General features: G+C 42.1%; 2 protein-coding genes and 1 non-coding gene across 4 annotated transcripts; 1 reads left to right on the forward strand and 2 right to left on the reverse strand.

The window, feature by feature from the left end:
* Positions 1–15,359: 15,359 nt before the first annotated feature.
* Positions 15,360–15,430, reverse strand: trnag-gcc (transfer RNA glycine (anticodon GCC)). The gene has a single exon. It is a non-coding gene; the product is annotated as a tRNA-Gly (tRNA).
* Positions 15,431–30,993: 15,563 nt separating this feature from the next.
* On the reverse strand, positions 30,994–57,797 carry sqlea (squalene epoxidase a). 2 transcript variants are annotated; one of them, XM_078397739.1, is made up of 12 exons: positions 57,550–57,797; positions 56,591–57,076; positions 52,399–52,639; positions 48,940–49,120; positions 47,529–47,625; positions 46,758–46,871; positions 45,841–46,012; positions 42,092–42,187; positions 40,807–40,949; positions 38,590–38,686; positions 36,160–36,247; positions 30,994–32,923 (listed from the first exon to the last, which is right to left on the reverse strand). In XM_078397739.1, exons 2-12 carry the CDS (start codon positions 56,873–56,875, stop codon positions 32,731–32,733), a joined length of 1,707 nt encoding a protein of 568 aa, XP_078253865.1. In that variant the 5' UTR covers positions 56,876–57,076; positions 57,550–57,797; the 3' UTR covers positions 30,994–32,730. The 2 variants fall into 2 exon arrangements, with proteins under 2 accessions (XP_078253865.1, XP_078253864.1); XM_078397738.1 differs by having other exon boundaries at positions 57,456–57,797.
* Positions 57,798–67,271: 9,474 nt separating this feature from the next.
* washc5 (WASH complex subunit 5) lies at positions 67,272–119,572 on the forward strand. Its single transcript, XM_078397740.1, has 28 exons — positions 67,272–67,817; positions 68,998–69,143; positions 70,048–70,132; positions 72,615–72,715; positions 74,643–74,835; positions 80,669–80,821; positions 81,916–82,029; positions 82,639–82,810; positions 85,481–85,608; positions 89,685–89,814; positions 91,644–91,756; positions 93,149–93,315; positions 94,863–94,938; positions 96,206–96,316; positions 97,554–97,694; positions 98,320–98,400; positions 99,746–99,847; positions 100,255–100,434; positions 102,101–102,222; positions 103,964–104,126; positions 105,815–105,917; positions 107,950–108,029; positions 111,238–111,341; positions 112,066–112,195; positions 113,370–113,466; positions 115,422–115,578; positions 115,827–115,914; positions 119,162–119,572. The coding sequence occupies exons 1-28, from the start codon at positions 67,632–67,634 to the stop codon at positions 119,216–119,218; spliced, it is 3,480 nt and encodes a 1,159-aa protein (XP_078253866.1). The 5' UTR covers positions 67,272–67,631; the 3' UTR covers positions 119,219–119,572.
* The last annotated feature ends 7,784 nt before the right edge of the window (positions 119,573–127,356 follow it).

The raw sequence follows: 127,356 nt of genomic DNA on the forward strand, positions 1-127,356 counted from the left end.
GCGTCATCCACTGATCTATTTGCCCAGTATGCAAGCTGCAGGGGGTCCAACAGGGGGTTTGTGATATTTTTCAGGTGGGCCAGCACAAGTCTTTCAAGGGTCTTCATGATTACAGAGGTCAGTGTGACAGGCCTGTAGTCATTAAGACCAGTAATCCTTGGCTTTTTGGGTACAGGGACAATAGTGGAGACTTTCCCAGACAGTGCAGGTTTGCAGGGACCGATTGAAAATATCTGTGTAGACTGGTGCCAGTTGTTCGGCCCAGAGCTTGAGGGTAGAGGAGGAAACATTGCCCGGTCCTGGAGATTTCCGGTTTTTCTGTCTCCTGAATAGCTTTTTCACCTCCTCAATTGCTATTGTTAGTGATGGAGAAGTGGCCAGACTGATGTTGGGCAGAAAGGAAGGGGTGGGTAGTGGACAAAGGCCCAGTCTTTGCAGACTGGAGTCAGGCTATAAGTGGGTGTGAAGTGGTGATTGGGGAGGAGTCGGTGGGGGAGGGAGGGGGTACCGAACCTGCAGTCAGGTCATTGGTCAGCTGACAATTGTCCAAGGAGCGGGGGGTTTTCGGCTTGTAGCTGGTGATTTCCTGCAAGCCCTTCCACACTGAAGAAGAGTGGCGGCGCCTAACGGCAGCGGCTGACTAGCAGTCTGTCCGTCTTTTTTTTCCCTTTTTTTGTTGTGTGTCGGTGTTGGGATGGTTTTTATATATATTTTTTGGTTGTGTATGTGTGGGAGGGGGTGGTGGTGTGGGGGGGTGGTGGTGTGGGTGGGTGGGTGTGGGGACTTTTCTCTTCCTCACGGCGCGGGGTGCGGCTCGGCTGCGGGGCCTAACATCGCCCGCTGCGGCTCGTCCGCTGGACTTTACATCACCCGGTGCGGCTTGGCCGCTGGACTTAACAGTGCCCGGTGCAGCTCGGCTGCGGGGCTTAACATCGCCCGGTGCAGCTCGGCTGCGTGGCTTAACATCGCCCGGTGCAGCTCGGCTGCGTGGCTTAACATCGCCCGGTGCAGCTCGGCTGCGGGGCTTAACATCGCCCGGTGCAGCTCGGCTGCGGGGCTTAACATCGCCCGGTGCAGCTCGGCTGCGGGGCTTAACATCGCCCGGTGCAGCTCGGCTGCGGGGCTTAACGGTGCCCGGTGCAGCTCGGCTGCGAGACTTTTCACCGCTGGTGCGTCTCGGTTGCGGGACTTAACATCGCCCGGTGCGGCTCAGCCGCGGGGCTTAACATCGCCCGGTGCAGCTCGGCTGCGGGGCTTAACATCGCCCGGTGCAGCTCGGCTGCGGGGCTTAACAGTGCCCGGTGCAGCTCGGCTGCGAGACTTTTCACCGCTGGTGCAGCTCGGCTGCGGGACTTAACATCGCCCGGTGCGGCTCGGCTGCGGGACTTAACAGTGCCCGGTGCAGCTCGGCTGCGGGGCTTTTCATCGCTGGTGCGGCTCGGCTGCGGACTTGACATCGCCCGGTGCGGCTCGACCACGGGACTTAGCTGCGCAAGGCTTGGTCGCGGGCCTTCCATCGCCCGGTTCGGCCGCGAGACGTTTCAGCGCCCGGTGCGGGGACTGTGCGGGTCGGTCGGGGACGAGCTGTCTGTCCGTGGGCGTGGGGAAGAGAGTGGAAGTTTTGTTGCCTCCATCACAGTGAGGGGGTGTTTGGAGTCACTGTGATGGACGTTTGTGTTGGGGTTATGTGTCTTGTGTTCTTTTTTTTTTCTATGACTGCTATGTAGTTTCGTTCGGTACTTCGGTACCGAACGACAAATAAAGCTCTGTTATACCTGTTATACCTGTTATTAGCTGAGAACTTGCTCCTCAACTTCTCAGAGTATCTTTCCTTGGCAGCTCTGATTCCTCTTCTCAGCTTGTACTTGGCCTGCCTGTAGAGGTCTGAATCCCCGCTCCTGTAGGCCTCATCTTTAGACAGGCAGAGCTGTCTGAGTCCTTCTGTAAACCAGAACTCAGACAGCTTCACTCATGACATTTCCTATGACAACATTGCACCATACCTTATTGTCGCATCAATAACTGCTGCCTCTGAACAGGTTCAACACTTTACAATCTCATAGCACAAGGCAAACCAAAGAATTCAAAATTAGTTGTGTTGCTTCGCATGAGTCTTTTGTATATAATCTTAAACTAAACCCCTTCCTCATTCTCATCGTTACTAATGAATGAATCTTTAAATTTAATTCCTATTCAAAGATGGTTATCTCATCCCCTGAGCAAGCAAGCATGATTCTTCAGATAAAATGTTTAACAACTTATGAAGAAACCTTTAAAACTTAATAGCTCGAATATTCACATCTTTCTACTGATTTTGTGAAATTTTGGTTTTAAACTTGATTCTAAATGCATAAAATGCAATTCAAAGATTCCCGTTCATAATGTGTGCAGTTTTGGTCTCATAATTTGAGGAAGCACATCCTTGCTATTGAGGCAGTGCAGCGTAGGTTCACAAGGTTAATCCCCGGGATGGAGGACTGTTATATGAGGAAAAATTGGAAAGACTGGGCTCGTATTCACTGAAATTTAGAAGGATGAGAGGGGATCTTATCGGACCGTAAAAAATTATAAAAGGACTGGACAAGCTAGATGCAGGAAAAATGTTCCCAATGTGGGGAGTCCAGAACCAGGGGCCACAGTCTAAGAATAAAGGGGAGGTCATTTAAAACTGAGGTGAGAAGGAACTTTTTCACCCAGAGAGTTGTGAATTTGTGGAATTCTCTGCCACAGAAGGTAGTGGAAGCCAATTCACGATTTATTTAAAAGAGAGTTAGATAGACCTCTAGGGGCTAGCGGAATAAAGGGATATGGGGAGAAGGCAGGCACGTGTTACTGATTGCGGATGATCAGCCATGGTCATAATGAATGGCAGTGCTGGCTCGAAGGGCCAAATGGCCTCCTCCTGCACCTATTTTCTATAATGCTAAATGCGTTTGATTTACTATAAAACCTACATTGCAGATCAACCATGTTACAGCAATTGCTCGACTTTAATTCCCCTCTGTTAGTTATTAATATCATCAGGCTTATTGACACAGGATGTAACTTCAAACCTTCAGATGGGTCTAAATCAGGGAATATTGGAAACAGTGAGAAGAACAGCAGCAGAGTTCAGGTGTGGAAAGCCTCATTAGTTTGCAAGCACCAGTATACTGAGGAGCGTATTCATGTGATTTGGTTGGAAGAATGGGAGATATATATACAAAGATTATATACCGCCATATAACATTACATTGTGCACCTTATTTTGGCAGGTGTAAAATATAACATAATGGTACAACAAAGGGGAACATTAAAATAACATTAAAAAACAAAGTTCTGCAGGATCCTGGTGGGTCAGGCAGCATCTGTGGAGGGAATGGATAGACGATGCTTCAGGTCAGGACCCTTCATTAGACTGATAGAAGTAATAAGGGAAATGCTAGAAAAGAGAAGTTGTGGCGAGACAAAGCCTGGGAAGAGATCAATGGATACAGGCGAGGGGGTTTGATCGGCAGATGGGTGGAGTAAGTGACAAAGGCTTGAGATGAAAAGGAGTCAAAAGGGTCTCAGACAGGGGGAGAATAAGAGGAGTGAAATAGAAAGCTGGTGGAGGGATATGGATGGAAAGGAACAGAGGGTAACAGGAATGAAGGAGAATAAAAAAGAAAAGGGAACAGGATGATAGATGAGCGTTCACAGGAGAGCAAAGGAGTGTGGTGATAGTGGAGAGGTGGAAGAAACGCCTGTACACAGAGTTGGGGGGGGGGGGGGTGGCACAGGAAAGAGGAGGGAAGCAGGGCTATAACTTAAAATTTGAACATTCAATGTTCATATCGCTGGGTTGTAACCCACCCAAATGAGGTTCTGTTCCTCCATCAAAAAAATCTATATTGTTATCTTGAACAGTTATAAATCACTGACCATGCTTTTTCAGGAGCGCCACACCTTGAATCATGAAAAGAGTGTAAGCAACATTTACAAGAACAACATCTGAGAAGCAGCTTCTGAGAAACTTGGGTTGTTCTTTTCACTGCAGGTAAAGTTCATGGTTTACATTAACAATTTTGATAGAACAGACAAGAAGAAGGATTGGACAGGATAGTTGGAGCAGATCCAAAAAGATATATTTTTTAATTGGCATTAGAGAAATATATGAAGATAAAAAATTGCAGGATTATGGGGCTAATAGGATAATTTAAAAAGAGCCTAAATAAGCACAACAATCCTAATGACGATCATCTATAATATAAATGAGCACCTGAGAGTTTCTACTCTATCTTAATGGGAGCAGGAGGTCACTTGCTTTTGGGATACTGTAACATTAATATTGCAATCACTGCTTGAAAGTGTGATGGAAGCAAATGGAAGCAACACTTCATAAACTAAATTGGCCACAGATTTCAAAAGAAAAGATGAAAATCGGAATGCTACTCTGATGAATGGGGTATTGGGATTAATTGGACAGCTTGGGATAGTCTACAAGCGCTGGTGTTTGTGTGGTTGTGAGTGTTTGTTATGTATATATGCGCAAAGTATTTTTGGTACATCGATAATATTTTGCTACAGTGCTTGTAACAACAGAAGAGACAGTTCGTGATCAGACTTGCCCAATTAATAAAGTACATGAGGCAGAAACATGAGAAATAAAAGTTACCAACGGTATGCATCTTCCTAACATGATTTCCCAAAGTGGTTATTTGCAAAGGAAGCTGTTGTCGTTACCCGTTTCCCAGCCACTTACCTTGAGAAACCACTTAAGGAGCGGGACGGCGACCTCAGTCAGTGCATTTAACAATACACTAAAGAATATTACAGCTAAATAAGAGAAGTTACCTGTAACTTGGAAACTGCGGGCACATTTCCAAGAATTAGTGGCTGGACTTGATTTGATCTCTTCAGTGACATTACACTTTCCCACTGAAATGTGAAAATGGAAAAGAGTGAAATAGTACAACAATGACTGATCAAAGTCTACTTATTAAACTCAAAATATAAAATTCCCGGGGAGATTTCCTTTGGCTTTCCAAGTACTGTTCACCGTCGAAACATTACAAGGGATAGATTCACAGCAAACTGCCAAGAAAACCAAAGAGCTAACTTTTGTAGACGGTAATCATTCAGAAAATAGCAATAAAGTACAAAATCTGAGAGAGGTAACTTTTGTTAAAATAAATTCCGAATAGTTGTTTCCATTATTTAAACATACCCCCTCCCCCGGCCCATCGCAATAAGTTATTAGCAGATAGTTTTACTAATGTCACACTCAACAAGTCTGCAGCGAAGATACCAACCTGTGATGTAGGAATCGACGATGCGGACTGAGCGCTTCTCCTGATGTTACTTTGATGGATACTCCCACATTTCCCGCCCCGGATGCGTGCATCGTTACAGCAAACGTCGTCTTAGATACAGTAAGTTTGTCTTATGTCCACCTCACTTTCATCACTGGATAGTTCTGTCCTTGTTTATTCATTATAGTTGTTCATTGCAAAGATAGCCAGCTTTGATTTAAGTTTGATGATGATAACATTTCGAAACAGAATTTATTTCTCAACTGCATGTTCAGAGAATTATTTCATTTTTTATAATATTTGGATATTATGTGCATCAAAGTTTTATTTATAACTAAAACAAGTACCACAATGTAAATGTTATATATCAGTTAAAGTTATAGGACTAAATAATTAATAGTTAAAAATGGAAGGTCGAACCTTAATTTCATCTGAACATGTTTTGTTTTATAAACGTGACTCATTTATTCTCTCTGTTTAGGTTCATGGACAGGTGTAAGAGTTTTTTCAGTGATGCTCTTGTGGCATTTTGAACTGATCTTTTATTTATACTTTTTTTAATTTATGAGGGGAAAATCAGGCGTGACAGTGGAATGGAACACACACGTTGGGGCCATCAGCTTCCCCGCTGGCTGTCGCTGCCTGTCCTTGATTTAAAGGCAGACACGAGAGAGTGCAGATGCTGCAATCTGCAGCAACTAAACTCCAGGTTGCTGGAGGAACTCAGCTGGAAGAGTAGCTTATGTGTGTGTGTGGGGGGGCGGGGGGGGGGGGTGGGAGTGGGGGGGGGAGTGGGGGGGCGGTGGGGGGTGGGGGCGGGGGGGGGTGGGGGGGAGGAGTGGGGGGGGGCGGTGGGAGTGGGGGGTGGTGGGTGGGTGGGGGGAGAAGGAGTTGTTCATGATTTGAGTCAAAACCCTACATCAGACTGGGAGTGGATTGGGAAGTTCCTCAGAATCCTTTCAGATGTTGCTCGATCCACTGAGTTCCTCCAACAGTTTGCTGGCAGTAACTTGTTTTTCTTAGCCAAGGAAGCATTTCTGTCTAATTTATCATCCTGACATAGCCTAATACAAAGCTGTTTCAGAAAGCCTTCGACAAGGTCCCACATAGGAGATTAGTGGGCAAAATTAGGGCACATGGTATTGGGGGTAGGGTACTGACATGGATAGAAAATTGGTTGACAGACAGAAAGCAAAGAGTGGGGATAAATGGGTCCCTTTCGGAATGGCAGGCAGTGACCAGTGGGGTACCGCAAGGTTCGGTGCTGGGACCTCAGCTATTTACGATATACATTAATGACTTAGACGAAGGGATTAAAAGTACCATTAGCAAATTTGCAGATGATACTAAGCTGGGGGGTAGTGTGAATTGTGAGGAAGATGCAATAAGGATGCAGGGTGACTTGGACAGGTTGTGTGAGTGGGCGGATACATGGCAGATGCAGTTTAATGTAGATAACTGTGAGGTTATTCACTTTGGAAGTAAGAATAGAAAGGCAGATTATTATCTGAATGGTGTCAAGTTAGGAGGAGGGGGAGTTCAACGAGATCTGGGTGTCCTAGTGCATCAGTCAATGAAAGGAAGTATGCAGGTAGAGCAGGCAGTGAAGAAAGCCAATGGAATGTTGGCCTTCGTAACAAGAGGAGTTGAGTATAGGAGCAAAGAGGTCCTTCTACAGTTGTACCAGGCCCTGGTGAGACCGCACCTGGAGTACTGTGTGCAGTTTTGGTCTCCAAATTTGAGGAAGGATATTATTGCTATGGAGGGCGTGCAGCGTAGGTTCACTAGGTTAATTCCCGGAATGGCGGGACTGTCGTATGTTGAAAGGCTGGAGCGATTGGGCTTGTATACACTGGAATTTAGAAGGATGAGGGGGGATCTTATTGAAACATATAAGATAATTAGGGGATTGGACACATTAGAGGCAGGAAACATGTTCCCAATGTTGGGGGAGTCCAGAACAAGGGGCCACAGTTTAAGAATAAGGGGTAGGCCATTTAGAACGGAGATGAGGAAGAACATTTTCAGTCAGAGAGTGGTGAAGGTGTGGAATTCTCTGCCTCAGAAGGCAGTGGAGGCCAGTTCGTTGGATGCTTTCAAGAGAGAGCTGGATAGAGCTCTTAAGGATAGCGGAGTGAGGGGTATGGGGAGAAGGCAGGAACGGGGTACTGATTGAGTGATCAGCCATGATCGCATTGAATGGCGGTGCTGGCTCGAAGGGCTGAATGGCCTACTCCTATACCTATTGTCTATTGTCTATTGTCTATTGTTTCCATAACTAATCGAACAAACGATGTCAACACCAGAAGGAGAGTCAGTTTGAAAGGCAGGTAGATGAGAGCATACAGACTATTATAAAACTTCAATATAAAACTAATGAGGTTCACTTTTACTTTTGACCTCAAAATTAGGTTGGGATCATCCCACTTGAAGAGCTGACCACACTGCTCGTCTCTGGCAGCAATCGTCATGTTAAAGGTGTTGAGACACACTGAATTTGAGCAAAAAGCACACGGTGTTGGTGTAACTGAGCAGATCAGGCAGCAACTCTGGAAAACATAAATAGGTGACGTTTCAGGTCAGAGTCTGAAAAAGGATTACAGCCTAAAGTGTCGCTTGTCTATGTTCTCCAGAGATGCTGCCTGACCTGCTGAGTTACTCCAGCACTTTGTGGGGTTTTTTGCATGTGGGCTTTGTGGGGAAGGAACCGCCTGCCACTGTTCAGTTTGGTTTATTAATGGCATTTATACCTAGGTACAGTGAAAAGATTTTTTTGTTGCGTGCTATCCAGTCAGCGAAATACATAATTAGAATCAAGCCACACAGATACAGGATAAAGGGAGTAACGTTTAGGACAAGATAAAGTCCAGTAAAGGCTGATTTAAGATAGCCTGAGGGTCTCCAATAAGGTAGATAATAGGTCAGGACCACTCTCTAGTTGGTGATAGATTGGTTTGGTTGCCTGATAACAGCTAGAAGAAACTGTCCCTGAATCTGGAGATATGTATTTTCACACTTCTGTATCTTTTGCCCGATGGGAGGGGTGAGACACGTCCTTGATTATGCTGGTGGCCTTGCCGAGGCAGCGTGATGTGTGGATGCAGTCGAAGGGAGAAACAAAGAACTGCAGATAGACACAAAATGCTGGAGTAACTCAGCGGGACAGGCAGCATCACTGGAGAGAAGGAATTGGTGACGTTTCGGCTCGAGACCCTTCTTCAACGATCAGTCTGAAGAAGGGTCTCGATCTGAAACATCACCCATTCCTTCCCTCCAGAAATACTTCCCACACAAAGAACTGCAGATGCTGGTTTATACCAAAGATAGACACAAAGGGATGGAGTAATTCAGCGGGTCAGGTAGATTCTCTCGAGAAAAAGGATGGGGGACATAGTGATACAGAGTGGAAACAGGCCCTTTGGCCCAACTTGCCACTGTTAAAAAATCTTTGTACTTAATATAATTGTATTTATTTGTTTTTGCATTTATTGCATATATGTTTGTACGCACCGTCAGGATTGGCTATTTTTTAATTTCGTTGTACTCGTTGCAATGACAATAAATGAATATTATTATTATATGTCCCAGCTACACTAGTCCCACCTGCCTGCATTTGGTCCATATCCGTTCAAACCTGTTCTATCCATGTACCTGTCTAACTGTTTCTCAAATGTTGGGATAGTCCCTACCTCAACTACCTCCTCTGGTAGCTTGATCCATACATCCACCATCCTTTGTATGAAAATGTCACCCCTTAGATTCCTATTAAATATTTTCCCCTTCACCTTAATCCTATGTCCTCATCCATCCCTTTTCTCCAGAGATGCTGCCTGACCCGCTAACACTTTGTATCTATCAGTGGAAGGAAGGTTAGTTTGTGCAAAGGTCCGGGCTACGTCCACAACTCTGCAATTTCTTGCTGTCTCGGATGGAGCTGTTCCCGAACCATGCTGTGATGCATCCTGATAAAATGCTTTCTAAGGCGCATTTTGGAAGTTGGTGAGGTTTGTTGGGGCATGCCGAACTTCCTAAGCCTTTTAGAGGCATTGGTGTGCTTTCCTTTGCCATTGCATCGACATGACACGTTGCTGGTGATATTTAATCCTAAAAACTTGCAGCTTTCAACCATCTCTATTTCGGCGCTGTAAATGTACACCAGGGTATGTGTACTCCTCCGAGGGGCTGGTTTCAGAGTCGAAGCTTCTCAAACAACTGAAGTTTGTATAATCCCAGGGAGCCCCATGAGTGCCAATGGTGACATGTACACACGAAAATGTGTGAACACTACTAATGCACAAAACCAACAAACTAAAAACCAACAGTCGACTGTGTAGACTGAATGACACTTTGAATGTAATGATCCATGCCATGTGACTTTTCTTTTTCATATATTTTCATTATGAATAAAGTTTATTTTTAAAATAAAAACTTGAGATAAATATAGTTCCTAGAACCTGAATTGTCACCAAAACTGATTGAGGTCAAGTGCGAATTATGCCAACTCCAGCCATTTCCACGGATAATGGTAATGAAGAGGTTTTTAAATGCATCAGTGGTTTGCTGAAGTGCACATGCTTCTCCAAGGTCTTGAAAAATATTCTTGTAGTTTAATGACAGAACTTACCACAACTGGGGAGCAGGGGTGTTCAAAGGTTTGAGCGAATAATCAATTCTGGAAGAACACAGCGGTTCAGGCAGCATCTGTGGAGAGAAAAGGACAGACGATGTTTCAGGTTGGGACTCTTTGTCAGACTGATGGAATACTGGGGAGAAAGCTGGTAAAGAGAGGAGAAAGGTTGAGGCAAAAACCTTTCTGAATCTAGATTATTTATGTCAATCTAAAGTAATATGACTATAGAAATTATCTCTGGGATGCTGCAAATCTCCCCAGACCAACATAATTCCCTGTTGGTTCTTGCCCCTCAGTTACCATAATGTGTAAATACAAATTCAGGCAGGTTTTGTTGCTTCAGATGGGGGTGCGTGGATCACTTCATTTCATCAATTGTTCAGAGAAGAGGCATGTAGAAAATTGAGAACAATAAATCAAACCTTCACACACATTTATTGGGATTGGATTTGCTTTATTTCTGTCACCTATACCAAGATACAGAGAAAAACTTTGTTTTGCGTGCCATCGGACAAATCATACCTGACACAAGTGCAATCATTTTATACACGAGTACAATGGGTAATGGAAAAGAGAAAATAAATAGAGTGCAGAATGTAGAGTTACAGCTACAGGGAAGTGCAGATAAACAAAAGTGCAAGGGCCACAAAAAGGTAGATTGGAAAATCGAGAGTACTTTAGCATACGAGGTCTATTCAAGGTCATAGCCAGGAAGTAACTTTTCTTGAATCTGATGGTATGTGCTTTCAAGCTTTTTATCCACTGCCTGTCGAGAGAGAAGAGAAAAGAGAATGACTGAGATGCGAGTGACCCTTCATAAGGTTAGCTGTTTATCCAAGGTGGCACCACATGTAAAATTAAGTATGTGTCACAGTTTGAGTTTGTAGCAGATTATAACAGTCCAGTACTTAGAATCAGAAAGGCTATATTCTGTTTTTCTTGAATGCAAGAGATCGCATGATATTAGGAAGATTGTTGAGTTGAATAAGAGCAAACCACCTTCATGAAAGAATATACCAACATAACAGGATGGGCCTCAGAATCCTCTACTTAGCTGAACAGGTTCATGGACTGAATTAAAAAATAGACTGCTGGAGGAACACAGCAGTTCACAGTATCTGGGGAGAGAAATGGGCGACGCGTTTCAGGTGTTTGGCAAAGCTTTTCTCCCACATCTCATTCTTACCATATGATGAGTACACAAAAAATATTAAGAACCAATTGAGATGTGTGCGTTAAAATTAATTGCATTGGAACTAACAGTTGGCAACCATTGTGCTTGTTCTCCCTGCGAATCTGTGGATTTCCCCTCGGTACTCTAATTTCCTCCTATATTCCAAAGATGTGTTGATGGATTAACTGGCTACTGTAAATTACTCTGAGTGCAGTTAGATGGCAGGAGAATCAGGAGGAGTTGATGGGCACTTGAAGTGACAAGAGAATAAGTGGAAGACTCTAAAACAAATACAGAAAATGCTGGAAAAGCTCAGCTGATCAGGCCACATTGGTCGGAAGAGTAACAGAATCAATGTTTTAGGTCAAAGATCAGAACTCGGAAGAAGACAACAGGAGCTTGTTAAACTACAGGGAGGATGAGGTTGTGGAGATGGATAAACTATTATCAAGGTTTGCCTGGACAATGTGTGACTGGGAGTAGTTAGAGAGTGAGATGGAGTCATTGAGTCATAGAACATGGAAACAGGCCCTTCAACCCAACTTGCTCACACCAGCCAACACGTCCCAACTACACTAGTCCCACCTGCTGCGTTTGGCCCATATCTCTCTAAACATGCCCTATCCATGTACCTGTCTAACTGTTTTTTAAATGTTGCAATAGTCCCTGCCTCAACTACCTCCTCTGGCGGCTCGTTCCATACACTCACCACCCTTTGTGTGAAAAAATTACCCCTCAGATTCCTATTCAATCTTTCCCCCTTCACCTTAAACCTGTCCTCTGGTTCTCGATTCCCCTACTCTGAGCAAGTGACTCTGAGTTCTACCCAATTTATTCCTCTCATGACCTTATACACCTCTAGATGATCACCCCTTATCCTCCTGCACTCCAAGGAATAGAGACCCAGCCTGCACAGCCTCTACCTATAGCTCAAACCCTCGAGTCCTGGCAACATCCTCGTAAAAGTTCATAGACCAAAGAATGAGGAGGTGTGAATTGCAGAATACATGCCTGATTAAGATTATGCCAAACTTGTTTTCACAACTAAAATAAATAACAGTGGTAAGTTTACAGCCAGTAAATCTGGTTGAGTGCCACCTAAACCATGCAATTAAGCTTACATTTGTGGTAAAATCCTGAATAGGTGGGCACAGAAAGAGATGGTAAGGTTTATGATAAATCCAGACCAGTGAAAGAAAACTCAATGCTATCATTTATTCCAAAAGGGCTTGTATCCTAAAACAGGGATGTGATGTTGAGGCTCTATTAGGCACTGGTAAGGCAGCATTTGGAATATTGTGAGCAATTTTGGACACCGTATCCGAGGAAGGATGTGCTGGCTCTGGAGCGGGTACAGAGGAGGTTTACAAGAATGATCCCAGGAATGTGTTGGTTAACCTATGATGAGCGTTTGTTGGCACTGGGCCTGTACTCGCTGGAGTTTAGAAGAATGAGGGGGGACCTCATTGAAAGTTGGAAAACTTTAGATAGTTCCTCTGTCCCTCTCTTCCCCTCCCCCTTCCCAGTTCTCCCTCTATCTTCCTGTCTCCACCTATATCCTTCTTTTGTCCCGCCCCCCTGACATCAGTCTGAAGAAGGGTCTCGACCCGAAACGTCACCCATTCCTTCTCTCCTGAGATGCTGCCTGACCTGCTGAGTTACTCCAGCATTTTGTGATACCTAGAATTTTGTAGTGTTCAAGACCCTGATTGTTGTTGAGAAAAAGCTGTTCTTGAACCTGGAGGCTGTGGCTTTCAAACTCCTATACTTTTTCCCGATAGTAGGAGTGAAACAAGAACATGACCAGAGTGGTGCAGGTCTTTGATGATGCTGGCGACATGGCCTCCTATAGAACCCTTTGATGGTGGGGAGGTTCAGTATTTTAGTTTTGTTTAGAGATATAGTGTGGAAACAGGCCTTTTGGCCCACCAAGTCCACCCCGACTAGTGATCACGTGTACACTAGTTCTATCCTACACACTAGGGACAATGTACAGAAGTAAACTAACCTACAAACTTGCACATCTTTGGAATATGGGAGGAAACTCAGACGGTCACAGGTACACACGTGGTGTACAAACTCCATACAGGCAACACCTGTAGTCAGGATTGAACCCTGGCCTCTGGTGCTGCAAGGCAGAATTCTACCAATGCGCCACTGCCAAAATTTTATATTGCATTGGCTGGGAATCAAACCCAGGCCTCCCACATGGCAGGCAAGAATTCTACCACTAAACCAACAATGCAAGTGCTGAATGCAGTAATGCAGTAGCCATGGTGAACGAGGCAGTGTCCACCACTTTTTGTAATCTCCTTTGTTCCTGGTCATTCACGTTGCCTGACCTGGGCATGATATAACCAGCCAGTATGCTCTCTACGGTACACCTGTACAAGTTCAGCATGGATTTACCAAGGGGAAATCATGCTTGACTAATCTTCTGGAATTTTTTGAGGACGTAACTAGGAAAATGGACAAGGGAGAGCCAGTGGATGTAGTGTACCTGGACTTTCAGAAAGCCTTCGATAAGGTCCCACATAGGAGATTAGTAGGCAAAATGAGACCACATGGTATTGGGGGTAGGGTACTGACATGGATAGAAAATTGGTTGGCGGACAGGAAACAAAGTACGGATAAATGGGTCCCTTTCAGAATGGCAGGCAGCGACTAGTGGGGTACCGCAAGGCTCGGTGCTGGGACCGCAGCTATTTACAATATACATTAATGACAGATGAAGGGATTAAAAGTAACATTAGCAAATTTGCAGATGACACAAAGCTGGGTGGCAGTGTGAAGTGTGAGGAGGATGCTATGAGGATGCAGGGTGACTTGGACAGGTTGTGTGAATGGGCAGATGCAGTTTAATGTGGATAAATGTGAGGTTATCCAGTTTGGTGGTAAGAACTGGAAGGCAGATTATTATCTGAATGGTGTCAAGTTCGCAAAAGGGGAAGTATAAAGAGATCTGGGTGTCCTGGTTCATCAGTCACTGAAAGTAAGCATGCAGGTACAGCAGGCAGTGAAGAAAGCTAACGAATGTTGGCCTTCATAACAAGAGGAGTTGAGTATAGGAGCAAAGAAGTTCTTCTGCAGTTGTACAGGGCCCTCGTGAGACCACACTTGGAGTATTGTGTGCATTTCTGGTCTCCAAATTTAAGGAAGGACATTCTTACTATTGAGGGAGTGCAGCGAAGGTTCACAAGGTTAATTCCCGGAATGGCGGGACTGTCGTATGTTGAAAGACTGAAGCGACTGGGCTTGTATACTCGGGAATTTAGAAGGATGAGAGGGGATCTTATTGAAATTTATAAGATTATTAAGGGATTGGACACGCTAGAGGCAGGAAACATGTTCTCGATGTTGGGGGAGTCCCAAACCAGGTGCCGCAGTTTAAGAATAAGGGGTAGGCCATTTAGAACGGAGATGAGAAAAATCTTTTTCACTCAGAGAGTTGTGAAGCTGTGGAACTCTCTGCCTCAGAAGGAAGTGGCGGCCAATTCCCTGGATGCTTTCAAGAGAGAGTTAGATAGAGCTCTTCGTGATAGTGGAGTCAAGGGATATGGGGAGAAGGCAGGAACGGGATAGTGATTATGGTTGATCAGCCATGATCACAGTGAATGGCGGTGCTGGCTCAAAGGGCAGAATGGCCTACTCCTGCACCTATTGTCTATTTGTTAACACACTGAATTTCCTCAAATGTATAAGGAAGTACAGTCTTGATGGGCTTTCAGATATAAATGAACGTGAATATTGTTTACCTTTTAAAAACACATTTAAAAATCACAAATGAAAAAAAACTATTAAGATTAAAATAATTGCAAAGCACTTGTATGCATCATTTTGAAATCCAAAACAATCATTTAAACTCATTTCCCAGCCGTTGCTCAAGAGGCTGATGCTTAGTCTTTTCACACAAGACCTGCTGCCTCATTGATGTTGTTCCTCGCTTTAAATGTGCCACAGATTCTTCAGCAGATTCAAACAAGTCAAATTGGGAAGTATGGCTTAGTGCGCAATAATAGGCAGCGATGGTAACTTCATTGCAAAGAGTTTCATCGCAATATTCACTTTGGTCTTTGCAGAAAGTGGACTTTATTTTTTTGCTTTGGATCTCAAACAACAGACTTTACCGTTTCCTCTATCAATATTAACGATAGGTTGGCAAGGAAGAACTTAGCATCCAATTAATGACATTGTGTGCAGCCAGAATTAAAGTGTAAAATTAATCCAGAAAGATCAATGGAATATTATTTGTACTAATGATTTGGTAAATAAAATGGTTTACTGCATTGGCCGGGAATCGAACCCGGGCCTCCCGCGTGGCAGGCGAGAATTCTACCACTGAACCACCAATGCAAGTCCTGTTTAAACCCCTTCTCTATTTTCTATATGAAGAACCATACAGGAAGTTTCGCTTCGTTTTTTCATTACAGGGTAAGTAATTATTTAAGATTCCGAATTGCCTAGATTTTACCCTACCCCAATATTTTTGTCATGGATTTTCACAAACTAGAGCGCACCCAGATGCTGACACTCACTTTAAGCTGTTGCCTGAGTTTGTATTTATCATGCATTTATGCTGAGATGCATTGCATTCTGCTCCCGAGAATAAGACCTCTTGCCGATCCAGACGTGGCAGGCAGCCTCCTAATCCTTAACTTGCAACGCTCGGTAAATGTGCAATGTGAATGCCACTGATCCACCGAACAGTCAAATTAGTCGTTTGAGTCTGCTGATAATACAAATGGAATCATATTTCCCTTAGTAGAAATGCAAGTTTTTTTGTATTTAAACGGCAGAGCGCCTGTACAATTTAGAAACGAATTTATAATCGCTTCTCTGAATATAATGGACTGAGCAATAGTCTGCAGTGAAATAGCTTCTGAGCATATTAGCAGTGATTTTAATGCTGACTGGATTAAATTATCCCAATTGCTTTGCACATGGGAATGGTCGGAATTTAACGCTTTTAGTATGGAGAGTGATTGGCAGGGAAACATCATTTTGAAGCAGATTTTTTAAAGTTTAAAGATGCACAAAGGTATTAATTTGCCGCTAAGAGAATGTTATAGTCAGCCTGAAGAAAAGCAATACTGAGAGTATCAGAGATTTTAAATAGCATGTCTTTGTGAATTTCAACTGCTGTAGTATTAGAACTAGGGAATATTTGTCATAATATTTTTTTAAATATCTCTGTGTTGCACTGCCTTTCGGTTTATCGTGTTGCATTTAGCCATAGCGTTGAGCAATCTCGATGTTTGTTGGTGTTTAATAAGATTCTGGAAGTTAGTCAGTTATTCAAATGAACAACAAGCCTATTTTATTAAGTAACAGAAATTGTCAGGCTCCATCAGATGGTCTGCAAACTTTCCACATTCGCATCACTGCAACAATACCAAGAGCAAATGCATAAAGCAGTCCTTAAAGTGGGACAACGTTAAAACAGCACCGGGTCAAACGGCAAAATACTGGAGTTGCGTTTATCACCTGATAAGGAAAAACAAACTCCCCCAACAACAGTCTTTATGGCACCTTTCAAACAAGGGAAGGCATATTACCCCAGGTGGCCACAAGAGTGGCAAGGGTGCTTGGTTTAAGGATCGGTGCGAACAGTATTGAATATTACACTAATGAATGTGTGGAAGCTGAAAATGTCTGAAGAGTTTTTTGCCCTGTTCTTATTTTGCATATATTATTTATTCTGAATAAAGTTTATTCCTGGGGGAAAAAAATCACAACAGTCTGGAGAAGGGACCCAACCCAAATGTTATTTGCCCATTTCCAGGCCACAGGTGATGTGTGTACGGAGTTTGTACTTTCCCCCCATGACCTGTGTGGGGTTTCTCCGGGTGCTGCAGTTTCCTCTCTCATTCCAAAGAAGTACAGGTTTGTAGGTTAATTGACTTCGGTAAAATTGTAAATTATCACTTGTGTAGGAAGGTGTGAGTATACGGGGATTGTTGGTCGGCGCGGACTTGGTGGGCTGAAGAGCCTGTTTCTGTGCTGTATCTCTAAACTAAACTAAACCAAAGTAAATCAAATTTCCCTCCACAGAGGCTGCTTGGCTTACTGTGTTCCTCCAACAGTTTGTTTTTTAACATCTAACATAGCTGTCCATTCTAAAAAATATATACACAAAATGCAGAAGTAACTCAGTGGATCAGGCAGCATCTCTGGAGAACATGGATAGGTGACGTTTTGGGCCAGGATCCATCTTCAGATTGTATATGCTATACTTTGACACAATTATTTCAGGTAGTTGGATCGATAGATTATGCAACTTGATTTAGTCCTGACTGACAGAGGCTCTCGCAGAGCCTGCTCTCAGACTGTGATGTTCTCACTAGACAGGGCTGGTGTGTACCCATCAGCAACTCCACATCTGCTGCCATTTCTTGCCTTCTAGGGTAGGGTTGCCAACTGTTCCGTATTAGCCGGGATATCCGTATATTGGGCTAAATTGGTTTGTCCCATACGCGACCTTGTCCAGGGGGGCGCTGTAGGCCCAGACACTGTAGGCCCAGACACTGTAGGCCCAGACACTGTAGGCCCAGACACTGTAGGCCCAGACACTGTAGGCCCAGACACTGTAGGCCCAGACACTGTAGGCCCAGACACTGTAGGCCCAGACACTGTAGGCCCAGACACTGTAGGCCCAGACACTGTAGGCCCAGACACTGTAGGCCCAGACACTGTAGGCCCGGAGGCTTGGGCGCCGCCTAACGGAGGTTGCATAGCAACCCGCCTCCTGGCCCGGACGGCCACCATTGGTGGAGCAGGAGCATGTGGCCGCTGGCTTGTGAGGTCAGGTGGGGCACAGGGCGGTGACAACACCTTTTGTCCCTTATTTGGGAGTGAGAAAGTTGGCAACCCAATCATAGAGGGAGCACCAGTTTGTCTGATATGGGACACTGCCATAACATGCTGTGCGCCAGGGTCTGGTGAGTCATCACTGCCATCTGCCCCTCGTCTAGTGTCGGCTTTTATTTTCCCTCTGCCTGCAACTCAGGAATGGCAGGTCTTTGTACCTGTCAGCTATCTGCCATGTCTTGTTGTCTTCTTACACATTTTAGCTCATGTTCTCTGTTCTGAGAATAATAGCTGCAAAGGAAGATGAATGTGTGGCTGAGGAGTTGGTGCAGGGGGCAGGGATTCAGATTTCTAGACCATTGGGATCTCTTCTGGAGCAGAGGTGACCTGTACAAGAATGGTGAGTTGCACCCTAACTGGAGTGGAACCAGTATCCTGGCAGGCAGGTTCGCTAGAACTACACGGGTGGGTTTAAACTAGATTGGCAGTGGGGGGGGCGGATCCTATACAGGACCGAGGCAGGCAAGGGCATAGAAGTTGCTATGGAGGATGATGAGGGAAATTTAGTGCACAGAATAGGCAGGAGAAAGGCAGGGAGCGAGGAAGAAATGCTGGTTTAAATTGCACTTATTTTAATGCGAGGCCTGTTGGGTAAGGCAGATGAACTTAGAAGAGAAGGCTGGAAAGGAAGTGGGGACAAAACCTGGCAAGTGATAGGTAGATAAAGGTGAGAGGTTTGGTTGGCAGATAGATGAATAAAGGCAAAAGATGGAAAGGAGAGAAAATGTTGTAAGATAAGGAGAGAAGGGAAGTGAAATGTTAAGCTAGAGGATGGGATATAGACGGAATGTAGGTGGGTTATATTGTACATGAAAAGCTATAATAGCCATTCCTTCTCTCTAGAGATGCTGCCTGTCTCGCTGAGTTTGCGTCTATCTTTAAAGCACATGACTTGTTGCTTTTAATTCATGGACACGTACTACATGGAACCAGGCCTTTCAGCCCAACTCAAGCCAAGATGTCTATCTGAGCTGGTTCCTTTTGGCCCATATCCCTTTAAAACATTTCTGTCTGTCCACATCTTTTAAATGTTCCAATTGCATGGGCCTCTCGAGCTTCTTCTGGCATTTTGTTTCATATCCCCACCACCCTTTGTTCGAAGAAAATCTGTCCCTCATATTCCTTTAAAATGTTGTCTCTCTCACCTTAAACCTTTGCCCTCCAGTTTTAGACTCCCCTACCCTGAGATAAAGACTGTGACCATTCACCCTCAGCCTCCAACACTACAGGGAAAAATAGTCCCAACATCTCCATGTAATTCAACTTCTCCAGTCCTGGTAATACCTTCATGAGCCTTTTCTACCCGAGACATTTTTGACTTCCTGCAGAAGACCATTGTATATTGCACCTGAGTCAAGCCAAATCGTTACTGGTTGTCCTTGCCTCTATAGTTTAATTTAGTTTAGTTTAGTTTAGAGGTACCGCATGGTAACAGGCCCTTCCACCCACTGAATCTATGCTGAACAACAATCAACTGTACCCTAGTTCTATCCTACACACTAGGGACAATTTACAGAAGCCACTAATCTACAAACTGAAGGTTCTTGACCAAAACGTCATCTATTCCTTTTCTCCAAAGATGCTGCCTGACCCGTTGAGTTATTCCAGCATTTTGTGTCTAACTTTGGTGTAAACCAGCATCTGTAGTTCCTTCCCAAACAACCTACAAACATGCATGTCTTTGGAAAGTGGGAAGAAACTGGAACACCCGGAGAAAAAATACGTGGTGAATACGCTGCTGTTCCACAGAATTGTCATTGGTTGACATCAGCAATGTTTTGTGCTTGGAAGGTGCCCCAGCACAACTCATCTAGTCCATTTCATGAACCTTCAATGTTCCTGTGTCCTGCATATCTGGACTACACTTCTTCCCACCCTGTCTCCTGCAAAACGTCTATACCTCTACTCCCAATTCCTCCGTCTACGCCGCATCTGCGCCCGGGATGAAGTGTTTCACACTAGGGCATCAGAGATGTCCTCATTCTTCAGGAAACAGGGCTTCCCTTCTTCCATTATAGATGAGGCTCTCACTAGGGCAGAATCCCCCTCGTTCTCACCTTCCACCCCATCAGCCAGCGTATCCAACAAATCATCCTCCAACATTTCCGTCACCTCCAACGGGACCCCACTACTGGCCACATCTTCCCATCTTCTCCAGAGACCATTCCCCCCATAACTCCCTGGTCCACTCGTCCCTTCCTAACCAAACCACCCCCTCCCCGGGCACTTTCCCCTGCAACCACAGGAGATGCAACACCTGTCCCTTTACCTCCCCCCTCAACTCCACCCAAGGACCCAAACAGTCTTTCCAGGTGAGACAGAGGTTCACCTGCACCTCCTCCAACCTCATCTATTGTATCCGCTGCTCTAGATGTCAACTTCTCTACATCGGCAAGACCAAACGCAGGCTCGGCGATCGCTTCGCTCAACACCTTCGCTCAGTCCGCCTTAACCAACCTGATCTCCCGGTGGCTGAGCACTTCAACTCCCCCTCCCACTCTAACCTTTCTGTCATGGGCCTCCTCCAGTGCCATAGTGAGGCCCACTGGAAATTGGAGGAACAGCACCTCATATTTCACTTGGGCAGCTTGCAGCACAGCGGTATGAACATTGACTTCTCCAACTTTAGATAGTTCCTCTGTCCCTCTCTTCCCCTCCCCCTTCCCAGTTCTTACTCTATCTTCCTGTCTCCACCTGTATCCTTTCTTTGTCCCGCCCCCTGACATCAGTCTGAAGAAGGGTCTCGACCCGAAACGTCACCCATTCCTTCTCTCCCAAGATGCTGCCTGACCTGTTGAGTTGCTCCAGCATTTTGTGATACCTTTGATTTGTACCAGCATCTGCAGTTATTTTCCTACACTACGTTCTTTTCATCTTTTCATCATGCTCTGTTTGCACAATGATATTTCAACGAACATTTTCCCATACACGAAGGGATTTTTTCACACCACTCCCATTGCTGCACACGATACTTACAACAATTACCTTGACTGCACTTTCCCTTTTCTTACTGTTGCTTCGTGGCTTTTTCATAAACAATTCCTGCTGTTAGCGTTGATAACTCCAGTTTTGTATGCCTGCACACACTTTTCTACAATTAACTGACTCCCTCAAGCATGACTTCCAGATTTCACAATAACATCTCTCTCTACTAACTTTCAAATACTTGCTAACAATTGTAGCTCCTCATTATGTGTAATGAAGTGGTGTTCCATTTTTAGTTATGTTGGTATCTGCTTGTAATCCATCTAATGCCTTTCTCAGTTTCAATTGAGGCTTTATTGGCATGGGTCAATTTTCTTTCCTTGTGACTACTGTGAAACAAGAACACTTTATTTTCATCCTTTGGTTTCTCTTCCATAGCCATCTCAATATACAATGTGAACTCTTCCATGCGCTGTCTCCACTCTTTGGACGAGTTATTTACCTGGACGACCAATGGCTTGGTTGTGTTTATTTGTTCCATCGTGTGCTATGTTAGTTGAATTATTCCCCATTCACATTCATATGCTGGGCTGGATCCTTTCAACTTTCGAACAACAGTTACCTTCATGACCATTTGGAAGATGGCTGGAATGGTGGAGTCTCTCAGTGATTGCCAAATCAAATTTCCATTCACTGACGAAATGGCCCCATGCTGGTGTGAGATTACCCTCCCACTCCATCTGTTAGGGGGCCAACTCCCTACCAGCAATCGAGGCCCTGTCAAGCATTGTGGTGCATCTGGATTGCCAAGTGGAGGGAACCCTCTGACTGAGTGAAATCCCAGTAAGGATTCCAGTCTGGGTTTTGGGGTTGAGAGAGAGGTGCAGGAGAGACCAGGCCTGGTGAGAAGTATGATGTTATGCTTATTTGGGGTGGGCTTGTATGAAGCCCCATCCCATTCCAAGTAAAGGACAATACTGGTGAGCAACGCTAAGGAATTTTCTCTCAATCATCCAAGGTCACTTGTCATCAGGAACATTGACAAGTTTTTGCAGGTCCATTCATCTGGCTTCCCTGTGAGCCGATGAGCCTGTAGGGGGGCTCAGCAGAAGCCTGGTCTGTTGCTAAATCGTGAGCACAGCACCTCCCTGGTGTAAACAGGCATCCGCAGTTCCTTCCTACACATTTTGTGTCTACCTCCCAGCTGGAATTTATCGGTGAGTCAAGGACGATGTCCAATTGTACAATCCTGCCCGCTATCTCAACAGGGAAACATCACACCTACAGTCCAACACAGGCAGGATGTCCAAACCAGCACATCTGACGCTCTCTCTGTCTTTCTTTAAGATAGTGGAAAATGATCAGATTTGCAAATTAAGAAGGCTTGGATATTATTAAATAAAAAAATGCTTATGATGTCAGGACAGCACCGTGACTTTCTGTACAAAGACAGATGACACTCTGGAATTAATAGTCATACAGCTCACCAAATCCATTTTCGACATTATTCTCCCATTTATGCCAATCCTACACTAACCTTACAATTGTTATTATCTCTTCAATAATAACAAATAACCCTACCCCCTACCCCCCCCCCGCCCCCGATTCTATCACTCACCTGCACACTAGGGACAATCTACAACTGTCGTTAACCTATCAAACTGTTTGTCTTTGGGATATGGAAGAAAGCCAGAGCTCCTGGAGAAAAGCCACATGGTCACCGGGGAAAACTCCACTCGGACAGCAACAGAGGTCAGGTTTTGGATCAGGTTGCTGAAGCTCTGTGGCAGCGGATCTACCATCCTCTGGTGAAAATCTCTGAGCAAACGGTGGAAGGTGCACACCACCTCACAACCTACCCGCTCACCCTGGTCATTTGTGATAGGGACAAACTGCAGGTCCCCTCATTGGTCTCACTCATCACCACATTATCAGAGTGGAAGCAGGGTTTACTCAATGCTGAGATTAGATTACATTAGTTTATTGTAAAATACACCAGGGTACAAATAAATCCCTTGTGCACATGAAGCTCACAGAGTAAACAGTATACATACAGTAAAGATAAATTCAACAATAAATGCAACAGTGAGTGCAAAACAGCAGAACGGTGCAAGATGGCAGTGCACAAATCTTGTAATGCAACAGACTATTAAAGTACAATAATGGAGTAACTGAATGAGGTAGAGTTAAAAGTAGCTCCTTTTAAAGGCAGCACCTTCAGGAATGGGGTTCAATAGAGGTCGTTGGTTTATGAGTCGAACAGTAGTGGGCAATGGGAGTCGCAGTAGGGAACTGCCTAAAACAAGAAAGAATAATGGAGTTCTCAAGAGTGGAAAACAGATCAAACGCTTGAGACTTCGTGTAAAGGCGAACAGGGTTCCTAGGGTTAAGGATACCAGTTTTCTTCACAAGTGTACAGCATCTTAAAGAATATAACTCACTGGTACAAAAAGCTGGAGTAACTCAGGTAAATTGTTATCAAGTGGGGCTTGAACTGGAAATAATCCATTCCCTGATCTGAACTCAATTAAAATTGGAGTTGCCTTCCAAATCCTTGTGGAGTGGAGGAGATGGAATCAGCTCAGATAATTGTTGCTGATCGCCCTCTAGAGACTCTTGTAGAAAGAGCAGGCAGGGCTCGGCTGTTCCCACATCCACACACAACACATAGCCTGCTCACACTCTTGAGTTAGTACTACACTCATTGTAACTCTATTAACCCTTCAGCGGTATATGCATGGGAAGGAACTGCGGATTCTGGTTTATATCAAAGATAGACACAAAGTGCTGGAGCAACTTAGCAGTATATAATAGGTTTAATTCATTATTGAGACAGAAAGCTTTTAGAGAGTTAGACGATGGCTTTGTTACCAAATTGATCGTGGAAATAAAATAATTAAATGGAATCCAAATTATAATGACCTACAAGCAATACAATAAAATTGAAATAAAATGTACAATAATTCTGGGTTTATTACTTATGAAAATGAAATGATGGTTTCAACTATCGAATACATTCTTTGCCAGCTGCCTATATCCTGATTGTCCTGAGGATTTTATTTCAACCGAGCTCAAACCATGTTTTGCCATTACAGACCAAAATTGGGGTCTCTAGTTAACATATTGTCCATGTGATTAAATCCCTCCACGTGCTTTTTTCTCCCTATCTCTTCAACGTTCTTTATTTGACATCCTTGATTTTCCTCTGAGCCTTACACATCATTCCTTTGGCAACCACGCCTCACATGGCCAGGATTTGTGCTTTGGAATTCCTTCCCTGAATCCCTCCATTTCTCCAACACCTTCCAGGCTCACCCGCCCAATCTGCATTATTTCGATTCTATCATATTTCTTGACTATGCCAGCTCTCAGAGCCATCTCGTTATTCCATTTGTTTTCTTGTAACCTATTCTCTCTCATATGCCCAACAATTCCATGCTAATTCTCTTGCCTGTCACTTACATTGAAACGCTGCAAGAGATTATGATTAGTAATTTACAGCAATTTACAGTCACTCATTGACCTACCAGCCAGCACATCTCTGGGATGTGGGAGGAAATCCCAGGACTGGAATGTTGTGGGGGTGGAGGAGAGAGGGGGGATAGGGATTGTGCTGGGACCCAAATGGCCACAGGGAGAATATGCAAATTCCACACAGGCAGAACTAGAGGTCGGGATCAAATTTGGTTGCTGTAGCTGTGAGCTACCAGCACTACTTACTGCACCTCTGGGAAATTTGTAGCTCAGCGTGATAGATTTACTGTGAATGGTTGTCTGTGTTAAATACGTTACTAAACTGCAAATTGCTGTGTATCCCCTTCGCAAAAAAAAGACAATTTACAGTCTCCATGGACACATCTTTCCCTCCATAAAAGCTGAGGAAAATATATTATTAATAGTAAAAAAAATGAACAGGTTCATTTCTGTTGTAAATATTGCAAATAAAAATAAAACTATTTTTGACTGCGTTCAAAATAGTTTAATCTTGTAATGATACAATCCACTCACTCTTCAGAAGTTTTTCTTTAAATTGACCTTTTCATCTCTGTGGACCTTTGACTGTATTAAATGCCTTATCAAAATGTTCCCTTTAATAGACAATAGACAATAGGTGCAGGAGTAGGCCATTCGGCCCTTCGAGCCAGCACCGCCATTCAATGTGATCATGGCTGATCATTATCAATCAGTACCCCGTTCCCGCTTTCTCCCCATACCCCCTGACTCTGCTATCCTTAAGAGCTCTATCTAGCTCTCTCTTGAATGTATTCAGAGAATTGGCCTCCACTGCCCTCTGAGGCAGAGAATTCCACAGATTCACAAATCTCTGACTAAAAAAGTTTTTCCTCATCTCTGTTCTAAATGGCCTACCCCTTATTCTTAAACTGTGGCCCCTGGTTCTGGACTCCCCCAACATTGGGAACATGTTTCCTGCCTCTAACATGTCCAACCCCTTAATAATCTTATACGTTTCGATAAGATCCCCTCTCATCCTTCTAAATTCCAGTGTATACAAACCTAGTCGCTCCAGTCTTTCAACATATGACAGTCCCGCCATTCCGGGAATTAACCTAGTAAACCTACGCTGCATGCCCTCAATAGCAAGAATTAATATCAATCCTTACTCTTTTCATTAAAAAGACAATTTTATATTTCAAATTTTCCACCTCTGGCAATCTGGTCCACATGTCATTTAAGTTCCTTGGAACCATCATCTCCAGGGACCTTAAATGGGAGGCCACTATCGACTCCACAGTCAAAAAGGCCTAACAGAGGTTGTACTTCCTGTGGCAACTGAAGAAACACAATCTGCCACAGGCAATGATGGTCCATTTCTTTACTGCTATCATTGAGTCCGTCCTCACCTTCTCCATCATGGTCTGTTTTGGCTCAGCCACCAAGCACGACATCCGGAGGCTGCAACGGATCATTTGCACAGCTGAGAAGGTTGTTGGCTGCAACCTTCCCCCCCATTGACGAACTGTACACTGCAAGGGCCAGGAAGCGAGTGGGCAAGATCATCTCTGACCCCTCTCACCTGGCCACAAACTCTTCGAAGCACTTCCCTCTGGAAGGCGACTCCGGACTGTCAAAGCAGCCACAGCCAGACATAAAAACAGTTATTTTCCACGAGTGATAATTCTACTCAATAACCAAAGTCTGTAGTCTCTTTTTTTGCTCTGGTTTATTTTCACCCACATGTTTAGACTGTAATGTTGTATCCTTATGGTCTTGATGTGTTTATGCTTTATTCTTAATTGTTAACTGTATGTTTGTGTTGTCATTTGTGAGCGGAGCACTAAGGCACATTCCTTGTATATGCATACTTGGCCAATAAACCCATTCATTCATTCGTTCGTTCATTCATTCATTCATTCATTCATTCATTCATTCATTCATTCATTCATTCATTCATTCATTCAAGAAATTGAATGAATTTTGCTTGGCATGCGGTTTAAATGAGTGTGTGAAATATTGTAGAAAATCTGTCCAGTGTATGGTATATTAGGATTTAAATTGGCTCAGAGGATGTGACCAACACACAGGGATTAGTAAAAGATAGTCTGTGGAATTGGATGGATTATGATGGAAGATTATCTGGCAATGAGCTCAGTCACAGTGAGATCTGCTGAGCTTTACACTCTGAAATTCTCAACATTGCTAGAGAATTAATGAAAGGTTTAGTTCGATCCGCGTGCATGATAAATTACGCACTGAAATTACATTTGCAATGGTTTTACTGGAGAAGAGGTGAAAAGAATTTGTTGAGAGTGCAAATCCTTCAGTGAATTTAAATGAGGTAGGACAAGAAAAAAAACGGATGCTTCCAGAGAAAGGTCACAGAGACAAGAGGTTCCGTACCGTAAAACTTTACTTCCAACTAAGCACTGGATCACAAACTAAAAGAATGCTTTAAATACAGTTCAATGCTGAGAATATCCAACTCTATTAATTTCCAAGTAGAAATGTAACATGCAACGTATTGCATTGCCCAAAAATATGCATTTGTATTTTCCTTATTTAAAAAAAATTAAAACAAGCTCGACCCCAAGCATCACCCATTCCTTCTCTCCAGATATGCTGCCTGTCCCGCTGAGTTACAACAGCTTTTTATTTCTATCTAACAAACTTCATTTTGTGTACAATGCAAAATATAAGTAGAAAGTAGTTGGGACCCTCGGAAGAGTTGGGACCCTTCCGCCTGACCTGGGTGGCCTGCTGAGTACCTCCAGCAAAATGGCAGATCATCCTTTTCAATTTGAGATCTTGAAAACTGTGGACCACTTTCTATATCTTAGGATCCTTCCTTCAGCTGATGACATCAACCATTGCCTTCAGTGCACATATTTTGATCAACTGAGGAAAAGGAAGCATGAAGATCAAGATCTTAAACCTGATACAAAACTCTTGGTTTACTAGGCAGCAGTGATCCCTGACATCCTTTACATCCTGGAACTATTTAAAGTTAGTAGCTCAACGGATTGGAAAGATACCAGCGACGCTGTTTCTTCAAAATCCTCCTCGTTCATTGACAAGAGAGACAAACCAATATCACTGTCCTCTTCCAGGTCAACATCCCCAGTACTGATTACAGTCCTAATTACAGTCAGAGGAAGATATTACCAGGCAGACAAAGGAAAAGATTCAAGGATACTCTGAAAGCTGACCTGAAAAAAATGCATCTGTTCCATGGCCCTTCAAAGTGGAGAAGGAGCATTCAGTATGGTGTTAGGTCTGGAGTCTTGCATTCGCAGCACGTAGAAGCTTAGTGTGAATGCTGAAGAAAGGAAAAACTAACATCTGCCTGTCTCGACAGCTGCCTCAACCACCGGTGCGGCAGGAGTCAGCAGTTCCCACTTTGGCCTCATTGACCACTTCAGAATCCACAAAAGGAAGCCTCGATCCTGAGTGACTGAGAACTTAAATCAAACAACGCGTGATGTGGAAGGCAAACACGAGAAAATCTGAGCCGGTTACTGCATCAATAAAATTAAAAGGGGATCTTGACACTAATCCCTAATCCCCTGGAAAGAGGTATCTAAATAGTGTCAACATGGGATTAACACAGACTTCAAGATTGGCGTGGTTGATTGAGTCAAAGGGCCCATTTCTAGGCTAGAGAGCTCTATGACTCTGTGGGTCTCTATGACTTAACAACCACCTTGTTTATTGCCCCTGTCAAACTCTTACGTACTGGCAAATACATTTACCGAGCAGTCATAAATAATGAGAGCGCAGCAAGTCAAGGTTGATTCAAAACTGAAGGATTGTTAATGTTTTAATTGAGTCTATTAAACCAGGCTTCCTGTTGATGTCTGTTATACCTTACAGTCTGTGCAGAAAGTACCCAAGATACCCACTTTCCCCAGTAGATTTTATACAAATAGTTCAACTCCATAAGCTCTAGCTTTGAACATAAAACATCGACCATAGAATAGTACAACATAGAATAGAACAGGCCCTTCAGCTCACAACATCTGTGCCGAACATGATGCCAAAACCAACTCTTATCTGCCCGCACATAATCCATATCCCTCCATTCCCTGCACATCCGTATGCCTATCCAAAAGTCTCTTAAATGCTACTATTGTATCTGCATCAACCAGCACCCCCTGGGCCACGTACCAGGCACTCACGGCCCTCTGTGTAAAAAAACTTTCCACACACATCTTTTAAATTTTGCCCCTCTCACCTTAAAGCTATGCCCTCTAGTATTTGATTTTTTGCATCCTTGGAGAATGATATATGCCTTTCATAATTTTACATACTTCTATCAGGTCTCCCCGCAACCTTTGCCATTCCAGGGAAACCAATTCACGTCTGTGTAACCTCTCACTGTAGCTGGTATCCCCTAGTCCAGGCATCATTCTGGTAAATCCCCTTTGCAACCTTTCCATAGCTTCCGCGTCCTTCCTGTAATGGGGCAACTAAAACTGCACACAATACTCCAAATGTACTGTAGTCAAAGTCCTATAAAGCTGCATCATGACTTCCTGACTCTTATACTCAATGCCCCAACTTGTGAAAGCAAGCATACCTTATGCCTTCTTTACCATGCTATCTACTTGTGTTGCCACTTTTAGTGAGTAATGGACTTGGACCCCAAGATCCCTCTGCACATCAATGCTATTAAGAGACATTCAATTAATTGTATATTTTCCCTTTACATTTGACTTCCCAGAGTGCAACAACTCACACTGGCTTGAGTTAAACTCCATCTGCCATTTCTCTGCTCATTTACGCAGCTGATTTATATCCTGCTCTATACTTTAACAGCTGTTCTCATAGTCCGCATCCCAACAATCGGTGTCAGCTGCAAACTTACTAACCAAACTTCCTTCCACCGGCTTCATAATTTGCAACTTTTCTATCCCCAAGCATCACAATTCGCAACTCTATGCCCTTTTGGGCTCACACCTGTGTTTTCAACCCTGGTCTTTGTCCAACAATCTGCCAATCAAAAAAAAAAAGCCTGTGTTCACCTATTGCCGGCCCTGCTTCTAATTTTCTTTCCCAATCCCCACCCCCCTCATCCCCCCCGCAATCAGTCTGAAGAATTATCCCAACCCAAAACATCACATATCCATGTTCTCTTAACCCGCTGAGTACTCCAGCAATTTGTGTCCTTTAAAGAATTCATGGCATTGTGATCACTCCAAACAATGACCTCTACTGAGATCATTCTAAACAAATATTCATAATTCCATCTTGCTAAAAAGATCTAAAGAGATCTCTGGATCACCTCTGGAGTAGTGCCATACCCATCAGCCATACCCATCAGGACCACATAGTTAAAAAATAAGGGCATTCCCCAGCATTCTCTGATCTTTTGCAATGAAAGCATACAGAAAAAATACAGGGAGGAAAGTTTTGAAAGGGATGGAAACAGGAAATGCCCTTTAACATTACACAAAGTGAAATCAAAACTTTTGCAAATACTTGGATATCCTTATCAAATAGAGAAATATGCTTTTATCATTTGTAGTTAGCACCTTGTGCATCGTGTCAGGTAAGGATTTTTATAAGATACAAGGCAGTACTGTGGCCACCGCACTAGAGACGCAGGTTCGATCCTGACGAATGCTGTCTGTGTGGAGGTTATATGTTCTCCCTGAGATCGTGTGGGTTTCCTCTCGGTGAAGCTCCGGTTTCCTCCCACATTCCCAAGACGTGCAGGTTTGTAGGTTTAATTGGGTTCAGTAAATTGTCCCTAGTGTGTTGGATAAAACTCAGGCATGTGAGTGAGGTCAAAAACAAAAGATGAGAAGAGCCAAGCGCTTGCGCGAGGCATGCAGCAGGAGTAAAAAAATTGGAAACACTTGAAAATGTACACACAAAATTACCAGCTTCAAGCCTCTTTTAGTGCATTTCAAAGTAAAAACGGACATTACAAAATAATGTGAATATGTCACTGTATACTAATAACATTTTTATTATTTTAATTAATTTAATTATATAATCTTGCACTTGAATTTAATATTTACTCATTACAGTTCCACCATTGATTTTCTGGCACTCTTGGTTCCAGAGCTTTGCTGGTTTATCCAGCCGGCCAAAGAAGTTGGCTATGGGGATAGATGTGCTGGCTCCAGCTGGGCTGCAGGTTGTAAATCAACCCACCGATCGGCCATGGAAGTCCCGATGAGGTTGAGATTGGCTGCGTTGCCAAGCCTAGGTGCAACATTTTCAGCGGGACTTCCAGGGCGGGGGATTTCAAGTGGGCTCTCGTAATTTTGTCTGGATTTCAATGATTAGCGGCTATTTCTCGCGAAACCCCTAGCGACCTCTAGCGGAATCCTAGTAGTCCGGGGAATCTTGGTTGAGAAATGCTGCTATACATCGTTTATTTTCTTTTTTTTTCCAATCTGATTTCTCCGTTTGGCAAAGTGAAAAACACAGAAATCAAGCAAAAAGCGCTGAAAATTGATTAAAAAAAGGCGGAAATCCACGGAAAATTCACATGCCTGAAAACTAGTGTACGGGTTGGCATGGACTTGGTGGGCCTGTTCTCACACTGTATTTCTAAACTAACTAAAATATGATGATTAAGACACCAGTGAGGTGATTAGAAGAAGCACAATTCCAACACAGCCTTCAACAAATTAAAGATTTTATTAAAATGTTGTACATACCAATATAGAACATCCATAGAATTAATGATAGAATAATTAAACATAACAAACAAATATAGCCTGCTGCTGCTTTTACAATTATATACACTTGTAATAGAATGCACAAATTTCAGTCATGGGGGTTAAGATAATTATGTTGCCCATTTGGCAAAAGTCAATTTATTTTTAAAGCACAACTGACAGAATTAAAAAATGAAAATCTGAGTATTGGATCCTGTGCACAAGGACCAGCAATATTTCTTTGGTCAACCAAAGACCCTGGACCTTTGTGCCCGAGACCCTGGTTCAATTCTGACCTTGTGTGCACTCTGTGTGTTTCCTCGGATTTCCTCCTGCATCTCAAAGACATGCCAGTTGGTATGTTAATTGGCCGTTGAAAATTCCCCTAGTGTAATCTGCGGAGAGTTGATGAGAATGATGGGAGAATAAAGAAAATAGGATTAATGTTGGATTAGTGGAAATGGGTGGTTGGTCCAGATGGTGGGTTGCAGGGCCTGGCACCATGCTGTATTTTTCTTTGACGAGGAACTGTCAGTATGGCTGGCGTGCTTTGTAAATTAGCACATTAGTGGCATCTGGTGATTCCAAAACAGTACTGCAAGTACTATTCAAAATATGTTTACAAAATTAAGACAAATGTTAGCCTGTGAGCAATTATTTTACAGAGGGTTTGGAAAACCATAACAACAAAATACTTTTCCATTCTTCCCCCTCTAATTCTTCGGAAACTGTCAGCTTCCACCAGGGGGAGGAATCACTGTTACACTTAACCTAACGATGCTCCTTACCATTAATAGATAATGGTCAAGTTTCAGTGGTCTCTCCAAAGAGACAGGATCACCATTAAATGGTTAAATAAGGAGACATAGTTAGTAAATTAGTTGCAAATTGGTTGAAACCCATCTATAATATTAAGATAAAATGGCATCTGCAAATCAAATTCTGCATCTAGCAGGTAGCATTATTATTGACACTCCCAAAAGTGAGAGATTACATTCCTTTCAATCCTTTTCTGAGATACAATTTGAAGAAGCCATTATCTGTCAAAATGTTTTCAGTAATAGAATCATTTAAAATCCAAATTTTAATACTTACAAATAACATTACCCAAATGCAGACACAAAGAAAATACTTGAATCCGACATTCCATCTTACAAAGAAAAACATTTTAAAAATTGGTTTGATTTCAATGGAAATCCCAGACTGTGTGCAGTTCTGATGCCCAGAGGAACTGAATGATTAGGAGCACACCAACACACCTACACACCTCCACCACGTGTTTTAGACAGCTCGACTACAGGAATCAACTGATTGGAAATCTTTGTCTTTTAAAAAAAATGTAGGATTTAGTTTGGGAATAAGTCCATTTTCAGATGTTTTAAGCAGAAGTTTGAACGATCATAATAGAAGAATGAAGCGCTTCATCGAAGCAGCGAGACTTCACAAAGCCAGTGACACCAGCTATAATCAGCGCCGTTTGTAGTGTGCTCGATTTGCATTGAAGGTCGAGTTATTTCATGGGTGCCATAAAGAACACGGGTCCAGTTTGTTGATTCACAAGTCCACAAAGTGCAAGATGGGCTGGCTCAGTCTTGTTTCACAAATCGCCATAAAGTAATCATACATCTTTCAACAGCATTATGCATCCAATATTTAGACTGTAACATGGCAAATATCCAATTGTTTCTGAGGCTCCATGCGTTTTGGACTTTTACAATCTCCAATTATTATTTAGTTAGCAAGATATTTCATTTCGGAATAAATGAGAGGAAAAATAATTGAGCAGGCACGGTAGATAACAAGCCCACTCCTCAACAGGGCCCGTGGTTTTAGGTACCAAGGCTCCACCTTGAATAAGAAATATATAGCATAGAATACGACGGCAAAGAAATGTCCAATCAGAAGCATTGGTTCAGGAGAAAGCCTAAAAGAAAGAGAAATCAATTAGATTGTTGCATGTATTTTAAGGGACAAAGTCTCCTCCAGCCTGCAGCCAGGCCAGATGACAAGTTTTTAGTTTAGTTTAATTTAGAGATACAGCGCGGAAACAGGCCCTTTGGCCCACCGAGTCTGCGCCAACCAGCGATCCCCGCACTTTAACACTATCCTACACACACACACACACACACACACACACACTAGGGACAACTTTACACTTCTACCAAATATACAAACCCAAGCCAATTAACCGACAGACCAGTACGTCTTTGCTTTGGAGTGTGGGAGGAAACTGAAGATCTCGGAGAAAACCCAAGTGGTCACGGGGTACAAACTCCATACAGACAGCACCCGTAGTTGGGATAGAACCCGCATCTCTGGCGCTGTAAGGCAGCAACTCTACCGCTGTGCCACCGTTGTAGAATTATATCCCCAGTATTACAGAACGGACTCATTTTTCTTCTAACAAAGTTTCATCTCAGAAGCCTTGTCATGGAGAAGAAAAATCACCCTTATTTGCCAAGTTATTGCATCTTTATTAATAATTAACTTTGTAATTTGAGTCATAATGTGTTTTGTGCCCACAGTTCTGTTTTTAAATATTACCAGTACTTAATACTAACAATCACCCAATTACTTTGGGTGTCTAGAATTCATTAAAATGAAGCACTGAATGGAGGCCAGGTACCTCTGCAGAATGGGAATCAGCGTCTAATTACCAGAGTATTGGGTTACTCAACCACTTCATATGGAGTGCAGAGGAGCTGTTAAATTAAAAATCCTACTGCTGCAGAAGAGCTCCCCCTTCTGGTTTTTTCTCTCAAGCTGCAGACCCATCGCATAAGCAGTTCAGTATGTTATCAAGTGAATTCTGCCTCTGAGTTTAATGCAGATACGTGTGAGGTGTTGCATTTTGGAAACTCAAACCAGGGCAGGACCTTCACAGTGAATTCCAGGGCCCTGAGGAGTGTCGTAGAGCAGGGGGATCTAGGAGCGCAGGTACAGAGTTCCTTGAAAGTGGTGTCACAGGGAGATAGGATGGTCAAGAAGGCTTTTGGTACATTGGCCTACATCAGTAAGGGTATCAAGTACAGATGTTGGACTGCTATGTTACAGTTGTACAAAATGTTGGCAAGGCCATCTTTGTAGCATTGTGTTCAGTTTTCGTCACACTGCTGCAGGAAGGATAGAGCCATAGAGTGATACAGTGTGGAAACAGGCCCTTCCGGCCAATTTGTCCAAACCGGCCAACATGTCCCAGCTACACTAGTCCCACCTGCCCACATTTGGTCCATATCCCTCCAATCCTGTCCTATCCATGTACCTGTATAACTCTTAAATGTTGGGATATAGTTCCTGCCACAACTACCTACTCTGGCAACGTTCCATACACCCACCACCCTTTGTGTGAAAACATTATCCCTCAGATTCCTATTGAATCTTTTCCCCTTCACCTTAAACCTATGTTCTCTGGTCCTCGATTCATCTACTCTGGGCAAGAGACTCTGTGCATCTACCCGATCTATTCCTCTCATGATTTTATACACTTCAATAAGATCACCCCTCATCCTCCTGCACTCCAAGGAATAGTGTCCCAGTCTATTCAACCTCTCCCTGTAGCTCAGACCCTCTAGCCCTGGCAACATCCTTGTAAATCTTCTCTGCACCCATTCCAGCTTGACAACATCTTTCCTATAACATGGTGCCTAGAACTGAACACAATACTCTAAATGCAGTCTTACCGACGTCTTATACAACTGCAACATGACCTACCAACTTCTATACTCAATACACTGACTGATAAGCTGGAAACAGTGCAAAGATGATTTATAGAAACATAGAAAATAGGTGCAGGAGGAGGCCATTTGGCCTTTCGAGCCAGCACCACCATTCATTGTGATCATGGCTGATCATCTACAATCAGTAACCTGTGCCTGCCTTCTCCCCATATCCCTTGATTCCACTAGCCCCTAGAGCTCTATCTAACTCTCTTTTAAATTCATCCAATGAATTTGCCTCCAGTGCCCTCTGTGGCAGAGAATTCCACAAATTCACAACTCTCTGGGTGAAAAAGTTTCTTCTCACCTCAGTTTTAAATGGCCTCCCCTTTATTCTCAGACTGTGTCCCCTGGTTCTGGACTCCCCCAACATTGGGAACATTTTTCCTGCATCTAGCTTGTCTAGTCCTTTTATGATTTTATACGTCTCTATAAGATCTTCTTTCATCCTTCTAAACTCCAGTGAACACAAGCCTAGTTTTTACAAGGATGTTGCCAGGACTTAAGGGCCTGAGCTATAGAGGTTGGGCAGGCTAGGACTGAATTCCTTGGAGCACAGGAGGATGAGGGGTGATCCTATAGAGGTGTATAGGATATAGATAGGGGAATAATTAGGGTAAAGGCAAAGTCTTTTACCTAGAGTAGGGGAATCAAAAACAGGGAGACATAGGTTTAAGGTGAGAGGAGAAAGATATAATAGGAACCCGAGGGGCACATTTTTTCACACATGGTTATATGGAATGAGCTGCTAGAGGAGGTAGTAGGGTCAGGTACTATAGCAACATTTAACAGACATTTGGACAAGTACTTAGATAGGAGGTTTGGAGGGATATGGGCCAAACATGGACTAGTGTTGATGGGGCATCCTGGTCAGCATGGGCCAGTTGGGCCGAAGGACCTGTTTCCATGCTGTATGACTCTATGAGATAGCATAATTTTCACCAAGATATTCATGGTGGCATCTTGGGGTTAGAGGATCCTATTACAAAGTGGGAATGACTGAATGGTAAAGATATTTGTGATCTCTGAACTATCTGAACTATTTAGGCATGCTGATGAAAATTATTGCATGCACATTGCTCCACCTTGCCTCAAGACAATGGAGTTGCCTTCCTTTTTATCCAGATGAAGCAAATCTCAAATGATCAACCATGATCACAATGAATAGCGGTGCTGGCTCGAAGGGACAAATGGCCTCCTCCTGCACCTATTTTCTATGTTTCATCACATTAATAAGAACAGTGACCTCCTTTATCCTTGAGTCCCTTTTGGCCCCACTAATTGTCTGCTTGAGTTCTTTCCTTCTTTCTTTATAATCCTTAAAGGCCCTGTTTGATTCCATCCTCTTAAACCCCATTCCCCCACCCACCACTGCCTTTCAGTTACAATTCATAAAATAGTCTCCAAAAGGTTTTTCCAGTCTATTAACAACATTAGAACTTACACAGACAGAAGACCTACTGGCCCCGACACACACTGCCCTCCTAATTGGAAGTAATGAAAACAAGCCCTCCGGAGCTGTTGCAACGTGTCTGAAATAAAATAATGATATTTAGGTAAATTTGTTTAATATATTGTTGAAGCATAGCATTCTATGTAGGCATCCACTGCAAGGATATGAATAAACTTTACATAAAGAAAACATTCAAAATTCTGGGGCAATAATAATTTAAAGAAAAAGCACATCCACTGAAATCATGACAGCAATTCCTTAATACAGTTAAATCATTTCAACATTTGTACAATGATACAGTTAACATGACTTAACAAAATTCTGGTTCCTAATGAAAAGCAGAATGCACCGGAAATGATTACCAGATTAAAATCAAATGCTGATCTGTAAAGGAAAATGTACAATACAAGGGTAGGTATGAAAATGTTTCCTTTGTGGGAAAATATGGAGCAAGGTGTCACAGTTTATTAAAAAGGGAACTGTTCAAGGAGATGAGGCACTTTTTAATTCTCAGAGGCTCATAATTCTTTTGATTTTTGTTTCCTCTTGGCGTCTGAGCTTACATGCTTATTTGGCATGGAAGATCCCATTCATGCCAGTGGGTCCAGATGGAGCAACTCCATCACCCCTGCAACTTCTCTGCCATTAGCTCTTCCTTATTAGGGGAGTTAATGATAGAGAGCATTCTATCATTAGATCAAATGATAAATTTATATCTAATCATAGAATGCTGTCATCAGCATTCTAATGTTAACTACAATGCTAATCAATGTCATTGTTAGCATTTTAACAAGGATCCTAAACTAGAGCTTATCATCTGTAGTTGGAAAGTTACCAGAGAGTATTCCGAGGGATAGGTTTTCAGGCATTTGGACGGACAAGAGCTAATTAGGGATAGTCTGCATAGTTTTGTACGTAGGAGGTCGTGTCTCACAAATCTGATTGATTTTTTTGAATATGTGACCAAAAAGGTCGATGAGGGCAGAGCTGTAGATGTTGTATACATGGATTTTAGTGAGGCATTTGACAAGGTTCTACAGGGCAGGCTGTTCTGGAAGGTTAGATTGCATGTGGTCCAAGGAGAGATAGCTGAATGGATAGCAAATTGGCTCCATGGAAAGAAGCAGAGGGTGAAGGTGGAAGGTTGCTTCTCAGACTGGAGGCCTGTGACTAGTGGTGTGCCTCAGGGTTCGGAGCTGGGCCTGTTACTGTTTGTCACCTACATCAATGATTTGGATGAGAACATACAGAGCAAGATTAGCAAGTTTGCTGACGATACAAAAGTGGGTGGTTTTGCAGATAGTGAAGATGCTTGTGAAAGATTGCAGCAGGATCTGGATCAATTGGCCAGGTGGGCTAAGGAATGGTTGATGGAATTTAATACAGAGATGTGTGAGATGTTGCATTTTGGGACGTCTAACAAGGGCAGGACCTACACAGTGAATGGTAGGCCTCTGGGGAGTGTTGTAGAGCAGAGGGATCTAGGAATGCAGGTGCATGTTTTTTTTGAAGGTTGAGTTGCAGGTAGATAAGGTGGTCAAAAAGGCTTTTGGCACAATGGCCTTCATCAGTCAGAGTACAGAGTATAGAAGTTGGGAGGTCATGTTGCAGTTGTACAAGACATAAGTGAGACCGCATTTAGAATATTGCGCTCAGTTCTGGGCACCATGTTATAGGAAAGATATTGTCAAGCTTGAAAGGATTCAGAGAAGATTTACGAGGATGTTGCCAGGACTAGAGGGTGTGAGCTAAAGGGAGATGTTGAGTACGGTGGGTCGCTATTCCTTGGAGCGCAGGAGGATGAGGGGTAATCTCATAGAGGTGTATAAAATTGTGAGAGGAATAGATCGGGTAGATGCACAGTTTCTTCCCAGAGTAGGGGAATCGAGGACCAGAGGACATAGGTTCAAGGTGAAGGGGAAAAGATTTAATAGGAATCTGAGGGGTGACTTTTTTACACAAAAAGTGATGGGTGTATGGAACAAGCTGCCAGATGAGGTAGTAGAGGCTGGGACTAACCCAATGTTTATGAAACAGTTAGACAGGTAGATGGATAGGACAGGTTTGGAGGGATTATGGATATGTTGGCTGATGTGGGCAAGTTGGGCCGAAGGGCCTGTTTCCATACTGTATCACTCTATGACTAATGCTATCGTGCTAATGCTAACATTATGATAGTATTAGCATTCATGCTGCCATTCATGCTAACTCCAACTTCCCTTTGGTTCTTTTGCCACTTGCCAACGCTGAGGGATACATTTACAGTTCCCAATTCACCTACAAACATCTCTTTGGGATCTAGGAGAAAAATCAGAGCACAAGGAGAACTTGCAAACTCCACACAGCCAACATCTGTGGTCAGAGTGAATGCAGGTCCTAAAGACTATGCGGGAACATCACTAGGTGCTGTGTCACTCTTACCATCTGTAGCAGCAAAAAGTTCATAAAGAGCTTGAGCCAGAATATTCACCACAAAGGAATGGGATTTCTTCCTTGCCCAGTGAAATTTCTTCTTGGCCTGTAAAAGAAAAATACAATTCTTGGGTAAAATGTCTTTTCGTTAATGTTCCCCCCCAAGGCAAACTCGCTATCCAAGCACTATGCTCAGTTTGTTTGTCAATTATTCACCTGCGAAGTTTTGTCCTGCCCCTTCTCTCTCCTAGCTTTTTTCTCTCTCTCCCCCCCCCCCCACAGTTTGAAGAAGGGTCCTGACCCAAAACGTACACTATCCATGTTCTCCAGGGATGCTGCCCGATCCGTGGGGTTACTTCAGCACTTTGTCTTTTTTAGTGCATGAATTCATTGTTTTTTAACAAAGAGAAATTGTCAAAAGCTTTCTAAAGGCCTGGCAGGATTTTTTAAAAAAAATCTTAGCCTGTGCATCTACCCGATCTACAAGAAAAACAACATTATTATCATATGGTCTCTTATAAAACCATATGATAATAATAAACATCAACTGGGCACAATTTATATTTTAATTCATCTGGTTTAAGAATGTAAGAGGGGTGTTTTTTATCTCTGGCTTTTGAGCAGCCATTAAAACCCGCCCCCTCACCTACGTTCACCAATTACCTGCCGAACTTTGTCCTGCCCCTCTTCTCTTCCAGCTTTCTTCCCCCCCACCCCTGAAATCAGTCTGAAGGGTCCTAATCTCAAACGTCTACGTTCGCCAGGGATGCCGCCTGATCCACTGAGTTACTCCAACATTTTGTGTCCTTCTTTGTAAACCAGCATCTTTTTTGCAAAGTGGCCTGAATTTTCACAGGATTGTGCAAATTTGTTACGATTTCAGTGGGCAATGCGGGGAATCCATATGAAGTGAGGCAATTGGACAAGTTTTCAGCCATTGCTGGTGAGTTCTGCCAATCTCCTACAACAGTCTTCCTTAACTGTAAAAATCATAAACTGGTTCCATCTTGCAGAATTACAAAAGGGAAGAATGTGCAGGAGCAGAGAACAGTTACCTCCAGGTTCAAGAGCAGCTTGTTCCCATCACCATCAGGCCCCTTTGCTGTTTGTGGTTTAGATCAACAACTTGGATGTGAATGTACAAGGCATGATTAGTAAGTTTGCAGATGACACTAAAGTGGGTGGTATCCTAGATAGCAAAGATGATTAGCAGAAATTATAGCAGGATCTTGATCAGTTGGGCAAGTGGGCTAAAGAATAGTTAATGCAGATAAGTGCAGGGTGTTGCATTTTGGAAAGTCAAACCAGGGTAGGACTATTCTCAATGAAGGGTAGGGTTCTGAGGAGTGTTGTAGAGCAGAGGGATCTAGGTGTTCCTTGAAAGTGGTGTCACAGATAGATAGGATGATCAAGAAGGCTTTCGGCACATTAGCCTTCATCAGTCAGGGTACTGAGTTTAGACGTTTGGATGCTATGCTACAGTTGTGCAAGATGTTGGTGAGTATTGTGTTCAGTTTTGGTCATCCTGCTAATATGGAAATATGTTAAGCTGGAAAGAGTGCAGAGATTTGTGAGGATGTTGCTGGGACTTGAGGGCCTCAGCTGTAGGCAGAGGTTGGACAGGCTAGGACATTATTTCTTGGAGCGCAGGAGTACGAGAGGGTGATCTTGTGGAGGTGTACAAGACCATGAGGGGAATAGATAGGGTGGATACACAGTCTTTTACCCAGTAGGGGAATAAAGGACCAGAGGTTCTAGGTTTAAGGTGAGAGAGGAAAGACTTAATAAGAATCTGATGGGCAAACTTTCCACACATTATGGTGGGTATATGGAATGAGCTGTCAGAGGAGGTAGCTGAGGCAGCTACTATAACAACATTTAAAAGACGTTTGGACAGATATATGCATTGGAGAGGGATATGAGCCAAACACAGGGTAGTGGGATGTGTAGATGGGGCATCTTGGGCCGAAGGGTCCGTTTCCATGCTATATGACTACGGCAAATCTAACCACAAACATATCTCAGTCACAAACTACTGTGGACTTTGTACAAGGTTGTTCCACACAGTTTGGCTGCACTGTTATAGTCTGGTTACCTAGAATAACATAATTAACTGTATTATTTATTTGTTGTGTTGTTGCATTAATGTACCTATAAAGCCGGAGTATGTTATAATGCCATTGCCCCAGTCCTGGTGCAAATGACATTGAAGCACTCCTGACCCACCTGCAGCAGTGCATCATTATCATGGAGGTCCGGAATGTTTAACAGTAGACCTTTCCATATCCTCAGGTCATTTAGCACAACGCTCATCCCACCTCCTGTCAGAGGGTGACGCATGTTATACGCATCACCTAAAAGCAGCACACCTGGGCAGAAAAGATATCACAACGTCTACATTAAATTCACCAATAATAATCTTAATTTTACTTCACCAGAAACTGTACTAGGACTTTAGGAAATGTCACAATTTTGGTCAAATCGAGGTTTCATTCATTGGATTTAGCAAATCATAGTTAGCCATATATCACAAATATCAAATTCAAGTTATTTTAAGAACCCAATAAATAATTAACCAGCGTAGCCCATGTGATCCATTCGTAGGTTTGCTCTGCCCAACTAGAACTGATAATGCATGGTCCATGAGGAGAGTATCGTGATGGAACAAGAGTCCTTTTCATTCTTCAGTAAATTCCGAATGGAAAAATAGATTGACTTTGAACCAAGGACTTGAGGATTTTTACAATAACTGTGAATGTTTTACGGAAGTAATATTGTGATAGATTCACATTAATGGGCAGCCCAGTGGAGCAGCAGTAGAGTTGCTGCCCTACAGCGCCAGAGACCCGGGTTCAAACCTGACTACAGTTGCTATCTGTATGGAGTTTGTACGTTCTCCCTGTGACCAAGACTAAGAGATGTTGCCTGTCCCGTTGAGTTACCCCAGCATTTTGTGTCTACCTCCTTGTGACCAAGTGAGTTTCCTCCATGTGTTCCGGTTTCCTCCCACATTCCAAAGACATGCAGGTGGGTAGGTTAATTGTCTTCTATAAATGTCCCTGGTGTGCAGAATAGAACTAGCGTAGGGGGGATGATGGTCGGCATGGATGGGTTGGGCCGAAGGGCTTGTGCCACGCTGTATCTCTAAACTAAAACTAAGTTTAAGGAAAAGGTATCTTTATCAGAGTTAATGCATTTGTAATCACATTTAGTCATATCTTGGACAAAATATATAATTTTACATTTAAAGCTCATCAGAAATTACAGGCGGTTTTGTTTATTGAACAACACCAAAGATAGCAAGAGCAAAAATACTTTACCATATGTTGAAACATACATTTTTCATATAGTCTCTGAAAAAATAATTCAAATCACAACTAATTTACCTGTAACATTACCTGCACTGATCTTAAAATAGGAAAAGCCAGAGTGCTATCAGACACCTGATTTTTCTGTTTAAATTAATGAAAGCAAACTCATGCAACTTCTTATCGGTTATTTGCAGCTGTACCTGATTTGTTCACTGGAGACGGAGGGAGAAAGCTCGCAGGCATTGTCCTTAGACGATCATTCTGAATTGCAAGCAAGAATGGTTGTTTTATGTGCTCTGTTAAAGAGAAATAAGGATCTAGTTTAAAGTTTACAGACCCAGCATTAAGAACAAATTCGAAAGCCTTGATTAAATTCCAGTTCAATAAAATTTTGCAGATCATTGGTTTAATTGAGACAGAACAGGGGTGGCACAGCAGTAGAGTTGCTGCCACACAGCGCCCAAATTTGATCCTGACTACGGGAGTTGCCTGTATAGAGTTTGTATGTTCACCCTGTGACCACGTGGGTTTTTCCAGGTGCTCCGGTTTCATCCCACAAGACCTACAGGTTTGCAGGTTAATTGGCTTCGGTAAGTTGTAAATTTGTCCCCAGTATGTAGGGTAGTGTTAGTGTACAGGGTGATTACTGGTTGGCGTGGACTTGGTCTAAAGTCCAAAGATTCGCATTGGATTGTAATATATCCTATGTGCAAGTGTAGGAGTTACTTGCTACTTGGGACATGCCTATTATAGACAATAGACAATAGACAATAGGTGCAGGAGTAGGCCATTCAGCCCTTCGAGCCAGCACCGCCATTCAATGCGATCATGGCTGATCACTCTCAATCAGCACCCCGTTCCTGCCTTCTCCCCATACCCCCTCACTCCGCTATCCTTAAGAGCTCTATCCAGCTCTCTCTTGAAAGCATCCAACGAACTGGCCTCCACTGCCTTCTGAGGCAGAGAATTCCACACCTTCACCACTCTCTGACTGAAAAAGTTCTTCCTCATCTCCGTTCTAAATGGCCTACCCCTTATTCTTAAACTGTGGCCCCTTGTTCTGGACTCCCCCAACATTGGGAACATGTTTCCTGCCTCTAATGTGTCCAATCCCCTAATTATCTTATATGTTTCAATAAGATCCCCCCTCATCCTTCTAAATTCCAGTGTATACAAGCCCAATCGCTCCAGCCTTTCAACATACGACAGTCCCGCCATTCCGGGAATTAACCTAGTGAACCTACGCTGCACGCCCTCCATAGCAAGAATATCCTTCCTCAAATTTGGAGACCAAAACTGCACACAGTACTCCAGGTGCGGTCTCACCAGGGCCCGGTACAACTGTAGAAGGACCTCTTTGCTCCTATACTCAACTCCTCTTGTTATGAAGGCCAACATTCCATTGGGTTTCTTCACTGCCTGCTGAACCAGCATGCTTCCTTTCATTGACTGATGCACTAGGACACCCAGATCTCGTTGAACTCCCCCTCCTCCTAACTTGACACCATTCAGATAATAATCTGCCTTTCTATTCTTACTTCCAAAGTGAATAACCTCACACTTATCTACATTAAACTGCATCTGCCATGTATCCGCCCACTCACACAACCTGTCCAAGTCACCCTGCAGCCTTATTGCATCTTCCTCACAATTCACACTACCCCCCAGCTTAGTATCATCTGCAAATTTGCTAATGGTACTTTTAATCCCTTCGTCCAAGTCATTAATGTATATCGTAAATAGCTGGGGTCCCAGCACCGAACCTTGCGGTACCCCACTGGTCACTGCCTGCCATTCCGAAAGGGACCCATTTATCCCCACTCTTTGCTTTCTGTCTGTCAACCAATTTTCTATCCATGTCAGTACCCTACCCCCAATACCATGTGCCCTAATTTTGCCCACTAATCTCCTATGTGGGACCTTGTCGAAGGCTTTCTGAAAGTCGAGGTACACCACATCCACTGACTCTCCCCTGTCAATTTTCCTAGTTACATCCTCAAAAAATTCCAGTAGATTTGTCAAGCATGATTTCCCCTTCGTAAATCCATGCTGACTCGGAATGATCCTGTTACTGCTATCCAAATGCTCAGCAATTTTGTCTTTTATAATTGACTCCAGCATCTTCCCCACCACTGATGTCAGACTAACTGGTCTATAATTACCCGTTTTCTCTCTCCTTTCTTAAAAAGTGGGATAACATTTGCTATCCTCCAATCCACAGGAACTGATCCTGAATCTATAGAACATTGAAAAATGATCTCCAATGCTTCCACTATTTCTAGAGCCACCTCCTTAAGTACCCTGGGATGCAGACCATCAGGCCCTGGGGATTTATCAGCCTTCAGTCCCATCAGTCTACCCAAAACCATTTCCTGCCAAATGTGGATTTCCTTCAGTTCCTCCATCACCCTAGGTTCTCCGGCCCCTAGAACATTTGGGAGATTGTGTGTATCTTCCTCAGTGAAGAGAGATCCAAAGTAACGGTTTAACTCGTCTGCCATTTCTTTGTTCCCCATAATAAATTCCCCTGCTTCTGTCTTCAAGGGACCCACATTTGCCTTGACTATTTTTTTCCTCTTCACGTACCTAAAAAAACTTTTGCTATCCTCCTTTATATTATTGGCTAGTTTACCCTCGTACCTCATCTTTTCTCCCCGTATTGCCTTTTTAGTTAACTTTTGTTGCTCTTTAAAAGAGTCCCAATCCTCTGTCTTCCCACTCTTCTTTGCTATGTTATACTTCCTCTCCTTAATTTTTATGCTGTCCCTGACTTCCCTTGTCAGCCACAGGTGTCTCTTACTCCCCTTAGAGTCTTTCCACCTCTTTGGAATAAATTGATCCTGCAACCTCTGCATTATTCCCAGGAATACCTGCCATTGCTGTTCTACCGTCTTCCCTGCTAGGGCCTCCTTCCAGTCAAATTTGGCCAGCTCCTGCCTCATGCCTCTGTAATCCCCTTTGCTATACTGTAATACTGACACTTCCGATTTTCCCTTCTGCCTTTCCATTTGCAGAGTAAAACTTATCATGTTGTGATCACTGCCTCCTAATGGCTCTTTTACCTCTAGTCCCCTTATCAGATCAGGATCATTACACAACACTAAATCCAGAATTGCCTTCTCCCTGGTAGGCTCCAGTACAAACTGTTCTAAGAATCCATCTCGAAGGCACTCTACAAACTCTCTTTCCTGGGGTCCATTTCCAACCTGATTTTCCCAGTCTACCTGCATGTTGAAATCTCCCATAACCACCGTAGCATTACATTTTTGACACGCCAATTTTATCTCCTGATTCAACTTGCACCCTATGTCGAGGCTACTGTTTGGGGGCCTATAGATAACTCCCATTAGGGTCTTTTTACCCTTACAATTTCTCATTTCTATCCATACTGATTCAACATCTCCTGATTCTATGTCACCCCTTGCAAGGGAATGAATATCATTCCTTACCATCAGAGCAACCCCACCCCCTCTGCCCACCTGTCTGTCTTTTCTATACGTTGTATACCCCTGAATATTCAGTTCCCAGCCCTGGTCCTCTTGTAGCCATGTCTCAGTGATCCCTACAACATCATACTTGCCCATGACTAACTGAGCCTCAAGCTCATCCACTTTATTTTTTATACTACGCGCATTTAAGTTGTACATACATTTATTTTGAATATACAGGTATAATTGTGATGAGTGCCTGCCCAGTCTCCCTGCTTTGTGTTCCCCATAGCTACCTTTGCTTTTGTGAGAGTTTGTAAAATGACCATATTCTGATTTCATAGGTGAAAATTAACCCCACGAAATACAGACAGCAAGGTCAAAGGTGTGTTGACAAAAATTGTGGGGGAGTCAGTGGTTCATTCAATGAATGGGAGACATGTGGGCTAACCAGGCCAAGGACAACAAAGAGAAAAATAGGCCTAAACTCACAATTTTAAAACAATCATCTACCATTTTACCTGGAAGCTGTGGATGGATCTTCTCAATCATGTAATCTTTAAGATGTCTTGGCATTTCCCCTCTGATGTCCACTAATACCCTTGTTTCATCGGATGAAATTTGGTAGATAAGAATAGGACTAGGATCGGCAAGGATAAGTTCTGTATAGTTAAGTTTGAATTGTGGCACGTCCTACAACCATAAACACAAACAGTAGGCATTAATTCCATACTTTGTTCCACTTTAGGGTGCAAAACTATTCCATCAAACTATTTGATTTTTAAAATTATGGTATTGATAGCAGTACACCAGGCAACTATTCAGCATAATGCATCGATTTAAGAGTGTAAATATTTGCTAACTATTTTTAAGATTCAAGATTCTAGGAAACTCTCAGAGAAAGCACAATGCTGTTTTGGAAAAAATTTAACATTGGGAGATCAGAAAATAACGTTCAAGGTCATGAATCTGCAGACAATGAAATGCCAAATTTTCAGGGCTTTATGACTGGGTACATTTGATTTGGTCTTGGTGGGAGGATGGCAAAATATTTCTGACGCTTTCTCCAGCATTTGGTCTCATCTTCCACTGAGGTTATAATGGTCATTGGCGAACAGCTTCAGGCCTATTTTCTGTATCAATCCATTTTCAATCAGGGGAATTTGTACCACCACTTGGATTCACTTATCGAGCAAATGGTACAATCGCAAATTCCACATGTATGGTTCTGATGCTGTAGATGGACAGTAGGGGATGCAGGGTGAAGGGAGAGTTTATTTTTCTCCATTCACCAATGTCACTGATTTTAAAGCCCTAGATTCACATCCATTTCTGCTTATATTCATAACTACTACGTATACACGTATCCAAATAGCATTCTGGTACTTTAATTAGATGAAGTGCAAAAACAACGCGAAGCACGTTTGAACAATCTTACCTTCATTATGAAACCAACAAAATGAGATGAGACACTGACTTTGGTCTTCACCAGGTTTTTCCTGAATTTAGAAAAGTGTCCATCAGCAACCACAGTCAATGGACAGGACAGTTCCTGGAATTAGAAAGACTTTTGATTAATTATGTTTTAATATATGAATCCCTCAGTGTATTGTGCCATGTTTCAAGGTTATAGATCAATGATGACAATGTAGCCTGAATATTCAAGTTTTAATATCTGAAGAATCTCTAGAAATAAGTGCCAGGAAACACGCTTTGTATCATTATCACATACCACTGATGCGATGTTGAGTTCAGGACATATCAGGGGATCAATTCTGGAACCTCATTGACCTGACGAACCATCACATTATTATGTCTATTTATTCAGTGAAAGTTCATCAAAGCATTTAGCTCAGGATTAGGATTTTTTGAAATGTTATGCTTTCGTAAGAAAATAAATACGTAGTCCCTACCAAATCTAACTTTATACTGAATTGCAAATAATATATAGCATATAGAATATTAATGAAGGGATATTTTTGCTATCCTTTGAGATACTTAAAAATGATATTTTCAAAGGCCAGAGCACAGTCCACATCACTACATTTTTAGCCAATAAAACAAGAACAAATATCACTTTGAATTCAACACAGGAACTGTTAAGCTTTAGAAATGGGAAAGGATTTTTATGTGTGCATTATTTTTGCCATCACATGCTACTCCACACCCAGACTGCAGGGTTAACCATTCAGATGAAAAATGTACAAACCTTTATAGCTCCACTTTCTTTTTCTCTGTATTGGACTCCTGTAACTCTACCATCTTCTTCCAGTAAATGTGTCACTGTTCCTTCAATGAACTTGACACTGGAACACAACCATTGAGAAGTTAGACAATTTCAATTTTGGACAAGCGTAAGAAATATAAAAAATATCACATTGGTAACTACCCAGATTCCAACAGTGTCTTGTGTCAACAACCTTTTTGGAGTGTATCAATTCTTCATCAGGATTTTTCAGCTGCTGCCAAATATTGTATTGACTATAGAATTTGCAATGACACGTTCAAAGATCAGCAAATATCTTGAAACTTGCACGTTTGTTTTCGCACATTTTTGTGACTGTCAATGATTGGCAGAATAATTATACCCAATACATGTAGGTACACCTGAATCGGAGGGGAACCAATATCCTTGCTGGCAGCTTCGCGAGTGCTGTGCAGGTGGGTTTAAGCTAAAGTTGCAGGGGGTATCGGAGCCAGAGCAGCAAGTGGAGGGACTGATGGGAAGATAAAGATTATGACGAGCAAGTTTCAAAGGAAGGAAAAACAGAAACAGGTTAACAAACACGATGAGACTGGTGGGTTGAACGCGTTTATTTCAATGCAAGAAATATTATGGGTAACATGGATAAGCTCAGAGTCTTGGTCAGTGCATGGAACTATGATGCTGTGGCCATTACAGAGACTGGCAGCTCAACATTCCAGGGTTTTGATGTTTCAAACATGATAGAGAGGGGATAAAATAGATGGAGCCGTTGTAATGCTAATCAGGGAGACTATCACAGCTGGATTCTAAGAGATCATACTGGAGGGATCATCCACCAAAGCAAAATGGGTACCACTGGGTAATAGGAAAGGTACAGTCACTCTGATGGATTATACAATAGGTCTCCTGATCGGCAAACGTGAGAGAAGCAAAGGATTGTCATTATGGGGAACTAACTTCCCCAATATTGACTGGGACATCCTTAGAACAAGCATCTTAGACCATACCGATTTTTTTAGGTGTATCCAAGAAGGTTCCTGAAACAGTTTGGATAGTCCAACTGGATGAGAGACCATATTGGACCTTGTATTGGCCAGGTGATTGGAGAACATTATGGTAACAGTGTTCACAACTCCATATGCCTCAAAATAGTTATAAAGATAAGACTGGACCTCAGGGAAAATACCAAATTGGGGTGGGACAAATAAGATAGGGGTGCTTAAGAAACCTTTACATAGACACATGAATACTCAGGGAATGGAGGGACAATGGAGTACGTGCAAGTAGGAAGTATTCTTTTGAGTAGGCATCGTTCAACAATGACATTGTGGGCTAAAGGGCCTGTTCTTGTGCTGCATTGGTCTATGTTCTATGGAAATTCTGAACCAATAATGAGTCTCTAAGGAACGCTTACTTTGGCTCAGCCTTTGCAGTATTTCTCAGGCCCATTATGAAACGCCCGTGGTGAAATGCTGTCCCACATTGCACCTGACCATCTTCATCCAGAGGATAAGGGATTTCCACCCGTGTCTTGCTCTCCATGTCATGGATAACGTAACCTTTGACGCTACAACCATCATGACCTTCCACAGCACCTGGTGGAGGAGAGCAGAGTATGGAAGAATATGTAGAGCCTTTAGGGAATAAAGTGCTCGCTTATTTCTAAATAAAAATAGCTACATTTGGCATAACAGCAATATGAAGGGCCAACATCTATATACTAAAACTCTCGTTTGTTTGTTTGTTTGTTCCTGAACTACAGCTAAAACGGTACATGTTAGCGCGACAATTTTAGGCCCACCTTACTCAGTCGTCCCTTTGTTGCTAATGGAAGAAGTTTCATTGAAATCGGTGTTCTATTTTTAAAGTTATTCACATTTTAAAGTTTAAATCTATCTCCTGGGGAGGGTGGGAGGGGGGGCGGGTGGAGGGGGGTGGGGGGAGGGTGGGAGGGGGGAGGGGGGTGGAGGAAGGGGGCAGGAGGGAGGATAAGGAAGGTTGAGGGGGATGGAGTGGGGGGGAGGGGAAGGGAAGATGGGAGGGGAGGTGGAGGGAGGGGTGGGCGGGAGGGGGAGGGGGGAGTGGGGGAGGAGAGGGTGCTGCACCAATGCAGGAGAGGTTTGGACCCAACAGGTCCACTTAGTCTAGTAGTTTTACTAAAATGGTCTCATTAGCAGGGTCTTAGCAACATGATCATTCTCAAAAAATGTTATGAATTTATATACCCATAGAATGCACATTATGGCTGAAGTGCCCAAGCTCCCCCATCCAGGTTGAGCCCAAGGTTTGTGGGGTCAAGATAAACACTTTCATTTGAATTGTGCACCACAAGGAATACGTTCTGGAGTCACCACCCATCAAAGAGGCGAAGCATGGTGGTGTTGTGGAAGAAAATATAGACAATAGATGCAGGAGTAGGCCATTCGGCACTTCGAGCCAGCACCACCATTCAATGTGATCATGGCTGATCATTCTCAATCAGTACCTCGTTCCTGCCGTCTCCCCATACCCCCTGACTCCGCTATCCTTAAGAGCTCTATCTTGAATGCATTCAGAGACTTGGCCTCCACTGCCTTCTGATGCAGTGAATTCCACAGATTTACAACTCTCTGACTGAAAAAGTTTTTCCTCATCTCCGTTCTAAATGGTCTACCCCTTATTCTTAAACTGTGGCCCTGGTTCTGGACTCCCCCAACATTGGGAACATGTTTCCTGCCTCTAACGTGTCTTATATGTTTCGATAAGATCCCCTCTCATTCTTCTAAATTCCAGTGTATACAAGCCTAGCCTGCTCCAGTCTTTCAACATACGACAGTCCCGCCATTCTGGGAATTAACCTAGTAAACCTACTTATTGTAATTATACGCCCAATTGTAAATCATATAACTGCAACCTAGGTAATCCAAAAAATATGCCTAAATAGTTTATTTCTGACTGCAGTTATTTGTTCGGAATGGTCTGAAGTTATCAATTCCACGTGTTTTAATTTTGATGGGGGGGGGGGGGGGGGGGAGGCCAGCAAATTTGTCAGAAATATTGGTATTATATGTTAATAGTCCAGCCACATATTTCTGTAACTCTCTCCTATTGCAATATATTACGTTAGGGGCAAGGTTTAACTATACTTCTTGATGTTGAGTGGATTTCAATTGTTCAACCGAAAACCAAACTTTTGGTATAATTTGCTGTAATCTTATTAAATTAATAATCAATTCTCTACACTATTTAATTGTGCATGTAGGAGAATTCATTCATTCAAATCAGGTAAAATGTTTTTTCTAATGTATTCTTAAAGCATTGAGAATCAGAAGATAATGTTAGGTCAAGCCATTCTTTCGCAACATTTCAATAGCCTGCAAACAATTTATTCATTATGAAGGATGCAGAATGAGGCATGTCAATTTATTCCTAAACTTTCTCCACTTCCCTCCAAGGAAGTAAAGGAAGATCCTACATGCCATATTAAGCAGAATATTAATAGAATGGTTATATTATTAAACCCATGCAGAAACCAAGATGTTAATATCTAAGATCCAAGTACTGGTTCTGTCACATTCATTGCTATAAGGAATAGTTTATTCCTTTTTAGGATAGAGAACAAAGGGATACACAAAGGAACATCTAAAATAATAAAAGGAGCAGTTTGTGTTTGAGTGCACTGGTTATTTGAGCTGGGTGAAAACTAATCCACAATGAATCATTCACGTCCCTTTCACAATACGATTGTAAACGATGAAATGATTTTGAACCATGAATCCTTTTTTTGTGTGGGAAACATGCAGTTAATTTTTGCACAGCAAACAGATTAATTTTTTAGAAAAAAGTACACAAAGTGCTGGAGTTCAGCGGGTCAGGCAGCATCTCTGGAGAACGTGGAAATGTGATGTTTCGGGTCAGGATCTTTCTTCAGACTCTATTTTGGAAATGCTGATTGAAATAAACGGCAGACAGGAGACAAGGGATAATGCCCTTCGCTTAAATAACAAATCGGTATCTTTGACATCCAGCCGAGAGAGGGAAGTTGATGCATCAGTCTAAAAGCTCACATCTCTAAGGCTTCGGCCTTCTCTCAGAGCTGCACTGCAGCATCAGCCTTGCACTCAAATTTCTGGAATCGGTTTGGAAAATCAAGGCTTCTGGCTTAGAGGGAAGAGTACTACCAACTGAAGCATGGCAGGGAAAACTAAAGGCAAGAGGAATCAATCCACATTTAAATTTGCAGTGAGCAAGTCTCCCCCAAGGATTTTCATTTTGCAGTGAGTCATTGGCAGAATATGCAATTAGTGGAGATTTGATTCTTGCCTGAAAGGAAACTGGAATTGTTTCTGCAACTAGAAACAAAACCGGAGGAAGTAGGTTATCAGCATAGCTTTCATGTGATCTGTGAATGGGGTCTCTTGCAGTATATACACTGAGCAATTATTTGTCCCGTCCATCCGTCCGTCTCCCCCCCCCCCCCCCATATTGATGTTTGTTTTTTTCCTCCAGAAGGTTTATGGGGCCTGGGATGTTGGTTGTTGGTGCTCATACAGGCTAGATGGAACACAGACAATGAATATGCTTTTGCTGCCTTTCTTCATAAACTTTCAAAGTAAAACATCAAAGTTAGAAAAATAATGTAGTTCAGTCAGCATATTGCCCAGGAACAGGTTACTGTTTTGCTTCAAACCTTTCAGTTATGTTAAACCCCTATTTCCTGAAGTACAGCACTTTGTATTTTATATTACTTTTTACATCTAAGTCAAGTTATGTATTTTAAAATAAATAAAGCACTCAAAGTTGCAGGTGAAATGTTCAAATGTCTATTGTTATGGTTTGATTATTTCCATTTCTTACAAATATTTAGAGCTCTTAAGAGCCAATCTTTTAGTACCTCCAAGACCGAGTGCCTTCAATGCCTGATATCCGCCAGGCTGCAACAACTCTCCAACAATCCTGTCTGGCTCTTTCAGGTCTCTCTCAATCACTGTCACGTTCCTCCCATCCCTCGCAAGAACAGTGGCCATGGCGGAACCAAGGACCCCAGAGCCCACAATGATGATCTCTGGATCATATTGGGAAGATGTTCTGGTGATTGACGAGTATTCTGAGAAGGTGACAGATCTTTTCTTTTGCTATATCAAGAGAGAAGGAAAGAAAATTTTCAGTTTTCTTATTTAGTGACATAAATATATTTATGTTTGCCTGCTCTTCATTCTATTGGCTGAAACTCAAAGCATAACTGGAAGCAACCTCATTTCTCATTACCACATGTCCTCAGGAGTTCTGCTGGTCATATAGCAAGAATCCAAGAAAGCCCAGTGAAATACAAGGTGATTATTTGGCGATTTTAATGCAAGAAATCATACTGTAAAATTATCTTCCCCAGTACGATCAAAGTCATGACAAAGGTTAGAGATAGTCCTTCTGGAAAATTATTATTGATGACCACATGGACTATGTTGGCAAAACAATCTCTTGCAATATCTCTCTCAGTGGTCCCATTTATCATCTATTCTCAATTAGTGGCATCAGATATGGTTGTAATTATGGAGTCATAGTCTTACAACACAAAAACAGGACCTTTGGCCCACAATGTCCAGGCTGACAATCACATAATCATTTACCAGCACTTTACCATAGACTTCTATGTCTTAATAATTCAAGTGTTTGATCAGAGTCTCTGCTTCCTCACCTTCACCAGACAAATCATTCCAAACTCCAATTACCTCCAATTACCTGCGAGACGTTTCCTCGTATTGCCTGCAGACCTCTTATTCCTTACCCATAACCTATGTCTCTGGCTTGACTGATGGGTCCGGAACTAGGTTAGGTCACTTAGGATGGATCATAAATTTCTTCACACAGAGGGTGATGAATCTTTGGAAATCTCTACTTTGGAGGTGGGGTGGAAGGGGATTATGATCATTGAATTAATTAAAAACAGAGATTAATAGATTTCTGGAGATTAAGGGAATCAAGAGACATGCAGTTATGCAGGAAACATTGTTGAGGAAGACGATCAATCAAAATCTTGGCGAACAGCAGAGCAAGCTTGAAAGTCCAAATTGCCTACTCCTATTCCTAATGATCTACTGTAATTGCCATATTTGTGTGTGCCTGGGAATTTGATGTATAAAAACCAACATACCTGCAAGTTTTTGGAAACAAAACCTCCATGATGAGTTCGCCTGAGCAAAAGGTGGATACCACTCCCAGAAACAGGACTGTGAATGTTGGAGCCACAATGGTGCAGCTAGCAGTCACTCTCTCACAGCTCATGACACTTGACTGTGTGGAGCTTGCACATTCTCACTGTGATTGTGTGGGTTTTCTCCCGCATCCCAGAGATACGCAGGTCGGTAGGTTCATTACTGTAAATTGTTCCTCGAATTTGGGGAGGGTGGTGTGGGCAGGGAGTTGATGATAATGTGGAAAGAATAAGAGAGTGATTTATGTAGGATTAGTGTAAATGGGGAGTTGATGGGCTGCATGGACCCAGTGGGCTGCATATCTCTGACCATGAAATTGATCCTCCGTTTTTTGTTTTTTTTGTGCATCATCTCCATAACTCTTCTGCAAAATCCTGCCACATCTATTTAAGGAGTGTACATAATGTTTCAGTTTATCGACATGCCCAAATGACATCACCTCCAACATTTATGGCAGCTATTAGAGTAGCCACTTCATTGTGTCAGAGACTCGGGTTTAACCCTGACACTGCTATCTGTGCAGAATTAGAATCAGGTTATACAGCATAGAAATAGATCCCTCACTGACCACATCTATGCTAACCATCATACCCATCAATGTTAGTGCCATGCCTGCTTCAATTCAATAATCCTCTATGCCCTGCTCATTCAAGTACCTGTCAAGATGTCTCATAAATTATCTATTTAGAAAAGTAAGAGAAGAGATTTCAGGAGCCATGACAAAGATCTTGCAGCCTTTCTAGGCATAGGCGAGGTGCGGGTGGACTGGAGAGTAGCCAATGTTGTTCCATTCTTTATGAAGGAAAGTGGAGATAATCCAGGGATCATTAGCCAGTGTGTCTCACGTCAGCTCCTTGAAATGGCAACATAAGTAGATAGAGTGGTCAAGGTGGCATACAGTGTGCACTCCTTCATTGGCGAGGCATTGAGGACAAGGGTCAGGATATTATGTTGCAGCCTCTATGACTTTAGTTCGGCTGCATTTGCAGTATTACATGCATTTAATGATCGTCCCATTACAGAAAGGATGTGGAGGCTTTGAAAAGGGTGCAGAAGAGGTTTACCAGAATGTTGCCTGGAATAGGTATTAGTTTAAAATGAAAAGTTGGACAAACTTGCATTGTTTTCTTGGGAATATCAGAGGCTGAGGGGGGACCAGATAGAAGTGCATAAAGTTGCGAGAGACATAAATCGGGGGCGACATGGTGGAGGCAGATATGATAGTGGCGTTGGCATGGATATGCAGGAAATTGAGGAATATGGATTATGTGCACACAGATAAGATAAGTTTTTCTTGGGTTCAGTACAGACATTGTAGGCCAAAGATCTATTCCTCTGCTGTACTTTTCTATGTTCTAAATTTGTTAGTGTTCCTGCCTCCACTGACAGCTCATTCCAGATACCAACTACTCCGTAAAAACATTTCCTCTCAGACCCCCTTTAAACAGCCTTCTCTTATCTTAAAATTATGCCATCTACTTTTAGACACCCTACGATGGGAAACAAACACTGGCTATCCAATATCTGTGCTGCTCAATTTTATGTACCTCTTAGCTTCCTTTGCTCCAGGGAAAACAGACCTAGCTTTTCCAATCTCTCCTGTTAACAGGACCCCCACGTCCCCAATTCAGGCAACATCTTTGTGAATATCTTCTGCACTCTAACTTAAATGACACCCTTCTTATGGTGTAAGTGCACACAATACTCAAAGTACAGCTCAGCCAACATGTTGTACAACTATAACATTGTGTTCCTATTCTTATACTACATGTTTCCTTTGTGACCGTGTGAATTTCCTCCATGAGCTCCATCTCTACCGACATAACCAAAAGACCAGCAGTTTGGCAAGTGAATTGGCTATTGTAAATTGTCCCTTGTGGGAGGTGAGTGGTGGAATCTGGTGAGAGCTGATGAGAATGTAAGGAGAATGAAGAAAAAAGAGGACTGTAGGTTGTCCAAATGGATGGCTGATGATTGGTGTGGACTTGGTGGGCCATACATACTGTATCCTTCTAGGACTCTGAGCACAGCTTTACTCAATACTACACCAGAGCACCGTCGTGAATTTGTGCTCAAGTCTAGAGTGAGACTGGAACCCATAAAACCTCTGACTTAGAACAGATTGCGACAAAGCCACAGTGGAAACTCAGATGTGGCTGTTAAATGTGTCCAAATTGAGTATCTGCACTATTGTGTTGAAATTATCTGATATTTTAAGGCACCACTCACTTGCCCTTCCCTTTAGACTGAACTGTCTATGCAATGGTGATCTCACAATTGTTAAACTCCAAATGATAATGAATAATGAATAAGATCTCACTAAATTTAAATAGTTGGCTCAAGTTGTTGCTCCTTCTCAATTTTCTTTTAAATAAAACTACTTTCTTGATGAAAAGTCTCACTTAACATCGATATCCTTAGACATAAAACATTTATTAATATTTGGATAACCAATCTAAGAATTATAATTTATTCGTCTATTCCCGCGGTGGTTTGTTTTAACGATGTTATATGTCAAACGTTATTTTTAAATCTTCTTCGAATTGCCCATCATTCGTCACACGGCTAACTTTTGTTATTATAATAAAAAGGGGTAAACAAATTAATTTCCCAACAACTAATAATGCATCCACCGAATGCCCTCTACGCTTATTGATCATTCATTGTTTCCGAAAATAGCAGTGTAGTGTTTCACAGCAACTGCGTAGAGTGATTTTGTTTAAAATTGAAACGCGACTTCAGTTGTTGTTTTACAAATCGAGCTGAGAATCTACGATAACGAGAACATTAAATAATAAGGATGGTGATAATATATACCATGTTGCCTGTGCCTCCCCCTTGTTTAAATGGGCACGGGGTTCTCCATCTCCTTACCTGCTTTGCTTGGTCCTGCTCAGTGTTGTTGGAGTCTCTCGTCCCGCTGAAGAGCGAGTTTGCCAGGGGCAGGGATGAAAGGAGCTGGCAGATATAGTCCAGGTTGGAAGGTTGTTTTCGTCCCTTCCCTTGCCCACATCGGTAACGATAGGACAGCAGTAAGCCCAAGGAGAAAAAGACCAGGAACGCCCCCAGCATCTCCTTGTTAGCGTAGCTCACGTTCACCAAGTCATCGCACTTCTTGTAGACATAAGTAAAAGTAGCTATTCCTAAGAAAGTCCACATTTTGCGTTCTTGTTTAGAAATCACGTCCCCTAACTTTAATTGCACTCCAACAAATGTCCCAAACAACTATCATGTACAGATCTATTTAACAATTTATAGTCATATCCCTCCGTTCATATCTTCGACAGTAAAAGTTCCCCGTGATTTCTTGCTCCTGATAATAATAAATCTTCAGTCACTTCATCTTCGATTGATCGGTCACTGTGTCAGGGAAAGAAAAATAAAATATAAAACTAGGCATTGATGTCGTTTGAAATCCAACCTGTTCTTTTTCCTCTAAGAAATACGCGTTATAATAGGATTTACAATTTAATGATTCAATACCAAGTCTCTCTCCCCCCCCCCCCCCCTCTCCTCCGTCACTATAATGATTCAATACCAGGTATCTCCCCGACCCCCCCGCGCTCTCCTCCATCACTATAATGATTCAATACCAGGTATCTCCCCCACCCCCCCGCGCTCTCCTCCATCACTTTAATGATTCAATACCAGGTCTCTCCCCCACCCCCCCGCGCTCTCCTCCATCACGTTATCATGCGTTTCGTTGACTTTATACATCCAGTTCAGGATTCAATGTTACCAGGAGGCAGAGGACGTTCGGCCCTTCGCACCCGGCTGTGCCAAAACTGTGAAGGAAGTCCTGGAAAGCAGAAGTCATCAACTTGACCACATACACTTTGATTCGGTGATTTATCCTGGTGTGGGTCTTGTCACTGGTTGAGGAGGAGATGGAGGCAGCGACCACTGGACCCGTGTGGCGGCGCGATGCTGCCGATGTCTCTCTGTCTCTCTCCCCGATGCTGCTGCTTCTGCGTCTGTCTCCCCCTCTCTCTGTCCCTCTGTCTCTCTCCCTCTTTCCCCCCCTCTGTCTCTCTCTCCCTCCTTCTGTCTCTCTCTCCCTCCTTCTGTCTCTTTCCCTCTCTCTCTCTCTCTCTCTCTCTCTCTCTGCTGATGCTGCTGCTGTCCCGCCCGCCGCCGCCGCTGCCGCTATTGAATAAGATGCAAATAAGGCCGTTGAGTGACAGCCCTGGGAGCCGGCGCGGCCCCGCCCCTCGCCGCACGGCGGGCCAATGGCGGCGCGGCGTGACGGTGAGCAGAGCTCACGCTATCTGGACGTTGGCCAATCGCAGCGCACGGACCGGATAAAACGGCTCCGGCCGTCTCCTGGCATGATGTGATGTCACAAAGGGGCAGCGGCGGCGGCGTCGTCGTCATCAGCACCGGGGGCACTAGCACCGGGGGCACCAGCCCCAGCACCGGGGGCACCAGCCCCAGCACCGGGGGCACCAGCCCCAGCACCGGGGGCACCAGCACCAGCACCGGGGGCACCAGCCCCAGCACCGGGGGCACCAGCCCCAGCACCGGGGGCACCAGCCCCAGCACCGGGGGCACCAGCCCCAGCACCGGGGGCACCAGCCCCAGCACCGGGGGCACCAGCCCCAGCACCGGGGGCACCAGCCCCAGCACCGGGGGCACCAGCCCCAGCACCGGGGGCACCAGCCCCAGCACCGGGGGCACCAGCCCCAGCACCGGGGGCACCAGCCCCAGCACCGGGGGCACCAGCACCAGCATCGGGGGCACCAGCACCAGCATCGGGGGCACTAGCACCAGCCCCGGCACCAGCACCAAGCACCACCACCACCAGCCTCAGCACCGGGGGCACCCAGCACCGGGGACACTAGCACCAGCAGACGCACCCAGCACCAGCACCACCAAGCACCAACACCTCACCCCTTCATTCATTCGCCTCTACATCCCGAGAACATTGAGGAGATTTGGTGTGTCTTAGAGATCTCTCTTGAACTGCAAGTGTTTCATACAGAGAAATGCCAAGCGTTATATTTTGGGAAGTCTAACATGGGCAGGACCTACACAGTGAATGGTTGGGCTCTGGGGAGTGTTGTAGAACAGAGGGATCTGGGAGTGCAGGTACCTGGTTCCTTGAAGGTTTTTAGATTTGTTTTTAGAGATACAGCGCGGAAACAGGCCCTTCGGCCCACCGGGGCCACGCCGCCCAGCGATCCTCGCACATTAACTCTAACTAACCTACACACACTAGGGACAATTTTTACATTTGCCCAGCCAATTAACCTACATATCTGTACGTCTTTGGAGAGGCATTTGGCACATTGACCTTCATCAGTTAGAGTAAGGAGTATAGATGTTGGGAGGTCATGTTGCAGTCATATAAGATGTTGGTGAGGCCGAATTTAGAGTATTGTGTTCAGTTCTGGGCACCGTGTTCTAGGAAAGATATTGTCAAGCTGGAAAGGGTACAGAGAAGATTTACAAGGGTGTTGCCTTGCACTTTAAAAAAACATCTGCACTTTCTCTGTAGCTGTAACACTGTAACACTATATTCTGCACTCCTTTCTCTATTCCACCAGATAATGTACTCAGGTATTGTATGAATTGCCAGAATTGCACACAAATCAAAGCTTTTCACTGTATTTCGGCATACATAACAATAATAATCCAATACCGATATCTCTAGTTCTAATTGACCAGAGGAAACAGTCTCTCACTATCATTACCTTTTTCCTCCCTTTTCCATTTCAGAATCATCTCATTCTAATCTCCAATGAATATAAACTAAACTTACTGAAATTCTCATAAAACATACTCTCATCTGTGGCGCGTCACTTCCTAGTTAATGTATCCTTCCTTGGGTACTAAGAACAAAAGTGGAACCATTTCCTGGTACAAGACTTTCTGATTCCTGTCAGCATATTTTGTGCCTTCTGTATTTGTTTGTTTATTATTGTCATGAGTACCAACATACAGTGAAAAGCTTCTGTTTGCATGCTGTCCAATAAAAAAAAACTATAGGTGAATACAATCAAGCCCTCCACAGTGCAAAGATGAAGGATAAAGGGTGCAACATTTAGTACAAATATATAACATTGAAATCCAATAAAGTCTGATTAAAGAAAGTTCAAAGCTCTCCAATGAGATAGATGGGAGGTTAGAACCATACTGGCTGATGAGTGGACCATTCAGTTGCCTTGAAAGAAACTGCAGCTGAATCTAGAGGTATGTGTTTTCAAACTTCTGTGTCTCCTACCTGATGGGTGAGGGGAGAAGAAGAAGTGACTGAACAAGTAGAGTCTGGGTCATTACAATTTGGATATAACAGAATTGATGAATTGGGGAACCCTATTTGTATCATCAGCGGCCTTAACGACTACCGTCCGGTAGCACTCACACCGGTCATCACAAAGTGCTTCGAGAGACTGGTCCTGCAGCACATCAAAGCCAGCCTCCCACCCACCTTCGACCCATACCAGTTTGCCTACAGAGCAAATAGGTCTACAGGGGATGCCATCGACACTGCTCTTCACACTGCACTGACCCACCTTGAACACCAGGGGAGCTATGTGAGGATGCTCTTTCTCGACTTCAGCTCCGCCTTTAACACGGTCATCCCGAGCAGACTGGTCACCAAACTTTCTGACCTTGGATTTTCCCAAACCATCTGCCAATGGATCAAGGACTTCCTGACCAACCGCCCCCAGACCGTCAAAATAGGCCCTCACCTCTCCTCCACCATTACACTGAGCACCGGCTCACCACAGGGCTGTGTGTTGAGCCCCATCCTTTACTCCCTCTACACTCACGACTGCGCCCCCACCCATCCCACCAACACCATCATCAAGTTCGCGGATGACACGACTGTGGTTGGACTCATCTCAGGAGGAGATGAGACAGCCTACAGGGATGAAATCCAAAGGCTGGCAGCATGGTGTTCAGTGAACAATCTTGTCCTGAACTCCTCCAAAACAAAGGAACTTATAATTGACTTCAGGAAAACCAGTGTAGAATACGACCCACTCTACATCAATGGGGTCTGTGTGGAAAGGGTACCCGCTTTCAGGTTCCTGGGTACGCACATCGCAGAGGATCTTACCTGGTCTACCAACACCATCACCACAGTGAAGAAGGCACAGCAGAGACTCCACTTCTTGAGGATCCTCAGGAAAACCAACCAGCAGGGGAAGCTCATGATGTCCTTCTATCGCTGCTCCATCGAGAGTGTGCTGGCATACTGTATAACTACATGGTATGCCAGCTGCTCAGAAAAGGACAGGAAGGCCCTTCAGAGGGTCATCACGACGGCCCAGAAGATCATCGGCTGCTCACTGCCCTTCCTGGAGCACCTGTTCAGCCTACGCTGCCTCAGTAGAGCAGGCAAAATAATAAAAGATCCATCCCACCCCGGCCACCGTCTGTTTGTTCATCTGCCCTCTGGTCGATGTTTCAGGTCGATCAAATCCCGAACAAACAGACTTAAGAACAGTTTTTACCCCAGGGCCATACGAGAACTGAACACTACCTTCTGCACTAGGCAACACTGTTAAAAAATCTTTTGTACTTAATATAATTGTATTTATTTGTTTTTGCATTTATTGCATATATGTTTTTACGCACCGTCAGGATTGGCTATCTTTTAATTTCGTTGTACTCGTTGCAATGACAATAAATGAATATTATTATTATTATTATTATTATTATTATTATTAATGTGAATATGATCAGAAACTTGAGAATTTATTAAAAGTTACTTTGGAAATTGGCAAGCAGAAAATAATATTTCCATGTAGCCTCCCTGCATTAATTTGAAACCATAGTCTTTTGAGAACACAGCTGCTAATTTCACTACAGGTGGCCACTGAAAATAATAAGCAATCACTTCTATTGATAACTTTGCAATATTACTATTTTGAATAGTAACTTAGAACATAGAGCCTTTAATATTTTAACTTGCCGTAACAAATATAAACTTATAGCTATTATTTATTTTTGAAAATCATGTGGGGAAAAATAACTGTTATTATGAGTCTGAAACACTCCAGTCCCAAACTCCCTTCTCCCCATTGTCACTATTGTTTTTATAATGTGATTTTCTGCAACATGAGATTTCCTAGGAATGCAATTATCAAGTTACAGCAGAACTACCTGTAAGACCTGAGACACGTGAGACTGCAGATGTTGGAATTTGGAGCAAAAAACAAACTGCTGAGGAAACTCAATGGGTTAAGTAGCATCTGCAGGATGAGCGGATATGTTGACATTTTGGGTCGAAATCCTGTATTAGGATTTTGTTTTACTACATTTCCTTGTTACTTTATGTGTTTTAAAATGGAAGGATGAATCATTCTGTTTGTGTAGAGGGGAGAAAGAGAGAGAAAGTTACTATATGTTGAAGGCAATTGAGGGATTTAAAAGCAGGGAAGTGGACTTGAAAGCTGAATTATTATTTAATCAGAAGCGACATGATTGGCACGAGGACTGCCAGTTAGGAGATTAACAGCCATTTTGGATGTCTTTAAGATATCAGAAGATTGAACTGGGACGATTGGCTAGGAAGGTAATAGGAAGATGGAAATCTGGAGATAGCAGAGCAGATGGATTAAGGTAGAGTTGGAGTCTGCTGATGTCATGGAATCAGAAATGTCTAGCTTTAATGATATTAAGATTTGGCCCTGGGCTGATTTTGGGATCAAATATGATACTGAGATTATGAATTGTCCTCTTCAGTCTCGGATAATTGTGAGAGAGAGGGTTAGATTGAATGGCATAGCGAGTAACATATTAGCATGGATTGAGGGTTGATTAACAGAGAGAACAAAGACTAAGAGTTGTGAGCTCATTTTCTGATTAGGAAGTTGTGGCTAATCGCCTCCTACCACCCTGGCACCACTTGTGCTTGGGTCATGGAATCACCCTTGCCACTATCTAAGCACCAGCCTTCCCTTATGTTCTCTCCTCTCCTCATTTCTCTGCCACTTAAAACTTATTTAATTGTGAACTTTTCCCATTTCTGTTGAGAGTTCAATGACCCAAAATGTTAACTCTGTTTCTCCCTCCATGGATGCTGCTTGACTTGCTGAGATTTTTGGGCATTATTTTAAATTTCTAGCATATGCAGTATTTTGCTTTTGATCTCATCTGATTTTTAATAGATCACCATCAATTCTCAAATGTAAATAATATTGGGGAGTGAGATTCCACGGGTCTTCTGAATCCTCAGCAACAATTAACATCTTCAGGCAATGGATGGCATCTAATGGCATTGAAGAAAATAAAAAGATATTTTCAAAGAGAATTCAGTGCTAATGCTATGTACCAACATAGATACCAAGATAGCCAAACAATAGGAGGTAACTTACGTGTACTGAAAACATAGAACATAAAAATTCAAGCTGCTGATACTTGCAAGGACATTCCATTTTAAAAATCTGCTCTTGATTTTTGAATTAAAATGATGATTTGGTCTTCATTATTGCGTTGAATGTACAGCCTTATTTGGCCCAATTTGCCGATGATGGTATTGATACTCCACACAACAGTACTTCCATTTTGTCAGGTTATTCTACAGTCTTGGACAGTCACTTAAGTTTTTGGGGTGATTGAAAAGGATAAATAAAAGCAAGGCTAGCTATTAAGTACTCCTAGCTTTGAGTAGTAAACCTTATCAATTGACCCACTTCACAATGGAGTCTGGCTAGATTTGGGAATAAAGTTGGTAAAAAAACTAACAAACAACAAATGTTGTGTTATTGGGATTATTCAGTGGGTCATTATGCCTACATCTGCTGCAATGTGCATACTTAAGGGACCTAGAACAATATTTATTTTGAAATCAATGAAGAAATTATAATAGGAGAGGTGGAAAATATTTGCAAAAATATCAATTTTACCTGTTTCAACAGAGAATTTCACACCAAATTCATCAGCTTTAAAGGCAATTTGCGCTGTCTATGATGCTGCTGAGATTATAGGTCTGAATATCCAAGGAATATTTCCAAGGAAGTAAGGGCAGAGAAATCTAAGCCAATTGTTTGCCATTGCCAGCTGGATTTCCTCGTCAGTCCTTGAGACAAACTAAATAGAGTTGCACCAGCCTGTTTTATAAGGCACAGATGGGTGCTTTAGACTGGTGGCAATTGAAAAGTTCAGACTCTGATGCTACCTGACCTACAATACAACTGGCATTTTCTGCTTTTATCTCAGATTTTCAATATCTGTTGTATTTTGTCTTAAGACACAAATGATAATTTAACAACTTATTGGTGCCTCTGTGAAGTTTTATGAAGATGTTGGTATGTTTTTGATTCATTGGAACATTTTTCATGTAAAGCAATAAAATATCTCTGGATTTTCTAAACTCTGAAGTTAGAATGCTGTCTCTCTTGTAAGAACAGGAACGAGAGGAATAAAGAATGACTGTTGGAGGGAATGCTAAAGAAATGCCTTGTAAAAACATTGCTTATCCTGTTCAACCCATTACAAGCATCAAAAACATTATGAATTGTAGTTCCTGTTACACTGGAATATGGTTGCAAGTATGATTACAGTCGCACCCACATACCCTCAAAACATTATGAAAAATCCAAAATCTGCAAATGCTGGAAATTTGAAATAAAACAGAAAACGCAGGAAATGCAAAAAGTTAAGCAACATCTGTAGAAGAGAAATAGCGTTACATAGAAACATAGAAAACATAGAAAATAGGTGCAGGAGGAGGTCATTTGGCCCTTCGAGCCAGCGCCGTCAATCATTGTGATCATGGCTGATAATTCACAATCAGCAACCCGTGCCTGCCTTCTCCCCATATCGCTTGATTCCGCTAGCCCCTAGAGCTCTATCTAACTCTCTTTTAAACTCATCCAGTAAATTGGCCTCCACTGCCTTCTGTGGCAGTGAATTCCACAAAGTCACAACTCTCTGGGTAAAAAAGTTTTTTTCTCATCTCAGTTTTAAATGGCCTCCCCTTTATTCTTAATCTGTAGTCCCTGGTTCTGGACTCCCCCAACATTGGGAACATTTTTCCTGCATCTAGCTTGTCCAGTCCTTTTATAATTTTATACGCTTCTATTAGATCCCCTCTCATCCTTCTAAATTCCAGTGAATACAAGCCTAGTCTTTCCAATCTTTCCTAATATGACAGTCCCGCCATCCCAGGGATCAACGTCATGAACCTACGCTGCACTGACCCGAAACGTCACCCATCCCTTCTCTCCCGAGATGCTGCCTGTCCTGCTGAGTTACTCCAGCATTTTGTGTCTACCTTCGATTTAAACCAGCATCTGCAGTTTTTTTCCTATACCATTGAGATAATAATCTGCCTCCTTGATTTTGCCGCCAAAGTGGATAACCACACATTTATCTACATTATACTGCATCTGCCATGCATCTTCCCACTCACTCAACCTGTCCAAGTCACCCTGCAACCTCTTCACATCCTCTTCGCAGTTCACACTGCCACCCAGCTTTGTATCATCTGCAAATTTGCTAGTGTTACTTTAATTCCATCATCCAAATCATTAATATATACTTTGATATATTAGCACCAGCACCGAGCCTTGCGGCACTCCACTCGCCACTGCCTGCCATTCTGAAAAGGACCTGTTTATTCCTACTCTTTGATTCCTGTCTGCCAACCAATTCTCTATCTATATCAATACCCTACCCCCAATATCATGTGCTCTAATTTTGTTCACTAATTTCCTGTGTGAGACCTTATCATAGGCTTTCTGAAAGTCCAGATACACAACATCTACTGGCTCTCCTTCATCCATTTTACGTGTCACATCCTCAAAAAATTCCAGATTAGTCAAACAGGATTTCCCCTTCATAAATCTATGCTGACTTGGACCAATCCTTTTACTGCTATCCAAATGAGCCATTATTACTTCTTTAATAATTGACTCCAGCATCTTCCCCACCACCGATGTCAGGCTAACTGGTCTATAATTCCCTGTTTTCTCTCTCGCTCCTTTCTTGAAAATTGGGATAACATGAGCTACCCTCCAATCCACAGGAACTGATCCTGGATCTATAGAACATTGGAAAACAATTACCAATGCTTCCACAATTTCTAGAGCCACCTGGGATGCAGACCATCAGGCCCTGGGGATTTATCAGCCTTCAGTCCCATCAGTCTACCCAATACTATTTCTTTCAGTTCCTCTGTCTCCCTAGATCCTCCATCCTCTAGTACATCTGGGAGATTGTTTGTGTCTTCCTTAGTGAAAACAGAACCGAAGTACCTGTTCAACTCTTCTGCCATTTCATTGTTCCCCATAATAATTTTACCTATTTCTGTCTTCAAGGGACCCACATTTGTCTTTCTAATCTTTTTCTCTTAACATACCTAAAGAAGCTTTTATTCTTCTTCTTTATATTCTTGGCCAGCTCGCCCTTGTACTTCATCTTTTCACCTCGTATTGCCCTTTTTGTTACCTTCTGTTATCCTTTGAAAGTTTCCCAATCCTCTGGCTTCCTGCTACTCTTTGCTATGTTATACATCCTTTCTTTTAGTTTTATTCCATCCCTAACTTCCCTTGTCAACCACAGTTGCCTCTTGCTCCCCTTAGAATCTTTCTTCCTCTTTGGAATGAAATGATCCTGCATCTTCTGGATTATGCCCAGAAATTCCTGCCATTGCTGTTTCACCGTCATTCCTGCTAGGATCCTTTTCCAGTCGACCTTGGCCAGCTCCTCTCTCATGCCTTCATAGTCCTCTTTGTTCAACTGCAACACTGACACTTCTGATTTAACCTTCTCCCTCTCAAATTGCAGATTAAAACTAATCATATTATGGTCACTACCTCCTCGCAGTTCCTTTACCTTGAGTTCCCTTATTAAATCTGGTTCATGTTTAAGGTTGAAAACTCTGTCAGTTCTTAGAGGTATTTGACTTAAAACATTAACTGTTTCTCATTCTTTTGAATGTTCTTAATGTGACATGTTGGTCGAGGGATTAGATTGGCCATTACCCTGTGGATCACTCCCTTTGACTTTTAAGTATAGTGAATGCATATTTAATATTGTACCTCCTAGAACAGACCTCATCGCATGGTGAGGCGCTGTTCTTTGAAGTAAAAATAAAATTTGCGATGAATATAATTGCATATTTAATTGCAAGTATATTTTAAATTCCAAAACACTGCACCTCATCCGTCGGGCATCTGGAGTGGTCAATTGCAGCAGATGCCTTGGTCAGATCCCACTGTTGACATATTTCAAAGTACCTCCGGCCTTGTAATAATTCTTGTTAATTACCAGAGTCCCCAGATCAAATCATCCGCAAATTTCCAGTAAAATAAAATAAATGGGAAAACGAAATTTTTAAAGGTTCAATTGTCAGAAAAATACATTTTGAACGAAATAAACTTTAAAAATAATGAAGTAGAGCGCTCAAGAGAGCAAGTCGTTCATTCTGCAGAGACAAATGCTCCTCTTCATAACACATCATTTTTTATTAAAGGGGGGGGGGGAGTTGTTTTGTCTTTCGGTGACATTAGGAAAAAGCAAAGCAGAAACAAATGTTGCGTCGCTGGGCATCAGCAAGGGCTTCACTTGGTCACATGCTGGGTTGACAGGAAGGAGTCATATGATCAACATGGAAGAACGAGTGTGAGCTCCGTGCACTGAACCCCTGCGAGATAGGCACAAGGAGCCCTTGCACAATTACCTCCCCTTCTGCAATGGGTGTGTGGGGGAGCAACTGATGCCGCCCGTGGGATTTTTTTCCCTGGAATTTCACTGAAGTTGTAGCGACCTTGCGCCTGGGACATTCATTCGGCAGAGCAGCCAGGAAGGATCGTTGCAGCAATGAGCACAGGCTGGGTGCAATAGATCCAGCAGGATCACGGTTTTGGTTTGTTTTTTTGTTGCAGGGTGGGGGAGAGAGAGTGTCAGGTCTGTCTGTCTGTGCCCGTCCCTCGTTTGGATCAGCCTCCCCTCAGCCATGGTGGATTTCCTGGCGGACAACAACCTCGGTGGGCAGGCGATTCTGCAGATCGTGTCCCGGGGTAACGCCATCATTGCAGAACTTTTGAGACTGTCCGAGTTCATCCCGAGCGTGTTCAGACTCCGAGACAAAGCCGAGCAGCAGAAGTATGGAGACATCATATGTGACTTCAGTTACTTCAAGGTGAGATGTGAGGGACCTTCGATATGTAGGCAGTCGTGTGCTGGAAAATAAGCTGGAACAGCCTCCCCCTGTTCATTGCATTTGGTCGCAGGTTTATTGATTCATTGCAATTAAAGATGTAACATTTAAATCGCTGAAGGTTTGCATTAGAGTTTCTTGTTTATTATCTTAGCCTTGGCAATCTTTTGCTGATTTCCCCCAATCTTTGGACAGCCGTCCATCTCTCCTTCAGATTGACAGTGATGATAGGTTCCGAGGCGAGGATTGCAAGACCACTTTGGGGGGGATGCAAGCAACCAAACAAAACTGCTCTTGCACCATTTAAACATTAGTTTCTGTTATATTTATCGGCATAATTGAGAGCATTCATGAAAGACTTGTGTCGGTTGCACTTCCTGTCCACAGACTACTTCCTGTTGTAATTGTATGATACATTTGGCAATATAGATTGCAACATTCACTATTTCCCAGTAAGCTCTGTGTGCCAGACCTCTCAGTCTAGGTCGCCTCCGCCTGGCCCTGGCTGCCAAATGGACCCACGGAATGCTTAATTTAATGTAAAACACTGACACTGATGGCAAGATTTACATTTGTATAGCACCTTTTACAACCTTAGGCCAACTTGAAGCACTTTAATCTCGTGAATCCTGGAATAATGTGTGACATACCGTGGACAGTTTGTGTGCAGCAAATGCTTATAAACAGTCGTAGGATGTTCAGATAACTTGTTTGAATGATATTGAATAAGCGATAGATAATGAGTAAAAGCCCAAGAGGAACCAGCATGCTCTTTTTTCCCCAGGTGATTTTAATGCACACTTGCTGTGTTTCCCAAGATCATAAAAGAGTGGCAGACAACCAAGGGTCTATCTCTGAGCTCAGTTGCCATCATGTTTATCAATAAGAACTCTTGTTGCTTGAAGTGGCTATGGCATGTTTATTTATAATTAAAGTTGAGCACATACTGTTGTTGGGGCTTACTTTGACAATAAAATTGGCCCCAACTTGATAAATGGCATTTAGAAAACAGTAGCAAAATTGAAGTGCAGGTGAAATTGGAGAAAGCCAGTCCTGTCAACTGATAAAACATTTTAATCAGAATTAATACTGTTAAGCATTTATGATTATTTTTTTTAATGAATGACTGCTAGTTAACAACACAGTAAATCTTTTTTGTAAGGGTCCTGAGGACTATGAAGGGAAGTTGGACTCTAAGTCAGAGCTTCAGGATCTAGATGAAGAATTTCGTGAAAATCACATTGAAATATTGACAAGATTCTACCTTGCTTTTGAAAGTGTTCACAAATACGTATTTGATTTGAACAGGTAAAAGTGTGCTGTTAATGTCTGCAAAGCTGAATTTTAATTGGGGAATAAAACAATTGGAAACCTAAATTATTTTTTTTTGGCATTGATGAAAAATTACTTTCCTGTTGGAAATGTAATTATTGACTTATCTATATTGTCATAGTCATTGAGTCATACTGCATGAAAACGGGCCCTTCGGCCCAACTTGCCTATGCAGACCAATCTACCACATCTACTCTAGGCCCACCTGCCCGCATTTGCCCATATCCCTCTAAACCTTTCCTATTCATGTACCTGTCCAAATGTCTTTTAAATGTTGTTATAGTATCTGCCTCAACTATCTCCTCTGGCAGCTTGTTCCATTTAACCACCACCCTCTGTGTGAAAAAGTTGTTCCTCGAGTTCCTATTAAATTTTCCCCCTCTCTTCTTAAACCTATGTTCTCTGGTTTTGATTGCTGTAACTCTGGGTCAAAGACTCTGTGCATTTACCCTATCCATTCATAGAGTCATAGAGTGATACAGTGTGGAAACAGGCCCTTCAGCCCAATTTGCCCAAACCGGCCAACATATCCTAACTACACCAGTCCCACCTGCCTGCGCTTGGTCCATATCCCTCTAAAATTGTCCTATCCATGTGCCTGTCTAACTGTTTCTTAATTCCTCTCATGATCTTATACACCTCTGTAAGATCACCCCTCATCCCCCTGCTCTCCAAGGAATAAAGTCTGAGCCTACCTAATCTCTCCTGATAGCACAGGCCCTCAAGTCCTGGCAATATCTGTAACTTTTCTCTGCACTCTTTGGTAGTCGTATCATGTACATGGAAAGATATTATATATTGCGTGGCACCTGTAATTGTGTGACTCTGTAAAGAAGTAATTGTATCTGTTGAAGTAATCTTCTTTGTTGGATTATTTCAGATTTCTTGAGGATCTCAATGAAGGTGTCTACATTCAGCAGACCCTTGAAACAGTACTGCTAAATGAAGATGGAAAGCAACTTCTTGTAAGCTGCCTTAACATATCACAAATACTTGTAACTATTAGAATGAATATGAAGAAGAGAAATAGCAAGTTGGGTGAAACTGAAATTGTGCACATTGTGTTCATAGAAACAACTCCTATGGCCCACTGATTCCACACTGACTTCCCGCCCCCCTGACATCAGCCTGAAGAAGGGTCTCGACCTGAAACGTCGCCCATTCCTTCTCTCCTGAGATGCTGCCTGACCTGCTGAGTTACTCCAGCATTTTGTGAATAAATACCCACTTGTACTCTATTTATTTCCCTACATTCCCATCAACTTTCCCTGGATTTGACCACTCACATTCACTGGAGCAGTTAATTACAGCAGTCAATTAACCTACCAACTGGTCAAGATTTAACCAGAGTCCGTGGATTGTGAGTCAACAGTTCTACTACCTATGCCATCTAGCTGTGCCAAGTTACAGATACATGACAGGGAGTTCTGCTGTAAACACGACTGTTACATTCCTAGAAACTTTGTGTTATAGAAAATCGCTTTGTAAAAACATTCATATCAATGGGAAAAGTTTGGTTAAGTGCTGGAAAGTTTCAGGTTCGCTGTAACATTTTATTTTCCCTGCAGGATTTTCAAAAATAGAGGATTTTCTAAAGCTAAAAATACTATCAGCTGTATGTTACACAGTTTTATAGAATATCATTGCACAAGCATCAATAGAAACAATTTAATGTCAATTTCAGTGGCCTCCCGATTTAAAATTTGCAGCTATGTTTTTATGAGACAATGGTGTCTGATTACTGCAGGGAGGTTACATGTAAAGAGGTTTTTCATGCAAAAATATCTATTTTTTCAGACAGATTTTTTTCTGCTTGCCCATTCACAAAGTGGTTCTCCAATTCCCAAACAAAATTGAGACATACTCAATTTGGCCTGCATAACACAAAGAATGTTCCCTAATTCATCAATCATATTATATCCATTTTCCGTTATAGAATCATGAGTTACAGCAGTACTATCTGTATATAAATGCAAATGTCTGTTGTTATAGTGCATCTTCCGATAGATCAATTGGAAACAGGTTTCCTTATACTTCTCCAGACATGTTATAGAGAATTGTGTTTTCAGAGTAAATCTCGAACTAGGGAGCGTAGATTCATAATAAATGGTTGCCCTTTCAGATGATGAGGAGGAAATTCTCCTCTCATAGGTTCTTGTATCTGTGGTTCTCTTAGAGAGCTATGGAAATGGAGTCATTGAAAGTCTTAAAGATGGAACCACAGCAGATTTTGGTTTGTAAGGAAGTGAAGTGATACGGAGAACTACCTGGAACAAGATCAATCAGCCATGTTAAATGGGGGAGCAGGTTCGAGGGGCTGTATTTGTTATCGTCTTGTAGGAGATTAGAAATGCAAATGAAGAGAATAATTATGTTAAGGGAGATGAGACCTCAGAAGGGTTAGTAAGTAATCAGCATTTGCATCGCTGTTGATCCAAAGTTGAGGGTTAGGCAACACAGTTACAGCAAAATATTTAACATACAATGATTATTGTGGTTGATCGGAGAGTATTTAATGTTTAGTACAAAAAAATCAGAAAGTGCTCCATTCCCCAAACTTACCATGATTTGCCTTAGTCTGAAATTAACCACTTGAAAGTGTAATGAGAGAAGGTTCACCAATGACTTTCAAGAAGGAATTGGATGAGAATTTGAAGATTAAACAATTTGCAGGGATGTAGCAAATAAGTCTGGGAACAGGACGAGCTAGATTGCAAGTGATAAAACCCAGCCTGGGCTCATTGGGTCAAATAAACTTTTTGAGCAGCAATGGTTTAATGTTAAGCAATAAAAAAATGCTAAAGAGTCAATTGATGCAAAGTGACATGTGAAAAGATTTTGTGTTTATAACTTTTTGTTTACTTTTTAACATGGGTTTTGGGCATATCGATAAACAATGAAAGAAAGGATAGAGTATGAATGACTAAGGTAAATAATTCAGGCTTGATCCATTTGCTTGTCCTTACCTGTTCTTTCAATTTACCAGACCTTGAGCTATCATTTCGCTCACTTGGTGGTGCCTTTCTCCCGTTCTTGTATTGCATATGCAACCAACTGCTCTGTTCTTTTCGGCTGCAAAAAGTATCATGCAAGATATAAATAAGAAAGTGCATCAAATCACAATAGGATCTAAGGTTATTTTTTCGCCCACTCCCTGTTAACAAGAACTACAACAGATGGTAACCTAACAATGTTTCATTAATTTTTCCACATTCTGCCAAGAAATGAAAATGTATTGGGGTATTGTACATCTAAATTTTTTTTCGTTTAGTATCAGCCTTCATATTCTTTATTCACCAGAAGTAGTTTAGAATTTCTTGTCTGAAAGCTTGGAAGAATGTTTTTCTTGTTATCCTAACCTACCAGTAAACCTAATGTATCATACCAAAGACCACATATATTTGTTTTATTATCGCTGGCTAACTTTGACCTATTGTTATTGTCCAGTGTGAAGCCCTGTACTTGTATGGAGTCATGCTGCTCGTGATTGACCACAAAATTGAAGGAGAAGTGCGAGAAAGGATGCTAATTTCCTACTACAGATACAGGTACTGTACACTAAACAAAGGCAATAATGCACAAGGTCTTGCCATTTCGTATCTTAATTGCAAATAATGTAACCTATTGACATGACTGCATTGCAAGGCAGCATAAACATAAACTAAACGAGAGTTCAGTTTTTCCTTTTGCATTCCCATCAACTACTCCCCCCCCCTCCCCCACAGCTTTCCCCTATTACAACAAAATAGGCAACATTTACAATTAACCTACAAACTTGCTTGTTTTTGGGATGTGGAAGGAAACTGGAATACCAGGAGGAAACCCATTCATATGTGGAACGTAAACTCCACATAGCACCCAAGGTCTGGATTGAACCTGGAGCATGAGACAGCAGCTCTAACCACTGGACCAATACTGTCTCACATTTCACTAAACACTTCCTGTTTGACAATGCCAGAGCATATGGAATTGAAGGCAAATTACTCTTTCAGTTAGGAAATTCTCTAGGCAGCAGGAAACAGAGAATTGGGACAATTAGCAAGATATATTAGCAGGATATGACTAATGGTGTCTCGTGGAGTTTTGTAATGGAGTTGATCATTGCTTTCCAAATGACTGATGGAAAATTGAAAGATAGATGGCATTGTCAGCAGTGAAGATGGAAGAGCAAAGTTTTGAGAGATATTAATTAACTAACTGGATGGGCAAAATTGTGGAAGATGGATTTCCTTGTATGTAGTGATACGGTCATTGTCTTGGGACCTTTAAAAAGATACAATAATGCTGAAAAGATTGAGCAGCAGAGGTTGAAAGATGATTAGTGATTTGTGTGCATCATTAAAATGGGCAAATCAAGAATATAATCAAAAGTTTGAATGAAATGTCCTTCTCTATGTCTGGAGGATTAGAGTATAAGTAGGTGAAAGTTGCCAGATAACTGTACTAAATACTTAATGGTATCAGCTGAGCGCTTTGAGCTTCTTTGGGATTGTGCCTTATGAAAGAGTTATTGTCCCTGGAGGTTGCTAACCAACCTGATTAGAAGATTTCAGAATTTAACTCGAGGTCAGCACTTGTGGTTGACATTTCCTACTTCTGGTACTTTTACAGACATTCTCGATCCCTTTATTATTTTACACTGATTCTGAAATGTAATCATTTGCAATTCATTTTTAATTATCCTTTGAGCCTCTTAAAATAACATAGATATTACTTCAGATGAGGACAGTGAGGTTTGTTATGATTGTATATCGAGAGTGAAAGAGGCTGCAGAAAGTGGTGGACATTACCTGGCACATCACGGCCATTGACCTCTCCACAACTGAAAGGATCTACAGGCAGTGTTACTTTAAGAAGGCAGCCAATATCGTCAAAGACCTTTACCATCCTGGTCACTCTCTCATCTCACTGTTGCCATTGGGAAAAAGGTACAGGAGCCCTAGAACTGTTACCTCCAGGTTCAAGAAAAGCTTCTTCCCATCAAACATAAGGCTCTTGAATCACACTGCACAAATCTAACCACAACCTTGCCTCAGGAGAGAACTGCACTGGACTTCTAACAAATTGTACTACTTGCATCGGCTTGTATTGTTATAGCCTGCTTACCTAGTGTAACTGGATTAATTGTTTATTGTAAATGGATTTGTTGTTATGTTAAAGTGCCGGTAAAGCTGATTGTGCTGGTCCATATGACAATTAAACGCTCATGACTTGTGAGTGTACTTCATCAAATTAAAGCATTACCATTTAATATCACCAGCACTCCCAATTTTAACTGAAGATTTGTTTTAATAAATTTAAACCTAAGAGAAAGAATGTAAATAATTTCCAACCTTTTAATTTATGAATGTTTTTCTACTGGTGAAATTGGGGGGGAGGGGGATTAAATCATTTTGGATTTCTTGTTGTTGCTTTTCAGCAGCCAATGATTTTGTGCCCAGACAGTAAGTGATTAATGTATGATGTTTGTTACAGTGCAGCACGTTCATCCTCTGATTCAAATTTGGATGATATCTGCAAGCTGCTGCGTAGCACGGGATATTCCTCCCAGCCAGGCTCAAAAAGGCCCCTTAATTACCCAGAGAGCTACTTCCAAAGAGTGCCCATTAACAAGACGTTCATCTCAATGGTGGTTGGCCGGTTACGCTCAGATGACATTTACAACCAGGTTTGTGGTGTACAGCATCCAATTACATTTCATTTAAAGAAGTGGTGAAATGTGAAGGATATATTAACAGAAAAGAGCACAAGCAGACAATTCCCCAAGTTCGGGAAGCGGTCAGAGGTAAGGACTTAACCATCTTGGTAAGACCACATTTGGACTAATGTGAGCAGTTTTGGGCCCCATATCTGAGGAATGATGTGCTGACGTTGGAGAGGGTCGAGAGGATGTTAACGAGAATGATCCCAGGGATGATTGGATTAATTTATGACGACTCCGGGGCCTGTACTCACTGGAGTTTAGAAAAATGAGAGGGGATCTCATTGAAACCTACCAAATAATGAAAGGCGTGGAGTGGAGTAATAGAGTGGACGTGGAGAGCATGTTTCTAGTAGTGAGAGAGTCTAGGAATGGAAGACACATCCTCAGAATAAAAGGATGTGCTTTTAGATTGGAGATGAGGTGGAATTTCTTTAGCCAAGAGGTGGTGAATCTGTGGAATTCATTGCCACGGTGGTGGAGGCCACGTTTTTGGGCATTTTTAAAGTAGAGATTAATAAGTTCTTGATTAGTAAGGGTAGCAAAAGTTATGGGAAAAAGGCAGGAGAATGATGTTGAGAGGGAAAAATAGATCTCTCGTGATCAAATGGCTGAGCAGACTGGATGGGCCGAATGGCCTAATTCTGCTCCAATAACTTATGATCTTATCTTTAAGGTTAAAGAGCAAACTGTGAAAGCAATATTTTGTGGATGCTGGAAATTTGTGGGGAAAAAAAAGAAAATATTGGAAGTACTTAGTAGGTCAGACAGCATCAGTGAAGAACGAAATATTTTAGGAAATTAACCCCCTGCCTCCCACCACCACATTTCCTTCTATCCTGCCTTTTGTCTTGCATCTTGACATTTATTTTAAATTACAATTTTTTTAAAAACTTGATGAAAGTTCATGGACCTAAACTGTTAGCTGGAGTTTTCTCTCTCGCCAAAGATAGTCTATTTAAGTATTTCCAGTATTTTCTATTTGTAGTCATTTCTAAAAAAAATGACTTAGGAATAGGTAAATATTCATACACATTGAAATATGCTTTCGGATATTAAAGTTGACCATTAGATTATTCTATCTGTAAGTACAAATGTTTTCTTAAATCCATATATATGTTTCCCAAATGGTGGTGATCATACTTTTAATAACTCAAGGATACAGAGTACTTTTGAACTGTATTTCATTACACTGGTCACCACTGCAATATGCAAAGCTCCCTGAGCAAACTGCTATTGAGTGACCCAGAGCACTGATTATATTACATCTCAAAGGCTCTGATTTAGGAGGCCGTGCATTGTTACTTTAGATAGTAAACTTCTGAAGCAATGTATCATCCAACAAAACACAAATTCACAAGAGATTTGTTCTGTGTGTACATATGTATTTATATTTAAGCATAGCAAGCATTTCTGGTTCCTTATCTGGTGTATTTTATCTCACTTACTTTTCAAAAGGTTAAAAGAAAATATATATTTTCGTTATGCTCCTCAAAATACTAGTATTCATAGCATCACAGGTGGACATTCACTTGTTTGTTTAACCCATTGTTGTCTTTGGCAGATGTTAACTACAGCACTCAAGAAAAAAATTGAAAATTCACCAAAGAACCTACACACGTTAATTATTTTAAGTTCTATGTTTTGTAGCTGATAAAGGCCTCATGGAAATCTGTAATTTCCTCATTTAAAAACTTAAAGAAAATATGTTTCAACATTATCTGATCTTCATTTTAAGGATTTAAATTTCAGTTTTGTGCATATAAATTGATATATAAATCATATCTATGAGCCAATGATTGTGATTGACAGATCAGTTATGATATATATCATAGCCAATACAAGCCTCAAACTTGCGTGAGATTAATGTTTCATATTTTTTAGGAAATAACTCTCTGACTGACGGGATAAAAGTTAATGGAAACCTGAAGTAAAAAACTGGAAATAGAAGAAATGCTCAGGGTGGAGAGAAAAAGACTTAAGATTAACTCTAATAGCCAATATTTCATGTCAGTGACATTGGATCTGAATTATATGCAAAAATCTAAAACGTTAACTCTGCTTCTCTCTCCTCAAGTACTGATAGACCTGAATATTAACTAGATTTTCTGTTTTAATTCTCCTTTGACAGATATGGCCATCTATAGGTTCATTCAAGTGCAACTCTTTAAACTCTAAATATCCTCACATTCATATGGAAAGCTTGCCAAAAAGGTCAGGTGGTCGAGACACCCACTCTCATGCCTTAAACCTTTAAGAATCTTGTCACAGGTTCAGTTTATCAATAAGTTTATTGGCCAAGTATGCATATACAAGGAATGTGCCTTGGTGCTCCGCTCACAAATGACAACACAAACATACAGTTAACAATTAAGAATAAAGCATAACAAATCAAAACAATAAGGATACACCATTACGGTCTGAACATGTGGGTGAAAATAAACAAGAGCAAAAAAGAGACTGCAGACTTTGTTTAGTGAGTAGAGCCGTCACTCGTGGAAAAAAGCTATTTTTATGTCTGGCTGTTGCTGCTTTGACAGTCCGGAGTCGCCTTCCAGAGGGAAGTGCTTCAAAGAGTTTGTGGCCAGGGTGAGAGGGGTCAGAGCTGATCTTGCCCGCTCGTTTCCTGGCCCTTGTAGTGTACAGTTCGTCAATGGGGGGAAGGTTGCAGCCAACAACCTTCTCAGCTGTGCGAACGATCCGTTGCAGCCTCCGGATGTCGTGCTTGGTGGCTGAGCCAAACCAGACCATGATGGAGAAGGTGAGGGCAGACCCAATGATAGCAGTATAGAATTGGACCATCATTGCCTGTGACAGATTGTGCTTCCTCAGTTGCCGCAGGAAGTACATCCTCTGTTAGGCCTTTTTGACTGTGGAGTCGATGGTGGCCCCCCATTTAAGGTCCCTGGAGATGATGGCTCCAAGGAACTTAAATAACTCCACAGATGTGACTATGGTGTTGTTGATGGTGAGTGGGGGGAGGGGAGGGGGATCTCTTCGAAAGTCTACAACTAGTTCCACTGTCTTGAGAGCATTGAGCTCCAGGTTGTTGCGTTGGCACCAGGAAGAGTTATGTAAGGGTTAATCAAACTGCTAATTTGATCAGTTACAATTGGAAAATTTACTGGACAGAGTTAATAGAGATAATGGTGAAAAAAACCAAAACTGAAATGTTACCACCAGATGTTCCCATTTCCCTACTGCTCAGCAGTGCCTTTGGTCATTTTATATTCTCAAACGGTATTTACATAAAAGCCATTTGAATTTATATCTTAGTCATGGAGTGATACAGTGTGGAAACAGGCCCTTTGGCTCAACTTGCCAACACCGGCTAACATGTCCCAGCTACACTAGTCCCACCTGCCTGCACTTGGTCCATATCCCTCCAAATTTGTCTTATCCATGTACCTGTCTAACTGTTTCTTAAATGTTGGGATAGTCCCAGCCTCAACTACCTCCTCTGGCAGCTTGTTCCATACACCCTCCACCTGCTTTTGGAAACTGAGAGGAATCTATACTTAAGATTTGAACAATGCAATTCAGATTTCCCCCAACACAATTCCAGAATGTGTAGATAGACACAAAAAACTGAAGTAACTCAGCAGATCAGACAGTGTCTAGAGAAAAGGAATAGGTAACGTTTCGGGTCGAGACCCTTCTTCAGATTGAGAGTCTGGGGAAAGGGAAATGAGAGATATAGACGGTGATGTAGAGATATAGAATAAATGAATGAAAGATATGCAAAAAAGTAATGATGATAAAGGAAACAGGCCATTGTTAGCTGTGGCCTAAGTGAGATCGGCACAAAATGCTGGTGGAACTCAGCGGGACAGGCAGCATCTCTGGATAGAAGGAATAGGTGACTTTTTGGGTTGAGACCCTTCTTCAGACTGAGAGACAGGGGAGAAGGAGACATAGAGATATGGAAGGGTAAGACGTGTAAACGAGAAATCAAAGGGGATGAAGTTCTAGGAAAATGTAGAATGGATCATTGTTAGCTGAGGGGAAGGTGACAACGAGGCATACAATCGGTTACATTTAATCAGGAGGACTGTGAAACTCGTCGCTGAACTAGGATGGGGGAGGGATGGAGACAGAGGGAAAGCAAGGATTACTTGAAGTTAGGGGGTCAATATTCATACCGCTGGGTTGTAAGCTGCCCAAGTGATATATGAGGTGCAGTTACTCCAATTTACGTTGGGCCTCTCTCTGACAGTGGAGGAGACCCAGGACAGATAGGTAAGTATGGGAGGGGGAGTTAAAGTGTTTAGCAACCAGGAGATCTCGTAGGTCTAGGCGGACTGAGCAGAGGTGTTCAGCGAAACGATCACCGAGGCTTTGCTTGGTCTCAATAGACAATAGATGCAGGAGTAGGCCATTCGGCCCTTCGAGCCAGCACCGCCATTCAATGTGATCATGGTTGATCATTCACAATCAGTACCCCATTCCTGCCTTCTCCCCATTCCCCCTGACTCCACTATCTTGAAGCGCTCTATCTAGCTCTCTCTTGAAAGCATCCAGAGAATTGGCCTCCACTGCCTTCTGAGGCAGAGAAATCCACAGATTTATAACTCTCTGACTGATTTATCACCTATACCTCCTCCCTTGACTTTGTCTAAGGACCCCGACAGTCCTTTCTGGTGAGGAAGAGGTTCACTTGCACCCCCTCCAACCTCATCTACTGTATTTGCTGTTCCAGGTGTGGGCTCCTATATATATTAAGTCACTATCAATTTCCTTCCTCGTATTTTCTTTAAAAATTTAAGGTCGGTAATTATCGACAGACCTGTCATCTTTGCTTCAGTGCTACAGACACAAAGTGCCTGGGTAACTCAGCAGGTCAGGCAGCATCTTTGAAGAAAAAGGGTAGCTGACGTTTCATGTCGGGACCCTTCTTCAGTCTGAAGGATACTGACCTGAAATATCACTTATCCTTTCTCTCCAGAGATGATGCCTCAGCTGCTGAGTTACTCCAGCACCTTGTGTCTCTCATTGGTATAAACCCTGCATCTGTAGGCTGGGCGATCATTTGGTGGATCACCTTCGCACGGCCCGCCTGAACCTACCTAATCTCCCAGTTGCCAAACATTTTAATTCTCCTTCTCATTCTCACACAGACCTTTCTGTCCTCTGTCTCCTCCATTGTCAGAGTGAGGCTAAATGCAAATTGGAGGAATAGCATCTCATATTTCGCTTGGGCAGCTTACAGCCCAGTGGTATGAATATTGATTTCTCTCACTTCAGGTAGCCCCGGCATTCCTTCTCTCTCTCTCTATCCCTTCCCCACCCAAGTCGCACCAGCTTCTCATTTTCACCCAACAAACAGCTAACAATGGCCTGTTTCCATTATCATCGTTACTTTTTTGCATATCTTTTATTCATTGTTCTTTATCTCTCCACATCATCGTCTATATTTATCGTTTCCCTTATCCCTAACCAGTCTGAAGAAGACCTGAAAAGTCACCCTGTCCTTCTTTCCAGAGATGCTGCCTGTCCCGCTGAGTTACTCCAGCTTTTTGTATCTATCTTCGGTTTAAGCATCTGCAGTTCCTTCCCACATATCTGTAGTTCTTTGTTTCTACTGGTTTATTAACTATTTTATGAAGTGACTCTCCTCTGTTGTATGGTGGATCACTAGATAGAAATAGAAAAATAAGTGCAAAGCTGCTAAGCAAGTATTGTTTAGTTTGTAGATTTATACAGCCTTTGTGACTAAACAAATCAATTCCTGATTTTAAGATGTTAACCTGCTCTTCCAAGTTTTCCCTTTGGTGATTTTATTTTGTTTTCTCTGTTTCAGGTTTCAGCATACCCTCTGCCAGAACACCGTAGCACTGCTCTAGCTACACAAGCTGCTCTGCTGTATGTCATCCTTTACTTTGAACCTTCCACTCTTCACACACAGCAAGCCAAGATGAGAGAGATTGTGGATAAATACTTTCCGGATAACTGGGTAAGACAAGATATGCTGCATGGTTTGCGACAATTCGCTTGTCGCAATAGATCAGCAATCCACAACAGTTTTCTGTGTAGATGAGAGTTCAAAGAAATTTAGAAGGATGAGGGGGGATCTTATTGAAACATATAAGATAATTAGGGGATTGGACACATTAGAGGCAGGAAACATGTTCCCAATGTTGGGGGAGTCCAGAACAAGGGGCCACAGTTTAAGAATAAGGGGTAGGCCATTTAGAACGGAGATGAGGAAGAACTTTTTCAGTCAGAGAGTGGTGAAGGTGTGGAATTCTCTGCCTCAGAAGGCAGTGGAGGCCAGTTCGTTGGATGCTTTCAAGAGAGAGCTGGATAGAGCTCTTAAGGATAGCGGAGTGAGGGGGAATGGGGAGAAGGCAGGAACGGGGTACTGATTGAGAGTGATCAGCCATGATCGCATTGAATGGCGGTGATGGCTCGAAGGGCTGAATGGCCTACTCCTGCACCTATTGTCTATTGTCTAAAACTAAATGATCTAATAAAGCAATTGATTGCTTTAACCTATCCGGGGGCTTCATTTAAAAAAATACTGAACAGCTTTGAGATCACGCTGTTAAATGAGTTCTTCTCAAACATGGAAACCAGTAAACAAACTGCTGGAGGAACTTGGCAGGTCAGGCAGCATCTGTGGAGGGAAATGAACTGACAATGTTGACTGTTCATTTCCCTTCACAGATGCTACCTGGCTTGCTGAGTTCCTCCAGCAGTTTGTTTTTGGTCAAGATTCCAACATCTGCAATCACTTGTGTCATAGAGTCATAAAGCATGGAAACAGCCACTTTGGCTCAACATGTCAATGCTGACCAAGATGCCCTATCTAAGCTTGTCCCATTTGCCTGCATTTGGCCCATATGCCTCTCCTATCCATGTACCTGTCCAAGTGCCTTTTAAAATGCTGTTAAATTACTGGCCTCAATTACCTCCTCTGACAGTTTGTTCCATGTACCCACACCATCTCTGTGAAAAAGTCGCCCCTTGGGTTCCTACTAAATCTTTCCCCACCCACTAAACCCATGACCAAGAAATGATTGTTTTGGTTTCGTTTTCTCTCGTCAGGTAATAAGTATTTACATGGGAATCACTGTCAATCTGATTGAAGCTTGGGAACCATACAAAGCTGCAAAGACGGCTTTACACTATACACTGGAGCAGTCGAACATAAAGGAACAGGTACAATCTCTGAAGGACGATGCTTTACCCTGTTGTAGTTTATGTACTTTGTATATTGATTTACCCCATCATCCCTTAATTGTTGTTCTTAGCACTAATTTCTTGATGAGAAACCGGTATCCTGCTTGACAATTTTAAAAAAGTCCAACATGCTTTAAAACAAGAGCTGCCAATTCACCATTTATTCTGCATTCCGTAGCTTGTCGAGCTTCTATCACACGACTCCAGCAACGTGAATTCAGCCCTGACTTCTGGTGTTTGTGTGAAGGTTACATGTTCTCTGTGTGCCCACATGGGTTTCCCCTCAGTGCTCCAGTTTGCTCCAACCTCTTTGTACTTCCCAATTTGTGAGGGTTGGTAGATTAATTGGTTGTTATAAATTCCCCCTTGTGCATGCAAGAATCTGGGCAAAGTTGATGGGAATGTGGGGAGAATGAAGTGGGAATTGGCTTAAGTGTAAATGGGGGCTTCATGGCTGGCTTGTAATTAGTGGGCTGAAGGATGTATTCCCATGCTGGATGACTATTGTCACCCCTGTTAGCTTTCCCTATGGGTAGACATGTTACATCTGTGGCTAACACTTACACTAACATGGGCTTTCTTATGCAGGCCAGTCGCTATGGTACGAACGTTGACTGCCTGCGTCAGCAAGTGCAGCAGTTTCTAAAGGAAGGCTTCTTGAGAGAAGAGCATGTGCTGGACCACATCCCTAAACTACTCAACTGCCTGAGGGATTGTAACGTGACCATTCGCTGGTTGATGCTTCACACTGCAGATTTTGGTAGGTCTGACGGAAAATGTGTTAGAATCTGCTCTGGTACCATTTTAAGTCCTTAATTAGTGCTGGACATTGAAGGATTGATTTGCAAGTACTAAATGCAGAAATCTTCCTGTGCAGTATCAAGTTTTGTTATATTTTAAAAGTGATTCAGTTATAAACTTTAATAAATGCGCTCCCGCTTGCCTGGCCCGGCTGCTGTGCCTGCGCAGTTGGGGGAGGGTTGCTGGGCCCGGCGGCGTTGCGCCTGCTCAGCAGTGCAGGGAGGACCGGCGCCCGTCCTGGCGTGCCCCATGCCTGACCTTCCTCCCATGGTGCAGTGGCAGAGAGAAGGTGAAGGAAGATGGCCGCCAGCAGGACGAACATGGGACAGCGCCTTGCGGCCACTCTCCTACTACTGGCCGCCGCGATGGCGGGCCGGGATGAGTGGCTCCCTCTCCCCTTTCCTCTCGCCCCTTGCCCACCCCCGGCCCCAGGCGGCCATCACAGCGGCCAGTAGGAGGAGTGCGGCCGCAAGGCGCTGCCCCATGTTCGTCCTGCCGGCGGCCATCATCTTGCTGTCACAATGTGAACCCAACGGGCCCACGGGTCGTATTTAATTCAAGTTGTTGCGCTATCGTGTACCGTTTTGGTTGCTTTCTGCCCAACCAATTGTTCAAGTGCTTGCAACATGCGCCTTATTTATAAACTTTAATAAACTTTATACTGTGAATGGGCCTGGCAGCTGCGCCTGCGCAGTTTGGGGGCAGTTGCCGGGCCAGGTATCCGCGCGTGCACAGTTGGAGGAGGGTTGCCGGGCCCGGCGACGGTGCGCCTGCACAGCAGCACCGGGAGGACCGGCACCCGTCCCAGCATGCCCCGCACCTCACCTTCCTCCCATGGTGCAGTGCGGCGGCAGAGAGAAGGTCAAAGAAGATGGCCGCCGGCAGGACAGACATGGGGCAGCGCCTTGCGGCCGCTCTCCAGCTGCTAGCCGCCCGGGGCCGGGGTGAGTGGCTCGCTCTCCCCTTTCCTCTCCCCCATCGCCCGGCCCGGCCCTGTGGCTGTCACAATGGGAACCCAACGGGTCCACGGGTCGTGTTTTGTTCAAATTGGTGAGCTATCGTGTACCGTTTTGGCTGCTTTCTGCCCAACCAATTGTTCAGGTGCTTTTGATTGCAACATGTGCCTTAATTTAGTTCAACAAAGAAAGTAACAAGTTACTAAAGAACCTTTAGTAACACCAGGGACCCAACGGATCCATGGGTCGTCTAGTTTTTTAATAAAAGTGGCTTCTGTGAAAGGTGCTGGTTTTTGATATTGCAGTATCAGTTGTTGATGAGGCTGTGCCCAGATGCATGGTTCATTTGGGCAATCTAATTCCTGCATTGGCTCTCCATTGCAGTTCTTCCAAATCTCGGAAGTCTGAGCAGCCATTGAGAATGTGAGCCACTTTAATACTGCTGCCTCGGTGAAGTAAGAGCTAATTATCCTGCCCTTGCAGGAGGAGCCCAAACTGCCCTGTGAGCTTACCACTCTGCCTCTGAGCAGACTTGTTCCCATGCACGTGCTCATCAATCAGTCGTCACAGATCTCTGCCATTTATTAGTTCAGCCTCAATATCAACGTATAATCAGACTTCCCCACCCTCCCCCCAGTGACAGCGTTTGGTTCCTGGGAGCTGTTCGTAACGCGGACTGTTTGTGAGGGGTTTCACAGAGCAGCTGTGATGGGAAAGCATGTAGGTTTAGGAAGAGCGGACACAAGCTGGCCTCACTGACTCAGTAAGTGAGTCTACTCAGCGCTCCCAGCGGTGCAAGGCTTAACTCGGTCCCTGATGTGGCTCAGTGGGCGGTAGAGATGGAGAGAGAAGGCGCACAGAAATTTCCCGTTCCCACCCAACAGCAATTGTGTGTAGACAATAAATCTATCCCCATCCATCCTCTGGTCTCCCAAAGGCCTGTTCATATGTACAGTGTGTCCATAAGTCAGCCATAGGTAACCTGGGGAGGATCTGCAATTGAAAAATTGTGAAATGTGGCAATTTGATGTTTGTCGTGGTACCACGTGAGAGTTACCCATATGGGTGGAAGACCAATACACCTAACATTTTCTATCATAACCAAAATTTTATATGATATGTAAGTGGAGAGAAGATCTTTTTATCCCATTGGTCCAAGCCACACTTGAATAAAGCTTTTTGCTGATAATTGGTATGCTTGGTATAATGCACTCAATCTGCCTCTGTGTTCACTGCACCTGGTGAATATTATTTTAAGTTAGAGGGTTGTGCGCACAACACCCTCTCCAGGGACTTGAGCATAAAGATTGAGGCTGACATCCAATCCTTCACACACAGAGAGAGAGAGAGAGAGAGAGAGAGAGAGCAGGATTGTTGGAAATTATATAATACAGGAGGCTTCAATTTGAGGCCTTGTCTGTCAGGTCTTGGGCACCATTTCAAGGTAGAAAAGGGGAGTTAAACTCAGAATCCTGGTCAGAATTTATCCCTCACTCAACATAATTTGCAGAAGTTTGCTGTGCGCAAATAAGCAGCCATGTTCCTGCATCGCAGCACTGGCTTGAAAGTAGCTGCAAAGCACTTTGTGGCTTCCTGAAGGGGAGGTCAATGATGCTCTACAAATGGACATCTCTCTTTCTAATGATTGAACCTCCTTCTTTCTTATTTTGCAGTGTACGATCCAAACAACAAGCGTTTGCGACAGATTAAGGAACAAGTTTTAAATGATTCAAAATACAGTTCAAAAACCCTTTTCCAACTTTTGCTGGACAGCGCTCAGTTTGAGTTTGTTTTGAAGGAGGTATAGTGCTCTTGATCTCTGATTGTGCTTCTTGTAAATGATTAAAAATTAACATGTTCCAGCAAGCAGATTAATTGAAATATGCAGAACTGACCATCTGAAAACGTGACCAGTTGTGAATGGGTAGGATAGTGCGATTGCTGGGGTTGGGGACGTTATCGAGCCTGACCATCTTTAGCTGCTTCTTTGATGACTATGATCAAAAGGCCTGAAATGGAGATTGCACTTGCACACTGTCCTACCTTGGAAATGTGTCATCATTCCTCCTCCTTGTGCAATCCTTATACACTGCATGGAAAGTTAACAAAGTAATGAATACTTGTGTGCCAGACATGGACGGCATTCGGGCATGGTTTGATCAGTGGTGGGTAACTTTCATGCCTCAAAATCTCTACGCAATGACCATCTGCAACAAGAAAGAGTAACTACCTACCGTTAACATTCATAGGCATTACCATTGCTGAATCCCCCATCATTATCCTCCTGGGAGTCAGCATTGACCAAAACTTACCTGGATTGGCAAGGTAAATACTATAGCTACAAGAGCAGGCCAGAGGCATCATACTCTGTGGCAAGTGACTCAACTCCTGACACCTCAAGGCGTTTCTACCATCTGCAAGTCAAGAATATGATAGAATATTATCCACTTGTCTGGACGAGTGCAGATCCAACTCTAGAAGCTTGACAGCATCCAGGATAAATCAGCCTGCTTGATTTGAACCTTATCCACAACCATTGATTCCCTCCTTTATTTATATGCTGGAGCTACAGTGCGTACCATCTACAAAATGCACTGCAGTTGCTCAATAGACTACCTGGACAGTACCTCTCAAACCTGTGATCTCTACCACCCAAAAGGATAAGGGCTTCAGGCCAATGGGAACACCACCACCCGGAGGTTCCCCTCCAAGTTGCACACTGTCCTAGCCTGGAAATGTATTATCATCCCTCCTCCTTCATATCTGAGTCTTGAAACACCCTTCCCAACAATACTGTGGGAGCATCTTCACCAGAAAAGTTGTAATAGTTTGAAAAGCTGCCTCGACCAAAGGGCAATTTGCGACAAAGCAGTTCTCAACAGTGACATTTACATCCCCACAAAAAAAACACTTTTATCAAATAAACAGTTTGTCGAAATTTTGCTTTTGTATTGGAAGAATGCGCAAGTTCTGATCCACCATCTACAGTGCCCTCCATAATGTTTGGGACAAAGACCTATCATTTATTTATTTGTCTCTGTACTCCACAATTTGAGATTTGTAATAGAAAAGATCACATGTGGTTAGAGTGCACATTGTCAGATTTTAATAAAGTCCATTTTTTCCATTTTGGTTTCACCATGTAGAAATTACAGCTGCGTTCATACATAGTCTCCCCATTTCAGGGCACCATAATGTTTGGGACACAGCAATGTCATGTAAATGAAAGTAGTCATGTTTAGTATTTTGTTGCATATCCTTTGCATGCAATGACTGCTTGAAGTCCGCGATTCATGGACATCACCAGTTCCTGGGTGTCTTCTCTGGTGATGCTCTGCCAGGCCTGTATTGCAGCCATCTTTGGCTTATGCTTGTTTTGGGGGGTAGTCCCTTTCAGTTTTCTCTTCAGCGTATAAAAGGCATGCTCAATTGGGTTCAGATCGGGTGATTGACTTGGCCACTCAAGAATTGACCATTTTTTGGCTTTGAAAAACTCCTTGGTTGCTTCAGCAGTATGTTTGGGATCATTGTCTTGCTGTAGATTGAATCGCCGGCCAATGGGTTTTGAGGCATTTGTTTGAACTTGAGCAGGTAGGATGTGTCTATTCACTTCAGAATTCATTATGCTATTACCATCAGTAGATGTATCAACAGTACACCTGTGAAGCCATGTGCCCCAAACATTATGGTGCCCTGAAATGGGGGGGACTATGTCTAAACACAGCTGTATTTTCTACATGGTGAAACCAAAATATATAAAAATGGCCTTTAAGAAATGTGCACTTTAACCACATGTGATTTTTTTTCTATTACAAATCTCAAATTGTGGAGTACAGAGGCAAATAAATTTCTGATGGGTCTTTGTCCCAAACATTGTGGAGGGCACTGTATCTCACCATTGCAGGATTACTCCATTTTTAGAGGTGCCATCATGGCGCTGCGATGTTAAACTAAGGTCTTATATCGTGTTTGCATTTTGTAGCTCATGTTAGTATTAAATATTCAGTATTCTGGATAGGTTCCATGGGCTTTGTCAACCTCTACAATGAGTCAAACAGCTAATCACTCGTATGAATTTGGCTGTCACATTAACCTACATAACAATTGTCAAATGGGCCACAAAAATGTAACATTCATTGTAAATTCCCCTGAAATATGAGCAGTGTGATGTGTATACATGTTTTTAGATATGATGCAGTAATTGAGACACAATCTCTATCTCTTCCAACAACTTCCAAATACACATATTTGAAATAATTTGTTTCAATTGATTAGCGTTGTTCAGTGTGTAATCCACTCTGTAACTTTCCCTAAAAACTATTGTTCACTATCTTAATTTTCCCATTCCATCAGGATAACAGGAGTGTGCCATTTGAGTCTTCCACCACTGATGGCTGACCTTCCAGCCTCACTCACCTCCCCCCCCCCCCCCCCCCCCCAACCAACCTATCTTTGCAAATACATCACTTGACCTGTACACTGAGCTTATCTAACACTCGGGTCAACAGATGTGATATGTCTTCTCGAGATCTTTGTTATCTATTTTGTGTAAATGAAAACTTTTTTCTTTTTCAATTCCTAAATAATGTAGCTCTTGTTCACTCTTGTTCAGGTTTGTAGGTTAATTGGCTTCTGTAAATTGCCCCTAGTGTGTAGGGAGTGGATGAGAAAGTGGGATAACTTAGTACCACTGTGATCAGTGTGGACTTGGTGGGCCAAGGGGTCTCGGTGGAACAAGGAGCATTGTTCCATGCTCTATCAATTTAGTGATGTGTCCACCAGATACTGAACCATTTTGCCTGTTGTGACCTCTTATCTTCCATCTGGCATTTTTCCAGATCCTGAGTTGATGATCTACATGATGAGATTTGCCTACCCTGGTTTTGTCCGTCCATCTAATTTTCTTTTTTTTCCTTAAATCTTATTCCTGTTAGTTACCTTTATTTGTGCTTTATCTGTAAACTTGAATGTGCAACTGTTTCTTTGTCCAAATTGTTAAACTATGTGATTAAAGGCTGTGTTGTCAGTTTAGACTCTTGGGGAATACCATGTCACTTCACGTCTTTCCTTTATAATATTGTCTCCTATCTCTCATCCATTTTGAAGAAGAATATTGTCTCCTATCTCTCATCCATTGTCTCCTATCTCTCGTCCAGTCTGAAGAAGGGTCTCGACCCGAAACGTCACCCATTCCTTCTCTCCTGAGATGCTGCCTGACCTGCTGAGTTACTCCAGCATTTTGTGAATAAATACCATCCATTTTACAATATTTTACTGTCCACGCTTTTATCTGCATTGAATCTCATTTGCAGAACTTTATCAAATTCCTTCTATTAGTCCAAATAGATAACATGTGCACTGCTGGCTTTAACAAAGAAAGTTCAACGTCAGCGCAACTTACCCATTGCATATTCATGCAAGCACTTGATCACCTCACTCGTGTCTAAGTTCTTGGGTCTCTCTGTTCCTGATAGATTCAATAAAATTTCTCACAATTGATGCTAAACTGACGGGTCTGGTTTTTCATTCTTTTGTTTCAAAATTTAGCACACTGTCTGCATTATTAATGGTGTGAAGGAGAGCTGGTGCTTCTCCTGGCTGGCTTAATTACTGTGTAATTCGAGCTGCAGTCTTTATATGATTTTTTCTTTTTCTCCCCATTTCTCAAAATTGCTTTTGTATGCAGTAAAGTTAGGGTCTGGTGCACATCACACTTTATCACAGCAATTCAAAATCACAGGCTCTAATGTGCAATAATACTGCACTACTCCAAACTGGAATGCTTTTCCTTATGGTCACTTCAATTTATTTTTAATCTTGCAGCAGTAAAAGCCAGTTGGCTTTTATTGGATGACATTTACTTAATTTATTATTTAGATGTTCAAGCAAATGCTGTCCGAAAAGCAAGTGAAGTGGGAAAGCTATCAGAAGGAGGGATCTGAGAGAATGACTGAGCTGGCAGAGGTGTTCTCTGGAGTAAAACCTCTCACCAGAGTGGAGAAAAATGGTATGAAACTTACCTCTGAGTACTCGTACATTAAATATATAAAGCTAGTTTCAATTGAGTCCCAGCGGAAATATTCAGAAAGTGATGGCAAGGCTTACTGCTTGCTTTTGTTTTGGCCAATACAATACTGGCACGGTGGACATCTTCCTTCCTCTCTCTACTTATGCCACTCACTCGCACACATCCCTGTCCATGGCCAATGGTCTCTTTCCATGGGTTTGATATGGATTGGGGGGGGGGGTGGGGTTGCATGTGAGTCAGTAAAGAGTTAGTAATCTCTTGATTGCAGTTATTCTTAAAAATAAAATGTAATAACAAGGATCTGCAGATGCTGGTTAGATAGACAAAAACTGCTGGAGTAACTCAGCTGGCTGGGCAGCATCTTTGGAGAACATGGATAGGTGACTTTTTGAGTCAGGACCCTTCTTCAGACTATCTTCTGAAAAGGAAAACTCAGATCAGAGAAAGAAAGGAAAATCCAGGGAAAATAGGGAACTGTGAGATTTTAAAAATGAGGGAAGGGATGAATGTGCTTTGGAAAGGTTGTCCCCGTGCTTGGTTTGTACGTGATGGGAATGAAGGATGGAGCACAAGTATTAGGAAGGAAAAGAAAACCTTCTAGAAGAGCACTGGTTTTCATAACGTCAGTTCTTAATTGGATGGGAGATAGTAACTCAAGGATTAATGTCACACGTAACATTTTCTCCAAAATTGCTCGAAGATTGTTGGAAGTCCTCCTTTGATCTATGTTACAAAAAATTGGTTAGTCTGCACTTGGAGCATTGTGTGCTATTTGAGTTGTCGTGTGAGAGGAAGAATGTTGCACTGGAAAGGATTCGGAGAGGATTTGCCAGCGTGTGGTCTGGGTTAGAGGACAGTTGCTAAGTGGAGAGAATGGATATACTGGACTTATTTTCTCTGGTGTGAGGGAGGCTGAGGAGTGACCTGGTAGAGGTATGTAAAATTATATGGGGCATAGATCAGGTACAAGGTCATAATTGTTTTCCCATGGTATGGATATCAAAAAGTAGATGGCATAGGTTTAAGGTTAAAGGAATGAGTTTTAGAGGGGATCTTGCTGTAACTTTTTTTTTGACACAAGGAATGGATGATAGTGAGAATGTGCTACAAAAGGACGCAATGGATTTGGATACAATCACTGTATCTCAGAGTCATATAGACAGGCACTTGAATAGACAGGGCAGGTAAGGGTAATGGACCTAAATGCAGGCAAATGGGATTAGTGCAAATGGGCACTAAAAGGTCAACATGGACAAAGTGGGTTGAGGAGCTTATTTGTGCATTGTACAATTCTATGACTATTAATTATAAATTAATTCCAGTAATACCCTAGTTTAACTTTAATTATCGGCCTGAGGATGTAAAAATCAGGATCCTGACCAGGTGAGTCAGGAATCCACAGGCAAAAGATTAAGGGGGGGGGGGCACAGTGGCGCAGCGGTATAGTTGCTGCCTACAGAGATAGACATACAGGCTCGATCCTGACTATGGGTGGTGTCTGTATGGAGTTTGTACATTCTCCCTGTGACTGCGTGTGTTTTCTCTGGGTGCTCCCATTGCCTCTCGTGCTCCAAAGACACACAGGTGTGTAGGTAAATTAGCTTCTGTAAAATTGTAAATTGTCCCTAGTGTGTTGGATAGTGTTAGTGTATGGGGAGATCGCTCAGGCTCAGTGAGCTGAAGGACCTGTTTCTACGTTGTATCTCTAAAATATAAAATCAGCAAGAACTCTCCATTATAAACATACTTGCATATTACTGTGATGCAAGCAGATGGATACCAATTCCTAAATTTTTCCTTGCTGTCAGAAAATCTGCAGGCTTGGTTTCGAGAGATCTCAAAGCAGATTTCTTCCTTGAATTACGATGATTCAACAGCAGCTGGGAGGAAGACTGTGCAGTTAATCCAAGCATTGGAGGAGGTAAGAAAAATTGAAGCTTTGAACAAGTTGAAAATGAACTTTGGTGTGTGTATTTAAAAATTCAGGCTGACTGAGAATATCACAAAAAGATGGTTGATGCGATATGCTGGGCTTGCAATAATTAGTGCTTGCAAATGATCTAATTGTTGTGCTCCACCTGTGGCACTGGTTGTGCTGCAGACAATGAATCCCTTTGTGATATTTCACATTGCAAATGTATGTGTCGGCAACAAAAATCATAACAGCTGATGGAGAGGAGAGCAATGATATTTTACTTTATTTCAACAATTGCTTTTCTCTTAAAATTTCCAAATAAAATCAGAATATGCATCTGTCAGTGCAAGTGATATCACTCCATTTACATCAGGGTTTTCTTTTAGAAATATTTCTTGGGTAAACAGTGTGTTTCTTTTAACTACAGGTTCCAGTGCCCCATGTACAAGGCTGAGCTTGATCTCTTGATTTTTAATTTCTCCCCTGTGTCTTTGTGTGGGCTGCACAAAACTTTGGCGCTTTCTCCATACACATGACACAGTATTCCTCAACCTCTCTCAGTGGCAATGACTGGTGCGATTGTAGCATTGCAATGATGCCGGTCAAGAACTCGATACTAGGTCTTGTCTCAAAACATGGCCAATTCCTTTTCCCCACACAGTTGCTGCTCATCCCATTGGGTTCCTCCAGCAGTTTTTCTTTGCTCCATTTTCCAGCACCTGCAGTCTTTTGTGTCTTGATACATTAAAATAATATGGTTTATTGGAGAATAAATTAAAAAATAAATAAATATATGTGTCTGTGTGCTTGTGCCATGAGCTTATAAGTACAATCAAATTGTGGCGCGTTGAAAGAGGCCCGAAATAAAGGCGAGGAGCTGGGTATTTCGGGAGGTTTGGTTTTATTACAGTTATCAGACCGGTCAAGTCTGCTGGAATGACTTTGCGCCCAAAACCTCGTCCTTATATCCGTAGCAAAGGGCCGCCCCCCTGGACCGGTTCATTCCCGTGCCGAGGGGTCGGTAGTGGTATGGCCCAACCCTTGGGAGCCGCCACAAAATATCAATTTCTGGAAAATTTCCTGAATGCCAACATTTTCCCCCCCAAAAATCCACTTTATTCATAAAACAAAATCCAACATGTTATACTAAAACTTCCAAATAATTACTTGTATCACAAACCATGTTATTCCAGTAACATGGTGTTAACATGACATTATCATTTATAAACATACTTGGCAACGGTTGATACAGCACGGAATCATGTACTGGCTATGTTGGCACATGGAATGTTGTTGGAGATTGGCATTCTTAAGGGCTATTGTACAGAATAATGTAACTGGTAAATGTATTTTGCCTCTATTTTGGTTATATTGAGAACCTGTTATTTCTTAAAATAGGTTCAAGAGTTCCACCAACTGGAAACTAATTTGCAGATCTGCCAGTTCCTGGCTGACACTCGCAAGTTTCTCCATCAGATGATTCGTACCATCAATATTAAGGAAGAGGTCCTCATCACCATGCAGATCATTGGGGACTTGTCATATGCCTGGCAGCTAATTGACAGGTAGGAGTCTTCTTGGATCTGAACATAGGTCTTAACATCTGCTATTATGAAAGGATTTGGTTATGCAAAGTAAAACTCTAATCTCCTGCTAAATTTAGGAAACTTGGGCTGTTCACATTAGCAGAATAGAAACAGGAAAAGACTCAGCAGGTCAGGCAGCATCTGTGGAAAGAGAAAAATTGAAGCCTTAGGCCTGGAACCATTCATCAGAGCTGAGAAAGAGACATATTAGTCTAGATAGCGAAGACAGTGGGAATTTATCTGTGGGTGAAATAGTTTGGTTGTTCGAGGCATTTTAAGCTCCTTTGTTTATGAAAGGTGGTGCAAATGTTGTAAAATCTGTGTAATGCATACTTCTGCAAGCCAGAATACACAAATGACAACATGTCAACACCTTCCAAGCTGTCTTGAATATCTTTGTGATCAAAGGTACAAATTCCCCAATCCTCTTTAAATGTGAAACTTCAGTAATCTCTGTCATAGACTCACCATCATAATGCACAGAACTAGAAGACCCTTCGGCCCAACTCACCCATGCTGACCAAGGTGTCTCATCAAAGCTAGTCCCACTTGCCCGCATTTGGTCCATATCCCTCCTATCCATAACAGAAGCATCCACTAAATTCATAGCAGTCCTTTAATATAACTGGAACATAGATCATCGTGCCTTTGTCATTTATCAGTCTTCAGGCTTATTAATCTCTCTAACTATTCCTTTACTAGTGCTTTTTTTAATTCATCCTTTGCTATCCAGTATTTCTGTGATTTTTTTTTGTCTCCTTCCATAATGACACATAAGCAGTATACATTTATGTTTTCTTGCATTATGAATTTTTCTCTGCCCTGGGGAACCAACAATGGCCTCCAGTACTCTTTTACTTTTTACATTGATAATTATAGTTATACAGCGTGGAAACAGGCCATTCAGCCCAACTCGTCCATGCCAACCAAGATGGCCCATCTAAGCTAGTCTAATTTGCTCACATTTGACGCACATCCTTCTAAACCTTTCCTATCTATGTAACTGTCCATATGTCTTTTAAATGGTGTTATTGTACCTGCCTCAACTACTTCCGCTGCCAGCTCGTTCCATAAATCCACCACCCTCTGAGTGAAAAAGTCGAAGTATCAAATTTTTGGGATCTTTAAGGTTGAACATGCTGAACCTTCAACCCAGCGAATCCACACCAAGCATCAAGCATATTAATCCTGCACTAATCTTGTGTTTTATTCTGCCATATTCTCGGTAAATTCAAAATTTGAAACTCTTTTTATTCCATTAATAATGTTGTGTTTAACAGTTTCATTGCCTGAAGTAAAGCTCAGTGAAGTATGGAAAGATATGAAAATTAAACTCTGTTATACCTTTAATTTGTGAGATGAATATAGTGATTAATAAGTCGCAGCAGCACATAAGTTGCTCCTTGGGAAATGCCCAGTAAGTGAGACTTGCTTTTTCATGACTTCTTTTGCTCTTTCTTCCTCTGCCTGTTATGATGTGCATTGCAGCAATGATCAGATAATGGTTACGTTCTTTTTATCTGCAGTTACACGTCCATTATGCAAGAGGCGATCCGCGCTAGTCCTTCCATGGTAATCAAGCTTAAAGCAACATTTTTAAAGGTGAGTGGAGAGGAATGGGAAAACAGTGGCATGCAGATGATGATGATAGCAATATTGAGTTGATAGAAACTTAGTCACTGATCCAGTGTTTTCTTTTGAGAGTGAGTTTGTCCTCAAAATTGTCACGAGGTTTCTCTGTCTAAATGCACAGGAGTCTTGCTTTGCTGCCAATGACATAGTGACAAGAATATGATTTAGTTTAACTAAGATGAGCCCATAATGATCCATTTGTCAGATTTAAAAAAAATTGCACTACATTTTATACCTGCTGGGGAGATGAGCAGAACATCTGGGCCTTGACCAGATATTGCTGCAGTTTATTTACACAGTAATGGTAAAAAAACATGCTCAGATTCTGACGCTGAGCACACGTGTTTGTAATGTGCTCTGTGCTGTCAGATCAGCTGAGGTTGTCTTCTGTTTATATGGTGAATCATCTTTGGCTCCGTGCTGAAAAGATCATTAATTTTCCCAACACACTGTGCCGTCTTTAAACTGTATTCTTTATTGTACTTGGATCTGGTCCTAGTTTATATTTTCTATTTAGGCCATAGTGTCGCTCCAGTGAACATGCGATTCTGCTCTTCCAATCCTAATGGCATCCAATAGAGTACATTGATGGAGTCTAACCAGAGATTCATGTAGCTATGGTATATTTCCTCGTATTTTGACTCCTTTTTGACAAGGGACAATGTAGAAATAACTATACGCTGGCATTGTGTACTTGGATCCTTAAATCTGTCTGCTTCTCCACAGCTCTTCACCATTTAGAAAATATTCTTACCGTTCTTGGGTCCAGAGTAGATGATCTCCCATTTCCTGACATTGAAATTCAACCTTCAACTTGCTTAATCTCTCAGTTTTGTTTTGCAATGTCCACTTTCCATCTGTTGCTAACTTGGTCATGACAAAAAACTTGGAGATATATCATGTTCAATTCCTTTGTCCGAGACCCACGAGAGCATCTAATGATGTGCAGTAAATATTGGACTTGGAAACATAGAAACATAGAAAAATAGGTGCAGGAGTAGGCCATTTAGCCCTTCGAGCCAACACCGCCATTCAATATGATCATGGCTGAAGATCTAAAATCAGTACCCCGTTCCTACTTTTACCCCATATCCCTTGCTAGTGATGCTGACATGTCAGGAACGAATCTGAAATAAACCAAAGAAAATAGAATGTAGTTTTGTTCTATATATCATTAATAGGCTAAGGTTTTATGGCAAATACTGTTTCATATTATGTTTAATATGTTCTGTTACAGCTGGCATCAGGCCTTGATCTTCCTTTGATGCGCATAAATCAGGCTAACAGTTCTGACCTTCTCAGCGTATCCCAGTATTATTCTGGAGAGCTAGTTGCCTACGTGAGAAAGGTGAGTAGTAAAAGCTTGCAATTAAATGCCTTCACTTCTGCCGGATAATTATCCAGTTTGAAAATACACTTTAAAATACTTGTATAGAGGTTTTCTAACCCAAATTCATCATCAGCCTTACCACGCCAAGTGAGGAGTCAGTGGTTTCACTGAATAACCAACTCCTATTCAGTACTTAATTTTTAACTTTTGCTGAGGTGCATCTTCCCACCTGCTCTTGTGCCTCCCTCACTTGTTGTTGCGTCCCCCCTGTTGTACCCATCGCTGCCCATGCTCCTGCCCCATTTCCAGCTCACACTCCTGAGGCTGCAAACCTGTCTGTATTCCTGACCTTGCATCTGGCTCTAACTGCACATCAACTACACATGTTTCACTTAATGCAGCACAGTAGCAGAGACATAGGTTTGATCTTGACCTAGGGTGCTTTCTGTGTGGAGTTTGCACGTTCTCCCCATGATTGTGTGTGTTTCCTCCCAGAGCTCTGGTTTCCTTCCACATTCCCAAGTTGTGCAGGTTTGTAGGTAAATTGGTCATTGTAAATTGCCTTTAATGTGTAGGCAGTGGATAACAAAATGGATGAACATGGAACTGAGTGAATGGGTGATGATGATCAGCATGGACTTAGTGGACCAGAGGGTCTGTTTTCATGCTGCATCTTTAAACTAAACTATCTCTAAACTAAACTATACCAAATGTTGTTCACCTCATGGTAAAAGGGATTCATCAGACACCACTGGGGAGAGCTCTGGAGGTACATATTTATCAATACGCTCAACGATACAGATGCTTTCACAAGTACACGGATAGCACATTGGCAGATTATAAGATTTAGTGTGTGTAAAAAACCCCCCGAGAAAATCCTTGTTTGACAAGTATTTGGCCCCCTCATCAAATATATTCTGGTTCATTGTCCATTGCTGCCAACACATCTTTGAATCATTTGTGATGTGTCCTCTGTTCAAAGAACTAGTTAAATTCAAGCGGATGGTGGCTCCATGGACACAACACAAATCAAAGTGGTGTGTTTCGTGTTTCTTCTCATGAAGTTCATGGCTTTTCTATTTATTTGGTGTTAATCGCAATTAACAATTGTCTATGTTGAGTTGTGATTAGCACAATACAAAGCTAAATGCCTTGGCATTACCACATACAAACAGCCTAATTCTTTTTTTCTGATTGTGGTGCTATCACAGTGACATTATTAAACATAAAATGAACAGTTTTTTTAATGATGTAGGTCCTGCAAATTATTCCAGAGAGCATGTTTCGATCCTTGGCAAAGATTATCAAACTCCAAACGCACAACGTTATGGAAGTGCCGACTCGACTGGACAAAGACAAACTGAAGGATTATGCCCAGCTTGATGCCAGATACGAGGTATGGAAGGCATCATCGTCAGAGGTGTAGTGGGCAGTGGATTTGCATGAGTGCCAACCACAGTGCAGGCTACTGGTGGGAAGGTGCAGGGTTATAGAGACAAGGGAGAGTCAAGCAGTCAAGAAGAGGGTTGAAAATATCATGGTTAAAAACCCTGCATTTCTTTGGTAGTATATCACGGCTTGTCTGTGAAGTGGATTCTGTTATTTTGATGCCCTATGGATGTTTAAAGAACTAATTATTGAAGGAGCACAATTTTCAGAAAGTGCCTGTTTTGGTTGAAGAAGGTAATTTTATGCTTTGACATGACACCATTTGCATGTGTTTTGCTTTATCTGCTTCCCTCCCTGCCCCCGTGAAAGAATTTCTACTGGTTCTTCACGAGCACAGTGTCCCTTCAATAAAGAAAGAATGTGTGCACTCCATGTCTACTGAATGTTTTAATATCTTGTTTGACAAAGCTCCAGGCTTCACTGTGCAGTTCACCTAGTTTACAGGTCAAAATGTGAAACCACTTGTGATTTTTGCATCCAGCAGGCATGTCTAAAGACCAAAAGAAAATTGATTATTTGTTATATTTCTAACTTGTTTGCTGCTTTCTTTTGTTACTTCTATCACTCTGAAGGTGGCCAAGTTTACTCATGCCATATCAATTTTCACTGAAGGCATTCTCATGATGAAGACAACCCTTGTTGGCATTATCAAGGCAAGTGATGTTTGTCCCGGCTAAAGTTATTATTCTCGTAGTTTTTTCAAACATAATATGATACGACACAATACGATAGAACTTTATTTATCCCAGGAGGGAAATTGATATTTTACCTTGCTCTAACAGACAGATACATTATCCAAGCACTGGATTAGAATGTAATCACATGGGTGTGCTGATGCGGGGTGGTTAATCTAATATTTTTTGGTAAGATCTGAAAAGCAAACAAATTCAATTGATTTGTTTTTGCAATTCTTTTTGGAAGGATATAGACAATAGATGCAGGAGTAGGCCATTCGGCCCTTCGAGCCGGCACCGCCATTCACCATGATCAGGCTGATCATCCACAATCAGTACCCCGTTCCTGTCTTCTCCCCATATCCCTTGACTCCGCTATCATTAAGAGCTCTTTCTAACTCTCTCTTGAAAGCATCCAGGGAATTGGCCTCCACTGCCTTCTGAGGCAGAGAGCTCCACAGCTTCACAACACTTTTTCCTCATCTCCATTCTAAATGGCCTACCCCTTATTCTTAAACTGTGGCCCCTGGTACGGGACTCCCCCAACATCGGGAACATGTTTCCTGCCTCTAGCATGTCCAATCCCTTAATAATCTTGTATGTTTCAATAAGATCCCCTCTCATCCTTCTAAATTCCAGAGTGTACAAGCCCAGTCGCTCCAGTCTTTCAACATACGACAGTCCCGCCATTCCGGGAATGAACCTCATGAACTTACGCTGCACTACCTCAATAGTAGGAATGTCCTTCTTCAAATTTGGAAACCAAAACTGCCCTGTACAACGGCAGAAGGACGTCTTTGCTCCTATACTCAACTCCTCTTGTTATGAAGGCCAACATTCCATTAGCTTTCTTCACTGCCTGCTGTACCTGCATGCTTACTTTCAGTGACTGATATAGCTTGTGGAGTGATTGAGGATTGAAAGTGTGGAGTGATTGATAGTCGTCAGTCTGCAGTGATGTATAAGTGAGCTTGAATATCAAATGACAGAGATTTTGTAGCAGCTTTCTAATCTTGGACATCAAATAGTAGACTGAAAATTGGACGTGACTTTTATTAAACTATTCTACATGGCCAACATCAAAGCAACCTCTAACTGAAATGAGTTCATCCACAATTTAGCAGCATTCTTATTTTCATTATTGCATGTTATTTTAAGAAAATAATGAATTGTTTAGACAGATTTGCTATTGGGTTATATTTGTGAATAAAGGAGATGTTGAGGGGAAGACAATTTATCACGAAACATTTCTCTTCCATTTTGCTATAAAATATCTTGGCCCGAAATATGATTTAAAAATACTTTTTCCTTTCCACTTTGTTAGGTGGATCCAAAACAACTGTTAGAAGATGGGATTCGGAAGGAATTGGTCAGAAAGGTTGCACTTGCTCTTCATAAAGGACTTACTTTTAACCCGAAAGCAAAGGTCAGAGAATGTGGTAATTATTCCCAGTACTTTATTGGGCATTCAGTGGACAGGTTTCTTTGTGTCTATCAGTTAGCCTCAGTGATGCAGAGTATGAATGCAGTTTTTTTAAATCAAATCAAAGTATGATAGGTGGCATTGGTTTTACATATTCGGAGGAAGTATATTATTAGCCTGTTGCAAGGTTATTGTGCATGGGTCGGAAAATAAATTTCAAATTAACTTTAGGGTGGAGATCCATCAGCAAAAACACTAACTAAGAATGGATAAATTGTTCAGAATAATTATTTTGTTTTTGTGTACGGTATGCAAAAAATGACGAATGATCTAGTTCAGGCACACTGATTTATTTATGGTGAAATGGCATTCTCAATAGCCTCAAACACACTGTGTTCCATTTAACACAGACTAGTGAATTGATGCCCAAGCTGAAAGAGATGGCTGCCACAATGGATGGGTTCTACCGTTCTTTTGAATACATACAAGATTATGTCAGCATATATGGGCTGAAGATCTGGCAAGAAGAGGTGTCTCGCATTATCAACTACAACGTGGAGCAAGAGTGCAATAATTTCCTGAGGACAAAGGTGACTCTTGGAGAACATTTTTAATTAGCACGACATGTGTATATTTTTTGCTTTGACAATATTTTTGATGACTTTGCATGGATATCTCTGCCTGCCATTCCAATTGTCCACCTGGTGTGATGTTTCCAAGCTGGGTTGTTGCCAGTGTACCCACCTGAATCTGAATTGTCGGGTGTGTCAATCCCCTCCGTTCTTGTCTCACTGCTCTTCACTGTCTACATTCCAGATGGTAGTGCACGTTTCAGTTTTGAGTAATTGTGTTATTCATTAATCTTGCATGATAATGTTGTGAATTCAGTACTTATTTTGTCCTTAACATGTACATATCAAACTGCATTAACTTTAATACATGAAGATCATTTATTAGTTTTTTGATTCTTGGGGTGAAGCACTGATGCAGTTGGAAGAGCTGTTGCCTCACAGCTTTAGCAACATGGGTTCAATCCTAATCTCAGATGCTGTCTGTGTGGAGTTTGCTTGTTCTCCCTGTCACCAAGTGGGTTTCCTCTGTGTGCTCTGTTTTCTTCCCACATCACAAAGACCTTGGGTTTGATTTATTACTTGGCCACGATAAATTGTCCCTAGTATTTGGGTGAATGATAGAATCTGGGAGGTGTTGATAAGAAGGTTAATGATGTTGGGATTATTCTGTCAACCAACATAGACTCGATGGGTAGAAGTGGCCTCATTCTATGTTGTAAAGAAACATGGAAGAATATGGATGCAGATTTTTTTTAGTTCAGAATTTTTCTCTGTATTTCAAGACATCTACCACTGTTACGAGTTGCTGATTACCCAGTTGCTATATTCATTGAAAAATCAGAAACAATTTTTTCAAAAGTAATTGCCAAGTAGATTTCATTAAAAAAAATGTCAGATACAATTTGTGGTCAAATGTACTGTGATCAAGAATGCAGGAATCTCATAGAAAGTCTATGTCTTTTTTCGCTTGGGCAGCTTACAACCCAGTGGTAAGATAATTGATTTCTCTAACTTCAAATAACCCTTGCATTGCACCCTCACCCAAGTCGTACTAGCTATCAAAGTTGGCTTGTTGAGTTTCATTGTCTGTAACCTGTTTTCACAGTCCACAGTAACAATAGCCTGTTTCATTTATTCATTTTCATTTATAGCTTGTTTAATTTATCAAAAATATATACTTTTTTGCATATCTTTCATTCATTTGTTCTATATCATTCTATATCTCTCATTTCCCTTTACCCTGATTCTCAGTCTGAAGAAGGGTCTCAACCTGAAACGTGACCCATTCCTTTTCTCCAGAGATGCTGTCTGACCCACTGAGTTACTCCAGCTTTTTTTGTGTTTATCTTCGGTTTAAACCAGCATCTGCAGTTCCTTCCTCCACTCTATGTCTTTTAAATCGGATGATAGATTATCACCAACACTGGGTAAATAATTGGGAAGAATTATTTCCTTATTAACAATAAATAGGAAGAGGTGTCATTCACAAAACAATTTTCCAAAATGTGCTTTGAGTTTTCAGCTTTTAACTTTTTATACGCTAAATATTCTTCTGTTCAATTTTGGTTGAATTAATAGCTCTTTGAAGTGATAAATTAATCTTATTGAAGAGAAAGATGAAGGGATGGATTTGGATTCTGAAGTATCCCAGATGTGATTAACAGATGTGGTTGTTTCCTTGTAGATCCTTGACTGGCAAAGCATGTACCAATCCACCCACATCCCCATTCCCAAATTCCAACAGGCGGATGGGTCGACTTTCATTGGTCGGCTATGTGGAGAAATCCTGAGAATTACCGATCCCAAGTGAGTGTGTGTGTATTTCTGTTGCATTATGTCATCTATCATTGAGGCTTCTGTTTAAATTTGTGGATCAGGATAATTGACTGCTGGTTGAAAGGCAAGGCACTTTATGGTTGAACAGCCTGTAAATTGACCCACCGTCTAATTTATTCGTTCCACCTCTCTTCAATCTATCCTCTCCAAACCATGTGGTGTTTTGGCCCTAAAGCATTCTTCAACAAAGAATGCTCGAAGGTGCCACACTTGCAACCTTCGAGTCCTGATCCGAAACACCCCCTGTCCACATTCTCCAGACATGCTGCCTGACCCACTGAGGTAATGCAGCATTTTGTGTTTTAATCAAAATTCCAACATCTGCAGTTCCTTGTGAAAACACTTAAAACCTACTAGCTTTCTACCCTTTTTCCTGATTCTTCATGGAAATGGTTTCCCATTTCTCAGTAACTTGAAGCAGCTCCGTGAACAGGTATGACGGGCTTGGCCAATCAACGTTTTAAACACCACTTCTTAACTTTCATGGATTTTTCAACCCAGTAATAAACGTACTGGAATACATCGGATTTCACATTTGAGTCTGTGCGCATTCATTTAGTTAATGGTTACAACAAAATCTTGCAGGAATCTGAGCAGAGCGATAAATGAATTTTTATCATTGACTGAATCATGCCAATATATCAAATACCAAGTGAATTAAACAAATGTATACAGAAATTCTTCAAGTATTTGTGGAGATACAGAGGTTCAGTGGATGTAGCAGATTGCTGATTGGAGCTCTAATGTCCAACACCATATCAATCTGAAGAAGGGTCTCGACCCGAAATGTCACCCATTCCTTCTATCCAGAAATGCCGCCTGTCCTGCTGAGTAACCCCAGCATTTTGTGTCTATCTTCGATTTATACCAGTATCTGCAGTTCTTTCCTACACAGCATATCAATTACAATACAATACAATACAATATATCATTATTGCCATTGTACAGGGGTACAACGAGATTGGGAATGCGCCTCCCATAAGATGCAATAAATTAATTAGCTAGTCAGTATTAATTTAAACAACCCAATGAAACAAATTAGAACAGTTTTAAAAAAGAATAAAGTGCAAGTAGATCTGTGCCAGTTCACTGTGCGATGTGACCATCCGGCTCAGCAGGACCAGTTCATAGCAGCTATGGCCCTGGGGATGAAGCTGTTCCTGAGTCTGGAGGTGCGGGCGTAGAAGGCCTTGTATCGTCTGCCCGATGGTAGAAGTTCGAACAGACTGTTGCAGGGGTGTGAAGAGTCTTTGTGGATGCTGGTGGCTTTTCTGAGGCATCGTGTGTTGTAGATATGGTCTTTTGATTGGCTTTGAGTGTTAAATAAATATTTTAAAAATAAATTGTATTTAATAAATTATTGCTACTTTTGAGAAATGCACCTGAGTGAGTCCTCACTTGGATATTAGAGGGTGAAATAAGAGATCGCTAATCGCAGGCTAATGTGACCTCTGGTACCTCGGTCGGTCTGTATAATCTTGGGTGCGGTGAGTGCTGTGGCCAAATGATTTTGGACCACTGTAAAAGGTTAAAGTTCGAACCTCAGTGGGCACAAGTCACTTGAATTTTATGTCCCTCAACTTTTACAGAACTTCAGTTGATTCTTTCCAGCAGGTGCTGAGCGCTCGCCAGAAAGCATGTCAAGTCTTCACTTCTACTTGGAGCCCCCTTTCTGCAGACTGATCCTTCTACTGCCTTTCTTTCTCCTCAGAATGACCTGCTACATTGAACAGATAAACACTTGGTATGACATGAAGACCCACCAGGAAGTAACCAACAAACAGCTCTTCTCAGAAATCCAAAATTCCTTGGGCACGTTTGGGTTAAATGGACTGGACAGGTTGCTCTGTTTCATGATTGTCAAGGAGCTTCAGGTATGTTGCCCTGAACTTTAAAAATGTTAGAGAACCGAAGGAGGTAATTCAAATCCATGCAAATCTAGTCAGTCCCATATCTCCATTCTTTCCTCAATGTACTTCAAGTATTTTATCTTCTGATATTTTTTCAATATCCTGTTGAAAGTCACGGTTGCATCTAGAGCTATTGCACTTCAGACCATAACTGCACAGGGTGTAAAATATAAAATAAATTTTAAAAATTATTTTATCACTCTTGAATCTTTGGCCCATCACTTTATATCCACGTCCTTTTACCCTTTAAGTCTCTGCAACTGTGAACACTCCACTTTTTCTACCTTGTTTCAACTGGTCTTTATTTTGTAGATCTCTAAGTGTCCCCTCAGCTTTCTGTACACAAAGAAGAACAGCCATATATTTTCTGGACTGGCCTTGTAAATGAAATTCTTATTCCTGAAATCATTCTGGTACTCCCTTCTGGGTCCTCTCTTATGGTTTCTCATCCTTTCTAAAGTGAAATGAACATAAATAGGAAACAAAACCAATTATGGCTTAATCAATGTTTGTTCGTAGTTCAACAGAAACCTCCTTGCTTGTATAATATTTTTTGCAGTTTTAATATTAACTGCTATTGCATCTCCTCTGTTGGTCTGTCATTTAAGAATTTGTATAATTTTCTTGTAAACAGCTAATAATGAATAGTTTCTGTTGTAACACTTTATCACTCAACAACAAAGTTAGGACAAGCTCAATATTCTAATCTGAAGCATTTAGGAATGAAACATGAATGCACCTTCTGCTAGTAAGGTCTGAGTATTTGGGAGAAAAAGCTTGAGATTCATCAATTACAATGCACGGTGCTTGTAATCCACTAGCTTGGTGGATAGAGGATGGTAATGTTACTCAGGAGCCTTAGCTGGTGTTCCTGTTTCTTCTAGAGTGTCTCATTTTAACCTGTCCTTCTGGGCAGCTGTCAGCAAAAATACCACATGAATGAAGCGGGACTTCTTTGTAAATATGTCAATCATATTCAAAAGGTGTTGAGCTGCCATGACCTGGGGCATGCGGAAAAGTAAATATCAAGGAATTAAAATGGCTGGGTCTGCTTGATGATGAGATTGCAGAAGGATGCGTGCAACAGTTTTAGTCATTCGTTGCTGCCTCTACGTTTGCTAGAAAGCTATCAAGCTTTTGAATAGTTTGCAAGAATGTGGAGATGATATGGATTTGCCACAATACTTTCACACCCTTGACAATTTCTTGAAAATGGAACATGTCTTAAGTTAATGCTGATGTATGTGTTGGTAGTGACTATTGATGAACGCTATTACAGACTTAACAGAGTTTTGCCAACCACCCCCCAATAAATTGTCCCAAGTTGCTAATCTGGGAATCTGTCTCTCCTGGGAGGTGGGATGGGATGGTATATTTGTGTTGCATGGTAGACTAAACAACATAGATTTTTTTCTTTCTTTTTCTTCCTTATGTCTTTGTACATTGGAAAAATACTGTTAATACCAATCTTTCTGAAGCAACTATCCTTCTGTTTATTATTTCTTGGGAAATCATATATTTTTTAATGTTCGTGTGTATGATTGGGTATAAATTGTGAACAGAATTTTGTATTTAAAACTTTAAATAATTCAGCCCAAATGATTGAGCCCAAGGAAAGTTTTCAGCTGATTTCATGCAATTCTTTTTTGCAGATTTTCTTGAACATGCTTCATAGAAATGTGCTAAGGGACAGGGCTGTGATGGACACAATCAAACCCTTTCAGAATCTGCTAACTCCAATTAAAGGAATTGTGGGTGAGTTATTTAAGAAGGAGAAGCCTTCAGAGGATATATCACACAGCATCTTACACTCTGCTTCCAAATCTGGTCAATTTTGACATCGCTAGAGCCAAGATATAGATATACAGTACAATGTGAAGTTACCTACCATATTAAATGTTTGTCCCAAGTGAAAGAGGGAAAATGTCTACCCCGGCATATAGATTCTTAGTGACTCGCCAAGGTGTCAAGAGCAGAGATGCACAGTAAACAAAACTTGGGGTGGGTGGGGATCGATATTCCAGCTGCCGCCGGTATCTTCTGAGTGGGAACAGCACATTTCCCCGTCCTTTTCTCCCCATTCCCAGTTGCCGCAGTCGGGAGCTCGAGCTGGGAGTGCTGAGCAGAGTTGCTCGCTCACTCATTGGGTCAGTGAGGCCAGCTGGCAGCCGCTCTTCCCAGGCCTGCTCACGCTTCTGTCACAGCTGTGAACCTCTCCTACACACTGCTTTTGTTAATTTCTGCTTTACAAATAGTGTGGGTTATGAACAGTTCTCAGAACAGAAGCCTGTTGTAACCTGGTTACTGCCTGTATATTTCTTTTAGGCATGCCATAGTATTGCTGATGTTATGTGTAGAAAGGTTCTCCAGGTTCGGTCACCTAGACGATAACCACACTGCAACTTCCATAACTCAGCAGCTGAAAGGTCAATTATTAGATATGTAATTTGTTACATTCTGTTGTATATGCACTAGAAATTTTGAATATTTAATTATGGGACTATTTATTGAGGCTTCCTCTTACGATAGTTTAAGTTTTGGGAGGTCACTGAATGACAATGCAGCCTTGTCCTTTATTTTTTTTACAGTTACCTACTGATTAAGTTACTGGATTGATAGTCAGAGTTCCAGGCCATGATCCAGAAACATGATTTGAAATCCCACCAGGGCAGTCGATGAATTAGATTTTGAGTAATTATGTACACCTGGACTTAATTTAGTTTCATTATCAAAAATCAGGAAGTTACAGGATTGTTGTAAAAATCCATCAGTTCACTAATGTCCTTCAATGTAGGATGTTTTCTCTTCTTCCTGGTCTTGCCTGCACGTGAGTTTGCTCCAGATTCCAGCATCTGCACTTAATTGTGTTTCCACGAGCTGAGTCGACACTTAACTATCCCTTCCTGTTCCAGGGTGTTTCCGAATAGATGATCAAAGCCAGGTTTGCTATTGTGAATGAATGAATAAAAATTCTGGTACTTTGCTAGATCTTTTTTTAAGAGCACAAATTTCTATCTAACAAAAGTGACTCGGCAGCACTTTACAATCCTGCCTCTTATCTGGTCACCCGAAGGAGTCTAGCATTCCCCCATGAACACCAGAGATTCTGATTGGAACTGCCAGCACTTACGCTCTTCAGCCACCCAGTCCACCACGCCATCGATCACCCACACACACTAGTTCTACATCGCTTTCTCATCCACTCCCTACATATTAGATGCAGTTATTTTGGAAAGCCAATTAACCTGCAAACCTGCACACCTTTGGGATGCGGGAGGAAATTGAAGCACCTGGAGAAAGCCCACGGAGTCTCATGGGAAAACGTGCAAACTTCATAGGCAGTACCCGAGGTCTGGATCAAACCTGGGTCACTGGCACAGTGAGGCGGCAGCTTTACCAGCTGCACCACTGCATCCCCCTTTAGGAGAATTTTTTCTGATATCTAGTGTAATATTTTAATAATGTGCTTTTGAATTTTTTGATAATTAACCTTTCAATCATTTTAATCTCTTGCAACATTTTTTGCATTTCTGATGCAGAAATCTTTTTAAAAATTCTGATGACTTTGACTATGACAACTGGATCTTGCCAGCATGATCTGTTCTTGCGACTCAGTTTGCTGGCCACTTCAGAGAAAAAGGGGATTCAATCTGTGTAGATTTTTTTTTTAAAGATACTGAATATTTAGGAAGAGGATTAAGGTTGGAGGGCAGGGTGGGGGTAAGGTTAAAAACTCTTCATTGTAAGATGCCTTACTATCGGCTATTTTTCATTCCATCAACTCTAGCAAATTCCACCAAAGTGTATTCTGCTACTGTGACAAAAACCCAGAAGATTTGGTCAAATTATTTGGATTCCATACTTAAGGTTCGTATTCTCATAGTATTATTATGTTCTGATGTCTACTTCAGTTTTGTTTTGCATTTTCTGTGACTGTATAGATTGCAGTATTGTGTCTTTGTGTAATCAGGGTCATTGAGATTCTCGGCAACAATGTGTTTAGACCTGCTGATTTAATTATATAGCAGTTTCCTGCAAAATGATCCCACTTTATTATGCCTTGTAGATAGCAAATTAAGAGAAAATACTTCTCTCCAAGACCAGGTGAAAATAGTAGCTGTGTTGTCCAGCTGCTGGATGTACTTGTCATCCAAAATTTTCATGTAGAGATCACAACGCAGGTCATTTTGCTATTTTGTTTGTCTGGAAAAAATCAGACCAGGGAATCTTTTGTAGATTTGAAATCATATTGATAATTTTATTAGAATAGCCATTCCTCAAATGAGGCAACATGCCATACAAATTGAGTAGGAAGGAACTGCAGATGCTGGTTTAAACCGAAGATAGACACAAAAAGCTGGAGTAACTCAGCGGGACAGGCAGCATCTCTGGAGAGAAGGAATGGGTGACATTTCGGTTGACTCGAAACGTCACCCATTCCTTCTCTCCATAGATGAATGAATGAATAAGTTTATTGGCCAAGTATGTGAGTATACAATGAATGTGCCTTGGTGCTCCGCTCACAAATGACAACACAAACATACAGTTAACAATTAAGAATAAAGCATAAACACATCAAAACAATAAGGATACAACATTACGGTCTAAACATGTGGGTGAAAATAAACCAGAGCAAAAAAGAGACTACAGACTTTGGTTATTGAGTAGAACTACTCGTGGAAAAAAGCTGTTTTTATGTCTGGCTGTGGCTGCTTTGACAGTCCAGAGTCGTCTTCCAGAGGGAAGTGCTTCAAAGATTTTGTGGCCAGGGTTGAGAGGGGTCAGAGATGATCTTGCCCGCTCGCTTCCTGACCCTTGCAGTGTACAGTTCGTCAGTGTACAGTTCTCAGCTGATCGAACGATCTGTTGCAGCCTCCAGATGTCATGCTTGGTGGCTGAGCCAAACCAGACCATGATGGAGAAGGTGAGGACCGACTCAATGATAGCAGTATAGAATTGGACCATCACTACCAGTCCCGCTGATTTACTCCAGCTTTATGTGTCTACCTATGGCAATCAAATTAATTGGTTTTACTGATGTGCAAGTGCATTAATTACCATTGATGACTGAGTTTATCATACACTCGCAGGGAGAAAGACCTGCATCACTGTAGACATTTCTTACCACTTGCAGGGTGTTTGAAATTGAGAGAGATTAATTTCTGAAAATCTGCACCTGTATGTGTTCTGTAATGGAATGGGAAGGGGTGACTGAGGGTATAGTTGAAGCAGGTTTGGAGGAATGCAGAGTGAATTAATAATAATAATATATTCCTTTATTCGTCCCACACCGGGGAAATTTACAGTGTTACAGTAGCAAAGTGGATAGCAAGAGAGTATTCATTATAAATAAAAGATACATAAATTGTCATCAGTTTTCTGTGTGTTCTTAGCTGTTATTGTTGACTCATCTGCTGGGAGCAGTGCTGGTTGTGCAGTCTCACAGCAATGGGAAGGAAGGAACTCCGATATCTCTCCTTCACGCACATGGGGTGAAGGAGTCTGTCACTGAAGGAGCTACTCAGTGCAGTGACAGTGTCCTGCATGGGGTGGGAGTCGTTGTCCAGCAGCGATGTTAACTTTGCCATCATCCTCCTTTCTCCCACCAGCTGCACTGAGTCGAGGGGGCAACTCAGGACAGAGCTGGCCTTCCTGACCAGCTTTTCCCCTTCCAGCAGACCACTCCATAGAAGATGGCCGATGCAACCACCGTGTTGTAGAATGTCCTTAGGAGTGCCCCCTGCACTCTAAAGGACCTGAGTCTTCTTAGCAGATAAAGTCTGCTCTGGCCCTTTCTGTATAGCGCATTGGTGTTTTCAGTCCAGTCCAGTTTATTGTTGAGGTAGACACCCAGGTACTTATAAGAATGCATCCTCGCGATGTCCAATCCCTGGATGTTCACCGGTGTCGGGGGGACCTGGCTGCGCCTGCGGAAATCTACCACCATCTCCCTGGTTTTCCCCACGTTGATCCGGAGGCAGTTCCGCTGGCACCAGTCCACAAACTCCTTGATCAGTTCTCTGTACACACAAAATATAAGTTTCCAACACCTCTTCATAGTTTTTGGGTGTCCCAATGTGCTATGCAGTAAGATCAAAATTTTTTTAAATGAACGCAAAATATTCTAAATTGGAGATCTAAAAGAAAGTTATGTCAAAAGCCCATAGAGCAGCATCTGTCATTTATAAAAGATCACTCTGCAAATGCAATCTGATTTGCTGTATATTTCCAGCATTACCTATGTTACTTGCATGTCATCCCTGAGATTATTAGGGCAAGTGCACGATGTAAGGTCATGTCATAAGTGATAGGAGCAGAATGAGGTTGTTCGGCCCATCAAGTCTTTTCCACCATTCTCTCCCTCCTAACCCCATTTTCTACCTTCTCCCGATAACCTCTGACACCCGTACTAATCAAGAATCTATCCACGTCTGCCTTAAAAATATCCATTGACTAGGCCTCCACAGCCTTCTGTGGCAAACAATTCCACAGATTCACCAACCTCTGACTAAAGAAATTTCTCCTCATCTCCTTCTTAAAGGAACATCCTTTAATTCTGAGGCTGTAACCTCTGGTCCTAGACTCTCCCACTAGTGGAAACATCCTCTCCATGTCCACTCTATCCAAGCCTTGTATGCTGCAGACTTCCAGTCCAATTTCCTAAAAGAGAAATATACTGTCATTGGTGTTGGAAATGACCTCAATATTGGGTGTTCAATGATCTAAACTGAGGCAGTCATATTTGGCAATCACTGCAGCAAGAAATTCACCCTGATGTCTTGGGGTGTATATGTGAATCCAACTTCACATATGCACCTTGTACCTATAAAAAGTGTGAAATATTATAGTTTGGCTTATGTGTAAGACGAGCAATTTATGAATGGAAATGACAATGAATTAAAACAATGGATTTGATTCAAGATAATGGAAACTTGAATGAACCTGAATGGCCTTTATTTCTAATAGGTCAATCTAATTTACATCGGTGGTTACCTGTTCATTGGACAAATGTTGCTCTAATCAGTTAAGTTGTAAATTTAGAGGATTGATCTTAATCATTTTGCCTTATGTTTAGGTGGGGCAGATGCAGATATTGAGGCAGCAGATTGCAAATGAACTGAGTTACTCGTGCAAGTTTGACTCTAAGCACCTTGCAGCCGCTTTGGAAAATCTCAACCAGTAAGTTCACTTGTGATCTTGGATATTTAACAAAAATGTTTATGGATCACCAACCTTCACTGTCCTCAATGCACAATGCACTCTGAAATCCACTGGTGGCTCTAATGTGAAAGTGGTTTCATTGGTGGTAATTGGGATTATTACTGTTGAGTTATTTCTCGGCATTAAAATCAGTAATTGCATTCTAGCTTGCTATCTTCAGTGAGTCAGAGAATCATCTATTTCAATGATGATTCTGTTCCGTGGCATGGTGGCTAGTGTGTAAAATAGTGTTAGTGTACAGGGTGATCACTGGTCGGCACGGACTCAGTAGGCCAATGAGCCTGTTTCCGCTCTATATCTCTAAATTAAATTCTAAATGGTTCAATGGTTTCTTTATTATTACTTGTACCATGGTGAAGCAAAATTCTTCTTTTGCACATAGATCAGAAGATTATTGCCATACATAAGTACAATGTACATAATACATAGAAGGAACCTACCGAGTCTATATGCAATAGTCACCAAGTTCTGGGCATTTTGGATCATGCGGCTTTTGAAGTATATTTTCTGCCATGTTGAAAGCTATTTGCAACCGTTTGTTCTTAACAGAGCCTGTTAACATTGTGATTAACAGGCAATTTGTAAAAAAATTGTAAAGCCATTTCAGGAAAGAAAAACAAAAATTAAACCACACATATGTCAAATTGCCCATTATTAGAATTTGTCTGTTTTTTTTGTACAGAGCATTGTTGGCTGATGTTGAAGCACATTACCAGGACCCAACGTTACCATATCCTAAAGATAATAACACACTGTTGTACGAAATCACAGCTTACATGGAGGCTGCAGGCATTCACAACCCTCTTAGTAAGGTATGTTTTGGAAGGGAAATAATTTATTGAGTCAGTGAATAGCAATGAAGTGTCTAATTTATGCTACTTGGCAGGATATTAGAATATTGTGTGTAAGCAGACTGAATGAGTGCATAGCCTCAAGCTTTTGACTCCTTGAATTAGGGCAATTTAAATTGGGGCACCCTGTTCTACACTCCACTGCATGGTTTGTTTCTGAATTAAGCTCATTCACTTTGTAAATGTCCCAAAACTTATGGTTTTGTTACACGAGGTTTTTGCTCATTCTAAATGCTTCTTTACATGTTGCCGGCGAATCTTTTTACTGTGTGTCATCAATTGCAGTGAAATGTTTACACCTTACAGTTCTGTTACAGTTTCCTTACCCCATTATCAACCAACACCTCTGCAACATTTCTGCAGGTAATCCATGCTGAAGGCCAACTATGCTGATAATAAGAATTAATTCTTCGAAAAAATATGTGGCACATTGGAGACACCTTATAAAATAACTTAATCATTTGTGTTTCTCAAGATCACAAATGTCAAAATACATTTCATTGTTGCAGTTATTTTGAGCACCAAGGAAAATATAATTAGGTTCAGCACAAAATTACTTTCACGTTTTTCAATCGGAAGGTACCAAGTACATCTCCTGTATAACATATTTAGTTACCACGTCAGTCGTCCGAACATTTTCAGATGTGCTAATTAATTTGACATACTGGAGGTAGTTTTCAGCTGTGGGTCCACACGTACTTGGGACTAGATTGCGACTCTCCCAGTCTCTACTACTGTGACTAACCCATTGTGCACTTGGTATAGTAAACATCATGTAGATGGGCCTTCTTTGGGTAATGAAAGGGTTCCGTTTTTACAGACGTTCATACATCAGTTTTATCCGTTAGTCAGAAAATGGTAAACCTACCTTCACTGCATTGTAACAAATGACATCGAGCACATCAGACTGATAAGGCAGAACAATTATTAAAGGTGGAGAAAGAGAGAGGAAACTAGTTCTGTCGTTCGTATGAACAAATGTATGTACATCCGTCAAACTTTTGAATATAATCATATTAAGGGAGCTTGGTCATGTGTAGGGATATCCATAAACCATTTGTAATCTGGGACAGCCTGAATCTGACTCTCTTGTTTACTTTAAACTATATTTTGATTGGTTTTCTTTTCCTTCTAGATTTATATTACCACAAGGAGGTTGCCATTTTTCCCAGTGGTGAACTTTCTGTTCCTAATTTCTCAATTGCCGAAAGTGCAGTATGTTAAGAACCAAGGTAATGCACTGCGCAAAATCACTGCATGTTACACAAGATGCACAAAGTAGATTTGTTGTTTGGGTTTTGAACATTTTTATTTATAGAAACCTGTGATTTGAGCTCTTAACAGAAACCAGAACTGGATGCTCGTTTTAATTTGCTTTTTAAGTATTGGTTGTTCCTGTTTTGTTCAAGTGGGTGATTGCTACCAACTGTAGTTAATTTGTTGGTGCTGTGCCTTTTCTGAGCAACCCTTTTGTTTGAATCAAGATTTTAAATTTCCATTTCAGAGCATTTTTGTTTCAGACAATGTCCGCTTGAGCCTTGTTCCACTTTTACCTCTTCTGTTGAACCGATAACGCATCTGAGATTGGATCCCGACAAATTAACCAACATATAAAATTGTACAAAATGAAGATTGTATTTGTAATTTATTTTCCTGTATTAATCCATGTTTTCATATCTGCAGATAAACACAGGGATTAACAGATAGATAGGTCAGCACCATATAGGTAGTGGGATTTTTATTACTTTTCCTATTGACTCTCAATAAGGGAAAGATACTTAAATACTATACTATGCTAGTCCCACTCTGATATGTATAATCCATATGAATGGACTAGATGAGAGGTCCTAATGTAATTTGTCCAAGGTTGCTGACCATACAAAGCAGATAGGAGACAAGGTTGTGAGATGGTCTTGGAGGAAAATGATATAACAAGAATGTATTGAAATATCATCAAATTTTTGAAAAATACTTTAGCGTGGAAATATTGACATTTGGAGGGACCAAAGTATCTTTGATGTACAGAGAAATAATCTGCAAGTACAGCAAGAAGTTGGAAATATAAATGCCTTAAGTACTGATGACAAAATGTTTAAAATTAGGACAAAAATCTTCATATAACTGAGCAGAGCTCTGATGAGACTGCACCACATATACTTTTTGCAATTCACGACTCTTCACCAATTGCCTTGCCTTAGAACATTATGAAAGTTCAATGGACAGATTTCTGACAGGAGAGTGGTTATCTCATTGAAACATAACATTCTTTAAGTGCTTGATAACGTAACTACTAACTTTAACCTGGTTTGGGGAATTTGAAGTTAAGAGTCTCTATTTTAAGATAAGGGGTGGGGTGCTTATGGCATAGGAGTAGAAATTATTTAACCCAAAGGATTTTGAATCATTGGAATTGCATAGGACATTGGATGCTCATTGATGAAGTTGCTGACTACATTCAAGATGACATTCAAAAATGTATCGATAATTAAGGCATTTGGCTTAATATTTTGGAAGATTGGAAATCCATTCAATGGCAGATTATGGCTTAGAGACGAATAGCCACCTGCTACTCCCTAACTCTTATAATCTTGCTACCTAGTATCTTAATATGTGCGTCTCTTTGGTTGAACATTACGTGATGAAATTGAAGGCTCTTGTACATAAAACAGGTAAAATATTCATGAATTGACTATTAGGAGAGGTTGGACAAACTTGGATTGTTTTCGCCAGAGTGCCAGAGGTCGAAGGGAGACATGATAGAAGTATAGCGGTATAGATAGGGTAGACAGTCAGAACCTTTTTCCTAGGGTGGAAATGCCAAAGACTAGAGGCCACAGGTTTAAGATGAGAGGGGTAAAGTTTAAATGAGATGTGCAGGGCAAGACTTTTACACAGAGGGTGGTTGTGCCTGGATCGCACTGCCAGAGGTGGTGATGGAGGCAGATATAATAGTGGTGTTTAACAGGTTTTTAGATATGTACATGAATATGTAGGGAATTAATGGGTATGAAATTAGATTAATTTATTGTGCCACCATATATTTGGCACAGACATATATGGGTTGAAGGGTCTGTTCCTGTGCTGTACTTTGCTATGTTCTAGGTCTGCAAGTATTGTTAGAAAATCCTTTCTTGCGTGCATTTTTTTTTTCCCCGGTCTGGTGCTTGATAATCTGATCTGTTTGCAGGAATGGTGTGTAAAAAACCCACAGATCCCATAGACTGGCCTCCTCTGGTCGTTGGACTTGTCACTCTTCTGAAGCAGTTCCATTCACGTTACACGGAGCATTTTCTGGCCTTGATTGGCCAGTTTGTTCGTTCTACTGTGGACCAGAGTACCACTAGGTAAGAATCATAGTGATATTTTTGGTGTCATGGAAGAGACATTCCAAAAACACCTGACTTCATGAGTAGTTTAATAAAAGACTTAAATTTGTTTGGTTTTTATCCATTGCTTTAATGCAGTAATTCTAAGACCACAAATAAAAATAATTTGTGCATTTTAAACAATGGTGGTGCCTACGTGCATGATTATATAATTTCTGTAAATAGTATACTGTTAATCTAGTCACCTTTCCCTTTTGTTCATTCAGTCAGAAGATCCCTGAAATGCCTGCAGATGCTGTAGCCGCCTTGATGTTCTTGGAGAATTATGTTTATTACACTAATCTACCCAGAAAGGTATTGAAATAATTAATTTGCTTAATAGTGCAATGCAGGAAGCAGGAAGAATATATTTAGTCTTGGGTAGTGAAATTTCAAGAATGCTATTGTCTCTTTCTGTCTGGGGCCCAGTGATTTATGCAGAATGAGTTACAATTTTCAGCACTAACATAACAGTTCGAGAGAAAATATCACAGAACATGGAAGGAGGCCACTTAGCCCAAGCAGTCCCAACTGGCTCCATGCAAAAGCAATTCGCCTGACCCTTTCCCCAATGCCTTGCAATCTACTTTCCTTTCCTTTCAAGTAGTTATCTGGACCCCTTTTCAATGCCACGATTGAATTAACCTCCACCATTACACCTTCTAGTTATTTCAGATTTTGACCGCACACTGTGATGTTTTTCCTTGTGTCACACTTGAGTCCCACACTGTCTGGATGACTCTTTAACATTGAGATCCTCTCTCGACCTTTTTGCTCCAAGGAAGACAACCCCGATTTTACCCACAGAGCCAAAAGTACTTGTCTCCGGAAATATTCTGGCAAACCTCTTCTGTACTCTTCCTGAGGTCTTCACATCATAGAGTAATTGATTTATACACCTTCAGCCCAACTCATCCTTGCCAATGAAAATGCTCATCAGAGCTAATCCCATTTGTCTTCATTTGGCCCATACTCTTCTAAACCTTTCCTATCCATGTACTAAAGGTCTTTTAAATGGTGCATGTCTCCTCTTTGTCCCATAGTTCTGCTCTTGCTCCCCCTCCCCCAATACGGAACCATAGTGTCCCCTGGTCCTCACACTTCACTCCACCAGCCTCCGCATCCCACATATTCTCCGACACTTCCACCACCTCCAAAATTATCCCTCACCAGTCGCATCTTACCATCCCCCACTCCTTTTTGCCTTCTGTAGAGGTTGCTCCCTCCTCAACTCATTGGTTCACTCATCCCTTGAAGGTCAGTGCACTTCATCGACTGTATTTAGTGAGTCTGATGTGGCCTCCTTTACTTTGGGGAGACCAAGCATTACTCGGCGACTGCCAACTGTATTTCGCAGTCGCTAAACATTTTAACTCCTCCTCCCATTCCGATACTGACCTTTCTGTCCTGGGCCTCGTCCATTACTAGTGAGACCACACGCAAACTGGAGCAAACATCACCTCAGTCTCCTTGGGTAGCTTGCAACCCAACGGTATGAACATTTGAATTCTCCAGTTTTAAGTAACTTTAACCCGCCCCATCCCCCTCTCTTCCCTGTGTCCCACTTGGACGACCCCATTCCTCCCTTCCCTCTCCTCTTCCATCTATATTCCTCCTTCTGGCTTCACAATTCTAAACTCTATCTTTATCTCACACCTTTAGTCTTTTCTTCTCTGGCCTTTGTTCAACCATCTGCCAATCCCATGCAATGTAACCTTCCAAACAAGCCTACCATTTGGGACCATTTCAAAGGCCTTGCTAAAGACCATGTAGACAACATCTTGGCCCTGACCGCATCATTCCTCTTGGTTATCTCTTTATGATCAAAGTTTCACTATTTCTCACTGGCAAAGCCATGCTGACTATCCCTAATCAGTGCTTACTTTTCCAAACACATGTAGACCCTGTCTCTCAGAATCTCATTCAGTAATTTTCTCTCCACTGAAGTGGGGCTCGCCAGGCTGTTGTTCCGTGGTTTGTCCTTGCCTACCCTCTTAAATAAAGGTACAACATTAGCCACACTCCAGTCTTGCGGCACCTGGAAATATGAATTCCCATAACAGAATAACATTTCAGTTCTGGCTGATCCAGTGTTTTATATGCAGCAAGATATGCAAACATCCTGCCGGGTATGTTTCAATAATCGGCCACATCTTGAAAATGTACAGCTTGGTAACAAGCCCTTCGGCCCACTATGTTCACGCCACCCATCATCACCCATTCACACTAGTTTGATGTTATCCCACTTTCTCATGCACTTCCTATGCGGTGGGGGACAATTTACAGCGGCTAATCAAACTACAAACATACAAGTCTTTGGGATGTGGGAGGAAAACAGAAATTGGAGTACCTGGAATAATCCCACGTGGTCACAGGAAAAACATGCAAAACTCCACACAGATAGCACTCGAGGTCAGAAACAGAAACTGTTTACCATATATATTAATGATTTGGAAGAGGGAATTAGAAGCAACACTAGCAAGTTTGCGGATGACACAAAGCTGGGTGGCAGTGTAAACTGTGAAGAGGATGTTAGGAGGTTGCAGGGTGACCTGGACAGGTTGAGTGAGTGGGCAGATGCGTGGCAGATGCAGTATAATATAGATAAATGTGAGGTTATCCACTTTGGCAGCAAAAACAAGGAGGCAGATTATTATCTCAATGGTGTTAGGTTAGGTAAGGGGGAGGTGCAGCGAGACCTGGGTGTCCTTGTACACCAGTCACTGAAATTTGGCGTGCAGGTACAGCAGGCAGTGAAGAAAGCTAATGGAATGTTGGCCTTCGTAACAAGAGGATTTCATAGGAGTAAAGAGGTTCTTCTGCAGTTGTATAGGACCCTGGTAAGACCACATCTGGAGTATTGTGTACAGTTTTGGTCTCCTAATTTGAGGAAGGACATCCTTGTAATTGAGGCAGTGCAGCGTAGGTTCACGAGATTGATCCCTGGGATGGCGGGACTGACATATGAGGAAAGATTGAAAAGACTAGGGTTGTATTCACTGGAGTTTAGAAGGATGAGAGGGGATCTTATAGAAACATATAAAATTATAAAAGGACTGGACAAGCTGGATGCAGGAAAAATGTTCCCAATGTTGGGCGAGTCCAGAACCAGGGGCCACAGTCTTAGAATAAAGGGGAAGCCATTTAAAACTGAGGTGAGAAAATAACTTTTTCACCCAGAGGGTTGTGAATTTGTGGAATTCTCTGCCACAGAGGGCAGTGGAAGCCAAATCACTGGATGGATTTAAGAGAGAGTTAGATAGAGCTCTAGGGGCTAGTGGAATCAAGGGATATGGGGAGAAGGCAGGCACGGGTTACTGATTGGGGACGATCAGCCATGATCACAATGAATGACAGTGCTGGCTCAAAGGGCCGAATGGCATCCTCCTGCACCTATTTTCTATGTTTCTATGTTTCAAACCTTGGTCTGTGGCACTGTGAGGCAACAGCTCCGCCAAATGTGTCAATGTGTGCCCCATTATTTCTACCTTGTTGCTCTGGTGCTGATGCAATGAGTTTAAAAAAAATGAATTGACTAACTTTGTTGCTCTTTCTTCGCCAGGTTGTGGAAGCACATGTCCCTAGTTTCATCTTTGATGAGTTCAGGACAATTCTATAATGTTTTCTAAGATGAAGATATAACTGCAAGGAAGTGAAGCAGAGTTTATTCAAACATCTGTGAAATACTGGAACCTTTTGCTAATCACTCTGTCTTGGCCAGTACTATAAGAGTGAATTTCTTCTAATACAGAATTTTAATGAAAAAGAAGTCTGTGACTATAAAACTCAGTTTTGTACATGTGATGGCCAGATAACCTTCTCTGCCGAATCCTCTAGGTAGAAGTGTACAGCTAGAAAGCCTGTATCATCTATGTTTAATTTCTAATGACCTGTAAAAACAAAAGGTACAAAGTATTAACAAAGGTTTAACGCCCTTAATGTATTGCATTCCAGTGAACTGTAAATTATCAAAATCTGTTTGAAATATTACTATTTGTATTCAATTAAAAACTGGAACTTCAACAAAATTGAATGAGTTTGCCAAAGGGAAAAAGTCTATCTCTGTACACAATACATTTTTACACTGGCAATGCAGGTGATTTTTGACAGTGTAGCTATTAAATGTTCTTCCTGATTGTGCTGTGGTGCTGAAACATTCAGTGCTTCTCCAAAATGTTTTTAAGTAGGTGAACTGCCCCACAATCAAAATTCCGTTGAAAGAAATTTTGTTTAAAGGGAGCACTTTTTTTCCTTTGCTTTGTAGCTTATAACCTAGGCAGATGCCTTGAATGTAAATGGGAATCGAACAAAACGTAACGTGACATTGAGGTTTAATCTTTTATTGTAATCTGTTGCTATTCAGAAAGTTGTTTTGTTCTCGCATTAACATTTGGTAGAATAGATTGTAATGGGATACCATGAAGAGCAAATTAGCACTACGTGCAAAAAGAGATTTGTGCAGAGGACACTCTTGGATTTGAAAAGTGGGGAGAAAAAGCAGATCAGTTTAGCTTAGTTTAGAGATACAGCGCGGAAACACGCCTTTCAGCCCATCAAGTCCGCACCGACCAGCGATCCCTGCATATTAACACTACCCTACACACTTGAGGGACAATTTACACTTGCACCAAGCCAATTAACCTACAAACCTGTACGTCTTTGGAGTGTGGGAGGAAGCCAACGATCTCGGAGAAAACCCACGTGTCACAGGGAGAACGTACAAACTCCGTACAGACAGCACCTGTAGTTGGGATCGAACCCGGATCTCTGGCGCTGTAAGTACTGTAAGGCAGCAACTCTACCGCTGCAGCACCCTTGGAGGCAAAAAAAATATTTTGAGTATCAGTTTTAATCCAGGGTAGAGATTTGCTGGTGGAAATTTCATCACCAAAGATCCAACAAATTCAAAGTCTTATAAAGTAATACAGTGTGGAAACAGGCCCTTTAACCCAACTTGCCCAGGCCGACCAACATGTTCCATCTACATTAGTCCCACCTGCCTGTGTTTCGCCTATATCCCTCTAAACCTGTTCTATCCATGTACCTATCCAAATGTTTCCTGAAAGTTGTAATATTACCTGCCTCAACTACTTTCTCCGGCAGTTCGTTCCATACACCCACCACCCTCTATGTGAAAATGTTACTCCTCAGATTCCCGTAAATTTTTCCCCTCTCACCGTAAACCTATGTCCTCAGATTCTCTATTCTCCTACTCTGGGAAAGAGACTGTATGTTTACCTAATCTATTCCTCCCATGTGTAGGAAGGAACTGCAGATGCTGGTTTAAATCGAAGGTAGACACAAAATGCTGGAGTACCTCAGCGGGACAGGCAGCATCTCTGGAGAGAAGGAATGGGTGACGTTTCAGGTTGAGTCTCGACCCGAAACGTCACCCATTCCTTCTCTCCAGCTATTCCTCTCATGATTTCGTAGACCACTATAAGATCACCCCTCATCCTCCTTCGCTCCAAGGAATAAAGTCCTAGCCAGCTCAACCTCTCGTTCTAGCTCAGACCCTCTAGTCCTGACAATATCCAGATCTTGATCAAGCAAAGATCTTCAGTAAGCTAGACATGAGCTCAGCTTTCTGGCAGGTGAAACTGGACGACGAGTCTAGCAATCTAACGACGAGTCTAGCAATCAACACGCCTTTTGGTCGTTATCGGTGGCGCCGACTGCCATTCAGTTTAAGCGTATCGTCTGAAATCTTCCAGCGAAGATTACATCAAGCGCTCAAAGGGCTACCTGGAGTGATCTGCGTCGCAGATGACATTCTCGTCTATGGCAAAGGATAATTGAGGGAAGACGCGATCATCGACCATGACTCGAAGCACGAGCAGTTGCTTCAGCGAAGCGTACAGCAACACATCAAACTCAACGAGACAAGTCCGTCTTCAGAGCAACGGAGATACCCTTCCTAGGACATGTGATCACTAGCACAGGACTGCAACCTAACCCCAAAAAGGTCGTCAATGTCGTCAACATGCCAGCACCCTCAGACGTTCAGGTATGTAGGTTAATTGGCTGGGTAAATGTAAAAAATTGTCCCTAGTGGGTGTAGGATAGTGTTAATGTACGGGGATCGCTGGGCGGCACGGACTTGGAGGGCCGAAAAGGCCTGTTTCCGGCTGTATATATATGATATGATATAATATGTACGGGGTGTGCAGAGGCTAGTTGGATTCGTCAACTACCTGAGCCGCTTTCTACCCAGCCTGTCTGATACCCTCGAGCCCATCAGACAGATGACGTGACCAGACACAGCGTGGGAGTGGTCTGATGAGCAGGTCAATGCGATGTCCAAGGTCAGACAGATGGTATCTGAGGCACCGATCTTGGCATACTACAATCCCAAGGAGGAGCTGACAATTCAGTGTGATGCGAGCAACAAAGGACTGGGGGCAGCCTTGCTCCAAAAGGGACGTCCCATCGCGAATGCAAGCAGAGCAATAACCGACACCGAATCGCGATATGCTTCGATCAAGAAGGAGATGCTCACTGTGATATTCGCAATGGAGCGTTTTCATCAATACACATTTGGTCGTTTCACCAACGTGATCAGCGATCACAAGCCACTTGAAATGATGACGATGAAACCACTAGTGAAAGCACCGAAGCATCTCCAAGGAATGCTACTCCGCCTACAGAGCTGATTTCGACATCAGCTATTGTCAGGGGAAGCTCATGTATCTTGCGGATAAACTGTCGCGTGCAGTTAACGGTACGCCGAGCAGAGAGCAAGCATTCGAGGAGGTCAACATGGTATCTCACTTGCCAATTCGTGATGAGCGTCTCGAGCAAATCCGCGGTGAAACAGCGAAAGAAGACGCCTACAGATGCTGAAAAGCGTCATCATCAGTGGTTGGCCTAACGAACGTGATACGCTACCAGAGCAGCTCAAGCCTTATTACAGTTATAGGGATGAGCTCGCAGTACAAGATGATTTGATCTTCAAGGGCGAGCGCGTGATCATACCGATAAGCTTACGCGGAGACATGAAAGAAAAGATACACTCTTCACATCTGGGCCTCGAAGGCTGCCTACGACGAGCACACAAATGCCTATTCTGGCCTGGCATGAGTAAGGACATCAAGCAGTACATCGCTACATGTGATGTGTGCCGCACCTATGAAGCTAGTCAGCAAAAAGAGTCGCTTTTGAGTCATGAGCTACCGACTAGGCCATGGGAGAAAGTCGGCACAGATCCCTTCTCTTGTGACGGGAAAGATTATCTCGTCACCATCGACTACCATAGCAACGTCTTCGAAGTAGAACGGCTGAGAGACACGAACAGTTCAACTGTAATTCGCAAGTTGAAAGCTCATTTCGCGAGATACGGCAGCCTGACACAAGTTGTGAGCAATAACGGACCGCAATTCACATCGATCGCATTTCGCCAGTTTGCAAGAGAATGGGGTTTTGAGCACCTGTGCAGCAGTCCCGGTAATAGCAAAGCGAACGGCAAAGCAGAATCAGCCGTCAAAACAGCGAAGCGAATCATGATGAAGAGCAACAAATCATGATTCAAACCCTACGTAGCGATGTTGGGTCATCATAATATGCCTTCGCAAGGGCTGAGCACAAGTTCCGCTCAGCACCTCATGAATCGTCGCACGTGTGTGTGGAGATCTGTCGTTTTTCTTTGTTTCAGCCACTGGACTCCGCATAAGCTTTGCAGCATTGTGTGCTAGGCACATGCTTGAGGCTCTCTCTCTTTCCCACACCTGCTTGAGGCTACGTAATCACAAAAATGCTGAGCTTGCTAAAGCTAGTAGTAATCAGTAGCCCAAGACCGCAGAATGTTCCAGCTCGTCTTCAGAGGAGAAAAACACAATGTATAAAGAACATAAACAATAAACAGACGCCGACTAAACCTTGAACAATAGCATGTTAGGACCTTATATGGGAAAAACTGACTTTGTTCCAACACTCGGCCGTATAAGGGAAAACTGACTTAATTCCAATATTGATTGGTTGTGATACTTGTAAATAACTGTGAATTCTGCGGTTTTGGGGGATAAAAGGGGCTTAATTCTAGGGGCTGGTGTGACACGTTTCCACTGGCCCCGGAGTCCGCAACTCTGTGTGTGCTTTTAGAAACCTGTCCACGAGATCTCTAATAAACTAACAGGTAAAGTTTGTGCCGTCTCTGATTATTGTCATCCAACTGACCGCGAAGTCGAACTCGACACGTGCACTGCTGCCTACGACAGCAAGCCTACTGGAACCCAGAGTAGTACACGATCATGAACGCATGAAGCAGCGCGTTCAGCAGCAAGCTGACAATTACAACAAGTCAGCTAAAGACCTTTCCCCACTTCACGAAGGGGATACCGTGCGAAAATCCACCAGACGAGCTCGTCAACACGCGAAGCACGGCCAGACCATCAATGACCAGAGAGCGTCTACAACACCGACCACAACTAACGCGACACAGGCGTTTGAACAACAGCCAGCGCCCACTGAAGAGAAAACAGCTACAAAGCAAGCTGAGAAAAACAACGACAGAAATAATGACATTGACATGAACAAAACAATGAAAACTCGTTCAGGTCGCACAGATCGCCAAAGTATCTCAGAGACTTTGTGACACATTGATTTTGTCATTGTCAGTTGTTATGTTTGATGATGCATGTTTTTTTACAAATGACAAGTTCATGGTAATGGAGTTCATAAATGTCATGGTAATAGACAAGTGTAGTCACATTGCACAGTAAAGAAATATTTTTTTCAAATTGTTAGAGAATCAATGTTTAAGGTACATTTACATCTGACAGTTTTTATCTTTTGGAAAAAGGCGGGATGTTGGGATATATAATATCCATGTAATGTGTGATTGATTGATTGAACAACTTAATAAAGTCCACGCATGCTCGTATGCATGCGCGGGAGTTATTTTCTCTTGGAAATTAATTCAAATTCAAATTGCTTTTATTGTCATTCAAAAATAGATTTGAATGAAATTGTCGTTACCATGCAGTCACAGCTTTTTCTCTGCAACCCTTCCTGAAGAGGGGCACAACATTTGCCACCCTCCAGTTTTCCGGCACCTCGCCTGTACTTAATGATGACTCGTAAATCTCAGACAGGGCACTTGCAATTTCCGCTCTGCCTTCCCGCAATGTCCTTGGATATACCTGATCAGGCCCTGGAGATTTGTCTACCTTGATACGCGTCAGGACCTTCAGCACCTCCTCAAACGTAATACTGACTGCTCTGAAGACATTTCCAGTGACTACCCTAAGTTCCTCAGTCCTACTGTATTTCTCCATGGTAAAAACAGAGGAGAAATACTCATTGAGGACCTTGCCCATCTTCTGTGGCTCCATGTAAAATTAACTGTTTGATTCCTGAGGGGTCCCACTCTCGCTCTGGTTACCCTTATTTCCTGTATGTACTTATAAAATCTCTTGGGATAATCCTTAATACTCTCTTGCCAGAGCTGTCCCCTATCCCCTTTTGCCTCTTCTGATTTCCTTTTTTGGAAAATGCTCCTTAGTTCCTGAAACATCTCCAACTGCCTGTACCTGTCCCATGCTTCCTTCTTTCTCTTCGCCAAAGCCTCAATTTCCCATCATCTTAATAATGATACTTTAAACATTTACATTTTCTGCGACTAAAGGCCAACTACTGGACTATGAAGTTGTCTTTGTAGATAAGAACTGTTGATATACATTTTACTTATTTACGAGAGTGATTTCTTCCCCATCTCATCGCCCCTGAATCTATACCAGTGTAACAAGCAAACACAGTGAACGATTAAAGAAATTAAGTCATCACCAAAACCAAATAAGAAGGAAGAAGGCACTAAAGAAGAGGATGGCAGAAAAAAAAGTTTTTAAAAATAGTTATGAAAACAATAGAGTAATTGAAATTATATCGAGAAACACCATATTCTGCAGAAATCACTGATCAAAGAAAATAAGGTAAATACATGTAATTGGGTATAAAAATGAAATTATTGGTTAGCCACTGTATTTCCGTAATTACCAGTGTGACTAATCGATGAGAATGATATTAGAAGAGATCTGAAATGATGTCATGATAAATTATTGAAATAAAAAGCCTGGGTGGAGCTGCTGATAGTCGTGGGGAATAATAAAGAAAATAAACAAATATTTGGTTTCACCCAAAATACAGGATTAACTCAATGGCTCAGGCAGCATCCCTGGAGAACATGGTTAAGTGACATTTCAGGTCTGGTGAACCCAAAACGTCACCCATCCATGTTCTCCAGAGATGCTGCCTGACCTTACTCGAGCATTTTGTGTCATTCCTTTGTGCAAATCAGCAGCTGCAGTTCCTTTTTACCAAATATTTGGCTTGGATGGATTACATCTGCATCTTCCAATCAATCGATCAAATCCCGCCTTCACCTGGCAAGAGTGTTCAAATCTGGATAGTGGGTCCAGTGGAGATGTATCATCTCCAGCAGTTGCATAGAAAGTTACAGTGGGTAAAGCACCACAAAATAGTAAAGACAAAATGTGCACTGGAATGTCCACAAAATAATGTCACCTTTTCTTGTCTCCAGTATCTATTCTTACTTGTCATATTCAGTAGATTTTTTGTGCATCATAACATAACATAACATAACAAAACTTTATTGTCACTCGGCACAACACCGAACGAAATTTCAGCAAGTCACAGCAAAAAAAGAAAAGAACACAGGACACACGACCCCAACACAAACATCCATCACAGTGACTCCAAACACCCCCTCACTGTGATGGAGGCAACAAAACTTCCCCTCTCCTCCCCCCGCACCCACGGACAGACAGCTCGACCCCTACCGAGGCATCCGACACGCACAGCCCCCGCATTTTGAACGATCAGCCCTTTTCCAATGATAGATATGTCCGAAACTCCATGACATGGGTTTAAGATGAGAGGGGAAATATTTAAAGATAAAAGGGGCAAGTTTTTCACGTAAATAGTGGTAAATGTATGGAATGGGCTCTGAAAGGAGGAGGTAGAGGAGGTACAAAATCACAGGATTTTAAAAGAATTTGGAGAGGTACTTGGTATTGATATAGGTATTGCTACTTGTTTATTGGTGCCACATGGACTGGGATACAGTTAAGAGTTTTGTTTGTGTGTTATCCAGTCAAAGCATATTATACATGAGTCCAATCAAGTCAAACAAGCCATACACAAGCACAACGGGTAGTGCATCGAGAAAAATGTCAGAGTGCAGAATATAGTGTTAAAGCATTATAGTGTTACAGAGAAAAAGGTCCAAGGTCTGCAATGAGATATGTTAGAAGATCAGAACTGCACCCTAGATTCTGGGAGAATGTAGCAGGGAAGAATCTGTTCCTGAATCTGATTGCACATACTTTCATGCTTTTGAATCTTCTGCCCCACAGAAAAGAGAAGGATAGGGAATGAGCAGGGTGGAAATGGTTCTTAATAATGCTGATTGCTTTCTCAAAACAGCATGAAGTGTAAATGGAATTGATGGAGGAGAGGCTAGTTTATGTGATGGATTGGGCTACATCCACAACTCTCTGCAATTTCTTGTGATCTTAGGCTGAGTTTTTGCAAACCAAATTGTGAAGTATCCCCATATAATGCTTTTTATGGTGCACCTGTAGAAATCGGTCAAAATTGTGGAGGTATGCTAAATCTCCTTGGTCTTCTCAGGAAGTAGAGGCGTTGGCAAGCTTTCTTTGCCATATTTTCAATGTCTTTAGTCCATGGTAAATTGCTGGTTTATGCTAGGCATTTTTATGCCTAGGAACTTGAAACTCTTGA

This window comes from Rhinoraja longicauda, chromosome 4, assembly GCF_053455715.1.
Source record: "Rhinoraja longicauda isolate Sanriku21f chromosome 4, sRhiLon1.1, whole genome shotgun sequence".
NCBI lineage: Eukaryota > Metazoa > Chordata > Chondrichthyes > Rajiformes > Arhynchobatidae > Rhinoraja > Rhinoraja longicauda.

Bases quoted from the DNA above. Each gene is read 5' to 3' on its own strand.
- washc5 (XM_078397740.1), top strand. From the start codon at position 67,632: ATGGTGGATTTCCTGGCGGACAACAACCTCGGTGGGCAGGCGATTCTG. The intron at 99,848-100,254 runs GTCAGAGAATGT...CATTTAACACAG, and splicing joins CTTTTAACCCGAAAGCAAAG to ACTAGTGAATTGATGCCCAA. The intron at 115,915-119,161 runs GTATTGAAATAA...TTTCTTCGCCAG, and splicing joins ACACTAATCTACCCAGAAAG to GTTGTGGAAGCACATGTCCC.
- sqlea (XM_078397739.1), bottom strand. From the start codon at position 56,875: ATGTGGACTTTCTTAGGAATAGCTACTTTTACTTATGTCTACAAGAAG. The intron at 46,013-46,757 runs GTAAGATTGTTC...TTATGGTTGTAG, and splicing joins TTGTTGGTTTCATAATGAAG to GACGTGCCACAATTCAAACT. The intron at 36,248-38,589 runs GTAAGAGTGACA...ATTTTATTTCAG, and splicing joins ACTTTTTGCTGCTACAGATG to ACACGTTGCAACAGCTCCGG.